The following is a 144,179-nucleotide window of genomic DNA, read 5'->3' as shown; positions in this document are numbered from 1 at the left end:
GAAGCGGGTTTCACAAACCACGGGGCAGCGAATCTACGGAACATGCATTACTGGTCCGTGGACAATCCTCGCTGGCTCAGACAGGTAGAGCGACAGCGACCGTGGACTGTAAATGTATGGTGCGGAATCATTGGCGACCACCTCATTGGTCCTCACTTCATTGCAGGGGCCCAAACAGCTGCAACATACATCGCGTTTCTACAGAATGATCTGCCAACGTTGCTCGAAAATGTCCCACTGGAAACGCGTCGACGTATGTGGTATCAGCATGATGGTGCACCTGCACATTCCGCAATTAACACTAGGCTGCCCCTTGACAGGATGTTCGACGGGCGTTTCATAGGACGTGGAGGACGCATAAATTGGCCAGCCCGTTCTCCTGATCTTGCACCTCTGGACTTCTTTCTGCGGGGTAAGTTAAAGGAGAATGTGTACCGTGATGTGCCTACAACCCCAGAGGATATGAAACAACGTATTGTGGCAGCCTGCGGCGACATTACACCAGATGTACTGCGGCGTGTACGACATTCATTAAGCCAGAGATTGCAATTGTGTGCAGCAATTGATGGCCACCACGTTGAACATCTATTGGTCTGACATGTCGGGACACACTCTATTCCACTCCGTAATTGAAAACGGAAACCACGTGTGTACATGTACGTCACCCCTCATGGTCATGTACATGTGCGTCAGTGAAAAAGACCAATAAAAAGGTGTTAGCATGTGGACGTAATGTGCTGTTCCAGTCTCTTCTGTACCTAAGGTCCATCACCGTTCCCTTTGGATCGCTACGTAAATCGGCGCTCTCCGATACACACGCTCGAACAGCGGAGGAGTGGTACTCAAGCGTCAACTTTAGGTTATAATATCTTCGGATGTAATTAACATTTTACAATGCAACAAACGGCACTGATTACGTATTTGTTTATATGTTCAGATGTGCTAACAAAACTAACGGGGTTCCATTTTTAAAAAACCTAGGTTTGTGTTAAAAAACATACTTCCGTGCATTTTTTTATGGTTTGCATTAACCAATTACACTAGCCCCTCTCCTCACGTTCGGTCTGTGGAATCGATTCGTCAGTATTTGATGTGGTTTACGAAATATATCCAGCGGTAATGTTAGGTGACTCACCCTGTATATTCAAGAAGTTGCATTTCAAAATTTCATTTCGTCCCCATTACAATAGCCGGCCGCGGTGGTCTCGCGGGTCTAGGCGCTCAGTCCGGAACTGCGCGACTGCTACGGTCGCAGGTTCGAATCCTGCCTCGGGCATGGATGTGTGGGAACTCCTTAGGTTAGTTAGGTTTAATTAGTTCTAAGTTCTAGGGGACTGATGACCTAAGATGTTAAGTCCCATAGTGCTCAGAACCATTTGAACCCATTACAGTACATTGCGAAAGAACAGATCAAAGACAATGTTGTTGTTGTTGTGGTCTTCAGTCCAGAGACTGGTTTGATGCAGCTCTCCATGCTACTCTATCGTGTGCAAGCTTCTTCATCTCCCAGTACCTACTACAACCTACATCCTTCTGAATCTGCTTAGTGTATTCATCTCTTGGTCTCCCTCTACGATTTTTGCCCTCCACGCTGCCCTCCAATTCTAAACTGGTGATCCCTTGATGCCTCGGAACATGTCCTACCAACCGATCCCTTCTTCTAGTCAAGCTGTGCCACAAACTTCTCTTCTCCTCAAACTTATTCAATACTTCCTCATTAGTTATGTGATCTACCCATCTAATCTTCAGCATTCTTCTCTAGTACCACATTTCGAAAGCTTCTATTCTCTTCTTGTCCAAAATATTTATCGTCCATGTTTCACTTCCATACATGGCTACACTCCATACAAATACTTTTAGAAACGACTAACTGACACTTAAATCTATACTCGATGTTAACAAATTTCTCTTCTTCAGAAACGCTTTCCTTGCCATTGCCAGTCTACATTTTATATCCTCTCTACTTCGACCATCATCAGTTATTTTGCTCCCCAAATAGCAAAACTCCTTTTCTATTTAAGTGTCTCATTTCCTAATCTAATTCCCTCAGCATCACCCGACTTAATTCGACTACATTCCATTATTCTCGTTTTGCTTTTATTGATGTTCTTCTTATATCCTCCTTTCAAGACACTGTCCATTCCGTTCAACTGCTCTTCCAAGTCCTTTGCTGTCTCTGACAGAATTACAATGTCATCGGCGAACCTTAAAAGTTTTTATTTCTTCTCCATGGATTTTAAAAACTACTCCGAATTTTTCTTTTGATTCCTTCACTGCTTGCTCAATATACAGATTGAACAACATCGGGGAGAGGCTACAACCCTGTCTCACTCCCTTCCCAACCACTGCTTCCCTTTCATACCCCTCGACTCTTATAACTGCCATCTGGTTTCTGTACAAATTGTAAATACCTTTTCGCTCCTTGTATTTTACCCCTGCCACCTTCAGAATTTGAATGAGAGTATTCCAGTCAACATTGTCAAAAGCTTTCTCTAAGTCTATAAATGCTAGAAACGTAGGTTTGCCTTTCCTTAATCTAGCTTCTAAAATAAGTTGTAGGGTCAGTATTGCCTCACATGTTCCCATATTTCTACGGAATCCAAACTGATCTTCCCCGAGGTCGGCTTCTACTAGTTTTACCAATCGTCTGTAAAGAATTCACGTTAGTATTTTGCAGCTTTGACTTATTAAACTGATAGTTCGGTAATTTTCTCATCTGTCAACACCTGCTTTCTTTGGGATTGGGATTATTATAGTCTTCTTGAAGTCTGAGGGTATTTCGCCTGTCTCATACATCTTGCTCACCAGATGGTAGAGTTTTGTCAGGACTGGCTCTCCCAAGGCTGTCAGTAGTTCTAATGGAATGTTGTCTACTCCTGGGGCTTTGTTTCGACTCAGGTCTATCAGTGCTCTGTCAAACACTTCATGCAGTATCATATCTCCCATTTCATCTTCATCTACGTCCTCTTCCATTTCCAAAATATTGTCCTCAAGTACATCGCCCTTGTATAGACCCTCTATATACTCCTTCCACCATGAACCATGGACCTTGCCGTTGGTGGGGAGGCTTGCGTGCCTCAGCGATACAGATAGCCGTACCGTAGGTGCAACCACAATGGTGGGGTATCTGTTGAGAGGCCAGAGAAATGTGTGGTTCCTGAAGAGGGGCAGCAGCCTTTTCAGTAGTTGCAGGGGCAACAGTCTGGATGATTGACTGATCTGGCCTTGTAACAATAACCAAAACGGCCTTGCTGTGCTGGTACTGCGAATGGCTGAAAGCAAGGGGAAACTACAGCCGTAATTTTTCTCGAGGGCATGCAGCTTTACTGTATGGTTAAATGATGATGGCGTCCTCTTGAGTAAAATATTCTGGAGGTAAAATAGTCCCCCATTCAGATCTCCGGGCGGGGACATCTCAAGAAGATGTCATTATCAGGAGAAAGAAAACCGGCGTTCTATGGACCAGAGCGTGGAATGTCAGATCCCTTAATCAGGCAGGTAGGTTAGAAAATTTAAAAAGGGAAATCGATAGGTTAAAGTTAGATATAGTGGGAATTAGTGAAGTTTGGTGGCAGGATGAACAAGACTTCTGGTCAGGTGACTACAGGGTTGTAAACACAAAATCAACTAGGGGTAATGCAGGAGTAGGTTTAATAATGAATAGGAAAATAACAGCATAGCGAACGCATTATTGTGGCCAAGATAGATACGAAGTCCACGCCTACCACAGTAGTGCAAGTTTATATGCCAACTAGCTCTGCAGATGACGAAGAAATTGAAGAAATGTATGATGAAATAAAAGAAATTATTCAGATAGTGAAGGGAGACGAAAATTTAATAGTCATGGGTGACTGGAATTCGGTAGTAGGAAAAGGGAGAGAAGGAAACGTAGTAGGTGAATATGGATTGGGGGTAAGAAACGAAAGAGGAAGCCGCCTGGTAGAATTTTGCACAGAGCACAACTTAATCATATCTAACACTTGGTTCAAGAATCATAAAAGAAGGTTGTATACATGGAAGAATCATCGAGATACTGACAGGTTTCAGGTAGATTATATAATGGTAAGACAGAGATTTAGGAACCAGGTTTTAAATTGTAATACATTTGCAGGGGCAGATGTGGACTCTGACCACAATCTGTTGGTTATGAACTGTAGACTAAAACTGAAGAAACTGCAAAAAGTTGGGAATATAAGGAGGTGAGACCTGGATAAACTGAAAGAACCAGAGGTTGTAGAGAGTTTCAGGGAGAGCATAAGGGAACAATTGACAAGAATGGGGGAAAGAAATACAGTAGAAGAAGAATGGGTAGCTTTGAGGAATGAAGTAGTGAAGGCAGCAGAGGATCAAGTAGGTAAAAAGACGAGGGCTAGTAGAAATCCTTGGGTAACAGAAGAAATACTGAATTTAATTGATGAAAGGAGAACATGTAAAAATGCAGTAAATGAAGCTGGCAAAAAGGAATACAAACATCTCAAAAATGAGATCGACAGGAAGTGCAAAATGGCTAAGCAGGGATGGCTAGAGGACAAATGTAAGGTTGTATGAATATCAAGAGCTCAGATGGAAACCCAGTACTAAGCAAAGACAATGTATGGAAAGAATTTAAATACCTTTGGCAAGACAGGAATAACGTTACCATTAGAAACAATTGTACTGTATGCAACAACATTCTGTTTAGGCGTTCTGGCCCTGACAGCAACAGTTGGTTATTCTGCATTCCTGAAGAGCTTGTTAACAAATTAAAGTGATATACTCATTTAAGCTACGCCCATTATGGAGCCAGAAAATGTTTTCTCATCCTAAGAAAGAACTGTCATTTTGCCAACATGGAGAAACATATTCGACAAGTTTTAGGGTCTTGTAAAATCTGCCAGAAAGCTAAATCATCCAATACTTCACATATTCCACCGTTATATCCTATTGTACCAATTAAATTAAGGCATACGGCCGCTGTAGACATCTTTGGACCGATTCCTAGATCTAATAGAGCTTTTTGTTACATCTTTTTTGCTGTTGAAATCACTTCGAAATTTGTTACCTTTACTCTGCTACGCAAAGCTACTTCTAAATCTGTTTCAAATGTATTTCTGAAACATTTTCTACTCCATGTAGGTCATGTACTGGAAGTAATTTCCAACAATGGACCACAATTTCGATCTGCAACATGGACACGTATGTTACAAGCTAGAAACATCTCTCCGATTTATATATCCAAATATCATGTTTCCTCCAACCCTTCTGAATGTTGGATAAAGGAAATTGGTAAATTATGTAGAATATACTGCCATAAGAAACATATTGATTGGGACAAACATATTTTTTCATTCCAAGATGTAATTAATTCTATACCAAATGAATCCACTATGTTATTTCCTACTGTTATTTTGAAGAACGTTGAACTGCCCAATAAAGTTAATGAACTGGTATCTTTTCCTACATCACGTCGACTATGTCACTATGAAATAATTGACATTGCCTTCAACAATCTCATGCGTGCCGCACAGCGCCACAGAAGACAGCAAAAGAGGTTTGTAAACTCCTTGAATTCTGCGTAGGATAGAAAATATTGCCTCATTATTTGTCCAACAGAGGAAAGAGTAGATGCAGTAAATTTGAACTTCTGGTCTGTATAGAATCCGCAGCACTCCTCACCCCAATGTAGTACATATCGAAACTTAATGAACCAGAAAGTCTAAAGGTAACCACCACCTTCCAAACGTCAAACCGTTTATAGGATGAACTTGTCTTATGATTTATCACACTGTAACGCCATTTCCAGTTACATTTACATTTATATCGCCACATACTGATTATAATTGTATTTTTCTTGGCAAATGCCTGGCAAGATGACTTAGCAGGTCGCTTCTCTTGTTGTGATATCAGACTATACACATTTTCTAAATAACATAACTTTTCTTGGCAAATTTCTAGTAACTTGAACATAGCAGGTCAGTTCACAGACCTAGCACATTTTCCACTTTATAATGCATGTATGATTGTTTTCCTATAGAAAGTAGAATATTCTCTATAAATACTATGTTGTTTTTAAGATATAGCAAACATCAGTTCACTTTGAAATTTTGCTTTATGATATCCCACTATCTTTTTATTTCATATTTCAATATGTCACTACATTATGATACTGAGTATGCATTTCTGCACTTGAATATATTCTTGTTTATGGATTTGTAACTTCCTCATTTTTCTATTATGTTATTCTCTATGCACATACCTTGACATATGTTATAAAAAATTTCTATGTTATATTTGATCATATCTTAAGAAATAAGTTTTCCCTTAATGTGTATATAATGTAAATACTAGATATTGATCCATATTCATCATTTTCAGAAAGCAATACCCTGTAAAAGAAATAAGTTAAATATTCACACTGTTTACTGTAAACTGACGTGAATATTTAACCATCAGAATGAAAGGGAGAAAATGCAACACTTTGCCGTGAAAAGTAATTGGACCGAAATTAACAAGCATTAACAAGAATACACTATACATATGGTATGCCTTGAGTACTTATCTTTCTTTTGGAGTATGACGCGATTATGGCAGGCTATCAAGTAAAGCTATAAATGTAGATTTTAGTAATGAGGTATGTTAGATGTAAGAAACTCTATAATATGTGAAATGATGATGAGAATGAAATAATATGAAAGAGAAAGATGCAATGCATGAAGTAGTATAGAAGAGAATGATAATGGTAATAATGTTATATGAAAGAGAATGATATTAGAGAAGTCATGCCTTGAGCTGACAGAAACAAATGATGATGATGAATACTGAAGTCTTTATTTTTTGCATATGATGATAATGGTGAAGTTTTCGCTTTAGTTATGAGATACTATGTAGTTGTTTACGTATTTGTTGTATTTATGGCAGTATATCGCATAGTATAATGAATGAATATTTTTGGGAGGGACTGCTAGAATACATTCATATTAAAACAACTTTTCATTACCTGTTGATTTAGAGTTTATCACTTTTTCTGCATAATACGCAGCTTAATAATCCACATTGTATTTTTTCCACGAATAACATTTCATGCCATCAGAATCACTTTTGAAATATGTTTCTTATGGTATTTGCTACAGACACTTAGTTATTAAGCTTGTTCCGCTACTTGTATTTTATATACTTCTTTCTATCAGTCACGAATGTGATCACATATACTTTACTTATTTGATAACCTGGCAGCAGCTGACTCATGGCGAGTGACAAATGACGTTAATCATATTATTTCCAGCAGTAAATCAAAAGCAAATATTCTCATGCACCAGCAATTAACCATTAATTCCAAAGCAATGCATTGATAGTCCATAATACAAAAATATACATACTATATACTCCAAAATTCCGTTCTTGCTTGCGTACAGATTCCATTACCTGTATGTATCATCATGCTAGGCACCCTGATCACTAGATTAAATGGCATCCATTTTAGGTAACTCTCATGCCAGTTACACAATATTACATGTACTTACTAGCAGCTAAATGCTACATATAATAACACCTGTTTCTCGAGAATAATTTGTATATCATATGTTTCAGTTAATGAAATTTTGAAAGGCCACTGAGTGCCAACATTTCTCCAGCTAAGAATATATAAGATTACTTCTGCTGATTTCTATGTTACACTTATTTAATGTTTCAATTTTACTGCTTGGTCTTTGAACGCCACAACATTTTGTAAAGTTGTCATGTAAAGCTTCCTAGAAGCCATTCAAATGAGTGACATAAAAAAATTTTCTTCATCTACTAATTACGTCAAATCAAGTATATATCTATGTAAAACCGCTAATGAAACGCTCGTGTGAGCTTAACGTTCATATGTTATGGGACAGAAACTCAGCTTATATTTTATAACTATGGACTGACATCAGTAACGTAATTTTCACAAAATGTTATAAGACTAAATGTATCCTTCAATATCTGACCCAATTATCACCAATTAATAATAATTGTTATCAGGTGCAGAGCTAAATGATACCATGGAATAGGCCAGCATTGCACTAATCTGTGCCATTTACGAGCAGATATATAGACAGTGTTATCTGGCGACACCATCATTAGGTAAGAATTTTTCAGTTTATTTCTCACGGACAGATTCAGATTGATTTCACAGGGGCATGGTGTAGCGCTGCTTACATCAAAATTTATCAGTTTTTCATGAGTTAAGATTTCAGTTTTCATATGTCAGAATTGAATTAACCAAATTTAATTACTTTTATTTTTTGTTCAAGAAGGTTACACATCATAATTTTACATTTTTTATTTATACAGGATGGTTACAAGCAAACCAAATGATACTACAACATATGTAGTTATGTAAAAGAAAAAAAATTTAACTTATGCGCCACAACACAGAATTTTAACTGAAGATTTTTAAGCTGAAAAATTTATTATTTTAATAAATTAAAATGGTTATGTGAATACCTTGAGCATTTCTTATGAATTATCACTGTTTCAAATTTAACCATGTTTATCTTCGTTTCAAATTTTCAAACTGTCCAGATTATTCTAAAAATTAACTCTACTGCCTTCAGTGAAGTAGCAAAAATAATTCATCAAAAGTTAATTCACGAAATTGCATACTGTGCAGTAGTAAAAATAATTCATCAAAAGTTTCTTCACTAAACCATGCTCAATGTAGTAGTAAAATAATTCGTCAAAAGTTTGTTCATGAGCTTATATGCAGTGTAGTAGCAAAAAATAGTTCATCAAAAGTTTGTTCACGAAATTACCACAAATGCCCTCAACATGCTTTTATACTACTGAAGGATCCAGGTAGGAATATTTGTAGCTGCATAATAAAAGAAATAATAACATATTACACATTTTATTACCGATACCACGATACAGAGATAGTCTAACATAACAGTCGCGACACTGCTGTAAAAGTTGTTACCATTCGGCTGACCGTGGTGGCCAAGCGGTTCTAGGCGCTTCAGTCGGGAACCGCGCGACTACTACAGTCGCAGATTCGAATCCTGCCTCGGGCACCGATGTGTGTGATGTCCTTAGATTAGTTAGGTTTAAGTAGTTCTGAGTTCTAGGGGATTGATGACCTCAGATGTTAAGTCCCATAGTGCTCAGAGCCATTTGAACCGTTTTGTTACCATTTGACAGTGGGAGCGACACTAGCGTTCCAAGAGGCGAGAATGGAAAACTTCAGATGTGTTGTAAGCATAATGTTTGTTTTGCATCCCTTTCCTACGTGATTTACGAAATATTTGAAATATTTTTTGACTCCAAGTGTTTGTCTTTTATAAGAAGACATAGATGTTTCTAAAAATGAGTCTAAAATAAGTGCAAGTAGGGATAAATCTCATGAACCCAGTAGTAAGTTACAGCAGGTTCGTGAACAAACACCTGTAATGTTGAATAGAACTGCAGCTTACCACGTTGATATCAATGGGATATAAACACATAGATTCACACATAAGAAGCACAGCGATGCACCTCTATATGCAAAAGGGATCGACGCCCCATTTGTTGGTCTGTAGGCCTACTGCGTTTTACTCATTGTTGCCTGTTGCTACAGGAACGACCTTCATCTTCATATTATTCTAAGTGGGACAAGCAACTGCCAAATAGTGGGTGAAATATACTGTGATTATAAATCCCAAGACCTGAAAGCCAGTAACACTGTCGGAAGTGCTGTCACATGATAAATTTGACATTAGAGGCTTTTCATCCAGTGACATATGCTCTAGTTTATCAGTGTAGGAGAAATACTGCGCCTTCTGCATTAAAATGTGGAACATATTGTTTTTTATACAACATTTTAGTCTTATGCCTTCCACATACCTCTGTAATGTATGCACTGATGGAAACATGAAACAGCAAACAGTTTATTTTTGTCTTTCCATCTTGCAGATGGCATGCTAATCTGGCTTAACAACAAGACAATTGCATCTTTTTTTAAATATCGGGGTCCTATAGTCATCAAAATTTATTTGTCCTTCTTCACCTCATGATACTGATACAGTTTTTATTGCTGGCTCTACTTAAAATGATAGGCACTTTCCTTGTCCTGTAACAGTTTTGCACGAAGTCCTGCAATCTGCACATTCTGATACTCCACACGCTTTTTCTAGACACAAATAACTGCACTTAATTTTACCACTTCATCGTCAAGGCAGGTCTGTGGTGCCGATTCAGATGAATCTGGGACTAACAGATGGAGAATTCAACAGACTGCCTCTGTGCCACAGGAGTGTTTCCAGCTTAAGACGGATTGTCGAACCTTTGTGGCAGTTTCCTATCCACTGTTAGTTGAAGTGTCTTATTTGGAATATCAAACAATGTGGTTAATTGCATTCTACGCGAGATTATTATTGTCTGCATTCATTAAATGGTTTTGTTCGACGTGTGACAAAAATTAACATTGTTATAAAGGTAAGCAAGGTCCTTTTTCATAAGATGTTCTGGTCTGCTATTCACTATCCATTTTCTACTCCTAAAACGGAACATTAGTCACCAATAAACATTTAGTTTGCTAGAAATCCTGACGATACAGTTTAGTACCGTTGTGGTATATACCTCTAGGGTCCTCCTCAGGAAACCTGAAAAAAGACGGATGTGGTATCTTCTTCTTGTATTTGCTGTAATTTATTGCATTACACTACATTCTCATTTGCAAAAACCATTGTAAAAACCAAATTAAACAACTACTATTAGCTTTCGTTTTCACGATAGTGCCGAACTCTACAGTTCAACTTACTAGCAGCCTGGCGCATTACTGGCACAGTAGGCAACAAAACCGAAGCGAAGTGTGACCACTGTTATGTTAGATTGTAACACACTGGAGAGTGAATGCGCTCACAGCTATTGTTTAGAAGGTACTGCTAGCCAGCGATGTTGCTGTAACAGAGTTCTGCCCTGCTGACCTCAGAGTTTTATAAAGCAATCGATGGCTGAACGCCAACTCGCACTGATTATCATGTTACGTCAGAAATACTGCCCAATACATTACAAAAGACGGCATTCACACTGGCCATTTGCGGACCGTCGCGTAACGTCACGTCTTGTCAATGTTACCCAGGAAGAACGTTTTAACAGTATCCTCGTCTGCTAACATCGGAAGTTAACCTACGTTCGCCGTGTACATTCATGCTGTAGTAGCTAATTTTATGATTTTGCCTCTTCTTAATCTATATTTTGTTATTTTGTTTTGTTTTCTTGACAAACTGCAAATGTTAGATGACAACTTGGATATTTTTTCCATTGAGTGGTCTTCCACTAACGAGGTCAGTTACCTGAGAGTGAAAAATTGTTTAGATTTTGCAATAATTGCTTGGAAGACAAAAGAAGACTGTTTGCAATGCTTCAATTATGGAAAGGATGAGTGAACTATCTCCCACGAAGAAAGAAGAACTAAATGGCAACTGCAGCGGAGATGGAGACATTAGCATAGTGCAATTGACAAATGATTAAAAAAAAAAAAGAAAAACAACAAAAATGTAGTGTCTGTTCCCCAGAGGAGCTGCTACAAAAGGGTACTGTTCTCCATGTCAGGAGTGATCTAACTCTATGCTGGCTGCAGCTTCTAAAATACTTGCCACAGGCTTTGTGACGACTTGTGTAGGTACATGATGAAGGACCCCCAGGGTACTGTAATGTTAATGTTTTTTTTTTTTTAAATTGAAACACCGATCGATCATAAGCATTGGCAAAGACATTAATTGTGAATGCGCGGTGGGCTGCAGACAAATGAAGGGACTTTCATTCAATTATTTGTATATTAATTTGTTTTAGACAGTCTCAGTCAGGGCTCTCCAGTATGTAGACGTTTTGTTACGCTGTACTGCTCAGAGTATAACAGACTATGAGTCTTTTGTATCATATGTGTTTCCAAATAAGAGAAGTCTTAATAACAGTGTTAAGCATTTTTATTAAAGTGAAATAGAACCAAGTCAAGAAAAATGCCTTCATTTTTTGCATCATCTTGGGAGTCACTGGTCTTTCCTGGAGTTGGCAGCCTGCATCTACAATTGAAATGGAAGAAAAGAAGTCCAAGGTCATATTTCCGTAGAATTAACAGAAGGAGAAGCTTTCCAAAGACGAGAAATATAATTAATATGTGTATAGGGACGGATTCAGAGAAAGAAACGACGCAAGGTAAAGTGAATGAACAATAGCACAATTTTGTACATGCAGAACCGTTCATAAAAATGCAATTGTACTAATATTCTCCCTTCATTGAAAGCAAAAGGTCAATTACTAATCAATTTCTTTCATTCTTTTCCTTTAATATTTTTAATTATATATTTTTATTATATTACACTGTCTGTAAAACCATTGTTACATCCTTACGGGAATTCTGTCCCAATGATATGATCCCAAAGTAGGGTGTCCCCCAAACGTGACGCCCCTTGGTAGGGCCCAATCAGCGTGGAAAGTATGCAAGGGTTCCCATCGCAAGGACAGCGACAGATAAACAAGGCGAGTGCACACATTCTATCTTGCATGTCTGTCTGAACGTTGGGACTATAACTGGACGATGCAGTGCACTAGCTAAGGTACTCGAAAAGAAATATATTGACATTTGTGCAGTGGCAAGAAACAAGGTGGAGTTAGCAAAAGTCATATGACTTTGGTCGTGGTTACAAACTGATGTATACAATGGAGCCCACAGAACAAGTAACAGCATCGGCATTGTCATATCATTGAAATTTGATGGTTCTGCCTTTGAGGTAGGGTGTTACGACAATAGCCTTATGAAAATTATCTAAATTTCAGACAGCCAAAAAGTCCACTTCTTCAATGCCTCTGAGCCATAAACCAGCCTGAGTACAGAAACGGAAGATGCCTTCTGGACAGCACTTGACGAGAAGACTGCTGAAATTTCAACAGAAGACTACCTCATCGTCGCTAGTGACCTAAATGGACATATCGGATAAAGAAAAGAAGATCATGACGGCCATGGTGGCCATGGATATAGAGAGAAGAACGATGATGGCCAGCATCTTCTCGATTATGCAGAAAATCATGATATGATCATCACAAACACTTTGTTCAAAATATGTGAAACTCATCTAACCATGTACCACAATGGATCAAACGCATCTCAGATTGACTATTTCCTATTAAAAGGTCAGAACCTTAAAATTATGTTAGACACGAAAGTTGTTCCATATGAAACCGTCACAATGCAACACCGACCAGTCATCTGTAATCTTAGAATAAACCCACCAAGTCCTGGGTACTCTGCCAGGAATGGACCATAAAGAATCAAACTGTGGCGCTTCAGAGAGAAGGAGGCTGACATTACGACAGAATTTACAGAGCCACCAATTACCACACTAGATTATTGCTGGAGTAAACTGAAGACCACTATTCGTGAAGCTACGTGCTCTATTCTCAGAATAATAAAACTGGGACGACGAAGGATCAGCAAAGAGACGTGGTTCTGAAATGACGATGTAAAGGACACAATATGCAGCAATAAAAAAATTATACCATGAGTTTTTTGCAGACAAAACACTATCCCAATAGAATGCTTGCAAACAAGATTGTGGAGAGGCGAAGAAGGACATTATAGTAAAAGTCTTAAGATTTCTACACAAAACAAGACACACACAAAGGAGAACGTCACATTTATCGACAAGTCAAATCAAAATACTGGAAAACGGAAGACATGTAACACTTTAATTGCATCAATAACGAAACTAGTGAGCTACTGGTCGACTGGAGGAAACCAAGGGAACACTGGCGAGATTACTTTGAGAGAATTTCGCCTGGGGAATTACCCCATCCAACAAACCAACCATGTTAGCTGTTAAAGGACTAGTCAAGAAAATCACCATTCCTGAAGTCGAGGCTGATCTCAAGAAGAGATGGAATGAGGTAAAGCCACTAACACCGACGATCTCCCAGCAGTGTTCTGAAGGCCCGTCCACACGCAACAATCTGTCTGCGCAAATGTCTGCGCACATCACATCTGCGCAGACAGATCGTTGCGTGTGGACAGAAGATTTGCACTGACCTGAGGTGTGTGCAAACCTGGAAGTTGGAGTTGGAGGTTTGAGCGAAACCTCTCAAATCCGTGGGTTCAAACCACATCTGTGCAGACAAGTTGGAACGTGTGGACAGGAGATCGCCGCAAATCTGGTGCGAAACAGCTGTTTGTTCAGTCTAGTGTTTGTATTTGTGCGCACAGGGCATTAAAATGGCTGATACTCGTCAGTGTTCTCGAGAGTTTGTAAGTGAATTCATTGAAATACACTCCTGGAAATGGAAAAAAGAACACATTGACACCGGTGTGTCAGACCCACCATACTTGCTCCGGACACTGCGAGAGGGCTGTACAAGCAATGATCACACGCACGGCACAGCGGACACACTAGGAACCGCGATGTTGGCCGTCGAATGGCGCTAGCTGCGCAGCATTTGTGCACCGCCGCCGTCAGTGTCAGCCAGTTTGCCGTGGCATACGGAGCTCCATCGCAGTCTTTAACACTGGTAGCATTCCGCGACAGCGTGGACGTGAACCGTATGTGCAGTTGACGGACTTTGAGCGAGGGCGTATAGTGGGCATGCGGGTGGCCGGGTGGACGTACCGCCGAATTGCTCAACACGTGGGGCGTGAGGTCTCCACAGTACATCGATGTTATCGCCAGTGGTCGGCGAAAGGTGCACGTGCCCGTCGACCTGGGACCGGACCGCAGCGACCCACGGATGCACGCCAAGACCGTAGGATCCTACGCAGTGCCGTAGGGGACCGCACCGCCACTTCCCAGCAAATTAGGGACACTGTTGCTCCTGGGGTATCGGCGAGGACCATTCGCAACCGTCTCCATGAAGCTGGGCTACGGTCCAGCACACCGTTAGGCCGTCTTCCGCTCACGCCCCAACATCGTGCAGCCCGCCTCCAGTGGTGTCGCGACAGGCGTGAATGGAGGGACGAATGGAGACGTGTCGTCTTCAGCGATGAGAGTCGCTTCTGCCTTGGTGCCAATGATGGTCGTATGCTTGTTTGGCGCCGTGCAGGTGAGCGCCACAATCAGGACTGCTTACGACCGAGGCACACAGGGCCAACACCCGGCATCATGGTGTGGGGAGCGATCTCCTACACTGGCCGTACACCACTGGTGATCGTCGAGGGGACACTGAATAGTGCACGGTACATCCAAACCGTCATCGAACCCATCGTTCTACCATTCCTAGACCGGCAAGGGAACTTGCTGTTCCAACAGGACAATGCACGTCCTCATGTATCCCGTGCCACCCAACGTGCTCTAGAAGGTGTAAGTCAACTACCCTGGCCAGCAAGATCTCCGGATCTGTCCCCCATTGAGCATGTTTGGGACTGGATGAAGCGTCGTCTCACGCGGTCTGCACGTCCAGCACGAACGCTGATCCAACTGAGGCGCCAGGTGGAAATGGCATGGCAAGCCGTTCCACAGGACTACATCCAGCATCTCTACGATCGTCTCCATGGGAGAATAGCAGCCTCCATTGCTGCGAAAGGTGGATATACACTGTACTAGTGCCGACATTGTGCATGCTCTGTTGCCTGTGTCTATGTGCCTGTGGTTCTGTGAGTGTGATCATGTGATGTATCTGACCCCAGGAATGTGTCAATAAAGTTTCCCCTTCCTGGGACAATGAATTCACAGTGTTCTTATTTCAATTTCCAGGAGTGTATATAGAAACCACCCATGTTTGTGGAAGATTAAAGTAAAGAATATAGTGACTGAGACAAAAAGACAGCAGCATACAATGCTCTAATTGAAAAATTGCGGGTATTATTTCACTCAACTCTTGTTTCGATATTGCAGTTGAAAATTCCAAATCCTTGTAGCTCCTTCCTGTTGCTAGGAATCTTAATGCTACCGCCAGCCGTTCATGAGGAGAAATTGCTCTTCTCTATACAAGTATTTCTTCTCATAATATGAGGGGCAACAAGCTTTAAGAGATAATTATAAGTTTCGACATCCACCCGAAAATAATTTCGCCAGTCGTTAGGTTCGCCCTGAAACTTCCGCAGTAAATTTACGTGAGAAAACTGCTTTCGCTTTAGCAGCCACTGTCTACACCATTTTGACCGCTTTCTCTGTTTCCTGCAGTTGGTCTGAATGTTTTTTGCAACACAGGTTGCGAACACAGACCACAACAGAACTTCCTCCATCTCTGTATTTCAAAATAAGTGAATTAAAATTTTGACATTTACGGGGAGCGTAGTCGCTTGTTACTGATTTCTTTTCTACACCGACAGATGGCGGGCGAGTAGTAGATTGGGGTTTGTGTCGTGTGAACACGCCACATTTGCAGCGATCTTTTGCATGTACAGACATCTGCGCCGATGTCTGCGCAGACAGATCGTTGCTTGTGGACTGGGCTTGACTCCAACTCCCAGTTTTGCGCCTATGTAATATCTGTGCTGTGCTATGGTACTTCAGCTACTCAAATTAAACTCCAAAAATTAGTACAGAGTGACATTTATTATAAGATTAACACAGTTTTACGTTTGTCTGGAGCGTTACCAAATACCTCATAACAAAGTCTTCACAGGTAAGATAATGCCATTATGTTCCAGAGCAGGAACAGTTTATGAGCAATATGCCATTACAGAAAGACAAATTTCATGATGCTTCAACCACATGGATTCCCTAGCAGTTATTTCCAGTCATATAAGTTATCCCACATTTCACAATGATAACTTCATAATACTAACAGCACCTATATTGCTCCAAAACGAGATCAGCTCAGAAATATTAAAATGCAAATTTTAGTGTAAACATTTCAAGTTTTCCCAGTCGTTCTGTATCTGCACATCTCTATGTTATAGTTTTCTGCAGAAGACCCCTGCACTTTTTTTTTGAAAATTTTTACTTAAAACCAGTAATAGAATTACTAAAATCTGAAACCAACGATAACATTACTAAAATCCAAATCTACAATCTAATCCATTCATTAATAAATTGAAAAGCACATTAATATAGGTCATAATGATCATCAAGATACAAAATAATCTTTACATAGCTTGCAATCATTGGCGAAATGGTTCTCATAGTTGCATCTTCTGTCATCAGCATTGTACATTTTCATTCATCCAGTTGCCATTACTTGTTTGGGGACTTTTTGTTTTCTGCCTAAACAGGTAACACCAATTACCATATGTAAGGTTCATCTGAAACACAGGTGGTATACGATACAGCTCCTGTTCCATAGGAAGATACAGAAAAATCGTGAGGTCTGATGATATAATTAGCACTCCACAGTTAGGTAAAAATAGTTTGATACCAAAAATGCACTGAAACCCAGACTCCACAACACTGTACTGCAGACCGTATGCTCGCACCACAGCATGTACACTAATCTGACAGGTAGACAATCACCAATAACGTCTCTTGTGTTACATTAGTTCTAAGTTGCTTAAGGGGCCATAATGCAAGGACCAACTATACCTCCGATAAGTCAGTGGCAAAACACCTTGATAACAAGCAATGAATGATGTTAGTTCAGAGCAGCAAATGCCCTTCCGCATGGAATTACTCAGAAGGTGTATCACATAACAGCCATTGACTCAGCCCATCTGTACTACAGAAGAGAAACCTGCTCCCATCTACCACGTTCCATGAGAAGAAACATATCATCATGTCCATGCTAGATGGGTCTAGTTCCTCGCTAAAGATAGTGACCAAAGTCCACAGACTTAATCACAGCGATCACTACACATTTCCACATGAGTCACAGACACTGACTGCTGTAGTCCCACTTGTTACACAGAGGTTCTGTTATGAACTGCCCCACATATAGCCCACACTTACTGGTTACCTCTCTATGGTCTCCCATGTAACAACCGTTCTGGCTGCTATAGCAGTCTACCCAGCAATGCACGACACACAACCCATCAACTGACACAAAGCTGTAAGATGTGCCAATCGGCACAGTGCAAATGATCCATTCACATTCTGCAATCTGTCTACATAAATGTGAAGTATGTGGATAATATTGCGAACAGATCGTTGCCTGTGGACTTTAAATAAATAGAGAATTTATCTGTGGCTGTAAGATAAGTTGCACAAAGGCCATTCACATTGACTGTCATGACACCGTTACATCACAGCACCACCACATCTAGATGTACATATTCACAGTGTCTGTCACGTCACATCACATCAAGTTAATTTACGTCATGTGATCTCAACTTGCATTGCTGTCTTCAACTGTTTTTTTTTTTTTTTCATGGGAATGAAAATGATTTTCAACTGATTTTATATGTGAAATGCACATACACAGTGTGGTAGCTTAGATATATGGATACTGGAGTCCACATTTGTACAAAAATGACATTTGTTGGACTCAAATGATTTGCAGCTTGCAGGGAGAGCTGTACATTAGAATAGGAAGACAAAAGTGCGAAACAATGCATAAATGAGCATATAAGCGAAAATTATCATTACTTAGTACAGAAGGAGGATTTCCCACACTATACAAGGAGCTCGAGGAAGATGAATTTGCATTTTATAAGTATTTTGAGAACTCGAAGAGCAAGTTTTTTCATTTGTTACATCAAGTTGCACGTAAAAATACTAGAAGAACGAGACCATTATGAGCTATCGCCTCGTCTCATGAAAAATTGGTTTGTTTAAGGGTACGTTTAGTTGCCAGTCCAGCACAAATTTTTGTGCAGTAGTCAAATCTCCCTCAATAACTTTCCCTTCACGATTTATAATTTTTCTTGTATTTTGTTTTTGGTAGTGCAAGTGTCTTATTTGTATTGGGTTAGCTAATGAAGACACATAAATATTGACCATTGATGCTTGCAAAACTGTTTGACACACAGTCCAGAGAGCCACTTAACAACAACCAAACCAGCCAAAAATACATACATACACAAACAACTCTAATACATTCCTTAATTTATACTTCACAAAAAAATTTTGGGCCACTGTTACAGTGTCTGAAGGTTTCAGCCCATTTCTTTATGAAAAATTACACATGCCTGATAATATAAAAATAAATTCCACTTACTAATCAATCTGATTCTATCTGCAGTACTGTTTTCACCTCAAGTTGCAGCTGTATTACAGTCCATTTCACTGTAAAATGTTAAATGCAGTACCAGTATCCATAAAAATCCACTTTATAATTGTAGTAGAGGGCAAGTAATTCAGTACACTCATGTTTTAAAGTTCAGATTGCTGTCTCACTGCTTCAGATAATCTTTCATTACTAATTGTAAGTTGCAACAGAAAAAATTACGAAACAAAACAATTTGTAACAAATAACAAAGAACAAACAACTGATATCAACCGTAAGAACCATGTTCAAACGAAATATGGAGATGTGTGAATGGCTGTGAATCAGGAGGAAGTTAGCTTGGGGAGATCACGTGATCAATAATGGATCAATGATGTCGGCCATCAAAACTGACTTCCAAAGAAAACTTGACGGCGCCATATGTGACGGCCAGAGTGGATGCTGCTATTTGAAATGCATTGCAAACTCTTATGATGTGACAAGACATAACGTGATGGCCCAGGTGAATTGGCCTTAAGTCAATGTAGCAAAGAAGTAATTTGTCATTCTTTTCAGAAATTTGTTCATTTTTCTTGTCCATGATAAAGAATTTTTTTGAAACCTTTCAAAACAATATTTACATAAGCAGTGATAATTTTCTATAAGTTTTGGAGCTCTGCAGATTAAGGAAAATTCACACTGTCTTTTACAATACCGTCAAATCACAGCACCATCACATCAAGGCATATTAACACTGTCCATCACATTGCAACACATCCTTGGATAACACAAGAGATATGGAATTTAATTGATGAAAGGAAAAAACACAAAAATGCGAGAGTGATTTGAAAAGTTCTCGGAATCACCTCGAGAGATCAGCGCTAGTGCAACGAATTGTTCATGTGATATACATTGGACTGTTGTCTGTAAACACGTGCCACATCACTGCTCTTGGAACAGAGTTGTGGCAGTGACGTGGTTCTGTTGTTGTTCCCGTATAGTGATTTGCGAAGATGGAAAAAAAATCGAGATTTGAGCAATGATTAAGTACTTTGTATAGAAACTTATGAAAGCGAAGGACATTCATGCCGATTTTCAGAATACGTTGGGGAACTCTGTTACTTCATATTCAACTGTTGGAGAAATTAATTTAAATTAGGTTGGGAGAGCTTAGATGATGATCCCTGCAGTGGTCAGCCAAGATGTGTCACTTTTCCAGAAATCATTTCAAAAGTGCACAAAATTGTCATGGAGGATCGACAATTGAAAGTGTGTGAAATTGCTCATGCTTTACAGATGTCATCTGAAGGGTACATCACATTTTAACTGAAGAATTAAAAATGAAAAAAATTATTTGCAAGGTGGGTGGAGCAACAACACAATGCGCACCTGCTCACATGTCGCCATGGCAAATTTACGCGAACTAAGGTCTGAATTGTTGCCACACACGCCTTATTTACCTAATATGGCTCCGTCAGACTTCCATCCATACCCAAAATTTAATTTCTTTTTTTGGTGGACAAAGATTCACTTCAAACAGAGAATTGATAGCTGGAGTTGACTACAGTTTTCAGACCTGGAGGAAACTCATTTTCGAGATGCGATCAAGGCACTGGAACAACGTTGGACCAAATGCACTGATCTACAAGGAAACTACATTGAAAAGTGAAAAAAGTTTCAGTGATTTAAGTACTTTTTTTCTATTCCGTTCCAAGAACTTTTCAAACCACCCTGGTAAATCAAATGCGGCTGGCGAAAGAGAATACAAACGTTTAACAAGTCAGATTTACATGAATTGTTAAATGGGTAAGCAGAAATGACTAGAGGACAACCGAGCAAGGTGGCGCAGTGGTTAACACACTGGACTCGCATTCGGCAGGACGACGGTTCAATCCCATCTCCAGCCATCCTGATTTAGGTTTTTCGTTATTTCCCTAAATCGTTTCAGGCAAATGCCGGGATGGTTCCTTTGAAAGGGCACTGCCGATTTCCTTCCCAATCCTTCCCTAACCCGAGCTTGCGCTCCATCTCTAATGACCTCGTTGTCGACGGGACGTTAAACACTAACCACCACCACCACCACTAGAGGACAAATATGGGGTTTAGAAACATATTTCATTAGGAAAAAAACAGATACCACTTACAGGAAAATTAAACAGGCCTTTGTGGAAAGGGGTGCAACTGTGTGAATATGAAGAGCTCAGATGGGAAACCTGTTCTAAGCAAAGAAGGGAAAGGTGAAAGGCAGAAGGAGTATATAGGGGTCTCTACAAGGGAGATAAACTTGACGACAATATTATAGAAAGAGAAGTGGACGTAGATGAAGGTAAGATAGGGAATACGATACCGCAGGAATAATTTGACAGAGTCTGAAAGACCTAAGTCGAAACAAGGCCCTGGGAGTAGACAATACTCCATCAGTGCAGCTGATAACTTTGGGAGAACCAGCCATGATAAAACTCTCCCATCTGGTGCAAAAGCTGTATGAGACAGGCGAAATATCCTCAGACTTAAAAAAGAATATAATAATTCCAATTCCAAAGAAAACAGTTGCTGATGGGTGTGAAAATTACGTAATTATTGGTTTAATAAGCCATGGCTACAAAACACTAACACGAATTCTTTACAGAAGAATGAAAAAACTGCTAGAAGCTGACCTTGGAGGAGAACAGTTTGTATTCCAGAGAAATGTAGGAACACATGAGGCAATACTGACCCTTCGACTTATCTTAAAAGGGAGGTTTAGGAAAACCAAACCTATATTTGTAGCACTTGAAGAATTAGAGACAGCTTTTGACATTGTTGGCTGGGATACTCTCTTTGAAGTATTGAAGGTAGAATGGGTAAAATACAGGAAGCGAAAGGCTATTTAGAAATTGTACAGAAACCAGACAGCAGTAATACAAGTCAAGGGACATGAAAGGGAAGCAGTGGTTGAGAAAGAAGTGAGACAGTTATTCAGTCTGTATATTTTTCAGTCTGTATATTGAATGTTATTCAATCTGTATATTGAATAAGTAGGAAACGAAACCAAAGAAAAAATATAGTTGGAATTAAAATTCAGGGAGAAGGATTAAAATCTTCAAGGTTTGCCAGTGACATTGTAATTCTGGCAGGGACAGCAAAGGACTTGAAATAGAAATCGAATGGAATGGACAGTGTTTTGAAAAATGGATAAGATGAACATTAACAAAAGCAAAACAAGAATGTAGTCGAATTAAATCAGGTGATGTTGAGGGAATTAGATTAAGAAACGATACACTTAAAGTGGTAGATAAGTTTTGCTACTTGGGCAGCAAAATAGCTGATGACTGCCGAAGTATAGAGGATATGAAGTGTAGACTGGAAATGGCAAGGAAAGCGTTTATGAAGGAAATAAATTTGTTAACATCGAATAAAGATTTAAGCATTAGGAAGTCTTTTCTGAAAGTATTTGTCCGGAGTAAAGCCATGCACTGAAGTGTATCTCGGACGATAAACAGTTTAGAAAAGAAGAGATTAGAAGCTTTCGAAATGTGCTGCTTCAGAAGAAAGTTAAAGGTTAGATTGGTAGATCATGTAAATACCGAGGAGGAACTGAGTAGAATTGGGGAAACAAGAAATTTGAGACACAACTTGACCAAAAGAAACGATCAGCTGATAGGACACATTCTGAGACATCAAGGGATCACCAATTTAGTACTGAAGAGAAGTGTGGGGGAGGGTAAAACTCATAGAGGGGGACCAAGAGATGAATACAGTAAGGAGAGTCAGAAGGGTGTAAGTTGCAGTAGTTATTCAGTTATGAAGAGGGTTGCACATGATAGACTAGTGTGGATAGGTGCATTAAACCAGTCTTTAAACAACAACAACAACATTAAAGAATTATAAATTTTAACATAAGAAATAACTCAATGAAACAGTTTATAACAAAAGTAACAAACCAGGAACAATTCATATTAACCGCGAAAATCATGGCAAAACCTAATATGGAGATGTGCACATGGCCATGTGTCGGGAGGAAATGAACTTGTGGGTCAAGTGATCAACAAAGGATGGATGACGTTTGTCACCAAACTTTCTCTCCTAGAAACCTTGACGTTGCCATGATGTGCCATGATGTGACGTGAAATGACGGTCATCAGTGTGGATGCCGCCATCTGAATTTATTTATTTATTTTGCGTTCGATATGCCAGAAGCAAGGAACAAGAGTGGAAGGATGTTTATAGTGCCGATAACATAGATGATAAATATAATGCTTTCCTTAACGCATTTCTCATACTCTTTGAGAGTTGCTTTCCAATAGAACATTCTAATTGAGGTACTACCAGTAACAGGCAGCCCAGGCAGCTGACGAGTGGGATAAGGATATCATGTAGAACAAAGCAGGAATTATATCTAAATGTTAGAAGTAGCCACAATCAAGCTGCAGTAACCCACTACAAACAGTATTGTAAGGTGCTTAAAAATGTTATTAGGAAGGCAGAGAGTATGTGGTATGCAAATAGAATAGCTAATTCATAGGATAAAATTAAACCCATATGGTCAGTTGTGAAGGAAGTGTCTGGTCAGCAATCAGTTGGATGATATAAAGTCAGTCTGCAGTAAAAATATTCCAATTACTGATAAGTCAGTTATATGTACAGTATTTAACAATCATTTTATGAGCATTGCTGGTGAATTAAATAAAAATGCAGTTTCTACAGGGAATCATATAACTCTGTTGGCAAAAGCCTTTCCAAGATTGTGGTCTGAAATACTCGTCTCTGATACAGACAAGGGGGAGACTGAGTCAGTAATTGAATCACTGAAGACTAAGGACTCCCATGGTTATGGTGGAGTGCCTAGCAGAATATTAAAGTACTGTGCTGCACACGTGGGCCCTGTATTTAGCCATATTTGTAATTTTTCCTTTAGGAAAGGTCAGTTTCCTGGAGGATTAAAGTACTCAGTAGTAAATCCGCTTTATAAAAAGGGAGACAATTTTAGACCTATTCCTATTCCATCAGTGTTCGCTAAAGTTATTGAAAAGGCTGTGTATTTAAGGGTAATTGATCATTATATATCATACGATTTGCTATCAAATGTACAGTTCGGCTTTAGAAGTCAGTTAACAACTGAAAATGCTATATTCTCTTTCCTCTTCAAGATGCTGAGTGGGTTAAACAAAAGGTTTCGTGCGCTAGACATATTTGTTGATTTAACTAAGGCATTTGATTGTGTTGATCTCAAAATATTGCTCCAGAAGTTGGGCCATTACGAAATACGGGGAGTAGCTCACAATTAGTTCACCTCTTACTTTAGCAACAGACAGCAAAAGGTCATTATTCACAATGTTGAAAATGGATGTTATATGGGGTCTGAGTGGGGTGTGGACAAGTGGGGGCTGTCCCAAGGATCAGTATTGAGTCCACCGATTTTCCTTATTTATATAAATGATATGCCCTCTAGCAGTACATGTAACTCTAAAATATTTCTGTTTGCTGATGACACTAGCTTGGTAGTAAAGGATGTTGTGTCAAACACTGGCTTGGTTTCAAATAGTGCAGTTCATGTCCAAAACTCATGGCTTGTAGAAAATAAACTGTCTAAATCATAATTACACTCAGTTTTTACAGTTTCTAACACACAACTCAACAAAATGAGACTTTTAATTTCACAGAATGTGCTTCTGATTAGTGAAACTGAAGAGTTCAAATTTATAAGTGTACAGATGGATAGTAAACTGTCATGGAAAGCCCACATTCAGGATCTTGTTGAAAGACTTAATGCTACCATTTTTTACTATTCGCTTATTTTCATTCGCTTATGTCATATGGTATCATAATCTGGGGTAGCTCTTTCCATTCTAAAACGATATTTATGAATCAGAAATGGGCGGTTTGGGCACTAAGTGGTGTAAGTCCACGAACCTCTTGTCGACCCCTGTTCATGAGTGTCGGTATTTTGACATTAGCCTCTCAATATATATATCCCTTATTGTCATTTCTTGTTAACAGTGTTATCTTATTCCCAAGAATAAGCAGCTTTCACTCAGTTAATACTCAGTAGAAATCAAAACTGCATTTGGACCAGACTTGATTAACTCTTGTGCAGAAAGGTGTGCAGTATACTACTGCATCCATTTTCAATAAGCTAATACTCGAATTCAAGAATCTTAGCAGTAATTCACGCGCTTTCAAATGGAAACTAAAGAGTTTCTTAATGGGTCACACCTTCTATTCTGTCGAGGAGTTCCTTGAAAAAATAAGCTGATTCTTGTTGTATTGTAGACTGTGTTTACTTAAACTTATGGACTGAATTTTTTGGGTCCATAAACATTTTATTTTTATCTATTATTACTTTTATATTGTAATTTCATGTACTGACACGTACCATGAGCTTGGAGATAAGCTCCTCAATTTGGTCCTATGGAGCCTGAAGTGTAAATAAATAAATAAAATACCGTCCAGTGCTATACACAACCAGTACGGGAAACTTAATCAATATGCATATGTAACAAAACATTATTTATTATAAATTTAGTTATACATATTACAGTACTTACAAGCCTATAGCACATACATGCTGTAATCTGTCAAAAAATTAACAATTATACAGAAACACTTAAATTACAAAGCCAAGAAACGGGACAGCGTGTGAGTCTAGGCAGATTCTCTAGTGAACCATCCTGAAAACCATGAATTTCACACTCAATTATGTGCTGCATCGCCTGTATTTCGCCGCAGTCACAGTGAGGATTGTCCACGTATCCCCACTACGCCATCAGCTCGTTTCACCGTCCAAAACCAGTTGTACATTTACATCCATACTCCGCAAGCCACCTGACGGTGTGTGGCGGAGGGTTCCTTGAGTACCTCTATCGGTTCTCCCTTCTGTTCCACCCTTGTATTGTTCGTGGAAAGAAAGATTATCGGTATGCCTCTGTGTGGGCTCTAATCTCTCTGATTTTATCCTAATGGTCTCTTCGCGAGATATACGTAAGAGGGAGCAATATACTGCTTGACTCCTCGGTGAAAGTATGTTCTCGCAACTTCAACAAAAGCCTGTACTGAGCTACTGAGCGTCTCTCTCGCACAGTCTTCCACTGGAGTTTATCTATCATCTCTTTATCTCTTTCGCGATCACTAAATGATCCCATAATGAAGCACGCTGCTCTCTGTTGGATCTTCTCTATCTCTTCTATCAACCATATCTGGTACAGATCCCACACTGGTGAGCAGTATTCAAGCAGTGGGCGAGTAAGTGCACTGTAACCTACTTCCTTTGTTTTTGGACTGCATTTCCTTAGGATTCTGCCAATGAATCTCAGTCTGGCATCTGCTTTATCGACGATTAATTTTATATGGTCATTCCATTTTAAATCACTCCTAATGCCTACTCCCAGAAAATTTATGGAATTAATTGCTTCCAGTTGCTGGCCTGCTATACTGTAGCTAAATGATAAAGGATCTTAGCAGAACATAACACTTGTCTACTTTGAGATTCAATTGCTATTCCCTGCACCATGTGTCAATTCGTTGCAGATCCTCCTGCATTGCAGTACAACTTTCCATTGTTACAACCTCTCGATATACCACAGCATCATCCGCAAAAAGCCTCAGTGAACTTCCAATGTTATCCACAAGGTCATTTATGTATCTTGTGAATAGCAACGGTCCTACGACACTACCCTGCGGCACACCTGAAATCACTCTTACTTCGGAAGACTTGTCTCCATTGAGAATGACATGCTGCGTTCTGTCATCTAGGAACTCCTCAATACAATCACACAATTGGTCTCATAGTTCATATGCTCTTACTTTGTTCATTAAACGACTGTGGGGAACTGTATCGAATGCCTTGCGGAAGTCAAGAAACACGCCATCTACCTGGGAACCCGTGTCTATGGCCCTCTGAGTCTCGTGGACGAATAGCGCGAGCTGGGTTTCACACGATCGTCATTTTCGAAACCCATGCTGATTCCTACAGAGTAGATTTCTAATCTCCAGGAAAGTCATTATACTCGAACGTAATATGTGTTCCAAAATTCTACAACTGATCGACGTTAGAGATATAGGTCTATAATTCTGCACATCTGTTCGACGACCCTTCTTGAAAACGGGGATGACCTGTGCCCTTTTCCAATCTCTTGGAATACTATGCTCTTCTGGAGACCTACGGTACACCACTGCAAGAAGGGGGGCAAGTTCCTTCGCGTACTCTGAGTAAAATGGAACGGGTATCCCTTTCCTCTTTTGAGCGATTTAAATTGTTTTTCTATCGCTCTGTCATCTGTTTAGATATCTGCCATTTTGTCATCTGTGCGACAATCTCGAGAAGGAACTACGGTGCAGTCTTCCTCTGTGAAACAGCTTTTTGAGAAGACATTTAGTATTTCGGCCTTTTGTCTGTCATTCTCTGTTTCAATACCATTTTGGTCAGAGAATCTCTGGACATTTTGTTTTGTTACACCTACCGCTTTGACATAAGAGCAAAATTTCTTAGGATTTTCTTCCAAGCCAGTACATTGTGTTTATTACCATATAGGTTCTTCGAGGGACATTGAGGCCAGGAACATGATGAGCCGAGTTCTTAATGACATGTCTATAGTTAACATTTGCCTGTTGCCATACATGTTTCCATTCTGCTATGGTGTCCTGATTGCTTGAGGAGTGAGTCCAGAAGGGATTTCTTGACTTTAATCGTGTCGGGCCATGCAGATCAACGTGTATTGGGAGTGTGGTGTCAGCAGCAGTTTTTTGCATTTCTCTTTGGACTGCTTGTTGTCTGTGGAATAAGGGAGGTTCAGTGTTTTCCAGCACAGAGACCCATGGTGTTGACGTAGGTCTCACTGTTCCAGTTATTGTTTGCAATGTGTCATTTAGGCGAACATCTACTTTACTGACGTGTGAACTGTTAGCCCATACAGGCGTACAGGAATCTGCAAAGCTGTAGACCAGAGACCAGAGCATAGGAGGAGGTGCGAAGTGTCGTAGCATTACTTCCCCAGGTAGAAAGCTACAGATCTCTCTCTCTGCTATGATATACAGACTTCTCGAGAAAATTGTCCTAAAGAGAGTAATGCAGCAATACCCGTGGAGCAAGCTGGTTTCAAGTCGAAGAGAAGCTGCTGCGATCAAGTCCTGGCGCTAACCACGCATATTTAACGTGATTTTCGGAACAAGAAAAAGACCGGTGCAGTATTTATAGATCTCTCAGCTGCATATGACACAATATGGCTTAAAGGATCACTGTGCTACAGTAGTCAAATGTAAGAAGCCGCCATCTGAAATGCAGTGCAGACTGTTGTGATGTCACGTTACGTGATGTGGAGGCCTTTAGTTGAAATCAGAATCGTCAGCATTTATCGATTTGCCGAAGAAAAATTTTGAAAGTGTGTGTGTAGGCACTGGAAATTTCACAGTCGTTCTAAATTTCCTTGTTTCATTAAAATTCATAAGATTCATGTCGACATTGCTTAGTATTATCTTTCTTCGTACCAATAGTTAATTTGATGGAAAGTGAAATATCGTTGGTGTTCCCTGTGTTGCACTGTTATCACTGATCATTTTGTAATGACGAACAGCGTCTTTGATTATTGGCGTCGAGGTGTCCATGTTGTGATAGTAGTGAAGCCGAATGCTTGTTAAATATTAATTTACAACAATTTCGAAACTTCATTGCAGTCAAGGAGGCTTACGACGAGGTTGGACGCGTTTCGCCGAACTTAGATAGGTTTAAATGTGAGTAGTTGAGATAATGATGTTGCTTTTATACCTGTAAACGCCATTTTATGATTTGTTTGAAGTGCCGAAGTTTTTTGTATATTAGCCCTTCCCTTTTGTTATTAGCTGTTTTATTTTGATTTATAATTTTAAGCCGTTATAATTTCCAAGGAATCGTGGAGGATATTTCATTGTAGCATTTTATGCGTAATAGGAAATTGGTCCTGACGCCATTTTGAATCTAATTCCTGGCCCGGCGCCGGGTAGAAGACGTTGCTGTAAGGTGACTGGTTAAATTGTTTATTATTAGAAAAGCAGGGTAAGTAAAAGCAGAAGGGAAATATAAAATTATTTTAATGTTTGTTAAAGCAAGTGAACCTTTTAAGAGTTCAATTATCTAAACGTACGTATTGCAGCTGAACATTTTGAATTTAGCGGTGGGTATTTATATATTGCGGTTGATGATAAAACATGTTTTATGGTAGACTGCGGTTTATTTTCCAGTTTGTATTGGTATGAGAGCTACAACAATTAAAACGGGGACAGCGGTAATGGCAACCATTTTGTTTTCCTCCTCGATACAGATTTCTCACAAGTCGTGTCATTATCCATGCTTTACGGGTTTTTCTAATTATTTTCTTCGTACGTTTAAGTACGCCCTTAATGCTAAAATGTAAGTGCTGTAGTAAAAATTGTGCCAGTCGTCATGAATGATTTACTGCTTTTGTAATTTGAATGTTTCCAAATGTTGATTTTTCTCGTATAAATCTCAGAAACGAAGGTCGTAAAAAACTCAGTAGTTAGTGTTTTTTTTTCGTTTTATTGGTATAACATTCTTCATTGATTTCTTACCGCACTTTTCCATGTAGAATGTCAATCGATGGTAAAGTTCTACGCGGAAAAACAGGGCAAATGTGTCCTGAAACTTTCTTCTTAATAAATGAAAGTTGACGCGTACTTGTTACCTGGTTTTCGCTGAATTTGAGCGGTTTGTGTAATGTGAAGTTTATTGAAGCTCTGCAAATAGATTACGTAGTTAAGTTTTACTTGTTTAAAAAACTAGTATGCACATAGGATAATGCAAAAATACGTTGTTACACATCTTGCAAGCATACCAGCTCTAGAGATCTGTTTTGCCTTGTATTTTATGCTTTTATTACTTTTCATTGACAAGATGTGTGCTGTAGGGAACTGTCATCTGGTTCTAATTCGCTATGACTGTGTTGCAATAAACAGTTGCTCAGTATGTAACACAGTTTTCTTAAAAGGTAGATAGTACTCGAAAATAATTTTTAAAAAGCTGTATTAATGTACATTCATAAATGCCTATTTAATACCATATTATGCATATAGGCCATACTCCATACGTAAAATATGAAACATGCAAGTGAGAGCCATTATGGAGCTCTGTTACAACATTTCCTTTGCATTCAGTGTAAATGATAGCTCTCCAACTTTGTACGTCATGGGGCTATGGTACAGATTAGTCTGTTCCATCAGCTAATATTCCAGAGGCTAGCTGCAGTATCACAATCTAGTCACAGGCTATTCTGCAAAAGGCCCTTATACTCAGTTTACAAACCTTGTTTGTCAAATTACTTGGCTGTATGGTGACACTGTGGGAGAAATTGATAGCCGATTTTACAGTCCAGTTTCATATTTGTATCTGTCGAGGAGTAGAAAGTTGCTTACCTGATTATTATTCATAACTTTTTAAAAACTTAGTTTAGTTTGTTCTGCATTGCACGTAATATATTGTGCACTAGTGTCAAAATACTTCACACTATGGTATGCACAGTGAGATAGCTGCTTCAGAATTTGGGTTAAATTTGAATGCCATATGGATAGCTACAGTTAATTTAGCAAATGAGTTTGATCATTGACAGGGGCCTTGACTTTTGCACATGTTACTGTTTTAATGATATAAATGAAAACTGTAATGGAAAAGAAATGGATAGAGCATATCCCATTCCCACCTCCAAGGGCAATAGTATGTGTGATCAACTGATGTAGCTTGGTAGCATTCACCTCATTGCTAATCCGAACACGAAGGGGAAATTATGGCTATTATTTTTCCGAGAACTTGCAGTTCTGTATGCAGTAATGGTTGCTTACTATGGAAAATTGTTAACTCACTGAAAAATATTCCGCTGAAAGTAGTCACCACTGATACCACACAAGTGCAATGCTACCACGCAAATGAACCCCGTACGCCACGTAATGCGCTAACCATAAAAACACCACCAGAGAGGACCACCAACTGAAACAATACGCCACCGATAAACATGCAACACAAGCAAACTAAACCAACAACATCACCTAACATACCACACACACACACACACACACACACACACACACACACACACACCACCACCACCACCACCACCACCACCAGAGAGCACCACCGTTAACATTAAAACGACACTGAAACGCGCCAATCTAACAAAGTAAACTCCGTGCCGTCGTGACTTCACAAACGGCAACAGCCTTACGTCACGGATCAAAGCCGACGGGTGGAATCGGACGCTTCAGTTAGCCCAATTACTTAGGATGTTAGCAGGAAAGAAAGAACTTTCATTCTGTGGATCAGTGTGTGTGATGTTAGATTTATTGTCGGGTAGACAGGTTAGAGAATTCAAACAAGGGAATAGATAAATTGAAATTAGATCAGTGGGTCTCCGTGAATTACAGTGGCAGGAATAACAGGACTTGTTAACTTAGGATTTATAATAAAGATTGAACAGGGGTAATGCAGAAATAGGCTATAATGCATAAGGAAAGATTGGTAAGACATTGTGAACAGCTGAGGGAACATATTGGCTTGCTACTTAAATACAGGGTGTTTCAAAAGTGACCGGTATATTTGAAACGGCAATAAAAACTAAACGAGCAGCGATAGAAATACACCGTTTGTTGCAATATGCTTGGGACAACAGTACATTTTCAGGCGGACAAACTTTCGAAATTACAGTAGTTACAATTTTCAACAACAGATGGCGCTGCGGTCTGGGAAACTCTATAGTACGATATTTTCCACATATCCACCATGCGTAGCAATAATAATGCGTAGTCTCTGAATGAAATTACCCAGAACCTTTCACAATGTGTCTGGCGGAATGGCTTCACATGCAGATGAGATGTACTGCTTCAGCTGTTCAATTGTTTCTGGATTCTGGCGGTACACCTGGTCTTCCAAGTGTCCCCACAGAAAGAAGTCACAGGGGTTCATGTCTGGCGAATAGGGAGGCCAATCCACGCCGCCTCCTGTATGTTTCAGATAGCCCAAAGCAATCACACAATCATCGAAATATTCATTCAGGAAATTAAAGACTTCGGCCGTGCGATGTGGCCGGGCACCATCTTGCATAAACCACAAGGTGTTCGCAGTGTCGTCTAAGGCAGTTTGTACCGCCACAAATTCACGAAGAATGTCCAGATAGCGTGATGCAGTAACCGTTTCGGATCTGAAAAATGGGCCAATGATTCCTTTGGAAGAAATGGCGGCCCAGACCAGTACTTTTTGAGGGTGCAGGGACGATGGGACTGCAACATGGGGCTTTTCGGTTCCCCATATGCGCCAGTTCTGTTTATTGACGAAGCCGTCCAGGTAAAAATAAGCTTCGTCAGTAAACCAAATGCTGCCCACATGCATATCGCCGTCATCAATCCTGTGCACTATATCGTTAGCGAATGTCTCTCGTGCAGCAATGGTAGCGGCGCTGAGGGGTTGCCGCGTTTTAATTTTGTATGGATAGAGGTGTAAACTCTGGCGCATGAGACGATACGTGGACGTTGGCGTCATTTGGACCGCAGCTGCAACACGGCGAACGGAAACCCGAGGCCGCTGTTGGATCACCTGCTGCACTAGCTGCGCGTTGCCCTCTGTGGTTGCCGTACGCGGTCGCCCTACCTTTCCAGCACGTTCATCCGTCACGTTCCCAGTCCGTTGAAATTTTTCAAACAGATCCTTTATTGTATCGCTTTTCGGTCCTTTGGTTACATTAAACCTCCGTTGAAAACTTCGTCTTGTTGCAACAACACTGTGTTCTAGGAGCTGGAATTCCAACACCACAAAAATCCTCTATTCTAAGGAATAAGCCATGTTGTCTACAGCACGCTTGCACGTTGTGAACAGCACACGCTTACAGCAGAAAGACGACGTACAGAATGGCGCACCCACAGACTGCGTTGTCTTCTATATCTTTCACATCACATGCAGCGCCATCTGTTGTTGAAAATTGTAACTACTGTAATTTCGAAAGTTTGTCCGCCTGAAAATGTACTGTTGTCCCAAGCATATTGCAACAAACGGTGTATTTCTATCGCTGCTCGTTTAGTTTTTATTGCCGTTTCAAATATACCGGTCATTTTTGAAACACCCTGTAGTATGACATTTGGTATTTGGACAGCAAAATATCTGACAAAGTCGAGAGGATATAAAATGCAGACAGGCCAGTAGTGAGAAAACCACATTTTAATAGTAAAATTAGTTAACATAAATTCTAGATGTTTGGATGTTGGTCTTTTTCTGAAGGTATTCACCTGCAGTATAGCCTTGTTAAGAAGCGACACGTGGACAATAAACAATTCAGACAAGAGAAGAGCAGCTTTTGAAATGTGGCGCTGTGGTGGTATGTAACGGTAAATGGGTTGATCGAATAACTAATGTGGTGGTACGGAACCGAATTGGGGAGAGGGGGAATGTATAGCACATTGTGATCCAACAGGAGTTTATCTGTGATTCTTGAGTTTCTCCCAGCGTATTTGATGATCAAAATATCCACGGTTATGCTGCCGGTCTATAGTGTCCAACGGGCACAATATTTCAGCGATCATACATGTCGCCATCATCAGGTGAACTGACGGACTGAGCTCCTGTGAACGTGCCGGCACGGAGATCCGTATTCCCTCTGACCAGCCATAGCGTACGGATCTCCGTGCCGGCACGTTCACAGGAGCTCAGTCCGTCAGTTCACCTGATGATGGCGACATGTATGATCGCCAAAATATTGTGCCCGTTGGACACTATAGACCGGCAGCATACCCATGGATATTGTGATTAGGAGTATATCTGTTGGGTAATAGAACTGTGGTGGGGGGGGGGGGCATAAGAACTGTAGATGGACTCTTGAAGGTATAGTAAGCTGGTTCAAATGACTAGGTTGCGGTTATTGTGAAGAGGCTTGTGCCGAATAAACTACGGTGAATAGATGCATTAACACATTCTGGTCGCTGTCCGCAGAAGTTACGGTTGTATTCTGATTACTGCAATAGTCAGAATCTGAGTGAAGCTCTCCTAATTAATTCATGATGCATTATTTCCAAGCCATGATGGCTTGTAGTCAGTTGTTCACTCTTCCAGTACTTCGGACAGCTGCTAGATGGCTGTGCCTGCTTCCATGGATGGCTTGACAAATTAAGAGTGTCATCAGTTCCTGTGTATTTTTTGTTAGTGTTTTTTCATAGTGGCCTGAACTGCAAATGTTTGTCATAAGACGGGGCACAGCTCGACTGACATATTCTAGTCATGTTTCAAGAATCTGGTTCTGATGTTGACGATGATGGTTTTGAAATGGCTGATATTATTTGTGAAACACAGTAATATGCTTTTCTGCATCTTACAAGTAGGAGCCAAACAAACTCGAAAAAGTGTAAAACTTCTGGGGGACTGCAGCAATCACTTTGGTCCAATTAGAATGTGTTAAAGCAGTCCTCCATCTGAAAACAAAATTCAGAAAATCTACACAATAAACGAGGCCCAGATTAAAGGTTTGCATTTGTACAAGCTGTGAAAAATGCAGTTGTTTAACATTTACCCCTTTTCGTTTTTGGAAACACTATCAAATGTTGGCACAGTGGTGAAGTGTGGAAATACTTGCACAGTAGTGAGGACGGGAGGCAATGTGAATGTTGCCTTAACAGTTTATCTTGTTGGATGGTGTGAAACATCCAGCTGCAAGCTGGGTAATTCCATGAAAAGCCATAGCAAAATGGAAAATATTGAAATGCAACAACTTGTCTTCCTGTATCTCAAATGAAGTCAGATTCTGCTGGTCTGCTTTGACCTGTGCTGGCAAAAAGTTGACATCCGTTTCCAGCATTTACAAGGTGATTATAATGCCAGTAAACACATCTGCAAAAAAGATATAAACAGTGTAAAATATTTCACTCCGTAAATAAAATGAATCCAACTGGACAGCTATGGGAAGTAGCAGGTTTAGGTTGGTGACAAGCTTAATATTCAGTAAGAATATCACCAATCCAAAACAAAACAGAAAAATAACCTGAAATCCTTGAGAATAAATCGGAAAAGAAAATAGAAAAACACAATTGAAATCGAATATTTCATTTGACTTATACAGCTCAATAAAAAATAGCAATACCAGAGCCCCCCCCCCTCCCTCCCCAAAGAAAAACACACATGTGCATGCACGAAGAACTGATATTACAAATTTTGTGGGATATGTATAGCTATATAACTCAAAAAGAAAAATGATACCAAAAAGTGCCAACACAACAATGAAAACCAGTGTTGCAGAGTTCACTTGAACTATGTTGGTAAAGCAAAGCCCATGATATCAAGAACCCACATCTAGCAGAACTGTAAGTTGAGATGAAAAATTTTCCATCAGTCACAGATTTTTGTTTTTAATTTGACCACCACAGTCTACAATACCTACTGTTATAAAATAATATGATGGAGTATATATGCACAAGGAGTAAAGCTGGAATTTTTCCGTGCAGAAAAAAATTTTGAGAAAAACCCTGGAATTTTTAGAATTCTAGAAATTTTTCGTTACTGTAGTTTTCAGTTAATTTTTCGTATTTTTGACTGGTAAGAAACGATCAACAATAAATTTTACTTTAGCCTACTACTGCAGAATAATACTGCGGAAGTAAAACGTAAAAGAATAACTAAGGAAAAAATTTTGGTTGCAAAGAAAATGTCATATATAACAAAAAGTGCATATACATCTGCTGACAGAATATCAACGACTATAGGATGAAGACAGTGATACTTTCTAACAACAAACTGCTTTTGATGAGTGTGATTTCACTGTCATTTACGTTTGTGCCAGGTCACAGGAAAATATTGTGAATGAATGGTGGTTCAGAAGTGTTACTTAAAGTAAATGTCCTTTCACACAAGATGAATTGTTACATGTGAGAATGTGCAATGAATTTCGTAAATCAGAGTGTTAGAGCCTTTCAGAACTTCAGTTTTAGGACCAGCCACATAGGCTTTAAAGCCCAGCTGTTTATGTTATGCTTAAAATTTTACTGGCACATTTGTATTTGACGTATCTTAAAGGGTAATATACGCCAAAATAGACCAATATTATATGTAGCAGCTTGGCTTTTCTTGTAGCTATGTTGCATGTATATTAATTTAAAGCATTGATTTCTATTTATGTGGTTATGCTAGCTATAGCATAGCAGCTATTGGCTGACTATATCACATGTCCTTTGCTCTGGATATTCTGTCATTGGCTGGCAAGATCATGCGACATGAGCTATGATTGGCTGACAGAAGAGAATCGCAATTTAGATTTCAATACTTCAGAAGTTACCGTGCTGTATTTAGTGGGATTTGTATTTATACTTTTGAAACACGGAAATAAGTGGACATGTTGCTGCACATCGTAGAGCTTTCCAAAAAGATGTTTTTTCTTACTTTTGTTCCCTGAAGTGGCAGAAGTTCGACATTGGTGTATAAAACCTTTACCATTCAACGGATTGACAAGTTTTACAAATTGAAAGGAACATTTGATAAGTGGTGTCGGCTTTGGCTGGTGACGAATATTAATGATAGCTGTCATGTAATTTTTTTTTGTATATATTCAGATTTGTTGTTAGTAGGTGAAGCCAACTGACATGATGCAAAAAATAAAGCTGGTTGTTATGATACATCTGTAGCTTTGTCAGAGGTGTGGGCTAGGTTGGGAGGTAAGTTTGATTCAGTTTGCAAAGCCAATGAATGTGGCACTAAAAATGTGGTTGTGACGGGCTGATCTGTAGTGTAGGTGATTTTAAAGAACACCATGAACATCATCTTATTGTCATCATATTGTTTACTTTCATCTATTTACATACTCACCACGGTGTTATCGGTGTTTGTACAAATGAATCCCAGCAAGAGAATGTCCTTGGTTGTTCTGCTGTTTTCCCTGACACGGTTTTTAAAAATGTGTCTTCCAGAACAATTTACAAGTTACGATGTGGAATTATATGGTATTCTGATGGCACTGGAGATGGTTCACATATGTCATACAAGGAGTCTTGTCTGTTCGCACTTGCTTAGTGCACTACAAGCACTTCACCAAATGTATCCAGTAGACCAGTTGATTCAGCTCATCCATGACTCCTTACAGTGGCTACAACACTGACAAGGTGATCTTTTGATGGGTACCTGGCCACATCAGGACACAGGGAAATGACATGCTGACAAAGTTGCCAAGAAAGCATGTGAGGATGGTGCTCTCCATCAGTGTCCCATCCTTCTGTATGCTATCATCTCATTTTCTGACACCTACATACATACTCCACAATCCACCATATGGTGTGTGGCGGAGGGTACCTCTTACCACAACTAGCATCTTCTCTCCCTGTTCCACTCCCAAACAGAACGAGGGAAAAATGACAGCCTATCTGCCTCTGTATGAGCCCTAATCTCTCTTATCTTTGTGGTCTTTCCGCAAAATATAAGTTGGTGGCAGTAAAATTGTACTGCAGTCAGCCTCAAATGCTGGTTCTATAAATTTCCTCAGTAGCGATTCACGAAAAGAACGCCTCCTTTCCTCCAGAGACTCCCACCCGAGTTACTGAAGCATTTCCGTAACACTCGCGTGATGATCAAACCTAGCAGTAACAAATCTAGCAGCCTGCCTCTGAATTGCTTCTATGTCCTCCCTCAATCCGACCTGATAGGGATCCCAAACGCTCAAGCAGTACTCAAGAATAGGTCGTATTAGTGTTTTATAAGCGGTATCCTTTACATATGAACCACATCTTCCCAAAATTCTACCAATGCACTGAAGATGACTATCCACCTTCCCCACAACTGTCATTAAATGCTTGTCCCACTTCATATCACTTTGCAATATTACGCCCAATTTAATTGACGTGACTGTGTCAAGTGCTACACTACTAATGGAGTATTCAAACATTACGGGATTCTTTTTCCTATTCATCTGCATTAATTTACATTAATCTATATTTAGAGTTAGCTGCCATTCTTTACACCAATCACAAATCCTGTCCAAGTCCTCTTGTATCATCCTACAGTCACTCAACGAGGACACCTTCCCGTACAGCACAGCATCATCAGCAAACAGCCGCACATTGCTATCCACCCTATCCAAAAGATCATTTATGTAGATAGAAAACAACAGCAGACCTACCACACTTCCCTGGGGCACTCCAGTGCTAATTTCTTTAAAAGAAAGTGAACTTTTCTCAGGGGGAAAACGTCACTGAAGATGATATTAAAAAGTATGGTCTTCCGTTTTAAAAAGTTAGATGGGCGAAAACTGTTACTAGAAAAACCTCATGTTGTGGCAGCTCGAACCATTGTCTTACACAAAATTGTAGGAAAGGACATACACTCAGTCATATGGTTAGGCGAAACCTGGGTCAACGCTGGAGAATCAGTTGAGAAATGCTGGTCAGATGATATTCTGAATAGCAGCAGTCATCAGTCAACAGGAAGAGGATCATGATTGTGGCCCATGCAGGATCTTCAAACAGCTTTGTGTCTGAAGGACTTGCAGTTTTTCGATTGGAAAAAAAATTGTGACTATTATGCGGATATGGACCACCCATGATTTCTACAGTGGTTTAAAAATTTGTTGCTCCAGTTAAGTGTTCGAACAGTTTTTGTGATGGACAATGCTCCGCACCATTCTGTGATTTTAGATCAAGCTTCCACCACTAGTGACGGTAAAGAAACTATGGTGCAGTGGTTGCAGGTGAGAGACATTGCTGCGGACATGAGCATGATAAAACTGCTGTTATACTCGCTCGTGAATCAAAATAAGCCTGTGACGCCTTAATATGTTGTAGGTGAAATTGCAAGCGAACAGGGTCACTTGGTAATTAGGCTACTGCCTTATCACTGTCATTTTAATCCAGTTGAATTGGTTTGAAGTGAAGTCAAGGCGTACATTAGAAGTAACAAGAATACTTTTACTATAACAGAGGTGGAAAGACTGCTACGTGAAGGTCTTGCTATGGTAGACGCTACCTCGTGGAGGAAAAAAGTAGACCATATTTCTAAACTGATAAGAGAAGCACAGACTATAGATGGCATTATAAATTAAAACGAACAGTTAATGATTTCTCTTAATCATGACGACGACAACGGTTTTGGCGCCGGTTCTGATGACAGTGAAGGAGAACTGTATGGAATTACACCATTGACATCATAAACTGGTTAGTGTAAATGTATACAAGATTCTTTTTTTCTCTCTGCAATCGGGTGGGCTGTGTGTGTTCTTTATTTCTTTCTATGAGTGTGAATAGCATATTATTCGGTAGATGCAGTTATTACTGTAACAATATGGACGACTTTTCATAGATATTGTCATTAACTTCAGGTGTTATTTCCCGGTTTAATATACTATCAAACGCTTCCTCTCCATTGTCGTTCTCTCCATTGTTAGAAAAACGTACTTTGTTGCACTTACATATAAATGTTGATTGTAGCTTACATTTACAAAATGTACTTTGGAATTGTGGGCTTGTGCGGTGGCAGCTATTGCAACCTCGCAATCACAGTGTAGCCAACCACATACGAGCTGTCAAGTGACATGTTTCACCTGCCTGGGTATAGTGTGACAGCACATTGATATAGTTAATCTGTGAGAGTTGATTAACTAATTCAGTATTTTGGATGGTGTAGATTTCCAATATAAAATTCAGTGCACCAGTTTTCAAGGGATGTAGTCAATTAGAAGTTTGGATTCCACCTGTCTGCTTTGACTAGTGACACAACTGTGTTGTACGTGATCATGGTGGTGTATTTTTGAATCGAACTGTTTGTATATAGAATGTTGTGGTGTTCTGTGGTGCTTTTATGAGTTAGATCTTTGTTTTGAACTTCTTTGTTAGGTATCTTAGTGAATTGTCATTGTTGTTTTATGTGTGTTAGCTTTCTATGAAGAACTTGTGCTGGCTTGTGGTGAATTAGTATGATTTTGTGCAGTGTGTGTGTGTGTGTGTGTGTGTGTGTGTGTAAAGGGTTAGTGCTTGTTTGGTATTATTAATGCTGTGTGTTTCATATTGTTGGATTTTTCTTTTTTCAGTTATGGGTGTGACAAAAAATTGGGCAAAAATATGGTGTTCATGATAAAAATTCTTCGTTATTTTGTCTGATTGCTGAAGATTTTATTTTTTAGTGTACGTATGTGGAGGGAGACTCAAATTTGTGATGAATTTGGTTGATAAGTAATACGTTGTTTTGTTTGTTGTATAATGTATGGTATGTGGGTTAATAGTTGCTTGTGTATATCAAAATTGGTGTAAGTTTCATGAATTTTGGGGTTTTTCTTGTTAATGTAAGTTCCATGAATTTTGGTGTTTTTCTTGTTAATGTTTGATAATAGTGTTGGGTTGTGGTTGGTAGGTATGTTGGATATTGGTTTACCATTATTAGGTTAAATTTTTGGGGTCTAGTGTAGCAGGGGATACAACCCGTCAGCTTTGAACAATGACGTCACAAGTCGCCAGAGAGCATGTATTACAAAGATGAAAGAGCTGAGGAGAATGTTGAGAAACAAAGGAATGCGAGAGAGATAAACATTGATCTTGTCAAAAGCCGAGAAGTGATTCTTCTTAGTGTTGTAGCTCCCTTCAGTAGCTGATAAGTGTTTTTTGGCTTTTTTAAAAAAAATCTCACGAGATCGAATAAACTGATCCTACTTTATTAAGCAATCAATAAAAAATCTAAACTAAAACATAACTAAGGAATGACGTCGTTGTTCAAAGCCGACGGGTTGTATCCCCTGCTACACTAGACCCAATTTTTGTTATTAGTTATGAGTTTTGGTTAGTAGGGCTGTGGACTTTGCTTTATACAGATAGGTTTAGTGAAGGTACGGATAATGTATTTGACAGTTTGAGTGTGTTTGTTTTGTGGGCTTTGTTTTAGCTGCTGTATAGATCAAGTGACATTTAGGCATCAAGTTTTGGAATTGTGTGGGGGTCCATGGTAGGTTCACAGTAGCTTCTATAGGTCAAGTGAAATTCGTGATATCAGTTGTGTGTGGGTTCCTTGTACCAAGGCATTCGTTTGAACTATGTAAGTAAGCAGAATTTGTGATACCGGTGTTTTTCATTTTTGTTGAATGTTGAGAATTCTATTTACTTGATTTATGATAAATATTCGTTGTGAATGGTGTCAGATATTGGGTTTCTCTCTGCCCAGAACCACCTGCTTCTCACAGTTTCCCTGTTAGTCTCATATCTGGAGTCTTAATATTTCACATACTGTTTGTTATATATGGTGTAATGGGTGGCAATAGGGTAAATGTATTGCATACACCTGAAATAAGGGCGCAGGTCAATGTAGAAGTGTCAAATTGCAGCTTTTCAATGTAGAAGTGTCAAATTGCAGCTTTTGGTAAGCCCAAAACTTGTTACAAAAAGCATTTAAAGCTACAATTGTCATAAAAAGTTCAGGTTTTTGGATGTTGTTCTCTATTAGTTTATTTGTGAGGCATGCAGAAAATTGTTTTGAGTGTACCCTTCGAAGTAGTCTTGTGTGAATTGTGTCTTGAAAGGTATTACTGTGCTCTTTGAGGTTGTCACATCTTTCCCATCTCATCTTCATTTCCTCTTATGTTTACCGTATTTACTCGAATCTAAGCCGCACTTTTTTCCGGTTTTTGTAATAAAAAAAAAGCCTCCGGCTTAGAATCGAGTGCAAAGTAAGCGTAATTTCTGAAAAATGTTGGTAGGTGCCGCCACAACTAACTTATGCCGTCAAATATATGTAGCGCTACACAGGCATGCTTTGCAGGTGCAAAGATACATACTGGCGCCAAAACCTCTGCGTCCGTAAATAAATTAATAAAAAATAGGTGAAGACGAGCTTTTTATCCTCTGCCCCAAATTTCGACCAATGCATTTTCATACATTATCCATTGAAGTAAATACAAATTCTGTATTGTTCATCTTCGAATGTTGCAACGTTTCAATGCACTACGAAAATCCGACTGGCAAGACTGTTAGGGATGTTTGTCAATATGGCCTACTCTACATTCTGAATTTTTTCATACCTGTGAGAAGAGATGGTTGCTAATAGGAACTTCTAGGAATTGTGAATCACACGCACTATCCTCTTCACCATAAGAATATGCCAATATAAACATTTTGCCATTTATTCTTTCATGTTTGCTGCTATCTCATTTAAATTCTGTCTGTCTAATAAACTACGAAACTAGTGAGACAACAGCAAACGCGGAAGAATATACATTCCATGTCATGTTTATATTCGTATTATTCTTATGCGTAATAGTGATAGTCAGAAATGAAGCACGGCAATTGACTAGATTTTTAAATCTAAGAGGACTCTAATTTCTGTGCAGAATGTAATGTACGAAAGAGGCGTCTGCAAAGATTTTCAAACGGAGAAAAATTTTCGCTAAGCTCCTGTTCAGAACATTTTCAATCATTCTGCAGTCTATTATTTGGTTCTTGTTGATCATTATCAAAGAAAGCGGCAGTGTAAGTAGCAACAAGTAGCAGTCTCTTGCCATTGTTTCGCTAATGAGACGATTCATCTCTCATATATATGAAATGAGATCCATCCTTCATGAAATCCTCCCCACTCCACCAAGAGTGTCTTTCCGCCGTCCACCGAACCTTCGTAACCTCTTAGTTCATCCCTATGAAATCCCCAAACCACCTTCCCTACCCTCTGGCTCCTACCCTTGTAACCGCCCCCAGTGTAAAACCTGTCCCATGCACCCTCCCACCACCTACTCCAGTCCTGCAACCCGGAAGGTGTACACGATCAAAGGCAGAGCCACATGTGAAAGCACCCACGTGATCTACCAACTGACCTGCCTACACTGTGACGCATTCTATGTGGGAATGACCAGCAACAAACTGTCCATTCGCATGAATGGACACAGGCAGACAGTGTTTGTTGGTAATGAGGATCACCCTGTGGCTAAACATGCCTTGGTGCACGGCCAGCACATCTTGGCACAGTGTTACACCGTCCGGGTTATCTGGATAATTCCAACTAACACCAACCTATCAGAACTCCGGAGATGGGAACTTGCCCTTCAGTATATCCTCTCTTCCCGTTATCCACCAGGCCTCAATCTCCGCTAATTTCAAGTTGCCGCCACTCGTACTTCACCTGTCATTCAACAACATCTTTGCCTCTGCACTTCTGCCTCGACTGACATCTCTGCCCAAACTCTTTGTCTTTAAATACGTCTGCTTGTGGATGGATGTGTGTGTGTGTGTGTGTGTGTGTGTGTGTGTGTGTGTGTGTATACCTGTCCTTTTTCCCCCCTAAGGTAAGTCTTTCCGCTCCCGGGATTGGAATGACTCCTTACCCTCTCCCTTAAAACCCACATCCTTTCGTCTTTCCCTTTCCTTCCCTCTTTCCTGATGAGGCAACAGTTTGTTGCGAAAGCTTGAATTTTGTGTGTATGTTTGTGTTTGTTTGTGTGTCTGTCGACCTGCCAGCACTTTCATTTGGTAAGTCACATCATCTTTGTTTTTAAATATATTTTTCCTGCGTGGAATGTTTCCCTCTATTTTATACATATACGAGGGTTGCCCAGTAAATAATGCCCCATATTTTTTTTCTCCGAAATAAAAAATATTAGAAATGTGACACTTTAGGTGCGAGTTATTTGAAGTTTCCCGCGTGTGTACGCAAAGTTTCAATTTCCTCTGACAGAGAGCGGTGGTGTAGGAATGTTCTAAAATGGCGTCTGCAGGTGACATCCGTCATAAACAACGTGCAGTGATTGAATTTCTCGTAGCAGAGGAAGAAACCGTGGACAATATTCATAAACGCTTGTGCAAAGTCTACGGAACATCTGCAGTCGATAGGAGTACTGTTGGTCGCTGGGCACAGAGGGTGAAAGCATCAGAGGGCGGTGCTGCGGAGCTCCGAGATTTGCCGCGGTCGGGAAGGCCTCCCACGGCTGTCACGCCTGACATGTTGCAGTGGGCTGATGTTCTCATTCGACGGGATCGACGCATTACGACTCGACAGAGGCTTATGTCAAAACATTAGACAAACTTAAGCAGCGCTTCCGGCGCCTTGGGCGTCATGTTAACCCACAGGATGTTTTGATTCAGCATGATAACGCTCGTCCTCACACAAGTTTGAGGACTTGTGAACACATCGCGAAAGTGGGTTGGATAGTGTTACCCCATCCACCCTACAGCCCCGATTTGGCTCCTTCAGACTTTCACTTGTTTGGGCCAATGAAGAATTTCATTCGTGGAAGACGTTTTGCCGATGACGAAGAAGTGATTCACGAAGTGACAACCTGGCTCCGTAGGCAGAGTACAGATTTTTACCGGCAGGGAATACACGCTCTTGTGTCTCGCTGGAAAAAGGCCGTCGAACTTGAAGGAGATTATGTGGAAAAATAAAGCAAGTAGACAAAACATCAGTCTTTCACATATGTAAATTTGATTGTTGTGGAATAAATACTTCTGGAGAAAAAAAATATGGGGCATTATTTACTGGGCAACCCTCGTATATAAAGCTGCGGTAGTACGCACAAAAGCAAGCCATGCCGCGAGCGGCGACAGGCCGTAAACACTCATTATCAGAATGCAACAAACGATGCAAGACACAGTACAGTAATGCATCTTCAGCTTAGACTGATGTAAACACCTATAACAATGAGAACGGCCCATATCAGATCAAAGAAAATTAAGCAATCAATTCAAACCAGACGGATCACGTGGAAAAGGAAGGGTACCCGTATAACTACGGACGGAGCACTTGACACATAGGAATGGCTACCTCGTAAAGCTTAACTGCTGAGCTTAAGACTCCTACCAAACTACTGTAGCTGTATCGTCATTCATTTGACCTAAATTGTGTCTCATATTACAATGGATCAACTGTGTTTCGATTTGGAGGTGCGGCCTAAAACTTTTGTCTCCCCTAGAATTTCGTGTCTCAAATTTCAGGTGCGGCTTGGATTCGGGAAACATTTGTTTTCCTTTTATTTCGAGTCTCATTTTTCAGGTGTGGCTTAGAATCGAGTGTGGCTTAGATTCAAGTAAACACGGTATATAACAGCCTTTCCTTTGTATACTATTCCTATATATTCTTTCCCCCTTTGCGTTCCTTTCTGATCTTGTTATTAACTTGCCATCTGAGCTCTTCATGCTCATACAGCTGCTTCTTTCTCCAAAAGATTTTGAATTTTTCCATAGATGGCATCTATCTTTTCCATCGCCATGCATAGATCGACAACTTTGCATTTTTCCTCTAGCCATACCTGCTTTGCCAATTGACACTTTTCCTCATTTGTTTTTTTAGATGTGTGTACTCTTTGCTTGTCACAGTGTTTCATTTCCTTGTTATGTCATTTGAAATACTGTTTTTGTTTCAGCTAATTGACGGTTTTGATTGCACTAGCCATTCCAAGATGAGCTACAGCAACTATAGGCAGAGGTGAGTGGCACATTTTGAAAACTTTTTTCAGTTCATGTAACTTACAGAAAAAAGCTGCTATTATAATTCATAAGTAACAATGCTTAAAGTGGACACTAGCTTACCAACTAGTGTTGGTAAGTTGCATTCTCTCCCCCTTTCCCCCTCCATGAACTACCACGTGGAGAGCAGTCCAATCACCTTCTGTGACTTCACAATTCTCATATTGTCAATCTCCACATTTTGTTGCTTTCTTCCACATATACCTGTTTATTTACCCTGTTTCTAACTCCCCTTTCTCATATTTTGTCATACTACCTCCAATTTTCTTTCCATAATTTTTGAGATGGTAATGTAATTCTTCAGCATGTAAGCAACAAAAAGTGACCTGGCTGGTATGATTTGAAAGTGAACCCTTCTACTGAAGTAGCTATTTGTACTTGAACTGGGCCCACTAAATATTTTAGATGGCAAAACAGTTTACCTGCTGGAGGGATTCTTGGGTAAGAGACGAAGTATTTATACGGGTACCCTTCCATTTCCATGTGCTTCATCTGGCTTGAATTGATTGCTTAATTTTCTTTGATCTGATAAGTACCGTTCTCTTTGTTATAGGTGTTTACATCACTCTATAAGCTGAAGATGCATTACTGTACTGTGTCTTCATTGTTTGTTGCATCCTGTAAAATGTTAATAGCAATAGATTTTGAAGCTTAGAGGTCTTTTCTTACTAAATTCTAGACCTTGTGGGTCTATCTTCAAATCACACTAAGGTACCTGATGTACAGTAATTGCAGAATCTGACACATAATCTACCACGAGCAGTGGAAGAGTTATTTTTGTGGTTGTCTACATCATTTGCTTGTGTAGTGCAAATTCTTTACACAGAGACCTGTGGTGTAAACTCTTGGGCATTTCATAATTTACTGTAACTAAAATGTTGTTGAACTTATAACAAATTTAGACCTAAAAACAGGACATTTTTGTGGGTATCAAATGTTCATGTGCTAGGTGATGAATCTGGATATGTTAATGAAATACACTAGGTGATCTAAAAGTGCCCAGACACCCCCCAAAACATAAGTTTTTCATATTATGTGCATTGTGCTGCCACCTACTGCCAGGTACCTCCATATCAGCACCTCAGTAGCCATTAGACATTGTTAGAGAGCAGTATGGGGCACTCCGCTGAACTCACGGACTTCGAACGTGGTCAGGTGATTGGGTGTCACTTGGGTCATACATTTGTACTTAAGATTTCCACACTCCTAAACATCTCTAGGTTCATTGTTCCCAGTGTGGTAGTGAAGTGGAAACATGAAGGGACTTGAACAGCACAAAAGTGTACAAGTCTGTTGACTGACGGAGACCACTAACAGTTGAAGAGGGTCATAATGTGTAATAGGCAGACGTCTATCCAGACTATCACACAGGAATTCCAAACTGCATCAGGATCCACTGCAAGTACTAAGACAGTTAAGCGGGAGGTGAGAAAACTTTGATTTCATGGTCGAGCGGCTGCTCATAAGCCACACGTCATGCTGGTAAATGCTAAACGAGAACTTGTTTGGTGTAAGGAGCATAAACATTGGATGATTGAACAGTGGAAAAATGTTGTGTGGCGTGATGAATTACAGTACACAATGTGGCGATCCAATGGCATGGTGTGGGTGTGGCGAATGCCCACTGAATGTCATTTGCCAGAGTGTGTAGTGCCAACAACAAAATTCAGAGGCAGTGGTGTTGCGGTGAGGTCGTGTTTTTCATGGAGGGGGTTTGCACCCCTTGTTCTGCATGGCATTATCACAGCACGGGCCTACATTGATGAACTAAACTACTTCTTGCTTTCCACTGTTGAAGAGCAGTTGGGGGGGGGGGGCAATTCCAGAATTACTGGTGTAGGGCACCACAAATTTGTAATTTTCAGCCAGGTGTCTGGATACTTCTGATGATAGTGTACCTTTGGAGCAGCAACATTAAGTAAGTTAAAAGGTCAGCAATAAGTTGATATTATAAAAGAGTATTGCGAATTAATGCGTGGATTAAGATAGAGTACAGGTGAACCATAGAAGATATGCAATGTTAGAGGTGGTTGTTACAGTGGGGCTAAACAGACTAAAAAGGCGGGTCTTACTGTTCTTAAGGAAAGACCTTGATACGCAAACAAGTGGAAAATTTTCTTTATCTTCCATAATTTGTCGCTATGGGCTCTTGGAACTTATTATATTTCTGATAATCCAACTCTGCAGAACGTAGACAAGCACAAGCTCCCTTCTCCCCCCCTTACATTGCAACCTGTGTGTCGGTCAGTGAATGAATGGTTCATATTTCAGTGTTAATGGTACTTCTTTGTTACTACAGTTTGGTGTTTTTCTATTTGTAATGAAATGATGCTCTCACTTGTCGTACTGGTTCATGAATTCAGTTTATTATAACTTTTTGAGTTTCTCCACTATCTGTTTGCTGTAGCTGCAGAAATAATGCACTTTTGGACTTTTGGTAGTGCACCATCTGGAATGACAAGAGGACGTGGTTTTGGTGGCCGTGGTGGATCACGTGGTGGCCGTGGAGGTGGTGAAAGTTCATGGGGTTCTACTGGACGTGGTACAGGTAGAGGTGGCTTTTCGGGTCCATCACGAGGAAGATTCAATTGGTACAAGGAACATTCTTCGCCCAGTTTTGATTCTCGCAGTAGATATGGCTCAGGTAAGTTATTGAAGTTCAGAAATTCTTTATTGAAGGCTATTGACTTTTAGGTGTTTGAAAATGTGTTCTTAAGTTGATTGGTTTCGTATGCCCAGAAAAATAGTTAATAGCCCAAGAATCCTAATTTCCATGTAGTAGAGTGCAGATTAGACAATTCACAAGAAGATATTGTGTGTAGCCTATTGTGTACAAACAGTTGCAATGGCATGTTGGATAACTGTTACACTTTTCATGCTTTTGACTGAAGTACTAATAATGTGGCCCACTTCTTCGGTCTGAAGTTTGACTTCTTGCAAGCTACACTTTCCCAACAAAAAATAGGAAAGGTGTTGCTCATCCGTTGCGTAAAAATTTTATCGGTCATTTATCTTTTGGTGGCTGTAGACACTGTTGCAATAAGTGTCGCAAACTTCATATAAAACACAGTTTTCATTCTTATAAAACAATACAAAAACATACTTTTTTGCGTACTTCACGATAATTTGTCAGCACAGGGTGTCATTTATACTATGTTGAAGTAGAGCTATCTATGTTTATCAAAAAGTGTTTGAGAAAAGGTAGTTATTCATGAACTAAGTAGGAATCCCTGAATAATTGTTCCCTACAACAACCTTTCTTGCTGTGCAAAGTAACTCCAGTTAAGGAACACTTCTGTTCTTTTTGTATACTGTTTTTGTTTCATTGTAGAAATTATTATATTGGTTTGAATTTAGAAATAATTATTTGTTTCATTGTAGAAATTATTTGTAGATATAGTGGATTTTTTAAATGGTGTAAACTATTTTAGAACTAGTCTTTGCACAGGCACAAATGGATTGTCTATATTTCTGTGAACAGAACAGTGGAGCTGTACTGTCTTGGTGTCATTAAGATGAAGTAGCTATGCTAATACAAATAAAGATCAGTCAGTGCTCCTAGTTTTCCTATATGTTACAAACTGCTCGTATATGCATAATATTGCCATTTGGCAACACGCACAGGGTGTATATGCTCTGGGGCAATGGGAGAAATCTGGGAATTTTACATCTGGGGAAAAAACTGAACTTTTAGAACTGCAGAAATTTTTCATTGTTTTAGTTTGTTAAATTTTTTTGGTTGATGAACTGATAGCCTAACAAAGTATTTTACTTTAGCCCACTGCTGCAGAATAATACTGCACCAATAAAACAGAAATGAGAGAATAACACCAAAATAAAACATTTGTCGGAAAGAAAATGAGCCATTTAAAACAACAAAGTACAGTGCACAAACAAGTGTCTGTTGAAAGCAAAATGTCAAAGGCTTTAGGATGAAGACTATGCAATACTTTGTGATGGACGTGATGTCACAGCTACTTACAGTTTCCAACAGATCACAGGAAAAATCTTGCAAATGCTTATATTCTCGGAATGTCTGGCATCATTAGCTGACAAGACCATGTGATGTAAGCTATGATTGGCTGACAAAAGTGCATTACAATCTCGATTTCAGTGTTTCAGAAGCCACCTTGCTGTGTATGTGGTGGAATTTGTATTTACACTTTCTTAATATGAAAATATGCAGTGTACATATTGTTTCAGAATATACTGTTCTTTTGCTGGATTTTCGTTTCCTCATGTGCCGGCAAGTTCTATGCCGATCTATAAAACCTTTACCATTCGAAGGATTGATATGTTATACAGCTCCTGGGGAAACAGTGTATTTTCACATGGGAAAAATCTCTATTTTTTTCACTGAGAAAACCAGGAAAAATCTAGTATTTTTTCCTTTTTGAGTATACACCCTGGCAGTTTGACTGCATGGATCTGAGCTGTGTGTTATGTTTGCTGCAATGGTGTGTAAATACATGCACGAGCCTATCAATCACATTTACAGAAATTATATTCATAAAGTATTTCTGACCTACCCCAGCTTTGCGGGGGTAGCATCCAATTATCTCTGGCCAGACTGCTTGTCTGGTGTGGCAGTAATTTTATACGCAAACCTTCCCCTCATGTAATGGTCTATCTAATAGTGAAAACCATATTAAAATCCCCGCTGTAGTTCCTGGGATTAGCCTTCACGTACAGATTGAAAAATGCAGTGGGGAACATTTATATTTGTAGATGTAGATTGGTGCTTAACATAAGCATAGATTGTTCTTGTTTGTTAATTAATCAATGGCAATCCAGGCTGGAATATTTTCAGTTTGTTGCTGTGTGGCCACACTGTGGTCTTGTTGCTGTGAACATCACAGTAACACTTTCTATTTTCAGTAGGATCAGAACAATGCTATTTATTACTATTATATTGTAGATACAGTGTCCAATTCCAGTTTCGTGCTTTTGTGGTGAAGATGTTATGCACCAGTTAGGAATACTCTGGGAAAAAAATAACATACAGAATTGGATGACAGTCAAAGAAGTGTTATGGGTAGCTCAGTGGAGTAGAGGCCTGGACTCTAGCATTCTTCTTGGAACTTCCAGTATAGTTATTTCTGAGATTGTTGCCGAAGAAAAAGTAGGGGAAAAAGAATGAAATGCCAGCAGTGTTAAATGAAGTCATTGTAGTTGCAGAAAAATGAAATGCTCCAAACATGAATAAAAAGTTTAAACTTACTTGCACAAGTAAGAAGTCCTGGAAAGAACTAAACATTCCTAAATAGACTGTTACACTCCATATACCTTCTCATAAATGCCTTCTGAAAGAGTAGTTTCATACATTTCTTGGAAGTGAAATTCTTATTGTAGAAGAGGGGAAAAGACTTTGATTTAAAAAAAAAAATCCTTGATGAACAGTGTACTATTCAGTGAAAGAGTACAACCTGAAGAAACCAAAAGGGTTGGTGCTATAAACTATTTTTACATCAGATCTGAATTGCTTGGTGTGCAACTTCGACTACATACTTAAGGTATTAATAAAAATTTTATTGACATAAGAGCCAGTGGAAATTTTGTGCCAAGACTTTGTAGAGATAATATCAGAGTACAAAAATTGTAATATATTTTTGCACACAGTTCTGTAGTTTAGCTTTGGAAATGGAAATAAGAAAAAAAGGCTCTGTGAGATACGTACTGCCTAAAAGAATGTGTATGACTCTGACAAGAGAATGAAGAGATCTGGATTATGTGCAACATATGAAGCAGTGAATTGTGATAAATATACAGTATTCTGCTGTGAAGTGATGTAACAGACTTGTCAGTGCTCAATAATTTTGTGGGAGTAAATCTGAGGACTGAAGTAGAAAGCATGACAGGAAGTTGAAATTAGTTAAGGTTGCTTGTCCCAGATATCATTTCTTGGAATGTGTGGATTCTGTGTATTCTGTGATAGACTTGCATAGGTTCAAAATTCGTTCAAAGAGATTCTATAGAATAGTTCTTCATATTCTTCGTCTGATGGCAGCGAGTCTGGTTCTTTACGTAAAAGATGTATTATCAAGTGGAATTCATTGGAGAAGCACACTTGTCTTGGTGCAGAGCTCAAGGAGGCCTTAGGCAAAGGTTTGCTGTTAAGAGTGGGAAAAGTGATGCAAGAAAGGCATAGTTCTGTTGAGAGCTCGAAGACTGCAAAGGGACGAGCTGCTATCCTGCTTGAAAGACATGCAACTGGATGGTGTAGAACATTTGCCTATTAAAGATATGAAAGGGAGCTTAAAGATTCCGTCGTGCGTTGGAATAGTCAGAGCAAAGTGTGTGAAATGCGAGGTGCATTTATATTTCACTGCAAATAGAGATTTTATGCAGACAAGCCACTGCAAAAATATGGGACATGTATTTATATATTTCATAAAGTTGTTTAGGTATATGTGTAAATAAAAATATTGTCCTCTTGGTAATTGTATGTATTGTGGTGTAGGTCAACAACCTAAAATGCTGAGTAAATTGAAAGTAAACAAAAATTTCTGTGTTTAAACTGTTTTTGTCAGAACCTACACCCAAATTTTTCTATTGACATTGGCATCTTTAAAAAACTAGTGCAGTAGAGGGTTAACGTAAAATATTGTTTAAAAAGAAATTGTAATGCTTATGGCGAGTCTTTTAATAAAGGTTTCTAGTAGTATATAAATAAGAAAATCTAGTCATCACATAGTTTTAACTCACCTGTATGCTACAAAAATTGCTCAGCTTTAGAATTCTGTTACTTCTATGAATCTGTAATTTTAAAAAGTTGTTTCTTTGGTATATTTGTTGTATTACTTCTTTGGAAAAGAATAATTTAAATTTGTCCTGCTTAGAACATCCTTGCTTTTGTTCTTAGGTGGTGTTGGAGATGGAAGTGACAGGTACTCGAGTCGTGGAAGGGGTGATGACTCTTATCGTCGTTACAGCAGAATGGTCAGTACTGGAATACTTGCAGATTTATTAGATATTGCCTCTAGAATTCCAGCTGTAAACACTGTTACCTGTCACTGTCAGGTTAATGATTTAGTTCTGCTGTTAGGTTAGTAACAAATTGTTTGTAATTTAAGCATGTAAAAAAATTATGCACTGCAATAAATTGTGGTGTTAGTGTAGAAATTTTAATGAGTGGTGGATGATTCTAATTCAGAGTGGAGACCTAACACTGTAGGAGTGTTGCACAAACTGTAAGTGAAAATTTGCTTTCCTTCAGCTAATTTTGTTTTGTATGTGGTGTAATACTCTTTCTTTTGAAATTTTGTCTCAAGGGATATGTTAGAAATACTAGGTACTGAAAATAAGGAAAGTGTGTGTAAAAGTGAAACTGAAAAAGCAGAGGAACTGCTTCAATGCAGTTATAATTTATTAGTGGACCTATTTCAGAGAAATCCCTATCAGTGAGATTTTCTTTCCCTCCTCTGAAAATTTCATAACTCTTTCAGGGCCTGCATGCACAATTGGGCATTTCTGCTCTTGCCTGGTTTATTTCCTTGCGATTAGCACTGGGAAGTTCCAACAAGCACTGTACAATTTTGGTTGGAGGTTTCTGATGGGTGCAGTGCTGTTTAGTTCCATAGTTAGTTAGCGGATGGCACCGGCAGTTGACAAACTTGTAATTAGTTAAGATGGTGTCCAGGAAGCATGTGTTGGACTGTGTGTTATAAAAATCAGTTCAGTTAGATTGTTTTCGTGGTGTAAATCTACTTTAAATATATCATCTTATTTAAATATAAATTGTTAGTTTATTTGAAAATTAATGGAGTTGTAAACTGAAACATTAGAGCATCCACAATTGTGGATGTTGATCCTTTTTAAGACAATTCTGTTGACAAAGTGCTGATATCAACATTTGTTTCAACATTTGTATCATGTCTGATGGTCAGTTGATTTTATGTGATCCTGTGATGATGATTTGTCATTACTGTGATAATATAACTGTGTCTTAGAGTTATTATTAATCGAAAATAAATTCAAATTATTTGTGCAATTTAGCCATCTGTGAGAGCCTATATGATCGCTGTTTTGCTAAACCTTTCATTTATATATTATTTAAGCAATAACAACATCCAAGATTCTAATTAGCTGCCAACTACAAAGAGAAATGTTATAAACTGCTGGAAAAGTTCTTCTGGTCCATTCATCTCGGGTGAAGGTTTTGAAGCAGCATCCATTTCACAGCACAGTGAAGAAGACGTATAACAATAAGATGTTGTCAAAGTTAGAAATCCAGCATCTTATTTTCTAAATTATTTCAGTGAACAATTGTTCTGAGAAGCTGCAGCCCATATAGACATTTACTAAATGATTAAAACGGGGCAGCTTGCAACAAGTTCCCAGGAAAGAGACACGACAACTGTAAGTGCAATCAATCAATGGAAGAAATTGAGGTGTGTGATCAGCAGATGGAGGCATATTGTATGCACGTTAAAACGAAGTAGGGGATTCTGAAGATAAATGAAATCTGATGGGAATGATGTGCACACCTTCTGGTAAAGGCTGGGCTGTATTGGAATGATTGCATGAGCTGTTACCTTCCTGATTGCTTGTTTGTTGCTCTGTCTGTAGTTCAGGAGGTGTGAACAATCAGCTAAGAGAATGAGGACAAAGATGCGTGATACACTCAGCTGCTTGATGCTACGACAGAGAGAGATATATACAACATTATCACTTTGATCAGTGTGTAACCGCAGTCTGTTGGGTTATGAAGAGTGGTGGTGCAGAATTTGTGCCTATCCACACCCTTCTCTTAATGTTTAATTGAACGTAGCAGCTCCTATCGAAGATAAAGGCATGGTATGAAGTCACCATCAGACCCTCCATACAGAACCCAATATGCTGCTTCCAGTGTCAGTGTTGTAACCATACTTGCATGTTCTGTAAAAATACAGCCAAATGTGTAATCCGTGGCAAGGGTGTTCATTGGGGTGATCGTCCGCTTCCTTCTCCCCTCTGCATCAACTGCACAGAGAGCTGTGCTGCTTCATTCTGCTAATACCCAGTGGACCTAGATGAGCGAGCCCAGGAGATCTGGGTGAAGGAAAAGGTACCCCTCATATGTTGCTCACAAAATGTTAGCTGGTCGAAAGCCTGGCATACTTCAATATTGTTGCTGCATCAGTACCCACAAAAAATATAGCCACGCATACCTGTGAGTTCCAGTTCAGTGCCACAGTGGTGAAATTCCCCAGTGCTAAGGTGGCGTTCTCACCTCTGCCCACTTCAGTAAGTTTTTCAGCACACAAAACTCCATTTATCCACAGTGGTGAAGTCGCTTGTGATGCTACCAGAACATAAATGTAAGAAGGAATTCTCCAGAGATGACTTTTTGTGCACTTAGATAGCAAATCATACAGATGTAGAGGTACTAAGAAGTTGAACAAACAATGACACCCTATGACATTTCTGTCCGGCTGACTTTACCAGAACATAAATGTAAGAAGGAATTCTCCAGAGATGACTTTTTGTGCACTTAGATAGCAAATCATACAGATGTAGAGGTACTAAGAAGTTGAACAAACAATGACACCCTATGACATTTCTGTCCGGCTGACTTCCCTTTTACCAGTGCAAATCACCAACAATTTTCCTATCTGGTGCTAGCTAACTGACCTAGGGATGTTAATGGTATCCCGGAAGAAATAATGGAAGACGATCCTCTAACCTCAGAACCCTGTAGTGGTGTACCCGAAATCTGGCACTCGGTAGCTGCTGAAGTAATTGACCCTTATATGAGAAATATGTCCTGTCATCTAATATGGCTCTTCTCCAGTGGCACGATCATGGCATGAGATCACACAGGACAGACTTAACAGCTGCTTTGTGATTACATTGCCCAGTTAGAAATTATGCCCTGAAGGCTGCTTTGACCTCCTACACTTCACTCCGGCACATTTCTATTCCTGTTCTGAGGGAAGAACTCCAGCTCATGGAGTTGTGATGCTCATTTGGGACGACATTCATAGCCAAACCGTTTCATTGAACACCCAGCTACAGGCTGTTGACGTCCGGCTTTTTCTCCTCATTTACAGCTTTTGTCTTTGTAATATCTTCATATGTGCATCATCTGGTCTCACCAGTGCAGACTACTGCAGCTTACTGCTCAACTCCCTCAACCCTGTTTGCTATTCTCACTATTCCATTTGGGGTTCTCAATTGGGGCTCTTTGAGAACCTGCATGAGAGGCCCTCCCCCGATATTCTGAACCAGTTTACACTCATTTCTCGCAACGCTTGTGGATGCCCATTTCCTTGAGATTTCATGCACACTTTCTCCCATCTGGATCTCTCATTCTGTAATGCACAGCTGCCATCATAAAGAGTGGTCTGTCTTCTCAGACACATCGAGTGACCATTTCCCGTGTATAATTCGCCTGCTAACTCACGTCCCATCTGTGTGCAAGATCAACTGGCAGCTTTGTATAGCTGACTGGAGGCTCTATTCTTCACATGCAACCTTTGACGAAATTTCCACAACAGTGTGATCAGGTAGAGTACCTGACTAATGTCATCCTTACTGCTGCAGAATGTTCCATTACCCAAAACTTTCTCCTACTGTGACATGTCCCAGTCCCATGGTGGACTGAGGGATTGTGCAATGTGCTTCATGTGCAGAAACGTGCTCTCTAACACCATCCCACAACTGTATTTGTTATAAACAGTTGTGTGCAAAGTGTCGTTGCATTATTGGAGATATCAAAAAGAAAGTTGGATTTCTTTTACTAATTCTTTTAACCAATTTCTCCCACTTCCATTATTTGGGATAACCTATGTCAAATTGATGGAAACAGGGTACATCCCCCAATTCCTGGCGAACAGTGTCATTGTCGATCCTGTCGATATTTCTGGCACCTTGGGTTGATACTTGAGATCTCAAGCTGCGCCTGTTATTATCCAGCCTTCATATCTCAGAAAGAGAAGAGGCTTTGAGAGATAACTTTCCCCCCTCAGAATCGTGAATGCTACAGTGCCACTTTTACTATGAGGAGCTCGAATGTGCTCTCACCTTGTCACGGTCCTCTGCTCCAGGACCAGACGATATTCACATTTAGTTGTTGTGGCACTTCTTTCTTGATGCCAAGCACTTTCTTCTTCGTACATATAATCGAATCAGAACAGATTGCGTGTTTCCCAGATGTTGGTGTGAAGCCACTGTGATCCCCATACCCACACGAGGTAAGGAAAAACCTCTTCCGTCGAGCTGCCGTCCAATTTCCTTTATCAGCAGTGTCTTCAAGGTGATGGTATGCAAGATCAGTGGTCAGCTGGTATGGTGACTTGTCTTGGAGTTCGCCAACAAATGCACAAGTGGATTTTTAAACAACATTCTGCAGTTCATCTCGTCACCATGTCAACCCATATTACGAAAAATTTTCTGTTTAAATGCTAGACTGTAGCTATGCTTTTTGATTTGGAGAAGGCTTAAGATACCTGCTGGAGGACAGGCATCCTCCATACAGTGTGCATGTGGGGTTTCCAAGGCTGCCTGCCCCATTTTGAGTTTTTAAGACTGTTTTTCCACAGTAAGTGAGGTTTCGGCTTTTTTGAACACTTTCATTCAGAACAGGGTGCCTGAGGACTCTGTGATGAGTGTAGCCCTATTTGCCATAGCAGTTAACCCTATAATGGATCGTCTCCCGAAGGGCCTCTCAGGCTCTCTTCGTCGATGTCTTTACAATCTACTGCTGCACTCAACGGACGCATTGACCTAAGTGACAACTTCAACAATGTCTCTACTGTACTCGTGGAGCATTGACAACAGCTTCAACTTTCCCACAGATACAGTGGTCATTCTGAACATCTGGTGGCATCAGGAGTTTCTTCAACCAACCTTCTATCTCTGTCTTGTTGCTCTTCAGTTTGTCGAAACCATGAAATTCTTGAGGCTCACACTCGATAGGAAACTCTTTTGGTCTTCCCACATAATCTTATCTAGCAGCACACTGTACCTGATCTCTGAATATCCTACACTACTTCACAGGGGCGAACCGGAAAATTCTCAGTTTATACCAATCCATTGTCTGATCTAAGTGGACTAAAGATGTCCCATTTCCTATTCTGCACAGCTTTCATTTTACACTGCCATTGAGGCATACATTTGGCCATTGGAGCTTTCTACACAAGACCAGTAAGAGTATCTATGCAGATGCTGCTGTCACTGGCAACAAACATTTTAGATACTGGCTTCTAGAACAGTGCTCTATTTTTACTGCAGAGGTTTCTGCCTTCTATCAGACCACCTGGTACATGTAACAACACTGGCTTCTTGATTGTGTATTATGTCCAGATTCATTTCGTGCCCTCCAGAGCTTCTGTGTTATATATACATACTGCCTCTTAGTAAAACAAATCCAAGAATGTGTTGCTTGAGGCTTTCCCGACGGACATGTTGTATATATGGTTCTCGGGGGAGACGTCTGATGTCATAGTGCAAACTCCACAATATTTCGTCAGCGCAACTGGCCGACATCTTCAGGTGCCACGAACACACTGCTAAGGCAGGACCAGGGCCCCCTATTTATGCCAGTTTTAGACAGGAAGTGTGCATGCGTGGAAGCGCCAAATTCGATGGCCAATAGCGACGATATCAGCTAGTAGCTGGAAGGACAGTAACGCCACCAACAGGATGTAGAACCAAATACTTCGGCGCACGCGCGGAGGCTGCCGCCGCTGCTCTGCGCTGCCATCGGCCGCCCCAGTGACCTCTGTCGGAGGCCGCAAGCGCGGAGGCTGCCGCTGTTACTCTGCGCTGCCATCGGCCGCCCCAGCGACCTCCGACGGAAGCCGCAAGCAAAACTGCGCGTCCACGTAGACGCCTTGATTATTCTCCCGTTGTCAACAGAATATTTATGTTGCTGGCGAATCATCGTCAGTCTCATGACCAATAGTATTCCTCTCTGCTCGAAGCGACTTCAATATGGCCAGTGCTGGATCCCAAGCTGTACTAAGCTGAAAGCCCGTGTCTCTGTTTACAAGATTCGTCGAGTTACGTATTTCCACTGCTTCCTTAATAACACTGTCCCAGTACGAACTCGTCGATGCGAGGATTTTTGTATGTTGATAATTCATAGAATGGCCTGTACTGAGACAATGCTCGGCCACTGCAGACTTTTCTGGTTGCTCCAGACGAGTGTAGCGTCGGTGTTCAGTGCATCTCTCTTCTACAGTGCGACAAGTTTGTCCGATGTACGACATGCCGCAGCTACAAGGAATCTCGTAAACACCGGGTTTTCTTAGGCCAAGGCTGTCCTTAGATGAGGCCAAGAGAGCTCTGAGTTTTGCCGGCGGACGAAAAACACATTTAACTTTATGCCTCTTCAATAATCTTCCTATTTTTGAAGAGACACCGCCGATGTATGGCAAGATGACCATTCCCCTTTGTTCTTCGCCTTCTTCCACTTCCTCACTTTGGGTAACCCGCTTTGGTTGTAAGGCACGGCGAATCTCCCGTTCGGAATATCCATTTTGTTGGAAAACGGTGCGCAGATGGAGTAGCTCATTGGATAAGCTGTCTGAGTCTGATATGGCTCGTGCTCTGTGGACCAACGTCCTCAGTACGCCACTTCGTTGCGAAGGATGGTGACAGCTGGTGGCCTGTAAGTATAAGTCCGTATGTGTTGGTTTACGGTACACTGAGTGACCTAACGTGCCATCTTCTTTTCTCCGTACCAACACGTCCAGGAATGGAAGTTCGCCGTTTTTCTCCATCTCCATCGTGAACTTGATGTTGGGATGAAGCGAGTTAAGATGCTCAAGAAAAACATTCAGTGACGCAATGCCGTGAGGCCAGATAACAAAGGTGTCGTCTACATATCGCCAAAAACACGTAGGTTTCAAATCCGACGTCTGGAGTGCTCTCTCCTCGAAGTCTTCCATAAAAAGATTAGCCACAATGGGTGACAGGGGACTACCCTTTGCGACGCCGTCAGTCTGTTCAAAGTATTGTCCATTAAATAAAAAGTATGTCGAGGTGAGCACATGTTGGAATAAGTCTAAAAGTTCCCCATACAGCTTCTCGCTAATGAGCAACAACGATTCCTGCAATGGTACTCGAGTAAAAAGTGAGACTACGTCAAAACTGACGTATATATGTGATGGTGCGAGTCGTAAGTTCTTGAGCCGACGAATAAAGTCTTGTGAGTTACGGATATGATGCTCACACTTTCCTACTAAAGGGCTCAATTGCGCTGCCAGATGTTTCGCGAGATTATACGTTGGTGCCCCGATATTACTCACAATAGGCCGCAGTGGCACATTATCCTTGTGAATTTTGGGCAATCCGTATAGCCTGGGAGGTACGGGCGCCTGTGTACGCAGTCTCTTAGCAACCACATCGGAGATCGTGCTGTTTTTGAGGAGCTCCAAAGTTTTTCGCTGAATTTTTGCTGTTGGGTCCTTAGTTAGGTTGCGATATGCAGAGTCGTCCAGAAGCTGTTGCATCTTGCTCAGATACATCGACGTGGAAAGGATAACAGTCGCATTTCCCTTATCCGCCGGTAAAATCACAATATCAGGATCTTCTCGTAGGGATCGAATCACTGACCTCTCTGCAGCTGTTAGATTGTTCTTAGGCACTCGAGCCCGTGTCAGAGCACGGCAAGTCTCCCGCCGGATCTCCTCGGCAGATTCCCTGGGAAGTTTCAGGATACCTTGTTCGACGGCGCTAATGATGTCCAGAACAGGTGGTGTCCTCGGAGTGGGTGCGAAGATTAATCCTTTCTCCAGGACCGATACAGCCGCGTCAGGCAAAGGTTTGTCCGCTAGATTGTAAACAGTTCGTCTACGAATTTCGTTGTTCTCTTCTTGTGGTAAACGGTCTCTAAAGCGATGAAACTTATCAATTTGACGTGCTGCGTCTTGTTGTCGTTTCCAGTCTGAGAACGCCCAAGTAGCGCTGTCAACCCACGTCCAAGAGTCGGCGGACAGTCTTGACGAAATTTTCAAATGAAGTGCCAAGAGCTCTCTGGATACGAAGTCCAGTTCTCGCCGAGTATGGTGAATCCTTTCTCTTACCAGTGCATGGCTTGCTCGATTTTTTTTATCCTTTTAGCGGCTGCAGAGGTTATGAAATGCGTCACCTTAGCGAACGTCGGAATAACTCGATGATCTCGGCATCTTTGTTATCTGGCCTCACGGCATTGCGTCACTGAATGTTTTTCTTGAGCATCTTAACTCGCTTCATCCCAACATCAAGTTCACGATGGAGATGGAGAAAAACGGCGAACTTCCATTCCTGGACGTGTTGGTACGGAGAAAAGATGATGGCACGTTAGGTCACTCAGTGTACCGTAAACCAACACACACGGACTTATACTTACAGGCCACCAGCTGTCACCATCCTTCGCAACGAAGTGGCGTACTGAGGACGTTGGTCCACAGAGCACGAGCCATATCAGACTCAGACAGCTTATCCAATGAGCTACTCCATCTGCGCACCGTTTTCCAACAAAATGGATATTCCGAACGGGAGATTCGCCGTGCCTTACAACCAAAGCGGGTTACCCAACGTGAGGAAGTGGAAGAAGGCGAAGAACAAAGGGGAATGGTCATCTTGCCATACATCGGCGGTGTCTCTTCAAAAATATGAAGATTATTGAAGAGGCATAAAGTTAAATGTGTTTTTCGTCCGCCGGCAAAACTCGGAGCTCTCTTGGGCTCATCTAAGGACAGCCTTGGCCTAAGAAAACCCGGTGTTTACGAGATTCCTTGTAGCTGCGGCATGTCGTACATCGGACAAACTTGTCGCACTGTAGAAGAGAGATGCACTGAACACCGACGCTACACTCATCTGGAGCAACCAGAAAAGTCTGCAGTGGCCGAGCATTGTCTCAGTACAGGCCATTCTATGAATTATCAACATACAAAAATCCTCGCATCGACGAGTTCGTACTGGGACAGTGTTATTAAGGAAGCAGTGGAAATACGTAACTCGACGAATCTTGTAAACAGAGAAACGGGCTTTCAGCTTAGTACAGCTTGGGATCCAGCACTGGCCATATTGAAGTCGCTTCGAGCAGAGAGGAATACTATTGGTCATGAGACTGACGACGATTCGCCAGCAACATAAATATTCTGTTGACAACGGGAGAATAATCAAGGCGCCTACGTGGACGCGCAGTTTTGCTTGGGGCTTCCGTCGGAGGTCGCTGGGGCAGCCGATGGCAGCGCAGAGCAGCGGCGGCAGCCTCCGCGCGTGCGCCGAAGTATTTGGTTCTTCATCCTGTTGGTGGCGTTACTGTCCATTCCAGCTACTAGCTGATATCGTCGCTATTGGCCATCGAATTTGGCGCCTCCACGCATGCGCACTTCCTGTCTAAAACTGGCATAAATAGGGGGCCCTGGTCCTGCCTTAGCAGTATGTTCGTCGCACCTGAAGATGTCGGCCAGTTGCGCTGACGAAATATTGTGGAGTTTGCACTATGACATCCGACGTCTCGCCCGAGAACCATATATACAAATCCAAGAATACTTCCACTTGCTTGCTGATGATGGAGCCAACATGCTGATGTGGATCTCTGTTCACAAAGAAGTGTTGGGAATGATGCTGGTGCAAAGACTGCAGTCGGACTATCTTGTCATTTAGCTATTAGATTCCGTGAGATGACATCTGTTGCTGCGCATAGGAACATTGTTACTCTGGCACAAACACTGGTCTTTTCTATATGGGATGAAGCTCCGGGAAATTTAATGCCTCCCAACAGCTTGGACAACTTCCTCCTGCCCCTGTAGTCGTGAAGAGATGCTTTAATGGCTACGTGTTGAGTACTGTCATTTAAGTGAAGACTCCTCACTATTCTGCGCGTATTGCAACCAACCATTTGCAGTGCGCCATTTTCTGACCTAGTGCTGATTTTATAACTATACATTTTAAGGTATGTTTGCAATCTGAACTATGTTCAGCGGCTACAGCACGAACTATAGATGGTGTTTTACTTGTGTAATACGACAAAGCAAATTTTATTTTCAACCTTTTGATCAACCTCCTCAGAGGATAAGGGCTTGGTTTTTATCTATCCTTCTACTCCAGTTGATTAGGCTCTAGAGTATGATTGCCTTGAAATTCAATTGGTAACTGACCATTTTAATTTATGAAATAGGTGCTTATGGCCTATATCCTACATCCATAACAAAAGCTGCCTCAGCATGGAATGCAAAAGAACTTCTGACAGTGAAAGGCTTAAGAACCATCTCTCATTTTTGTAATGCCTAGGGGTCCATCTCGACTCACATGATGAGTGTAATTATTGTCCTTGAATAAAAGTGCCATTTCTGTTTGTCTCATTGTGTAAATTTTACATTTTGTACTATACTGTAGCAATTATTTCTACGTATGGTCCAAGTTTCAGATCATGCTATTTTAGTTGGCACTGATACACCATGCGAAAGTTGCTTTTGCCTTAAGTTTTGCACACCAGTGTATGAAAGTCGGCGAATTGAAACATGTCTTTTACCAAACTCTTGGAAGATGTTCCTTTCATTTTGGAATGATTTTTCTGGGTGCTTCCTTCGAATACAAATCTCATTTTGTGATTTTACAGGTGACGTGAAATAAAAACATGTTCATTTCTGTGAAGGATGTGGATCTAGTATGTATATCATGATTGGCGGAATAAACAGATGCTTTTGTTATTAGTAGTATTTTAGTTTCCAGCACTAGTGTGTTATTAAGAGGGTATTGTGACAAATTAAATTCCTAAGCTCAATGGTATGGTGCCATGTTCAGACAGTAGCTTGTGCTTGTGGTTTAGCAGTGGTGAATGAAGGAAGAGTAGGGGTAGTAAAGATAAAAAAAAACGCTGTTACGTTATAGATATTAACCAAAAGATAGAGAAGTGAAAAATACAAATATAATTTCTCACCAAAAGTTGTACCATCAGAAAATTGCGAAATCATAGGTGCTATTTTATGAGTGACACTTTCACATGCATGGGGATTCTCAAAGTTTGCCAAGAATTTTCTAGAAAATGAAAATTTCTCATTGTAATAATAACCAAAGTAACAGGTTATTTTATGAAAAGTATTGATTCATGGAAGCAAAAAAATTTTGGGCTACAAAACTATAATGCTTCATTTTGGAAAGAATCACAAACATGAAGTCTTCAGATCAAGTAAAACATTTCTAGAGAGAGGAGAATAAGGGCTTTCCAATAAGCTGTCAACTATAAGATTTTTTTAAAGAAAAGGTTGAGTTTTGATGTGCATGTGATTTTCAGGTGTTGAGCTATATTTATTTCTTTAAATAGAATGTCTCCATAGGAACTAAATAAACTATTGTCGTCAGCAGTAGCTAAATTGTACTGTGAATAATGAGGTTCAGCAAGGTGGAGTGTGAATAAGAAATTACTAAATGTGACTCAGTTCACTAAATTATATTAACATATTGCTTTTCTTATCGTGGTAGTCACAAGATTTTTCCAGTCCAGTTACTATAAAAGTTAAAATTTAGCAAGCAGCATGCATTATATACAAATGGCACAATTTGAAATAAAAAGTTTCTTCTGTCAGATTAATAACAAAGGTAATTTGAACATTTCTCCAACAAATTATGAAGGAACACTGCTTTTTTAATATTATGTTTCTGCAATCATTTACTTACTTATGTTGGTGGTTGTATGCTTCTCTTTGCAGGAAGGCCCTGGTGGTTACTCAGGTAGAGATCATCATAGATCACCTGAAAGAAAACGAATGAGGAGTGATGGCTATCCACAGGTTTGTGTTACAATCAGTTAATCAAAACTGTACAGAATTTTAATGCATTCAGTTGTCCAGAGACTAACATGATTTCACACTTGTTATCGTGGTATATTTTGTTACTTTTGAAACACTTGAGTTCAATTTTACTGAATTAATGAATTTGAGGGTAGCTCTGCAAACAGTCACATCATTGTTATGAGATTTATCAAGAAGATCCCTCTCTGTTGGATACAGAACAGTTAATGGGGGGAAAATTTCAGCACAACACTGCTTAAAAATTTCTGATCATCCACATTTGAAAGTCTGATGTTACTGAAACATACATATCGTATCTATTTTCTTCTGTCCTAACTGTTCGTGTATTTATGTGTTGTGAAGTATAATATTTGAAATAACTTGAAAAGTACATTAATGTTCTATTGTATTTACTAGCAGGAAATAACTGAAATCATGAGGGTAGCAAGATTCTAAAACTATTTTGACACTGGATGCTGATAGTACTGGAAGGCAGATTGTTACTGAAAGTGTGTACTTACAGATATGCAAGTGTTAATTTTCTGTAAGTAAAATTCAGTTAGTTGCACACACGGAAGTAGAGGAAGCCCTCATATGGAGGGAATGAGATTTCCTGCATTACATTAATGAAATAACATCCCCCCACGCGCGCACGTGTGCGCACACACACACACACACACACACACACACACACACACACGGAAGTGTATTGAACAGAGGTGTGAGATATTGTTGGTGGGAGTGTGGGAAAAATTGTTTTTGGTGATGGGGTGAGGAGAAAACCGTATGTTGTTTCAAGAAGCTTATTGGTGCCATATTTAAATGTCCAAGTTATTTCTTGTCATTTTAGTTAAATGAATTTAATTGTGACTGGTAAATATGGCACAGAAAGTCAGTGGTACCAGTTTTTTGGGAAATTGAAATGAAGGCATTTAAAGATCATTCCATGACATATGAAGTTCAGGAATCAGCTCCACCTGGTTTTGAAATATACTGAAATTTAAGCTACAAAATGCCTAGGGTTGCGAAATCTTGGTGAGCTATTTGTCAGTTTTGGCCGCATCTAAGGGGACCAAAAATTGAAGCTGTTTTTAATGTTTGTGGGTTATTTGGGTTAGAGGTGTAACATTTTATACTAAAGTGTCAAAATTTCTGCAATGAAGCATTTACCATTTTTGTGCTACACACCGAATGGGGGGAAATCAGTCGCAATAATTCTCAAGCATTTGTGACTGCAGGAATTTAAGTATACCAAATGCCCTTCAGAAGTTACTTCCACTGAACTTCGTCAGACATTTGTAATTGCTGTAAAAGTTATTAGCATGTAAACATGCTATCAAAATTTTTATCAAATTTGTGCTTAATTTGAGGCCTGTTGCTAAACATAACCATCTCCTGTTCATTTTTGGTTCATTGGAAAGAACATGTGTGTTCATAGTAAGACTTTCCACAGTTTTCCAGAATTTGTGTAGCAGGTTCTGCTGCAGAGAACTTATGTTAGGTGGGGGACAACTGGCCATCAATGCCATAAGATCACTCCATTTCACCTGTTTATTGCATTTGAAACTGGGATCTTTTTTCTAGGACATTAATTTACTAAATAGAGATGGAGAATTAGTTATTTGTGGTGAAAATAAAACTATTTTAAAATCAAACAATAGAAAATCCAGTGTGGTTTCAGTTGCCTGAGACTGCAGTGTGTGTGTGTGTGTGTGTGTGTGTGTGTGTGTGTGTGTGTGTGTGTGTTTGCGTGTGCGCATAAATTGTAACTAAGAAATTGGTCACTTGGAGTCCAAGAACACAGTGGGCGATGTGCTGCCAACTCAATGCCAAACCTGCAATTTTTAAAAAAGTTTTGTTTACCGGGCAACATAGATGTTGAAGCATGAGGCTGTCTTAATTATGAGCAGCCTAGATGTTGGTCGTGGCTTATCACTTAAGTGCGGAGTGTTTCGGCAATTCAGGGTACCATCAGATCATCTTGTAATAGATGGAGAAAAAGCTATTCAGTGTATTCAAACATGATCAGCAAATTTTGTTGAGTCTATGCTCTGCTTACAGATTAAATGATTTGATTCTGGTGGGAAGCTTTCCTCCTCACACAGTATGAATTCTTGTGAAAGCAACTCTTACGCAAAAACAGTTTTACTAAAATTGCTTGCATGCTTTTTGTAAAGCAAGAGCAACTAAATTAAGCTCACAAAAGTGTGTCCAGTATGGCAGAATGATGTTCACAAGAAACTTGCTGCTCTGTTATCCTCAATGGCTTCAGGATCTGCTGTTGATAAATCAGTGGAAACTGCAGAAAGGGTCAGCTCGCGTTTGTCTGGGTCACTCTCCACTAAAATGTCAGTCCTTGCATAAGATTCACAATACTTCAGAAAAAAAGTGAAATTAATTAGCATATTTTGATTCCTGGTGGATTTAAGTGAGATCCGTTTTTGCAGCATCAGAGGCCTATACTATATTGTCATAACCTACTGAGCGAATTGAAGCTAAAACGTCTTCTTCAAATGCCAAGATTCGAAAACATTAACATTTGTTGCAAAAAGTTTGTTTCCACGCTGTATGATGATATGAGAAATTTTTAGCAAGAAGAAAAGTCATTTATGATAACCTATAAAGCAATATTTCAGCTTTATTGTAGGATCATGAATTTAGTTTGAATGAAAATGTTATGCATTGTTTCGGAAACATTAGATTGAAGGATGTAGCTACTGTACAAATGTGTGTTTCTCTTAGAAAATGCACATGCTACAACAATGGAGCATGCTCACGTGACAGTATTTTCAAGCTTTTTAACTTGATCCTGAGGACCTCCAAAATAACTGCTCGTGGTAATGAAATCAAGGTAAATGAAATGGTGATAATATGTGAAATGAAGACATCAAAGTAAGCACAAATTTGAAAATATTGATGACATGTTTGTGTTGTTAAGGACCTCAAACATTTACAATTTGTGGTAATTGTGACTATAGATGTGAATTTTGGCTTAAAAGGTGGAAATACAAAATTATTTAACAAATGCTATTTCATAGTGAGCTGTATACAGATGAACTATTTTATCAGATACAGTTTTATAATAGCTTTATTTTTTGCACGTAAATACCAAATACGTACTGTTCTCAGTTACTGGTATTTAAATCTAGTAGAAGCCCACTTTCTAAAGATAATGTGCATAAGAACATTTTTGCAAAATAAAAATGGCACAAACACAACAATGTATCAGTGTGCTCGATGCTCTGGTTTCTTGCAGATTGTGGGCGTTCAGTGGTGGAATCAGCACCTTAGAACAAAGAAACTTGTAAATTTGTGTGTTAACTAAGCTTCAAGCATTGGTGTAATGTGGACACTTTAACGTGGCAGTTTCGGGTGGCAGGTGTTGAGCTACAGTTGTTACAGATACCGGTGTAGGTCAGGCTTGAATTTATGACACTGCCAACATCATTAAACAGTTCTGCAGTAGCTGTTACTGTACACTTTGCACTGTGCATTGCTCCTCCTCCTTAAAAATAAATAAACAATATTGTTGAGAGAACTAATTCTGATCCATTGGAATTCAATTAAGACCACCAGACACCATGTGTTAATTTACACTTTACAGAAATGCAGAACATGTATAGGATGGAATGTAACAACATTATGAAGAGGCTGGTTTCTACTCACCATATAGCAAAGATGCTGAGTCACAGATAAGCACAACAATAAGACCGTTACAAAATAAGCTCTCGGGCAACAAGGCCTTTGACACACACACACACACACACACACACACACACACACACGTGTGGCCTCAGCTGCCAGACTGCAGTCGCACATGTGTGCGCGCCTGTGTGTGTGTCAAAGACCTTGTTAGCAGAAAGCTTATTTTATAACAGTCTTACAAGGGGCTTGTTTTTATTCACAGCTTCTCTTCCTTCTGACAGTCAAAATTGTAGTTTATGTTCACAGCCTACTACCAATTTATAATGTCCACATTAGTGCGTCCAGAAAACTGAATCCATACCAAAAGTCTTTCTCCACTTGCGAACAGTTATCAGCGTTGCCACAGGTTCTGGAAATCAGCGAATTTCAAACAAGTCGGGGAAACTTGGAGGGGTGGGGGGGGGAGAGACTGGAAAAGTCTTTGTCTCAGATGAAACGGTTTGTTTACTGAGGTGTTAAACATCGTCGCTGGATGCGTGCACCACTTTCCTCCTCCCTCATTACTAATGCTTCCCCTTCCTACTACTCCCCTCAGGTTGCAGCCCGTGCTGCTGCCACCACTTCACACCACTAGCCTAGCAGCTGACCATGAGAGGCAGGAAGGCATGAGGAGTGGTTTGTTCGGATATGATTCTCAGAGACAGTAGACTCTGCCGCCAGTGACGGTGGTCATGTTTACATGAGTTGAGTTGTATGTGAGTGATTGTGTGAATGAATGTGTGTGCGCTTTCATTTTCTGCCAAAAGCTATGGCTGAAAATTTAGTTGTGAGAGCTTTTTCTATGTGCCTGCCTGCAGCTCAGCAATCCTCTTTTTACGGTGCGTTGCTACCTATCCTCATTATTATTGATTCTCAGAGTATTGAACAAATTACCTGTTGCATTGCTTGATCACTGCGGTCTCATTTCAACACCATTCAGTCTGTGACTCGTGAATAACTGGCAACACGAGTGGATTTGTGTCGCGGGCCAAAACCGCAGGCCATTTCTGCCAGTATCTGTAATGGATCAGGCCTGTCTACCTGAAGCCATGCAGTTCCCACTAATGTGCATGCCCTGCTGGTTGGATCTAGTCTCATTGATCTGCCCACTGGCTGGGTCTGTCTGTGAGTGGCAAATGCAGCAGATTTTCATGGTTTATTCATGGATCCGCAGTGCTCCTGAGCAGGCCAGATACCATGGGGCAATGGATATCAGTAATTGCAACAGTCTCACCACAAGTATGTTGTACAATGGAGTTTTATAGGCATTTTATATGTTCTGGTACATTTTGGCACTTCAATAGTAGTTCATATGTTACAAAGTATGGCGGTAGTTCAGTTGCTGGCGGTTTGTACTCTATGTACTTATATATTTCTCGAAAGAAAAATCACACAATATCAGTAAACTAATAGGTGTAATACAGTGGGGTAATAACCGACAATAATGAACATAGTAGAACTAACCTTTTATTCCAGTTACCTACAGTGTTGGTTTATAAGATTCTTCCCCACCTGATACACTTCTTTGAAGGGGCCTACTTTTTCTGGGGTTATTTCTGAAATTGGTGAAGGTATTATCAATGTGTCTTGCGACTCGAAGGAAATCCGTATTTTTGGCATGAAATGTTTTATTTTATTGAAATAAAATAACATCAGTGGTCTTTATGAACCTTACATACCATTTGGAATGTAACAGCATTATGAAAAGGATGATCAGGAAATACCACCTGCTTGCAACTTTTTTAGATATTTCCTCATTTGCACTATTGTTTCTTGTACCATAGCTGCAAAGACAGATTATCAGCTTGCGTATTAACTTACCTTTGAGATGTCAAAATTTGTCAGGGTAAAATGCTAAAACTTGTCTGGAAATCAGGGAATTTCACTTGGGGAACTTGTGGCAACTCTGGTTATTTTGTGTTGTATTTTTACCAAAAGTTCCTTGTCGGTTCTGTCTGTAGCATTGTCACAGGTATGGGTCACACGATGTGTGTGTCCATGAAAGGTTGAAATAATTACTCTGCAGATTTTGTGAATTGGTTTTAGAAAGATATTGTCTTGAAACACCTTAAACCAGAGATGTGAAAATTGTGTTGCTGCTTAGCAGAAGCAGTCATTTGTTGAAAGATTTGGAGAGCTGAAAGAAGAAAACAAGCAAAGACCATTTCGGAAAACGCTTTTGAAATTTTTGTATACGCAAGTCTTAAAGCTCCCAAATAACTGCTTATTCTTGTTAGTTTCAAAGAACAAAGGTTTTTTCAGGCACAAAATGTGACCACTTTGTAAATTTGAGACTCCAGTCATTTATAAACAAAGAATTTAGATGCAAATTTTGCCAAAAAAGATGAAAATTACACCAAAAATGTGTGCTACATTTTGAGGTCCATATGTATTTTACATACTTCCAAAATGCTCGGAAATGACAACTGCAGTTTGGTAAAAAGTGAGTAAAAAGTAACTTCAATGCAGAAGTGCACTCAGCGTGCTTTATCTACTCCAAAGTTATTGCAGCCATAAAGTAGATTAAAATTATTATTCTTTCATAAATAAGTTTTCTTAACTTTGATCATAAAAGTTTAATTTGATTGCAGTCAAGCCCCAGGTTCTGCTCTGAGTGAAGTGATGTGATTAATACACGTGAAAAAAGTTCGTGTGTCAGGCATGACTTACATCCTACATATGTACTATTTGCTGGCAGTTTTAAACAAGTTGCACCATCTGAGCGTATCTCTCAGGCAAGCTTACTCTTCTAGCCTCATGAGGGTGGATTTTGGGGCAGGGGCATGGTGGTTGGGGGTGAGGTGTCTTTTGCCACTTATTGGCTCTGGAGGACCCTCAGCCTACCTCCTTTATTAGCCACCTTGGTAAAGCCTACTTTCCTCCGTCACTATTGATGTGGTTAGCCTCTTTTTGTGCCACATGCTATTTCCCGTTTTAGGGGCAGTGCTCTGGTGCCTAATGGGTGCTGTTCTCTTCTTTAAAATTGGCTGCAGTGGATTGGGGTGGGACAGCTGTGGGATGGATGGCTGCTGTTGTTGCAGAACCCAGGGAGACATTCTCCTGGCCCCTCACACCTATTGGCAGTTATTTCTCTTACTTCATTTTATTTTTGTTGGTCCAAGTGATATCCATTACAATTTTAGCCTCCTCATTTTTCTGTTATGAAAATCCTATCTAGAAGCTACTTACATCTCCATTCTTAATCAGGTTCGAGGGGGTGAGAAGCAGGTGGGCTTTATCTCGCCACAGATGAGCCGTGGAAGACCCTTAGTCTGCACTGACTTAGTATTAGCTTGACTCTTGTATTTTCACTTGTCTTAAAATTTTTTCTCAGCTCTAGCATCAAAATTGCTTTCAAGGGCTTGATTTTACCACTCCTACATAGTTTCATAATTCAATAAGGTCATTGAGTGCACCAATTACCGACAAATTCTCTCTTGACTGAGGGACAGATGACCTTGCTGTTGAGTTCCTCAGTCCCCAACCAACCATATGTGAGAGATATCAGACAGAATGGGAATTCTGTTTGAAAATTTATCAGAATTTGAAGTTAGTTGTACACAAAATGTTATCCATATTGGGCATCTGTTCTGGCTCAGTTTTAAGTTTGAAGCATTGACATAATGTTCTTTCTGTTTAATAAGAATCTAGAGTACTTTTATCTTTTTGCCATTGTGTTAATGCTACAGTAGGGGAGTACTTTGAGATTCAGGATGGCTTTAAGGATTCTAATAGACACTGAGCTGGCAAGTCATGGAATACCTCCTAATATAGAATTGATCCTCCATTTGCCTGGCATAGTGCAACAACTTCACGAGGTATGGATTCAACAAGTCAGTGAAGTCCCGTGCAGAAATATTGAGCCAGGTTGCCTCTATAGCCATCTGTAATTGCAAAAGTTTTGATTGTGCAGGATTTTGTGCATGAGCAGACCTCTTGGTTAGGCAGTTATTACACTTACCATATTTCTTTTACAGGGAAATGTGATCAAATATTCCTCAAATTTCTTTGACAATGATCTTTCATATTTTCATCAAAGTTCAACATGGCTGACAAAAATAATTTACTATGTGCTGCAGTTATTTGTACCACAGTTGCAGCAGAATAGAAAGGGAACATACTTTGGTGAAACTGTGGATTTCATGTCGAGATAATAAAAGCATTCAGAAAATTTGTTGAGAGAGCTGCAAGTGGATGATGTCAAGTCTTAAATAAATTATTTAAGAATGAGTGAGAGTGCATTTCAGTATTTGCTCAGTAAGTGGTTCCTCATATAAAAAAAGAATACTCACTTGAGAAATGCGACATGTGCTGAAGACAGGCTCACCATAACACTGCAATGTCTTGCTACAGGAGAGAGCTATTTTAGCGTACAGTACAGCACTTAAATATCTCAGCGCACAGTAACCAAAATAATTCTAGAAATGTATTAAGCTATCTATAAACTACCGGAGGAGGTATATCTGAAGGTAAATAAATGTTTATACACTATATGGGCAATAAGAAATTTTTTATTTTTGAATAATTCAATTAATAGAATTCGTGCTTTCAACACCCACAAAATTAATAAAAGGTACAAAACAGATGAAGTGGCATCAAGAATTCAAAAATTGACAAAGTAGAGTGTAGAGCTAATAAAAAATTTATTGTGAAGTATTTCGTATTCCAGCTTGCTGAAAAACTGCCTGGATGTTTCCCCAAATAGATGGTTGGTCATAGATGTGTTGTTGGATTGGGAGTTGCCTGCAGCGTATCCCACCTTCCCATCACCACACAATTAATGGCATGTTCTGTGTCCCTTGCTCCCCCCCCCCCTTCCCCCCTTCCAATCCCACTTGAAGCAAGGTAATTAAAAAGAGCTGAAGGAACACACCAACTTAATTTTGCAGCCTTTTTTACAAATGCTACAGACGTCACAGTTGTAGTGGTGCCAGCACTCGCAGTTAAATTTCACATGGCAGCGACCCAGAAGACGAACAGCTTATGATCAAATCTAAGGTTCTAGATTTGATGACCTTTCTTTGATGAAAGGTGAGATTTGACAGAGTTCCCTATTACACTATCAAATTTCTTTCAAATAAATATTTGATGTATTAGCTTTGACAAAGAGATATGATAATGTAACAACAGCCTTGTGTCCAATAAATGTTAAGAGGGGATTCACATTTGGCTATCTGAGTAGCAGTTAATTCGCTTGAATTGTCCAGAATGTTCTTCAAATTAGTCACAAACGGTTCTGGCCCGGTGACATGGCCCATTGTCAACCATAAAAATTCCATCATTGTTTGGGAACAAAAGGCCATGAATGAATGGCTTCAAAGTAGCTGAACATAACCATTTACAGTCAATGATCAGTTCAGTCGGACGAGAGGACCCAGTTCATTCCAAGTAGGCACAGCCCACACATTTATGGTGCCACTGCCAGCTTGCACAGTGCCTTGTTGACAACTTGGGTCCATGGCTTTGTGAGATCTGTGCCACACTTGAAACCCACCATCAGTCTTACCAACTGAAATCGTGACTCTTCTGAGTAGGCCTATTTTTCCTGTCATCTAGGGTCCAACTAATATGGTCACGAGCCCAGGAGAAGCACTACAAGTAATGTCATGCTGTTAACAAAGGCACTTGAACCAATTATCTGCTGCATAGCCCAGTGATGCTATATTTTGCCGCAATGTGTGTATGTCCCACATTGATTTCTGTGGTTATTTCACTCAGTGTAAGCAGTTTAAGCATACTCGCCAAGTTTAAGATGAGCTATAAGAGCACATTTCTCAAAAGTGAATGGAATGTTTGAATGGTTATGTTGAACCCTTACATTTGCTCCCAGTAATCATCCTCTCCCCCCTCCCAAAGTGCCAATGTATTGTGTATAAAATATCCATATAATTACATAAGTTGCTCCTCGTGTTAGGATTTTTAGTGGAGACTGAGCTGATGTGGTTATGATACTACTGGTTCAGGAGGCTGAGCTTGGGAGTTGATTTAAGTCGCTGTTGTAGACTGAGGCGTCAATGAAACAGTGTTATCTGGAAACATATTTGTTACTTACGATCTTTCAGTGTCGGTTGTCTACCCCAGTGGGACAGTAGGCATGCCGATTTGCAGTCTAGAGTGCAGGAAGGCTGTGGACATTGTGCTTCGTAGTTTGTTGCCTTGATGTAGGTCAGGCCCCCAACGGCGATGTCGTGAAGGTAGCTGGAACAGGAGTCTATAGGTATAGGCTCACCATGACACGCCAATGACACACATGGCTTGCACCTGTGCTCTCTGACAAATGTGCATTTTAGTGGGTGCCAACAGCATATCATGGATGATGGGAGTCATGTTCTAAGCCCAGGACCCAAATTAGCAACACAGTATATAGCCAGGGAGGCGGTACTAAAGTGGCTTGCCCGACAGGTTGTAGGTAGTAGTCACCTAGTACAGCCCATTGTGAGGGTAACATCCAGTTTTGTCTGCATCTTCAGTCATGGAGGTGACCCAACAGCAGTGGCTGCTTGCTGTGGTGAAGTTCCATTACAGTTGATAAACTGTGATCTCAAAGGCGATGTGTTTTCTCGTCAGCAGGCAGCACACTATGATATACCAACCAAGTTATCCTGAAAATGGTGAGACTGTTATTGCTGGAATCATAGATACAGGCAGATGACAAGAGACAGTGAGAGTGAGGCTTCTGAAACAGTCGTATGTAAGCTGAACATAATGTCATCGTAGCTGGCGATGTGGTTATTTGCCCTCACTATTTGGTGGGGTCTCAGAAACTGGCAGTTCTCCTTGTCTTCACACCTGTCAGTGCTAGGACACCATGGAGTGGCAGAGCTCGGAGGTTACATGTTACAGGTCTGTATTGAAAGGCTTGTAGAATGACACATCGGATGCTGCCATATTGTGCTGTTTGCATACTTAATTACAGTCGGGCTCAATGTAGAAATGTAGTACAAGCAGCCCCCTGCCTTCTGCAACATTGGCACTATTTTCGTGCCCCAGGTACCAATTGTGACAAGGCATTGAGCCAGATCAGGTTCTTTACCATCTGTGCCAGATATGACTTAAAAATTTATATGTGCCTTGGGGATTTGATCTGCTGGGCAACAGTTAGCTTGGTTAAGTATTAATGAAGAAATATATTTGAACTTCCTGTCATTTGTAAGTTCTTGATCAGAAAGGATGTGATGGAAGAAGCAACAACTCCACATAAAAGTTGCAATTTATAGTGATTGAAAAGCCTTCTAAATACAAGCATCTATCTATTTGCATATTTTATAATTGTTAGCTTATGTTCCTAGTCTCTAATAGCTTTGGGTTTATAATTTCCTTCCAGTTAATTTTTTCTCTTCCAGTTGGCCCCCATGAAAGTATCTTTTTAATAACACATTTCTCAGAAGAGTCAGTTGCTATATATTTTGTAAAAAGATTACATATAGTATCCCTCTTTGCCTTCTACTGATACTCTCTCAAATGCTACAGAGACAAAGCTTATTTTCATATCAAAATGAACTCGTATAAATTTGTGATTGATTTTCTTCAAATTGCTCAAAATGATGCCTCTGCAGAGACCACCCTCACAGCTACAAGTAGTTGTACCGTCTTGCACAGAGTTTATACACAAGCTCATTGCTTTTGCTTGTTGGTATGTAGAAGTGATTTAGTTACTCAAGCCATAAACATTTTGAATGTTCAGATGTTTGCCCACTAACTTGCTGTACAGATGCTTAAGTGGGTTTGTCAAACTGTAGACACTGGGTGTAAGCAGGAGCAAGTTGCAAAACCCTGTATGTGTGACTCAGATTTTCCATTGGGGAGTTTCTGTGAATTAGCTGCAAACAGATTTCCTATCCTGTAATGGGAAGTTAAACTCTCAAACCTACTGTACTCCATTTGATTTGAGAAGAGTGGCACAATGACTGACATTTGATTGCTACTTACGGAATCAATCTATCTGTCTTACGATTTACAGGGGAATGGTGTGATGTTATATTTTGCAACCTCTTATAAATTTTTTGTACTACAATAATGCATCCAGTGAAATCCAGTGTCAAAATTGCATCTGCTAAATTGCATAAAGTATTCTTTTACAGTATAAGAGTAAGAAAAGATTTTGACCTTTCACAAAGGAAAAAGTATCCAAACTCATTAGTACCGTTACTACTGGGGTAACATAGCACAAATCCATTGTAAACTGACAAGAACACTTCCGTTTCTCCTATGTTAGTTTCATTGGCAGATAAAACCTTGTTAATAGTACTTGTATTTTGACAATATTATGAAAAGGAAAGCTGCTACTCACCATATAGTAGAGACGCTGAGTCACAGATATGCACAACAAAAAGACTTGTCACACTATAAGCTCTCTCTCTCTCTCTCTCTCTCTCTCTCTCTCTCTCTCTCTCTCTCTCTCTCTCTCTCTCTAGGCAGCTGCTAGAGGCTGCAGTCGCGTGCGCATGCATGTGTGTCCGTGTAGTCTGTTTTGACAAAGGCCATGATGACTGAAAGCTTTTATTGTCACAGTCTTTCTGTTGTGCCTATCTGTGACTCAGCGTTTCCACTGTTCGGCGAATAGCAACTTTCATTTTCATAATGTTGTTACATTCTATCCCGGATTTTCCATTGTGTAATTGTATTTTCTTTATATAAGCAAACTAACACATTTTTATTTTTGTGCAGGTTATAGAGCCCTACTTCGTGCGATATCATTGAATCCTTGTAATGTTTTCAGTCTTGCAATGTCAAAATAGGGAGAATGTGGTATGAAACTGAAATAACAGAATTGTTCCTGAAAGCAGAAGTAATTTCCAATATTTTATTTGAAATATTTAACTGTCATAAAATAAGTACCAGGTTTTGTTGAATTCTTGGTGAGGACAGATGTGTTTTATACATTGATAAAAAAATAGTTGGCATAAAGTGATCACTTAAAGCAAATGGCACATGGTACAGTAAGTACTGTTGCATTGTATAAGGAACTGGATCGCTCTCTTGAGCAAGAAACTGTTCATAGTAACATTATTGTGTGATTTCGACTTTGAATTGTGAGGTTCCTCTATGATACTTCAAATCATATGTAACTAATGCCGAGACAGAACAACAGTTGACTACAAACATTTTAAGCTCTGTCAGATAATGTTTTGTAGAAGTTTGGTTACAAAACAAATGACATTTGGTGCAAATTTGTGTACTTAACAGTGATGACCAAAATGTTAAGATCATCTGTACATCAGTGCTGCATAAATTCAACAAGGCTTTCGTGGGTGCTGGAGGTATATTGCATCATATGTCTACACGCAGGTCACACATTACTCATAAATTATGGCCTGGTGGTTTGTGGTCATGGAACTGGTGGCAGATACTATCTCAAATGTGTTACATTGGATTAAGAGCAGGTGCATTCAGTGGGCAAGACTTGTTCACTATAATTCTCAAACCACTGTATCATGATTCTTGCTTGTGACTTTTAATGTTATCCTTCTGGAATATGCCATTGTCACTGGGATGGATGTCAATGTGGTCCACTGGTGTGTCAATGATGTCCAAAGTGGTCTTGATGCTTTTGTTACCATAGGTCCCATGGAAGCTCAGGGAATGTGCCCCAGAGCATAATACTATCCCTATTGACCTGCTTCTATGTTTACAGTGCAAATTTTGAGCAGCTATTCGCATGAAGGATGGCATTTCTAGGCGCGATCACTCACCTGTTGTCTCAGATGTAATTAAACACATTTCTATTTATACAGGACAAATCTCTATCATTTCATACCAACTGCAATCACAACAGACATTGTTGTTGTTGGACAACAGGGAACAAGTAGGAATAATCTGCTGCAGTGCTCAATGTTTAACATAGTGCAACTGAACTGCTTCTTGTACTGAGTGAGGTGATGCAGCAGTTAGTACACTGGACCCGCATTCGGGAAGACGACAGGTCACTCACGACTGCCCATCCTAATTTAAGTATTCTGTGATTCACAAAATCCCTTCTCATAAATGCCTTTATGGTTCTTGTGAAAGGAAACGACAGACTTCCTTCCCCATCGTTCCCTACCACGATGGGCCCCGATGATCTCGCTGTTTTGTCTCCTCTCCCAAATCAACCCTATCTTCATTTACAGAATGGACAAGCTGTTGACCTTCACACACCAACACCTTGTCATCTACTTGTAGTTTCACCATCCTTGAAATATTTCCCATATATGCTCAAAACAGTAGCACACGAACAGTCAACCAGCTTCACCAATTCAAAGATTATCAATCACAAGCTCCAGCCTGTAATGATCTGCTCGTCATAAGTCACGTGTGGGGGTTTTCCCATTTGTGGATCATATTGTCCCTCCATTTATTTCCCTTGCAATGTCAAGTGCCCACAACACACCAGACAGCTTTCCTTCTTGCAATGGACAGTGGTCATAATGTTTTGACACACGAGAGTATATTCAACTAGTTGTAGATGTCTTGAAAGTAGGACCTACTGGATAAACACTCTTTCCCTTTAAGAAGCCAAAATTCCAGTAGTGCCAACACACACTTTAAATATTGATGAATCTGTTCCTAGCTTTTAGAACTGTTGCTTCATCAGAGGGACAGAGGCGATAAGTTGTGTAAAGTTGGGAGGGAGGTTACTCTGATCCTAGAATGTGAAGGACTCAATTGATATGTTGAGAGGTGACAGATAAATGAAAGTCAGAGGTGAGAATTCAAAACATTGTGCTAGCTTTGGCCCAGATGACAGGACAGTGAGACAAGCAATGACCACCAAACTGGCAGATCACTAAATCAGAAAATCAAACTGTAACCATGAAACTTTGATAGTCCTCGTCTACAGATCAGCTCTTCACTGCAACACATTTCAACCCAATGGATGACATGATCAAGACCCTGGTTGAAGAAGTTGGCATTTTGGCTGCTCAGGAATCCTTCTGCTTTGAAAATCATCATTGTGGAAATGCTTGCCACACTAAAGTTTCTTCATCAGGGGGAAGAGGTAGTAGTCACTGGGTGCCACACCAGGAGATTAGTGGATGATACGGCATTCGATAGACCATTGCTGCAGCAGCAGCAGCATCATCATCACAGCAGCTGTCCTGTGCAGTATGAGCCTTGACATCGCCCAGTAATCTGGTCACGAGATTTCGGTAGAATGCTGCTGTGATGATTTACCCTTTAAAGAGGCATCCATACAATGCTTTGTGTTCAACTTCACGTATGCGCACAAATTTCCAACAGCACAACTATGCATGCGCATTTGTACGTGGCTAATTTACTGGGAATGGAGGCCACAGGTAAGGCACGTTGCTTCCTGACTTGGTGGGAATCTTAGTGCTTTTTAGCAGACTAAAGGCCACTTGGACCTGAGTGTGTGTAGTAAGTTGAGATTGTGCTGTGAAGCGATCAATGTGCAATAATTTGTGTTGACTTCAAAGGAAGCGTGCTGAAATTTATAGATTACACGAGTCATATGGAATACTGCTGCTAAAGATTATTTTAATAAAAATTGGAAATGTGATGCCCTGAGTGTAAAGTATTACATAAGTCTCCAATCATATAATTGCGAAGAACAAGACTGTGTAAGTTTCAGAGTAGTAAAACAATGAAGAAAGGCCCACAATTTATGAAAAGTGTAGTATATGAAAACTGTGGACGAATATTCATGCTGTGGTAACTTAGAAAACACAATTGCTGAGGAGCTTGACATCTGAAGAAAAGAAATGTTGGGCTAAATGCAGCTCCTCAGCAAATTACTAGAAATAGAAATGAAAGACATTGACAAAGCAAAGCATATAGAACTTGGAAAACACAACCTCCCTTCCAGTGGCTGCTGGCGCTCATGTAGTTCTCAAGTGTGTGTAGTCTGAGGATGTTAATCTACATATAATAATTCATGATTAAAGTTGTGTAAACAACTTTTTTTATAAAATGATGCATTGAAAGACAATTACGCTTTACGTAGCGATGACAAACCTCCCTCAACTATTTTTCAGTTTCAGGAATAATCACTGAAATGAAATGCTTAGTTTTGGAATAAGAAATATACATGTATCACTTTTAAACAGTTTAAGTCGCTGGTTACTAGCTAACGAAATACCGTTGCCAGCCTTATCGCTAAGCAGAAAATGTAAAACCTCACTGTGACATCCTCCTGAAATTTGCAAACAAAATGTTGCCACTTTGTATTTCTTGTACATCTGTTATTTAGATACTTCTTCACCTACTGTCACTTTGTCATACTTTTGTGACAATAAATGCAGCACAAATTCCCAAGCAAAGAAGGGGAATCCATTGCAGACTGCTTGCGAAGTGATGCAACGTATGGACATGAGAACGCCCATGCGTGTGTGCATCATATCCACAAATTTTTGTGTGTGCCCTGTTATTCCTGTGCATCTGTGATTGCGCCCGAGGAAAGACACATCTTGTGAACATATATTAATGACCATCAGAAGTTAACCCTACTCCTTGGCAGTCAAAAGCTCAGAATCACCTTTACCTATAATGGTATAGTCTTCGCTTTTTCATTGTTGTTGAATCCTCATTCCAGCTACTCGTTTCGTGTTTTTTTTTTTTTGTCATAGTGATACACTGACTTGTCCATAGTGAAGAGGCAGCTAGAGAAGGCTGCCTAGATTTGCTTGACAAAGCTGCAACATTTCCGCTGCTGCCTTTGTTCTGCAGGCTACTTGATTAGGTGTAAGCAGTCACAGAAACCAGCAGGCAGTGACTTGTGTTAAAAGCTGGTCCTTCACTTTTCCCATTATCGTCTAAATTGCAATACACTGGTTTTCAGGGTCAAGGGCTTCCACTTCCCTTGAGATGCCATCTTCGTCACAGAAGGATGGTCTACTGCTTTGTTCATTGTCTTGTTTGACAATACTGAAAGTGTCTGTGCCACCTAACCACTGTTTCATATTGCTGCACAATGCTCCACTGCATCAAGAAGCTGTGTCCTCTTATTTTGGCTCCTCTAGTGGTGTACTAAAGTACTGTAGTGCACATGGTCGTAGTTTACTTTCACTACTACTCATATTCCTGCATACAAGCATCCTCCTGGACTTGAGGAGGGATGTATGAGAAACTACTTGGAATCATATATATGCTAATGTAACTCTTGCTGTTCGAGAGAGAATTGAATCAAATTTTGCATGTGGTGACGTTATATTTATTGGCTATAATCAAGCTCTTTCCAGTTTTTTTGTCAAATAATTTGATCAGAATGTTGATGGGTGCTTTCAGAACGCATCAGAAATGTTTCCTCAAAGGTTAGTTTACTTATCACTTTCAAAAAGTGGTATGTTTTTCTTAGTAATTAGCTAAACAAATCTGTATACCAGCTTTTTAATATGTCTCAGAAGTCTCGCAAGAATTTTTAATTCATGTGTGAGATACATGGCAATTTTTTCTTCACAAAAATTTACTACAATGCACTTTGAAAAATTTTGTACCACATGATTAAAATTATGGTACGTACAAAGTCTGTAGCAAATTTCACCTTTTTATTCGCAGTGCTTCAGCAGAAAATGTGCCTTATGCACTGAAAAATGAAAGTTGTGGGAAATGCAGAAAAAGATAGGTTTTATGCCAAAAATGAGTACCTTAATGTTGGCTGTAACAATACATCTGGTCTTTATTGTCTTTGTGTAGCTGTTTTTTTCTAGTGTGATCTTTCTTGCATTCCCTTTTGGTGAAACCAAACAATGGAAACTTCAGGTAGGAATATCAGTAATGTAGGAAGAGAGATTGCTACTTTAAAGAGAGATGTTAATTCACAGTAAGTAGCAATCTCTCTTCCTACATTGTTGGTGTGCCCTTTTGGCAGATATCATTCACCGACATTTCAGTACTAGCATTTCACATCATCAATCTTAACACTTTTTCAGTGAATCAAATTCCATCAGATCCTAGTCTCACAAGGGCACTGGTTCTTCCAGCATTACCACCATTGAATGCCGGAAAAGCATCTTACAAGGAAATTTTAACAGTAGCAGATAAGTGAAATGTTGTCTTTGGGTCTCTCTCCCAAATGAAGTTATTAAAGCTTTCATTAGGGTTTTGTGTTCAGTGTGTGTATTTCTTCAAAATGGTAATTGATTAAATCGTAAGTGGGGGCACACAGCCACCTATACTCTATAGATGTCTTCTCTGATGGCAGGAAATAATAAAATATCACAAACAAGGCAAGGACAGAGTTGTGGAGCAAAGGTGGTGGCTCTGCTCATTTGTTGAAACAACATAGCTTTTACATCTTTTGTAATACAAATTAAACTCTGAAAATTGGAGACAACATTTCTAACATGCTACGGAACTATGTGATGGCAAAAAATTTCAAAATTCTGATCAATTTTACATACCTACCCCCTAAACTTCCGTTGATGTTAATTCTCTGCCCCCCCCCCCCCCCCCCTTTTTATTTCATCTTTCCCCAACTCGTTAGTTTTTACGTGCCCACCACCAACATCTCTGCTTTCCTCTTGGTTCTTAATTGGATTTTTCATGTTTCTCATCTTAGAAATTGAACTGTACTTCTCATTCTGTCCTGTCATCTGTCCCAAAGTTGATACATTACTTACCAAAAGACAAGGTATTACCTTTCATGTGGCATATCCCTGACATCCTGCCCCCCCCTTTCATCCTGGTTTACACATCAGGTGAGTCCCTTGCATCCTGGTGTCTTGAGTGACCTGCCTCCCTTCCCAAACATATTCCTCTTTCCTCACCGATAAAGGAACCAACAATTTGGAAAGCTAAAAACATAATTTTTTCCTACACTTTTTTGTTATAGGCAGTATTGGAATTTTACCTCCTGAAGGTTATTGGTGGCTACTAAACTCTCTCTACATAACTTTTCAGTTAGATTGCACAGAATTCTTTAAGCACCCTTATGAAGGATTTATGTTCCAGGAGGCATGTTTTCTTTTATTGTGATTTTGTGAATGAGTCTTAGGTGCAAAGCTTCCATTCACATTTCACTGATGTTATAGAACACAATGCATTCTGAACCATTTGGCTGGTATGTTTGTGCTATTCTTTAATGAGAGCTTTTTAAAGTTCCAGAAAAGGAAAGCCACATTGTGAGAAGTATTTCCTTGATGTTATATTTTGAATAGTTGCAGGACTCTACTCCTTTCATGGCTCCATTTTCCTGAATTGTCACAAAGATCCGGTTGCCTCCAGAGTTCACTGTATTCAGTGCCTAATTATCTCTGATCATGAGGGAACTGGAGGAGATGAGATGTGCCATACTGCTAAATTCCTCATCTCTTCAGGCACTGTGAGTGCCCTTTTGTCTCTGCAACAGTTGTATCCAGCCAATAAAGTAGTCCTGGATGTCTGCCTCCACTTACTAAGGCTGGAAAAGGAGATGTCTTCTGCTGAGTTGCAGGACACACAGGTGGTGTGGAGATGGAAGGGTGGGTGTAGCAGGCAGAGGCATGTTGTGCCCCCTCAGCTCAGTTTGTCGTTCTCCTGCATGCATCTTACTGTTGAGGCACAGTCATACATTGATGGGACGATGAGTGGTTTTAAGTGACACGCTAAGCTCCATATAGTAAAGCCCACAATGTGGCCATGTGTACCTCCTTCCAGTCGTGCAGATGGGACGAGGTTCTCCTTACTCGTCTTTGCTTAGGCCACAGCCCTATGACTCAAAGCTTCTTGCTACAGTGAGAGTAGGCTCCAATGTGTTTTGCTTGTGACATAGAGATCACTGTGTGCCACATTTTGTTAGATGGTGTTTTATTTCCAGACAAGAGGGTAGTGGCAGATTTGCCAGCCCTCTGTTTTAAATGACTTCAAACAAATATGGGTAGAGTTTTAAGGTTTTGTGATTTGTCTAATTTGTTCTATTAAATTTTATGGATATGTCCTTAATGTGGTAACTGTGACTGGCTCATCCATATTTTTTGTTTGTGATCAACCAATCACATTTCCCTGCTCCTTCCTTTTAGCTCCTTTTAATTCTGTTTTAATCTCAGGAATAGAACCTTATACCCCATCTCCATTTTCCGGAAGGTGTGTGACATTGAGTGATACGCTAAGTCAATGTGAGTGTAGTGGCTGAGAGTGGATGAGTATCATTTTATAGTTTTCCTTCTCACTGTGTGACAGTGAATGTGAATGTAACTAAAATTGTAAAAACTGCGCTGTTGCTACATAGTTGTCACAGCCAAGTTACTCAGTGTTTCTATCCATTATCTCAGGGTAACAAAGAAATGAGTTTGAAACAATATAGATGGTTGGAAATTCATAGTCTCAAAATAATTCTCACATCAGTTCTTTCATTTTGAAATATTACTGATTGTACACCAAGGAACTGTCAGACAGCAAAAGAAATGTTTTTCCGAAGTGCTTAAGTGTCCTTCAGGTTTCATGAACAAATCTGTATGAGGCTAAGCAGTTTTACCATTGTTTAACCTATTATGCTGTCACACACTTGTGGGATTGCCAACTGTCAGCAAATGTGTAAATGATTTGCTAACTTCGGGACATTTGCTTCATGCCCAGCACAGCTCATGAAGACTCCAGTACACAGAATTGCAAGATGGATTGGCAAGCTCAGGTCAAAATGAATAATACGACTGTAGGAAATCGTCTTGCCTCAATCAGATGCTGACACTCTTTTTGACAGTGTGATATGAAATTGTATCTTGGTAAATTTTCCTTGCTCATTGTTAAAGTTCTTTGGCAAGTGGAAGATGTCTTCAAATCACAATTGAAAATGAATATAACATGATTTAGAAACTGGCCAGGAAAGTGACCTGCTGACAGTGAACTGATGTTTAATGTTCTGCATATCTGATAGTGGTTGAAAAATATGTGCGTGCTATAATTTGTATACCAAGTTTCTAATCACATTATCACTACATCAGTGAAAAAGATGGAACAATCAACCAACCCAGGATTGTTATTGGAATAATTTTAGATGAAGTGCTAAAAATTACAAAGTTTCAGGCCGTCAGTTATAACTTATTCCAGAAAGTTAACCTCAGAACATCTTCCATGCTTTGTTACTGGAATACGTGTATCGATTATGCATGCACACTCTAGCTTATGGAGAATAAATAGTGTAAGTGATGAGGTAAACAATGCATTATGAAGAATGTCCCCTTCCCAGAAAGGCAGTTCACACAAAAATTAATTTTCTAAGGTCAGAGGTGTTTTGTTATCCATTTGTTAAGGATTGTTTTAATGACAACCTTTTGTTATGCTCCTAACATGCTTGAAAGCTGCTGGTCACTATCTCAGAAAAATCAACTCGGTGTGACAGAAAATTAGTGTAGTTGTTACAGATTCTAAATAAATGAGGAAGTGATTATTTTGAGTATGAATCGGTTCCATTTTATGCATGTTGTTTCCTTATGATTCCAGTATGAACATTGCAGCAGATACTTCATCTAAATGTTAAGTTTTGTAAAAATCTGAATTGCCATTAGTATACATCTTCCTGTACAATTAAAAATTCAATAAGTAAGATATTTTGCAGTTGAGAATTTTCTTCAATTTAATTTTTAGTTTGATCTCTGCATGTCATGTACACCAGTTGAGACAGAATTTTCGTTTCATGGTCTCATCTCTTTAGTGTGTAGCCCTTTTTTTAGAAAGGGAATCTTCTGTTGAGGGTATTGTTGGTCATATAAATAACAGAGAAATCTGGAAATGCTATCTCTTTTTTCCTTGTTGCAGGTACAGGTTTGTGCAGGATATTTCATTTACTAAATAAGACTTGGTGGAAACTCATTTCGTGTAAAATACCAAAATTTGAGGAATTTTTCATTGAGTCATATTATCGCAAATTCTGAATTTGAGATGACTGAATACTGCTGCTCAGCTGCTAGAATTGTAATAGGGATGATATTGGAGGTTGTGCTCTGAATTAATGATGCAGCTACTCTTTGAAATTGTGATCTAAGACATTCCTGAATTGTCATAAAGAGTAAAATTAGAGTAGTTAAGTATGCAAACAGATGCAATGGGCCTGCAGCCTCTGGTGGATACTAATTTAAAATTGTGCATGTTGTGTTTACGACTGAAAGTTTTCACTGGTGAGAACTGAGTATGTGGTTACTTTTCCAAAGTGTGAACTCTGAACAAACTGATGCTTGTGATTGCGTGAGCTTCCTCGTACGAATTCTTGGATTCAAGAGCTGCTTGCAGAATTTATCTATTCTTTGCAGATTCATATTTATATTTGACATTAAGAACATATGAAAATCATAATTTGGTTGAATGTTGCAGCAGAATCGGAAGTGCATCAGCTTTTGGGCCTTGCACAATTTTATTATATAGTTCACTAGACTTGTTAAATGACTTTAAAATGTTACTGCATGGTCTTGGTTGTGTAACTGTTGGGAAATAGATTTTACCGTGATGGAACTAGAAGCTGTAATAAAAAGATTGTCAAAATCAAAAATGATTCTGCACTGTTTCTGCCCATTTATGATAGCTGTAGAGAAGAGTGAAAAGTTGATGACGGATTATTTCACATTATAAAGTGTTTCAGCCAAGAGCTATGATATAATATTTAATAGATAATGCCTGGAAAAAAATGCTGATACACTGGCCTGTGAAGTAAGACATTTAATTCCTAGACTTGCAAGTTCTTGTCTGCTGTTCAGATATCTGTTTATGGTTACTGTTGTAAATTGAGTTTCTATGAAATTTCCCAACAATGCAGAAGAAAAATGTGATGTTGTTGTTCAACTTTTGATTTTGAATTTCAGTATTCTGAAACATGATGTATAATTGCAGTGAATGTTACTTATTTCAGACAAATGGCCGAATTGTTCACGTAAATGGATCCCGCACATGCCTGTAATGGTTTTCTTGTTTTGACTTTGCATACAGGCCTCATCTGCCAGACGCAGCCATGAAGGAAGCTATGGGGGTGGGACCGACTACAATAGTCGCTATAGTTACACTGAGGATAAGGGAGGTTACGGAGAGGAGAGGGGCCGCGGATATCGCGAGGAAAGGCGGTCCGCAGGAGCTTTCAGAGACCGCTCAAGGGAAGATTATCCCCACAGAAAAGCAGATCATCTGGATTCAGACATGCCTCCACCCTCAAGTGGACCTCCTCGCCATGTGTCCTCCCCCCGTGGCTCCTTCAGGGGAAGAATTAGTAGCAGAGGCTCAAGAGGCCTATCAAGATTCATGCTCGCCAGAAGAGCTGACTCCATACTCGCCAGGAAGAGGAGATTAGTTGATTCTTACACGGTCCGCAAGCAATATCTAGCAAGAGCTCATGCAGAGAGTTTGAGGAGGCTCAAGATGCAAAAGTTAAGGAGGTAATAGCTGTTAAAATATATTTTAAAAAAGCATATGAAAATGATTGAAAAAATGTGATGTATCATACAGAACAGGAGGATTGTCAACTGGTCAAAGTATTTTTTTCTTTTGACACTGAATATTCCTGGAAAGTAGTTTGAAAGAAGAAAAAGCAAAACACATGATAAGCATTTCGCTGATAATGGCTTAGATGCCAGTGATTATCTGTATTTTACATGTAAAAATGTGATGTCATGTGTTAGGAATGAATAGTTTGTATAAGTAATACCATTTTTAATGGTATGTGTGTAGAAAAACCAGTTGACCTCTGTTACTATGGTAAATGAGAGATAGCAAAACCTCTAAACTAATTGCATGTAAGAATTATGTGTACTATGCTGTGTAAAGCATAAGCAGACAGTTACTAATGATGAAACTCTACAGAAATGAAAATGATTAATTAGGTTTTCAAATACAGATTTTTGAAGAGATAAATGCCCCAAGAAATGGCATATCTTCTTACTTTGTACTAAGCATTCCATTGATATGAAGCATAGATGAAATTTTATGTGACGGAGAAGGGGGAGGGGGTTCTTCATTATGATTATGAAATGGTTAGAACCTGAAATGAACATCATCTACAGATGTACTAAAGTATAGTTACATAAACTTAGTATGTATTATGTTTTCTTCTTATTTTGTTCTCTTATTTAAATCCTCTGTGAAAGTAGGCTCAGAGAAGCAGCTGCAAAGAAAGAGAGTGCAAAGGCAGAAAAAGATTCTGCAAAAGCTACAGAAGATATAAGTGACGAGGAGAAAGAAGCAAACTGGGAAGAAGGCAAAGCAGCCAAGGTAAGATAAGGTTCATATTTGTTGTTATGAAACAAAGAAGTCCTAAATGTTTTTTGAAGTGCCATTGCAAATTTTTCTCTAAGTGTTACTGTTACCATTACTCGAAAAAGCCACCTGTTACTCTTTAGGCTAATGTTTGCTACTGCAGTAGCAGAAAATGGTAAGTGGTGAAAGTCATGGAAACTAGTTTCATATCACCTCTATGCTTGTGCAGTATTTTCTTGCAGTATCATTGCAGTTATTTTCTGCGAAAACACCCTACTCAACAGGGGTTAAAAATGGCTTGTTGATTTAGGAGCAGGTGATTCATTTTCACTTAAACAAATGCTGTGTGAAACAATACTACTGACCATTACACTTGCTTCAACAGGAAGGATAGAAAACATAATTTTTTCTTGTGTGTTCGCTGTGTAGTAGGAAATAAAAATGAATAAATTTGTAGATGCTTAAGGGGTATACGGCGTGCAAAATTTAGTACATGAAACTACCACCTGTTGAAGTTACAATAGCCCTAACCTTGCTGGGAATAGTGGAGTGATACTGTTGTGTACCCTATTGGATTCATTACAATCGCAGCAGTTATGTCTGTTCCTGTGGACACTAGTCGCATTGGCCTGTTAATGTCTGCATGACATTGAGAATGGCCCTCCCGAACCCATGAACTGTGTGTCAATTGTGGGATCCCAATGGACATGAATAGCCTGGGACAGGATAATTTTGTGAAACAGCAATGGGAAAAATAATGTAAAATTAGCAGTTTTTAATACAGTAATATGAAATTGATGTTTTTTTATGAAAAATTAATATATTTGTAATTTTGCTGTACAAAAATGCTACAAATTTGAAGATAGCAGTCCACTAATGAGCCTACTTGTAACTTATTGTTACGTAGCGTCAGAATTGCATTTAAAATTCTAATTTCCTCAAGGCTAAGGTTAGCATATAATCTTAAAATAACAGCTCAATTTTTCCTGTTCTGTTGAACTCAATACAATGGGACAATACGCAGTAGTCTGGAGAAGCCTTGATCCTGCCTCTTGTCAAATTGATGTGCTGGTGGGTGTTTAACCTTCTTAAATAAGGCAGAACCCAATTGTCCAACATTCAAATGCAGATTTCTGAATTGAAACCTATTGCATAAACTTCCCTTATATAGAGAAAGGAGGTAGTGTTTCTCCTAACAATTTGTGTGGTTGCTCGGAAATGCTAATCATTTACGTATTCAAGCATGTAGGATATTTCATGCCAAATTGGTGTTTCTTGTGTGCTGTTGCAATCAATGTTCATTGCTAGCACTGTATTATCTTTTCAGTTTTTAGTGTCCATTGAATCGTGTGGTTTGGAAACACAGGTTGATTCAATCCTTTGTCACACAAGATAATTTAGGAAGTTTGTCTTATGACACAGCAGCCACCATGATGATTAAGGCATTTAGTGTGTAAAATTGTGTGTTGAGTATGCTGTAAAAGACAAATATTAACCCTAGCATTACCAACGTATTTTTTGTTACATGTAATACCAACGGGGGGGCCTCAAAGGCCCATAAAGAATACCACAATTTATTTTATCATAAATCAAGTTTATTTACTTCTGATACCTCTAATAACAATTCAAAATGCTTAGACATTGTTTTTGTATACTGGATAATAAAAGATGTTATTATAATAGGAATAAAATGAACAAATCACGAGATTCAGTTTATATATTTTTTGGAATAATGTTTCAAAATAGTGTTTTCTTATAAAAACGACTTTTTTAATTCGATACACTACATGAAGCAAACAAAATTTACTGTCTCATTCTGCAACGCATTTTTCACACAACACTGTCTTCCTGCAGTGTTTCCCACAGACGTGTTTGTGGCACTGAGAGCAGGTAACAGTTGACTTTCCCAGTTTGTTGTACTTGATCTTTTTAGATGCAGCTTCTTGGCAGCATAGGTGGCACCGTCCACGTGTTCCTGGTTCTGCTGTTGAGGATGATGGTTCTACAGAGCAGCTGAGCTTCCGTTGTGTGATGCTTTCCATTGCCATTATTACTGGCTTCTGAAGTCCATACAAATTTTGTGCCCGTTTATCTACTTGAGATCTTATTAGTTCGAGACCTAAGTTAGTGATAAAAACTCTTCTGCGGCTTAGCAAATTCTTTTTCCAATTCGGAAAGTTGAGGAGGAAGAGTGAATATGCATTTATTGCTGCTATGTCAATGAGTGTGTAGAAGAGGGACAAAGGCCATCTTCTTGTTCCTCTCTTTGTGCTGTAGTGTCTTGCCATCTGGTCTATGGTGTCCACACCTCCCTTTGTAGAATTATAAAAAAGATTTATGTTAGTCTTTTTTGAGTCTTCATTCAACACCCCTTCTGAGTGATAAGTTGAAAGCATCAACAGCAGTCGTTTTGGCTTCTCGCGGACTAGCGTTGATGCAAGAGTAACTGGTGGCCTCTGTGTCTGAGGGTCAGTATAAGCAAAGATGGAAGAGTGTAAACTGCGGCCAGTTGTAGTCTTCAGCTCTTCAGATATGTGTCGTCTGTTAGACTGTAGGGTGCCAACAAGTGTGAGGTGAAAATCATTCCATAGAGTCTCAGCAAGCTTCACTGAAGTATAGTACCGATCTGTGGTAACATTACGGCCCGATTTTTCAATAGGTTTTATTAGTCTCTATACAATTTCCATCGGTCCATTTGAATGCTGTGTATTTCCTGACTTGCCTGTATAGATGTCCATGCTGATCACATATCTAGTCTCAGAATCAGACAGCATTCGAATTAGAATGCCGTATTTTTCAGGTTTTTCTTTTAGAAACACCTTGAATGGACAGCGACCACGGAACAAAGACAACATCTCATCCACTGTTGTATGTAGACCAGGAATGAAATACAATGGAAGTGAAGAATTGAAGCTTTCAAAAATTTCCCTCATTGGAGCAAACTTGTCAGTCTGGCGACGAATTTCTCTTGTGTTCTTATCATCAAACCTCAATATTTTAGTCAATTAGAAAAATCGGGTCCGACTCATTGATCCATAGTACACTTGTCGGCCTTGAAGCAAAGACCATAAATCTTGGACAGGTATCTTATTGTCATGATTTGAACCCATGATTAGCAAGAGTCCTATATAACAAAATAACTCATCTTCATCTGTGTGCTGAATACCTAGTCGAGAAGCCTCTTCATTTGAGTGTAGTTTTATTAGATTCATAATTTGAGGTGTAAAAAAGAGCTCTATAGCCTCTTTCGGAGATGCAATTCTTCCTTGTTGTCCTAGCCCCATTCTTTCTCGCACTATATTTTGTACAGAACGCCGATATCGTCGAGATGGCTTCGTAATATACTCTCGTCCACTTTTTGCAATGAATTTATCACATTCCGTATCATTATCATCTGGTGGATTGGCTTCAACCTCATCTTCATTCTCAGACGATGAATCAGTTCTAATTTCTTCCACATCATCATCCACTTCACTTTCCTCTAAATCTGATTCGTTCAAAACTTCTTCTAGCACTCTTTCAATGGAACTATCACATAAACGATGTCTACTCATGTTGCTGGTTCAACAGCAGCAGAAACACTGAAAATAACAATGGTCCGCTTCATAATAATATGTCTGAAGGCAACAATGCCAAAATTCGTTTCATGGTAAGAATTTGAAACGAGAGACTGAACCTCGTAAATCTTTCCTTGCTATTACCAACGGGTGGGCTTCTAAGGCCCACAGAGAATTAAATCAAGTAAATGAATTTTAATTACATTTTTATTCCGAAATTCTGTAATGACTCAATAGTACATTCAATAACGAACAATTACCTTTGCTTTCAAGTTCATATATCAAAGGGTGTGGATACAACATAGAAAAACTGAGTCAGTGGGCCTACGAGGCCCCCCCGTTGGTAATGCTAGGGTTAATGGATTTGACAAGAAAATCGTACAGTTAATTTCATAATGTCACATTGATGTAAAGCAGTGTATTGGACTCAAATTCTTCAATTTTCACAAAAATACTTTAGTGTCATGTACTGCATTTCCACACAGTTAACCTACTATTCTGGCACTTTTACATTTTGGATTAGAGATTTGCAATCTGCCTCTTCTTTCGTGTTCTGAAAAATATGGTCTTTGCACAAAATCTTGGTTTCAAGGAGTCTGTATTGTCTTGCATTAACATTTCCAGATCAGATTTGTATGGTCTCTTAATGGCTACTTTTTACTTTCACTCATGAGTAGATAATGGTTCAATTGTAACTGCGTTGTATGCTTCCTTCAGTATTATACAAAGTTACAATCTGTTTCCTTTTCTGTCAGCAGTCTCTCTTGTCTGTAAGATAATGAATGGACGGAACTAATGGCAAAGAGAATGTCTGTTGATGTTCAGTGTACTTATACTGCAAAAGTGAGATGTATATCACTGTTGTTGAGATTGTGCTTTAGCACAATTGTGCTTAGCTTTTGCATTTGGCAGGAACACACAAGAGGTTGGGTCATGTTTTGCCAGTTGACCTGTTGTTACAGAGTACACACACTTTCAATGGTAATCTTTGGGAAATGGGAAAAGTTAACATAAAGATTTTGTTGTTAAAGAATAACAAAAGGCAGTGAATGTGTAAGGAATTTGTCATTCATTGTTGATTGTGTGTACTGCATAAGCCAACTTCTATGGAACTGGAATTACCCTTTCCTCTTAGAGCACATGTGAAAAGTAATAGTGGGCTATTATGTTAATGTTTGTTAACAATGAATGACCCAAAAAAAATTTTTTTTATAGGTGATATAAATGAAACCTCAGGACTTGAGCAGGGCAATAATACACACAACTGTGCTGCTGATTGTCACTTCATCACAAAAAAGTCATATAAATTACACACATTCCTCTCATTTACTGCGGATTTCAAGAAAACCACTTCGTATCAAAACTTTAAACAGTTGTAAGATACTTAACGAGAATTATGGTAGCAAAATTGTTTAAAAGATTTGTGATTTTTCTTGATAATAGCACATGGGTCCCTATAAAGTGAACAATACTTGTCCTAATTTAATTTTTTGTGGAATTTGTAAAAAGTATTTCTTGTCGGTAGTGAAGCAAACGAACACTTAACACTGCTAACACCGTAGAAAGGTAAATCCTTTGCAGCCTTCTGTCTGGCATTTTGACCATATTATTCTGAACATGGCAGTCACACATGGTAACAAATTGTATGTAAAAACAAACCCCACTTCCCTGACATAAAGTTGGCATTGAGTCCTGAGATATCATATACAAAATCCAAAATTTTAATGCTTATAAGTTATACATTAATTTATAGTTAGCTATTAACTAAAGAATGTCTTCACAGCTTTAATGAGTTATTGAAGCATGTGAAAAAACTTTGTTAGAAAAAGACCTGTCTTCAGTGTTAATTCGCAGAATCTGAAGTTCGCAGTCAATACTGACACCCATGGGCTCAGCAGGATGATGAACAGGGGAGTTTTGCAAGTGTGGTGTGTATTGTATATGATAACTCAGGTCAGAAAAGGTTCAGTTGCGTACATAATGAAGAAAAAATAAAACCTGGAGGTATATGGCACTAGGGGCTGAAGAGCTTATTGTCTTCCTGCTGTCCAAAATGATTTTTGTTGGTCAGGATTAGTCCGGTCAATTGAAGGAAAATTGGGGGAAAGATTTGTGTAGCTGCAGATTTTTGTAGGAGTAGGAGGTGGTGGTGGTGGTGGTGGTGGTGGTGAATGCATTAAATACGAAAAATCAAGTGTGGTGGATTGGGGTTTAAAGGTCACTTCCAAGTATAAAATTAAACTACATTAGATTTCCTACAAAAAGATCTTATTCATTTTTTCCTTTGGAAATACTACATTTAGCATTGCAGGGAATGGAAAAATCGGGGCACTAAGTGTTTCAATGTTATAAAATTGATGTGCGTTGTAAAATGAACTGTGTTAAGAACAAATTTTAAATGTATTCTAGTGTTTCTGACTTGGTGCGAGTGTGAATCTGTGTTACTTCTGTTTATTCCTCCAAACCACCTTCCACTTCTTTATGAGGTGACTTGGAATTAGCAGCCACTATTCGTTACTGGATAGCCGGCTGCTGGAAATCCTCTGGACTTCTTCTCTGTTGAATAACACTAGGTACAGGAATTTTTAGACTCTTTTCTACTTATGAAATAAGTTGACATACAAACTTTACTTTTCATCAGTTAATGATGTATTTGACTTTGATACACAATAAAACTCTTAATTTCAACATCAATATTTAACTTCCGGTAAGTACCTCGTACAATCGAACGTCAGAAACAAATTGAATTACAGTTAAGAAAGTTGGCTTTGATAACATAACTTTTCTTAACATGACTCAGAAAATAGTCTTACATATAGCAAGGTTACGTCAAGAGTTCTCAAGAGTTCTTTTTCAACTGTCTTTGTTTTAATAACAATAGTCAATGACCCAATAAGTGCAGTGCTGCATATAAGGTCCATGGTTCTTCCTTACACACACATCTGTAGATTGCCTGACAGCTTCTTGTCGGTGCTGTTTGTCCACCTTGTCTTTCTTCCTGCGACTGCACACAAACATGAGTAGTGCAGTAGGTAGAATTCTACCATCCCACACTCATATCCAGAACATTGTGTGTTAGAGACGGTAGATAGAATTTATACAGAAATTCTCAAATCACTACAGTATGTACCACATCCGAGTGAAGCAGGTCTATTTTGAGGGATAAATTGCAATCAGCAAGTGTAATGGTTGAAAGGCAGGGGTGAAGATTAGAAGCATTTAGGGAAGGTAGGTCGCTGGATTGTTAGTCACGCTGTTCTTTCCTTCATAAGTCTGCAAAACGAAGCACGAACTGGCAGTTCCCCATTTCCTCAGGTGCACTATGTCACAAATACGAACTATAGTGTGTTTCACAAAGGTACATCGACCCAGCCACAGCATGGTTTATGAATCACTGTTGTCACATTGTGCAGACATGTCCAGGGGTCACTTCCCCAAAGTGCCGTTACACTGCGTGGAATATAGATATGCATATAGACAGAATCTACAGAAATCTCTGCACGCTGTTCTGCAATGGTAGAGGGAAATGGATACTTAGTCACCCTGTATGGCAGCTGTGGCATTCTTCTGGGAAAGGCAACTTCTCCTGTGAGTGCTGTTCACTTTTTGATTTACAGACTACACCTTCCTAGCACTTCCTGTCCAGTTCTCTCTTGTGAGTGGATAAAATAACTCCACTGAGCTGGTATTAATAGAGTGGAATTGCTTTCAGTGCAGTAGTGAGTACTTATTTGCTGCTGTTTAATGCTCTACTATGTAAAAAGAGCTAAACATTTAGCCGTTACTTGTCTGCTGTGCTGAAGACCCTGCACAAAGTGTAGCATGGTAATATGTATTTGATATGTCGATTTCATTGTCTCCATGATCTGTGGCTGGAATAATTTTCACAGCTTGAAGGTATAAACTGCACCACCCTAGCCCCAGTTCTCCAAATCTCTGAAGAGGCCTGAAGGTTTAAATTGACTCCTTCCGTAACCGATGTAGGTCACTTAATTGTTAAGGAACTTCAGATATTTCCACAAAAATCAAGCAATGCATTACAGCAGGTTATTCCTCTTCTAGATTTGAACATGATGAGTCCTATTTAATCAGACATACCAACACTCACCGAGACAGATTCACAATGGGTGTGTGGCTTAACTCAGTGCAGTCCACTCAAGTGCCAAAAATTTATGAATGGAAGAGATCAATGGTGAGAGAAGTGCAGTAACTTTCTGATAACACAGTTAATCAGTTTTACAATGTGCCGTCAGTATAGACAGCAGCAAGTTGCCACATTTATTAAAATAATCCTTCTCACCAGCACCACGTAGGTCAAATTAAGCACTTCTCATCCATTGTTTAACAGAATAATTTTGTTTATTGGGTTACAGTTATAGATGAGTAACCGTAGATATTTCCATAGTTGCTCATGAATTCTTAGATCACTTCTATACTGATGTGAGAATGTTACAATATCTCTGTCTTTAAACGGACTGTCCGCCCACCTGTTTCTCATTGACTATGTTGAACCAGCAGCTGACAACCTCTTTCATTCTCGTCATATGTCATCGTGAGCGTCAACATTGTAGCATGTAATTATGGCATTGGCCCCTATCAAGAGTTTTGCAGTCCCCTGCAGAAATTAATATTATTGTTGAGTGTTTGTTCAATTTTGACTAGAAATGGATTCAGTCACACTCCAGTTTAAACATGGCAGATGTTCCTAAAGACAGTGTACACAGTATAGATTCCCATTGTTGGCAGTGTGATGCAACATGTAGGGTGCAAGTCATGTGTAACAACAGTAAGTAATACATAAATATAAGATCACAATAATGGTTCAGTTCAATTATTGAATTTCTGCTTGGCCTGTGATCTACTGATGTCGGCACTATCTCCATGATGTGTCCTGCCTCTGTAATTTTTCTCACAGCAGTATTACAGTTGTGGTGCACAACTTAATTATCTCACAACAATAAGTCAGTTTAATATGAATGAGTTCATTCATTAGATGTTTCATTATGGACCTATTTTCTTCGTCTCCCCTTAATGTCACTGTGTTATCAAGCTGATCAAATGCTGGTAACATCTTCACCCAATATTTTAATAGAACAACAGTGACTGTCTTACTCTTTTGTAACCCACTTACTAGATCATTACACACTCTCATAATCAAAATATTGATCTGGCTTCAGAACCAAGGAATGTCTTTTGAAGGATAACATTTCTGCCTTTGAAGGAATGTTACCCTTACTGGAATAGCAGTTTTAATGTTTGTACGTAGTGTCCATACGTGTACAAGAAATTTAATTGCAAACATGTTCAAATACAATAGTTTGTAACATGATGGAATTGTGCTGTTTCCTCCCGCATTTCACACAATTATTTTTTAAGCATAGCAGTAGTTTGTTGTGTCTAGTTCATAGTTTCTCGTGTAGCCTGTGTGCACTGTCGCCATGAGTCAAGTGTCACATGATTGTTTGAGCATCCTCAATACTGTATTGAGCACTTTGACATATTGGGAAATCTTGAGTCCTTTTGAATATGAGTATCATTTGCCCAGTTGTGTCCTTTCATTTCTTCAAAATGTATCTGCATGTGACCTCAATAGCAAAAGCTCTATAAATGTGAGACAACCCCTATATAATATATTAACCAGTATACAAAGTTAAGCTCAGCAGCAATAGTTAAGTGTGAGTATGATGATACTGTGTATTTTGAATTATGAATTTGGAAGAAAAACATTGTCTTATAATCAGGAAAATGTTAGTAGTAATTGATGGTTCTGGTAGAATTGTTACCTGTAACAGTTAGTCTGGCAGCATTGTATTCAGAGTAAATGTACTGAAGGTATACCCTTGGCACTAAGTATGTTGTAACCTAAGTGCATAACATGAGAGATGGAGCATGCACATATCTGCTGATCCAAGAGTCTGATAGCTGGATTTTTCGTACTACAGTCCAAACTTTAATTTTTTATGTTGACAGGGGCACCATCCTCTCTCCAACATGTTTATCTACTTCAATTGTTCATTAATGTATTCAGTTATGCAACACCATTGACAATGTTTTTATGCTGCATGGGTCCATATTTTGCTATTTTGTTACTACCTTTTGACATTGTATTGCACATCTATATTCATTATCTTACATGAAATAACTAAATTTTAGAAGGCTGAAGAGCAAGAAGGCGAAGGGGAAGGAGAAGGTGGAGACGAGGAGGAAGACGAAGAGGATGATGCTGAAGAGGAGTTAGAGGAAGGGGAGACACCTGACAAAAAGGAAAAGAAGACGAAAAAGGTTAAAAAAGAGGTTAAGAAAGAAACCAAAGATGAGGAACCGGAAGAAGGAGAAGAAGTTGAGGAAGAAGAGGAAGAAACAGAAGGTGGAGAAAAAACAGATAAGACTGAGAGTGAGAAGAAAGAAACTAAAAGTAATGGAGGAGTTCATGTGAGTATGGCACAGATAAATGCTAGAATGTAATATGCTTTCAATTATGTGTGTGTCACACTATAATAAATTAAATATGCTGTAAAGTTTGCATTAATAGATTCCATGGCAGCAAAGAAACATGCTTAATCTTGGGTAAGGAAAAATTCATTTCCTTATATTTAAAAAATTCATTTCCTTACGTTTAAAAAATTCTACCCTGCAGCGCCCTGCTTCACGAGTGGAGGAGCGTGCATACACGTGGTATTTTTTGTATTTATCAATGTAGTTGTTAATTACATAATTGGTTTGCACATAGTGATGGGTGATGCTGATACCCGTAAACCCCCAGTTTTCTAAAGAATCTAATTCCCATGTATCAGACAGCTTCAGATGTCTCATTACGTTTCAAATTAGGTATTGTGTTAAATATTTGAGTTTAAGCACGCGGGTGAGTTTTGCTAAGTTCGAAATTATGCACAAGCTTTGTTGGAAGTAGCTAAGTGCCCCCATTCTCAAATTCTGGCTTGATATATAGTGTGTTTGTTTGTGTGTCGTCAGTTGTGCTGCCTAAAGATAAATGCAGTTTCTAATTGTAATACTTTTCATATTACATTTGCTGATAACCTCAGTGTTGAGTGCCCTTAAGATCCTCCTTTCTAGTTTGTTAAACTTAGACATAATATAAGATTACAGCTCTCAACAAGTAAATTGGCAGCAATTTAAATTTTTAAACTCGATAAAAAGCAAATTTGCCCTCCACCACCACTTTCAAAGCCATTGTATATGTATGTGCAACTAGCACCAGGTTCTGTGACAGTGTTTTAATAGTATGGATGCCTGTTAAGAAGAAATGCCATTTGTCACTTAACCCTTTAACTGTCAGGCCTTTATATATCTGGGTGGCTCATGAATAGCTGGCCACACAAGTGAATTTCCACACTGGGCCAAAACTGCATTCCTTTTCTGCCGTTATCTGTAATGGATGGTGCCTGCTGATCTGAAGCCATTCGGGTTCCACTAATGTACAGCCCCTACCTGTCAGATCTAGTCTCACTGATCTCCCTGCAGGCCGTGTCTGTTTGTGTGTGGTGCTCATCAGCAGGCCAGAGGCCATGGGTAATGCATTTCAGGATTTGTAAATGTCTCACTGCAGTTTATAAACATTTCATTTGTTCTAGTACATTTTGGTACTTGCAAAGTAGTCTATATGTTGGAAAGTACAGACGATAACAAGAAATTTGTCAGTCGTTAACGGTTTGTGCGCTATGTACTTGTAGATTTTTCGAAAGCAAAATCACAAAATACCTGTAAAATAATAGATATAACACAATGGGTAATAACTCGCAATAATGAAACATAGTAGAACCATCATTTTATTGCTGTCACTAACAGTGCTGGTTTACACAATTCTTCCCCTCCGTATACCCTTCTTTCAAGAGGCCTACATTTTTGTGAGGTCATTTCTGGAATCAGTGAAGGTATTTTAAATCTGTCTTGCAACTCCGAGGAAATCCATATTTTTGTCACCAAATATGTCTTGTTTTATCGAAGTAAAATAATTGTGGTCTAAATAAACAACATATACCATTTGGCTTGCTTTTTTCATCTAAAAACCGTTAATTACAAAAAAATGTTGATGTTACTCCTTAATATTTTCTCATATCAGTAAACGTCATCTGCTTGCAAGCTTTTGTTAGATATTCCCTTATTTGCACTATTGTTTCTTGTACCTTACCTGCAAAGACAGATTGTCAACTTACGTCTTAACTTACCCTTGAGAAGTTAAAATTTGTCAGGGAAAAATTCTAAAACTTACTAGGGAATTTCACTTGGGGAAACTTGTGGCAACCCTGAACTGCCAGAATGTTGAATGCAAACATGCATGCATTATGTTGCCCAAGTGCCGTATATCATTTTGTGGGATGGAGTTCCATGCCTGTTCTACTCCATTGATCATTAGAGGGGTAGTTACTACTGTTTGTGGCTGAGACTGGAATGATCAAGCAGGCCAAGGCATGTCCACACACTGTTGAGCATGATGGACTGCAACATTGGTATGTGGGCCAGTGTTATCCTGTTGGAAAACACCCTCTGGAATGCTGTTCATGAGTGGCAGAATCACAACATTGACATGCAATTTTGCAGTTGTGGTGCATGGGATAACCATGATAGTGCTTCTACTGTCATATGAAATCGCACCTCAGACAATAATTCAAAAGTGTAGGTCCAATGTGTCTGGGCTCAGTGGAATGCGTGCTACAGGGCACCTGTTTTAGAGCTGTCCTTGAAGTAACAGATATGTAACGGTTTGTTGTTACTGTGGTGCCAACTGTTGCTCAAATTGCTGCTGCAGAGAGCAGTATGATGTGCCACAGCCATACTCAAAACACGATGGTCTTCCCTCTCAGTAGTGTCATGTGGCCATCTGGAGCCCAGTGTTCTTGTGACCATACAGTCTTATGACCACTGCTGCCAGCAGGGCATGTACAGTGGCTACATTCCTACCAAGTCTGTCTGCAATATTGCAGAAGAAAATGTAGTTTCTTTTAGCCCTATTACATGACCTCATTCAGACTCAGAGGTGTTGATAATGGCATCTTGAGCACTCTGTCTGTAGAGTAAGAATGTCTGTATTCTTAAGATGCCACTCTTAAGTGTAAAAAGTGCATTGTTTTACTGTCATTCATTGTTGTTCACTTGCTTCAGTGCACTGAATGGCATCATCTTCCACTTATGGCGGTATGCTTTCTCCATCTCGGAGCAGACAGAAGAATGTTAAACTGGATGAACAATGAATTTCATCTGAAAGGTCACAAGTTTAGTGAAACTAGTTCTGGTTTCAAAGACATTTTGTTGTGTGAATCTGAAATATTAGATCATTTTGAACATATTGTTACTCCAGAACTTGAGTAAAATTTATTTTGAGACAAACAGATATTTTCAGAATTTGCTTTCTCACACAGATTCAGCAGTCATCTAGACAGGCTAGACAGCTCATCGAAAAGAACGGTGTGAAAATTGGGTTAAAAAACAAAATGGGGTTTCTTCTAAGAAACTGACAGGCCCTGTTTCCCAGTTATTTCCACCCATACCTGGAGGAGAACAGAAGCCTCAGAGATATTGCTACATATGTTCTAAGCCTGAATTGGCTCCAAAAAGAAGAATAAGGTCCAAATATATTGTTCAGATTGCAGCATCGTTTCATGTATTTCCGAAAGTATCATACATTGAAAAAACAATCACTTAGAATTTCTTCAAAGCCATAAAAATAAGTATTAAGAGTTATGTTTGGATGTCCCTAAGTTTCATTTAGTTAGAAGTAAAAAATTTTAAAAAATGAAAAAGAAAATCACTGTGAGAAAGTCTGTTCCTGGCTGTGGACAGAGGTTTTCTGTCCACTTTCCCAACATCACAGTGAAAGGATTAAGTGCTTATCACATCCATTGCTCATTGTCAGGTATGTTTTCTGTGAGTGAGTGTTTGACAAGGGCTAATAGTTGAATTGAAAATTATTAAAAGTAATTGGAAAGTTTTAGTTCAAATGGGGCCATTTTATAATTTTCTCCTTTTTTGTGTATTATTTGAAGTTTATGAAATTTACATATTATTAAAATCTCTCCCTAAAAGGAGTGCATCAGCATTTGATAGTACTAAAACTATTCTTAATCAGATAGTGTGAACACAGTGCTTTTAGGTGTGGTACTTTCGGAATTCATATGCTATTTCTTTTTACTGGCTTTAGGGAGCCAACTGTATCTGAAACCTACAGCTTCATGTGGATTTTCAACAACGATGCTAGCAAATAAATAAATTTTAAATGTTGTTATATTAAAAAGTGACATTATGAATCATTGTGAGAGGTGAAACCAGTCAGTCCCTGGTAATCACACCCTTTTTACTTGACTGGCACTTGCCCATTGAGCTATCGAATACTGATGGCTAAATGATTTGCAACAAAATTTATTGATCTCATTTTGTACATGTTTACTATTGATAAGTGTTCTCTTGACACCATGTGAACTGAGATAAGTATTTACGTTGCTTTTGTTATGTGTCATTTTTCACTGTTGTAATGTGTGTGCTTACCTTTAAATGAACTGTAAACTTGAACATGTTGGTTGTAGTTTGAAATATAAACGTAAGAAGCCCAAAGCAAGTCTGTACTCTTAGACATGAGAATTATTTTCTACTGTTAATAAACCCAATATTATGTAACATATGGTTGGCTTGCTACTGCTACAGTCAGGCTCCCCACATTCTGTACTGAGTGCCATTTTGTCACAGCACTGGTGCTGAGATACTTCATTCTGGTCACTTGGAAATACTTCCATCCGATTTTAATAGAACTTTGCAGTAACAAATTTGAGGGTTGCACATCTTAGTCTAATATCTTTGCTCGATGAAGGACTGAATTTCTTTTTGTTCTTCATCATAGTTACTATGCTGCATCAAATTAAGTAAAGCTTCGCATGGAATATCAGAGTTTGCAAAGTTATAAGGCATTGTGTGAACTTCATATATGGTTGACTGTAGCTCATACATTGCTGTGTATGAAATGTGGATAAGATATTGAAATTTTATTTAAAATTGGTAGCGGAACGATTTCATTTCATTCCCGAGCTAGTGGGTTTTAGATCTCATGGACAGTCGTGTGCAGCCCAATGTGTCCCTTTCCATCGGTAATTATGTGGTCCTAACAGTTTTCATATTTCATAAATACTTCATTCCAGAGTTAGTGTGTTCTATATCAGTGTGTTCTATATCTGGCGGACAGTAATTCATGGCCTAGTCTGTCCTTGTGAATCGGTAATCATGTGATACTTCATTAATTCAGAGATACAGAAGTAACTCTAATGCAGCAGTGAGAGGGTTGGTGGAATGGGACACTTGAACATGCCAATAGCCCTCAAGGAAAACTGGGAGGTCAATTTGAAGTACTTCCTCTGCAGTAGGGGGTTGGTGGAGCACAATAATTTAACTGGTCCTTAGTGGTCAGAGAGATGGGTCCAAGAGACAATTGACAGTTGTAGTCAACACACTTCTGTTTACAATTCCTGTTTGGTGTTACTTCCTAGCTATGGTGTTACTTCCTAGCTTAACAAATTTCTGTATCAAGAAAGTTTCTTGCATTCGACTGTTGAGAGATTCAGATTACAAGGAGTTAACTAAAAAAATTAAAGTTGAATAAGACTAAAGTGCTCTTTGGTTGTTCAGATCATTGGAAGTTTGAATGAATGCTATTCTGTTGTGACTGTTGCTTATGTACAGAATGTACTGTAATTCCTTTGTCTAAGAATGGTCCATAAGGTGCTAATGAAAGAAATATGTCTTGAATATAGAAAGCTTAATTAAAAATGATATGCATCTGTTGTGGTGACATTGTTGATATCTGGTATTACTTTTAACATTGGACAAACAGTTCATAATCATACTATGGAATATTTATCTTTTGTCATTGTCTTTCAAGATGAACATTGAAAGAATGACATTTGTAGGCTGTAATTGAGTGGAAAATGTGATTCATTACACATGATGGATGTAATCACATGGAACACATCATTCTCGGGAGATGACATACTAATACCATGTTACGCCAGATCTTGCTTTGAAAATGGCCCCAGTTCAGCAAGGAATGATGTCCAGAAATATCTTCAGGCATGCCATAACAAGATCAAGCCACTCCTTGACGAATAGGTGCTGTAGGTAGCAAATGATGAGGATATTTATTGCTACATTTCACTGGCTGTTCCAAAGTGTCCCAGACCACACTGTGGTCATGTGCAGGACCAAACATAAAAACTTTCTGCCACTCTGTCATGTCTCCATGTTGAGCCAACTGATTCCATACAACCAACTTGGCACATACACACAACTTGAACAACTTTATGGTATGATTTACATCAATGATGGAATGTTGTGTAACTGCCTGATAGCAATTTTACGCCATATACAGCACTACAACGTGACCAGTATGCTATATTGAGATTATTACTCTTCTTCTTCCTTTATTTATTTATTTTTATTTTTTCCCCCCGGTCATGTTAGAATTGTTGTCAAGATTGGAAATAAAATACTAGAGTTAGAAATCATTTGAAGACTTATGTTGCAGTAATCAGTTGGACAAGATATTTTTCAGAAAGCACGTATTTCATTGCAATTTGCTATCATGTATCATCTCCTTTCCCGTCTCGTCACGTACCATTCCTCCCTTTCTTCATGGTGGACTCCCTGTTTTTAATGTTTGTTATTCAGCTAAATGGGATACTTCAGTCAACACGGCTTGTACTGTTGCATTGGATACCTCCAATCTTTTTTCTTCATTGGAATTTGAGATTACAGATTCAGCGTGTGTCATCAAATATTTGGTAATTACTGTTAAAATAACTTATTACAGTCCTAAGTTTCACACCATGAGCTCTCAAAAAGTGTCAAAAACAGTCATCCTTTTTAGCACATTGACTGCCATAAGGTTGCTACTGTCCTTCTGGAAGTAATGTTAAGAATAGAAATGTTGTTTTAGGTAGTAAAATTCGTAGTAGCATAAATAAAACTGAAGGAAGCCATGTACACACATTGCCAGTTTTAAAGTACATTCCTAAAAGGATTAGTATATCGGCTGGAATTTAATGGCATATTTAAGTAGTTAAGGGTGCAGGTAAATTTAATATTGTTTACTTATTGATGTAGTTATCGAAAGTACACAGCAAATCGTACCACGTTATTACCAGATATCTGTACATGTTTCACTGTTGGTAAGGTATTATGAGAGATACTTATATTATGAAAGTTAAAAACTATGATGAGTGTTGGCTATTCCTGTTAGAATCCTTATACTGTTAGTGAGTTATAGTATTTACTTAATATTGGGCTGTTTACAGTGTTATTTAAATGCAGGTTACAATTAAGCAGGGTTCTGATGATCGAGCAGTGAGTGAAGAAGAGGGCCATCGCCGGACCAACTTCCTGTCAAGGCCTTTCATTCGGTTGACTTGCCCACACTGTTATTCGAGGTGCATAACATTCAAGGTAATAAGAACTTTTGTTATGAAATACACTTTAGGCCTTTGTCTTAAATTTGGGTAGGTGCATCCACGAAATGCGTTTTTTGTTCACCTTTGCGTGTACATTTGATCCTTCGCAGCGCAAAGAAATTATGCATTTTGTGCATGTTTGTTTTGTGGAAAATTGATGCAATGCATAAAAGCACAGTGCTTCTTGGCTTTGTAGGAATTTTTAACATTATTTGCTAATAGTACAGCATTAGCAGCATGTTGATAGCATGTACATATATGTATTGGTGTGTCAGTGAGTCTTGACAGTAAAGCAGCACATCAGAATTCTGGACACTACATGCTTATTCTGCAAGCCTAGTTAAAAGTTTATCTTTGATATGACAGCAGGCGATGAAGTAGCCTCAAAATAAATATTAGGTTTGAGCATAAGTTCAAAGCATTTTTCTGTAAGTTTATTAAACACAACAGATACGTATAAGACTACAGTCATCGATAACTCTCCTTCACTATTTACCAGTCTGCCAAAGCTGGGATAATTTCTCGATTGTGCGAATGTAGAAATCGCATGGTTTTGAGGTGAAAAATTCAAGAGCCATGTTCAAAGAGCATTTTCATCCAGAAAGTAAGTTCCTTGAAGGTTTTTCAATAGAGCGGAAAAGACGAAAATCTGATAGCACAAGATCAGATGAATAAGGTAGGTACAGAATGACTTCCCCTACCCAACTCCTGTATAGTGTTTTTTGTCGGTCCAGGAGAATTCAGGCGGGTGTTACTGTGGAGTAGCATCACTTCATGCAGTCCTACTGGACAGGGTTCTTGATTTTTGCCTGCAAGAGCTCTGTTGACAGTCGCCGCTGGAAGGTGGTTTTGCTTAAGAGACTGCGCATTGGGCATAGCCCTTTCACACATGGCTTCATCCTCCGGGTGGAGGATCCACCTTTCTGTGAAGTTTGTGGCATGCTGCTTTCAGTTCAGCATATTGTGGCTCTGTGTCCTGTGTACTGATAATAGGGCAGCCCTCATTCTCGCTGGAGATCTGCACACGGTCCTCGCAGATACTGATACCAGTGTTAAGAGGACAGCCTTCGTCCCCACCCATGAGATTTCATGTTGACTTTTCGTCCGGGTGCTGATGACCGTGATGTCGAGAAGCCCCCTGAACCAACTCATGATCGTCTTCATCATCGTCATCTGTTGAAGTAAGTGTCAGTAGTGATGGTTGCACCCCGGGGAACAATTCGCAGTACACTATATTTAGACTGAACCATTCCCTTCTTTTCTGTTAGCATAGGGACACCATTTCTCATTATTTGTAACAATATGGGATAGGAATGGTCGGTGTTGTTCACGAGCCAGTTGATCATGAACAAGCAGAGTTGCACATACGGCCTCCCAATGAAGTGACTTTTGTGATTCTGGCTTAAAACACACGGTATACCCTTACACCCAATTTTTGAACCTTCCCCATTGCATGCAAATGTCACAAGACAGTGGAATAATCACATTTTCCAGCTCTTTAGTATTCTGATGTGGATCATTCTGGGTTCATATGTTTAAATGTTCATCAGACCCCGAAGGTCTTCCTGTATGTAGAGTCATTAATATCAAAACAAGTCTCCTTCAAGTGAGAAAACCATTTTCTTCCCTGCTCTGTCAAATGGCGTTATTCCCATACACGGTACAAATGTTGCTCTGCTGCTGTCAACTGTTGGTTGAACCCAAAGAATGTCAGAAATGTTCATAATTCTCCACTTGACATGCCATTTTCTAGTGTCCACTATCTCAAACGACAATATAACAATATGTGAACTCAAATAGCAACAGTAAACCACAAATAAAAATTGACAGTCCATAAATAAACCCATAGCAACTGGAATACCATCACGCGAAACAAAAACGCTTTGAACTTATGCACCAATTTAATAATTTTTTGTGTAATAAACTGTAAAATATAACATAAATTTAATTTTAAATGAACTCTTTAACATTGAAATGTGTGAAAGTGACAAAATGTTACAGACAGTTCCACTGTTTGTTACCCTAAAGAGTTCAGAGATTTTTATAATTTCGTGACAACTGGCGAAGAGTGTCTAAGCCAATAAGTTTTTCTATTATTTTTATATATTTGAAAATAAACTTTAATTTCATTGTATGATAAATATAACACGACATTGAATTCATGGTCACTAAGAATATCTTGTCTAATTTGCAAATTTTAGGAATAATTAAAGAAAGTTTTTTCTTAAATATGAAATTAGTTTCTTAAACTTGGGCATAGGAAATTTTCAAGGTAAGTTCCTTTATCAGTTGTTTTCTACGTGACCTTGTTTTGCTTAGAAATGTGCATTATTGATTTCCATGTTGTTGTTGTGGTCTTCACTCCTGAGACTGGTTTGATGCAGCTCTCCATGCTACTGTATCCTGTCCACGCTTCATCGCCCAGTACCTACTGCAGCCTACATCTTTCTGAATCTGCTTAGTGTATTCATCTCTTGGTCTCCCTCTACGATTTTTACCCTCCATGCTGCCCTCCAATGCTAAATTGGGTGATCCCTTGGTGCCTCAGAACATGTCCTACCAACCGATCCCTTCTTCTTGTCCAGTTGTGCAACAAGCTCCTCTTCTCCCCAATTTTATTCAATACCTCCTCATTAGTTATGTGATCGACCCATATAATCTTCAGCATTATTCTGTAGCACCACATTTTGAAAGCTTCTATTCTTTTCCTGTCTAAACTATTTATCGTCCATGATTCACTTCCATACATGGCTACAGTCCATACAAATACTTTCAGAAACGACATCCTGATACTTAAATCTATACTCGATGTTAACATATTTCTCTTCTTCAGAAACGCTTTCCTTGCCATTGCCAGTCTACATTTTATATCTTCTCTACTTCGACCATCATCAGTTATTTTGCTCCGCAAATAGCAAAACTCCTTTACTACTTTAAGTGTCTCATTTCCTAATCTAATTCTCTCAGCATCACCCGACTTAACTGAACTACATTCCATTATCCTCGTTTTGCTTCTGTTGATGTTCATCTTATACCCTCCTTTCAAGACACTGTCCATTCTGTTCAACTGCTCTTCCAAGTCCTTTGCTGTCTCTGACAGAATTACAATGTCATTGGTGAACCTCAAAGTTTTTATTTCTTCTCCATGGATTTTAAAAACTACTCCGAATTTTTCTTTTGTTTCCTTTACTGCTTGCTCAATATACAGATTGAATAACATTGGGGAGAGGCTCCACCCCTGTCTCACTCCCTTCCCAACCACTGCTTCCCTTCCATGCCCCTCGACTCTTATAACTGCCATCTGGTTTCTGTACAAATTGTAAATAGCCTTTCACTCCCTGTATTTTACCCCTGCCATCTTTAGAATTTGAAAGAGAGTATTCCAGTCAACATTGTCAAAAGCTTTCTCTAAGTCTACAAATGCTAGGAACATAGGTTTGCCTTTCCTTAATCTATTTTCTAAGATAAGTCGTAGGGTCAGTATTGCCTCACGTGTTCCAACATTTCTGCGGAATCCAAACTGATCTTCCCCGAAGTAGGCTTCTACCAGTTTTTCCATTCATCTGTAAAGAATTCGCGTTAGTATTTTGCAGCTGTGACTTATTAAACTGGTAGTTCGGTAATTTTCACATCTGTCAGCACCTGCATTCTTTGGGATTGGAATTATTATATTATTCCTGAAGTCTGAGAGTATTTCACCGGTCTCATACATCTTGCTCGCCAGATGGTAGAGTTTTGTCAGGATTGGCTCTCCCAAGGCTGTCAGTAGTTCCAATGGAATGTTGTCTACTCCCGGGGTCATGTTTCGAATCAGGTCTTTCAGTGCTCTGTCAAACTCTTCACGCAATATCGTATCTCCCATTTCATCTTCATCCTCTTCCATTTCCATAACACTGTCCTCAAGTACATCACCCTTGTATAGACCCTCTATATACTTCTTCCACCTTTCTGCTTTCCCTTCTTTGCTTAGAACTGGGTTTCCATCTGAGCTCTTGATATTCATACTAGTGGCTCTCTTTTCTCCAAAGGTCTCTTTAATTTTCCTGTAGGCAGTATCTATCTTACCGCAAGTGAGATAAGCCTCTACATCCTTACGTTTGTCCTCTAGCCATCCCTGCTTAGCCATTTTGCACTTCCTGTCGATCTCATTTTTGAGATGTTTGTATTCCTTTTTGCCTGCTTCATTTACTGTATTTTTATATTTTTCTACTAGCCCTCGTCTTTTTACCTACTTGATCCTCTGCTGCCTTCACTATTTCATCCCTCAAAGCTACCCATTCTTCTTCTACTGTATTTCTTTCCCCCATTCCTGTCAATTGTTCCCTTATGCTCTCCCTGAAACCCTGTACAACCTCTGGTTCTTTCAGTTTATCTAGGTACAATCTCCTTAAATTCCAACCTTTTTGCAGTTTCTTCAGTTTTAATCTACAGTTCATAACCAATAGATTGTGGTCAGAGTCCACATCTGCCCCTGGAAATGTCTTAAAATTTAAAACCTGGTTCCTAAATCTGTCTTACCATTATATAATCTATCTGATACCTTTTAGTATCTCCAGGGTTCTTCCATGTATACAACCACAAAGATATTGCTGTGACTCTTTGATTGCAAGCTTATTGAGGCCACTTCTGGATGTTATAGTGCATATGCATTCGTTATGTAGTTTCTACCAATTTAAGATTTCCAGTTTCTGTTTCCATATGTCTGCATTAGCATACAAGAAAAGAATGTCTGTCTGTGTATGTATAAAATGTAATAGCAATTTGCATTTTTTGAGATTCCAGATGGTTCCTATGTTCAGTAGCAATTAAACAAGCAAAAATATTACTAATTACGCTTCTTTTGTCTAGTTAAAAATCTGACATTGTGTTTACAAGGGTGTTCTCATCCTTAAATTTTTGATTGGCAAGTCGTTTTTTAGACAGTTGGTACAAATACATTACATCTGACCAGTTTAGAATAAATTGAGCTAAAGTATGGGCTTTGTGAAAATCAGTCTGATAAAATAAAACGTAAGTGCACTGTGATAAAATGCTTACTGAACTATGAAAAATTCATTTTTATTACTGGTTTTGATATTTGTGACAATGTGTTAACTTCTGTTTTTAAGTACGTAACAAAAAGTTCATAAGTTACTGAGATGTTTCTTCTCGTCGCAGGAGTATGCATTGCATCTGTACTCATCAAAACATGGTAATGCAATGCGTAAGCAGGCTTTGAAACATAAACAGACTCTTGCCCGCATGCGTTTGTCGCAGCGCCAGAAACAACGCATTATTGAAGAAAATGAAGAACTGAAAGGCACTTTGTCATCAAGAAACAATTTTTGTCCAATTTGTAAGTTGTATTACAGACAACTTAAAACAAAACACCAAGTGTCAGAAGCACACCGTGTGAGTACTATTTTCAGATTAACTATGTAATTTATTAGACACCACTCCTCCCTCTCCCTCACCTGCACATTCCACTCACCCACCCCCAGTGGCTTAAAATTTTACTGTTTCAAAATAATTCATACTGCAAATTACTACCAAGTCAAATTTCTCACTGACTACCTGGGCTGCTGTCATGAGTAAATACAAAATGTTAGTCACAATCCTGGGTGGGTTGGTATAAGTGGTTCGCAAACGTGATGTAGATACAAACTGTCGTACTCATCATGTTCTGTAAGAGCAAACAAAAACTCTCCCACCCCAATCCCAGAAAAAATTAATAGCTCTCCTCTTCCTGATGGTGTTGTGTATTTATTAGCAGATAAAAATATTTTGCCTTGAGCAAAAGTCTATCTGTAGCTGACCCACAGTTTAGATGTAGTTGTAGGTTTTTTGTAAGCTTGTTCTGAAAATTTATTTATCCTACAGGCTATGAGGAAGTTTTTGATGCCATATTGCAGCACTTGCCGAATGGGTTTCAAATCTCCCATGATGTATGAGAATCACATATGTTCACTGGATCATATCAAGGTATTTGGAAATATTTTTTTCTTACATAAATTTAATTTTGTTCTAAATTGCATTTTTAACCTCTTGCTTCTCCAAACAGAGAAAGGCACTCCTAGATGAAAGAATGAGGGCTCGTCGTTCAAGAAGTAATGAGCCAAGTGGAGGTGAAGAGGAAGAGAAGGAAGTAAACATGGATAAATTCATGATCTTGGATTCTGTGGGTACAGTTGATGGTAAGCCAGTACTATTTCTAAATGCTTAACTGTGCATCTTGTTGCGCAGGCTTTTATGCCTGGAGTTACACTGATGGCTAAATATATCTTAGAATTCAGTTACTGCTTACAAGTATGTGTTAATTCATGCAGTCCCAACATCCACTTTGAGTGTTACTAACATCTTGTGCTCAACGTTTCCAGAAGTGTTCTTAAAGACATTGCGCGTATTTGGGGAAGAATGTTACTAATGATATGATAATGTAAATATGGTAAATTGGTGGTAAATTCTTGTAACTTATCTGACAAATTCACTGGAAGTTAATGAGAAAGATGTTCATAGTCATCACTTAACCCTTTGAGCAATGAATTATTAAAACTGAGTTGAAATTATGTGTTACTTACAGAATATAGCGTTATTTCTTAATTTTAATGTGTCATAGCCACAAACTGTTGGTCCCGGTATGAAACCACTGCAGTGATACAAACTTTAGTAGAGTTGCACACAAAAACTGACACCTTTTTATTCATCGCAGATGAATGTTTTTAATTCTGTCAACTATGTATTAAACAGAAGTATTATTGCGAAGTAAACAGAACTAAGAATAAAATTGCAAAAGTAGAATCCATTATGTTAAGATTATACTTCATTTTAAATATGTAAGTCGTAGTATCACTTCATGTTCAGTACTATCAAATGAAAACACTACAGTGGAAAGCACACTCTTCCTTTCACCTTACATAGTCCAACTTTGCATATAGAACATTTCCATTTTCTTCGTTTGGGATTTTACTGTTATTATTATTATTATTATTATTATTATTATTATTACTATTAATTTTTTTTTTACTATGACTTGCTCATCCTCAGAGGTGGTGGAATATACACGCCAATAAGCTGTGTAGTTACCTCACACATGAAGGATTTTGCTGACATCTTCGCCAACTTACTGTAAATGAAAGGTTACATCTGTTTAAAATAGAAAATGGCACTTACCAAACAATCCTAGCTTCTATTGAAGTAATTTCCTTGGCTATCTGTTCACGATTGTCAAGGTTTCTGAAAGTCTTAAAAGCATATAGGGAAATTTTCAGCTGCACTATTTATAAGCTCATTATTCACAGCCTGTTGGATGTCTGCAATATCTTGAGGAAGCTTTCGTTTCAGGCACTATTTTACACGCAGAAACAAGAAAAAATTGCACAGTGAGAGGTGGTGGATCTAAGATGGCAGTAACAGCATGTCTGGCCAGATTCTTGGTAAAGCAGAATGGGATGTTGCATTATCATGCAGTGAGAGCAAGTCCTTAGAATGGCACAAGTTAGGGAGGCGACATCAGAACTACTTGTCGCAAATGTTTTAAGACTTCAGTGTAAACAAGTTCGGTTCACTGTTTGGCCTGGAGGAACACACTAATGGTAAACTAGTGATCAACATTCTTTGTTCTTAAAGGTTGACATTTGACTTTTTTTGAGCTGGTGATCCAGGGCTCTGCCATTCGCTACTTCGACCCTTCATGAGAGGGTCATACTGGTAGCGTAAATTTTCATCTCCAGCAATAATTATGACATGAATGAGGAGTTACATCAGGCTCCATCCTACAGTTCAGCAGAAATTAATCTTTCCTCTTTCTGGTTGTCAGTGTTTGAGGAACAAGTTTTGCATTATTTTCCATTCTCTTAATCTTCACATAAAATCTTATGACACATTTTACGATTCAAATTAATTTGTTCTGATACCGTACACACAGTTACACGATGACCACCTTGCAATAACTGCCTTACATTTTTCATATTTGCAGCAGTATGTGCTGTAGATGGACAACCAGATCTGGGATTGTCTTCCACTGAATCTCTACCCTCACAAAACCTTTTGGACCACTCGAAAACAAGACTTCCTGAAAGTGCCTCACCTGCAATTTCTTCCTTAATCATTGTGTTCCTGAGCTTAACACAAAACTTAATGTTCACTCTCTACTCCCAATTGGCATCTGTTGTTGTTGTAACTAATGCGCTACGAACCCAAACAGTGTGTTCCTAAGCACAGCCCTGCCACCTAGTGAGTTGATGTGGAAACATGGCCAAGTAAATGTTGAGGGCACATGCATACAAGGTAACATGAAGACATTTGTCCTTTTTTAGTTTTGCGGACTCAGGAATTAAAAAAATCTATCCTGGAGTTTTGCTGGAAAAGGAGTACTTAATATTAGCTAAAATGTAGAAACTGTCACAGTTGCTGATGATGTAAACTGAAAAACTCTTACCTTCACATTATCATTGGAAGGAAAAAACCTGAATTGGAACACTATAACCTTTCCCTCAACTCCCATTTGTTTCAAGAACCACTGCATCTGCCTGGAGCTCATAGTTCCTTTCTTGTTGCAAGATGTTGCACAGATTAATATTTTTGTACTAGTTAGAAACCACAATTTCAGTAGGCACAAAGTGAAAATACTTTGGTGGTCTCTTTCTGAAACTACTTAGCCTGAAAGGGCTAGTACAGTGTATGTTCGTGCTTTCTAATTGAGTTCATTGTGTTGTTTCTTTGACAGATAGTGGCGATGAAGAGTCAGAAGGTGAAGGGAAGTCAAAGGAAAATAAAGATGGTGAAGAGAAGAAATCGAAAACAAAAATTTGTTTAGGTAAGGCCAGTTGTAAGCATAAGTAATTCTGTGTTTGTTTTCATAAATGTTATTGTATGTATTTTAGTTTCTAAAAGTAATTATTAAATATTTCACAAAAAAATTCTTTTAGAATGCATAAGATGTTAATGTAACATTTCATGTGACACTTCAATACTGCATAGAAATTTCCAGTACTATACGTGGACAAATAAATGTAAGTTGACCTGAGTGTAGGCCTTCTGAATCTGATTTTAAATGATGAAGAATGAAGTATGATTGTCACAATAAAGGATTAACTGTACAGGCAAAATGTCACAATAAAGGATTAACTGTACAGGCAAAATGGCAATAGTGGTATTAACGTTTTGTGACTGATCTTGTGGCACAATTTTGAAACTGCTGCATTGTATCCTAAGGTTTGGCAGTATCTATAATTAGTCAGTTTTTGCTTTATGTCTCAAGAAAACATGTATGAATGACTCTTTTTTTTGTATAACATATCTAAGTTAACCACCTCAAAGGGCTGTGATTAAACAATGGATGCATTAATTTTATGTAGAATAATTCTCTAAAAAATTACCTCTCGTCATATTTTATAGTTTGTACGGAATGGAATACTCTCAAAAAGTAATTGAATGTTTATGAATAACTTAAGTCAGGAAAGATTATGCGAGGAGAATGAATTTGCCACTTGTTCCTTGTGAGTCACTGGTAACATCCAATCATCAAGTCGTCACATTGGATCGGCAATAATAAAGAACTTTCTTGCATCAATTGATGTTGATGGTTGTTTGTGCCTTCTCACTGTGGTACATACTTTTGCACAATTCATATTTGTAACTGCACAGTTCAGTGGAGAGAGTGTATTAAGTTATTTATAGAACCAGCGTATTGTCTGCTTCTTTAAATAGGTAGTCCACTTATGACTATTAAAATTACCATGTATGTTGTAATTTAAAGAAAGTGGCACACACGGTGTAAAGTATTTTGGGTTTTGTCTTTTACAGGTGCAGAGTACGTTAAGAAAGTAGAAGTTTATTTTTGCGATTTGTGTCGTCTTTATCTGCCACGGTTTGATAATCCAGAAAGAGAACTTTCAATTCATTGTCGCACACGCACACACTTACAGCGCTATGTGCGTTATCGCGATGATAGGGCTCTCAGAAAAGAAGCAGAGAGAATTCATCGCAAGGAAATGGCTAAAGAAAATGCAGAAAAAGATTCTTCCAAAGATGAAGAAAAGGGAGAATCAAATGAGGTTGGTGGATCTGAATTGATCAGTTAATTAAAGTACATTAGATTGTATGTTGCTCCTTGTAATTTTAGTTTCCACTTGAAAACTAGTGACTGATAATTAATATTCTATAGTTGAAATTTACTTGCTTGTGTGCTCATTGAAATTTTTGAATGCAGAATGAGGATGACAAGGATGCTACTGAGAATAAGGATGATTCTACCAAGGATGGAGATGGGTCTGGAAAGAAGGAAAATGAGGAAGGTGATGCTTCGCATGATGAATCTAGAGCGGCAGATCTTTCTTTCGAAAACAATGCTGAGTGTCGCATGGATGGGGAAAATGTTGATGTTGATTTGGATCAAGATTTGGAAGCTGGAATGGATGACAAACTTTGGGCTGATGTTGATAAAGATTTAGGAGACTTACTTAGAGAAGTAGAACCTGGAAATAAGTCTTCTGATGAAGATGAAGATTCTAGAGCAGAGGGTGGCAGATACGACAGATTTCGCTATAGTGAAAAGGGTAATGCGACAGCTAACCCATCAGATTCAGAAGTAGTTGAATCTACCACAAAAACTGCTGCAGAGGCAGAGGATGAGCCAATGGCAGAGGGTGATGGTGATGAGAAAAAGTCTTCAGATGGTAAAACTGAAGGAGAAAGTACAGTGAAGAAAGGCGGTAACACAACTCCAACACCTTCGACAACTGTTGATTAAACGCATTTTTAAAAAAATTTCAAGATTTTCATTAGACATTTCCATGTATAGGTTAGAAGTTAATTTGAAATAGGTGTAGAAACTATATATATATATATGTATGTATCTCTAACTATATAAACAACACAGAAAATGTGTGCACATATGATCTGCAGCTCCCCTATGAAGAATTGCTTAGAAAAATACATAATTAGTGTCACTTGCAATCAAAGTCAATCTTTTACATACATTTTTGTTGCAGCAATGTGTTCTCCTTGAAAACTTTATTGTCAAAACACAATTACAATGCTTGTATGTGGACGTATAGATATGTGATGGTGTTTGTTTCCTGGCTTTATAGAACACATTTGCGTTAACACGCGAAGCTGTAATGTGTTGTATTGTTGTAAACATCTCAGATCCACAGTGGATGAAATGAGTTCCATTAAGTCATCCATAAATTGTTTCTCTCATCCCTTTGCTTTCTTCGCATATATTTTAGGCTATGAAAAGTAATGTATGCCAGATATCATAATGACTTACTGGTGCATACATATATCTTACAAATTAAAAACAAAGGAATGTTGTAAGTTGGTGTTTAAAAATGTACATGCTGAACTCTTGACTGAATAAGGGTATTTGTGTTCTGTGATCATCTAGCTATTTTAACGTAGTTATTCATGTATGGACCTGTTAGAAATTTGTAGTTATTCTATATAATACCTGAAGGAAGTTGTAGACAAAACCAATTGTTGATAGACTTTCAGGCAATATCAAATGTATGTCATGTATGTGTATGGTAAATAAATTTTAGTTATTCTTACATCAATTTGATTCTGAATGTAAACCATTCGTTACTAATATATTGGGATAATCATTGCACATCAGTCAGCTTTAGACATACATTTTGTTTTGATAGCAGCTTGAAAGTTGAGAGGAGCAATAGTACACGTGATAATCTAGAGGAGATCTCTATGTAGTGTCCTCTTTTACTAATCAAAATGCCCTCCGTCCCAGGTTCAAACCCCACCAATGCTTAATTTTGATTAATCATCAGCAGTGGCAACCAAAGGTTTCTGGCAAAAGTTACGTTCTGCCAGTGGCCTTGTCAAAGAGGGTGGTTGGAGGTTCAGGGCAGCTTTGCCCTTGGGTTGGGCATAAAACCTGTATAAGTGAAGGAAATTAAATGTACGATACCATGTTCATACAATAATTTGTGATAATGAATTTCATCTGTCTATAAAAAAAAATCACAGATGTGTAACAGCAAATGAAAACTCACCAAAAATTGAAATTGGTATCTTGGTACATTTGATAGAGCTATTTTATTACATATTATGACTCCAAATTACACTTCAGAATGTCTGTTTTTGAGAGATCTTTCTTTTTGTGTTCACAGAGAAGAAAGCAAAAAGTGAAGAGCGTACAGTGAGCTCTGGTGTATACAGCAAACAAGCTCATTTTATGTGTGATAAAAGCCCCTTTTATACGAGTGACTTCCGTGTCTCAATTGATTACTGTCATTTTATTTCTGTATAGTGTCTCATCTGTTTTGAACGGTCATTTTCATTTACATATCAGTGCCAAAATTGCTAGTGTTTTGAAAGATGTCTGCTGTCGATTATAGAATCTGAAATGGTGAAAGTTAGATTGAGGATTATCCGTTTTAAGAAAAAATCACAATATAACAAAAAATATAGGTGAAAGCAGTTACAATAGAGCTTATTATTGACAGAAGCAGAATTCACAGTGGAAGTTCTCGTCAAACTGTTCACACTCTTGAGAACTGAAAGAATAGGAAGTGTCATCCAAACATTTCAGAACACATACAAGAAAATACAGGGTTATTACAAATGATTGAAGCGATTTCACAGCTCTACAATAACTTTATTATTTGAGATATTTTCACAATGCTTTGCACACACATACAAAAACTCAAAAAGTTTTTTTAGGCATTCACAAATGTTCGATATGTGCCCCTTTAGTGATTCGGCAGACATCAAGCCGATAATCAAGTTCCTCCCACACTTGGCGCAGCATGTCCCCATCAATGAGTTTGAAAACATCGTTGATGCGAGCTCGCAGTTCTGGCACGTTTCTTGGTAGAGGAGGTTTAAACACTGAATCTTTCACATAAACCCACAGAAAGAAATCGCATGGGGTTAAGTCGGGAGAGCGTGGAGGCCATGACATGAATTGCCGATCATGATCTCCACCACGACCGATCCATCGGTTTTCCAATCTCCTGTTTAAGAAATGCCGAACATCATGATGGAAGTGAGGTGGAGCACCATCCTGTTGAAAGACGAAGTCGGCGCTGTCGGTCTCCAGTTGTGGCATGAGCCAATTTTCTAGCATGTCCAGATACACGTGTCCTGTAACGTTTTTTTCGCAGAAGAAAAAGGGGCCGTAAACTTTAAACTGCGAGACTGCACAAAACACGTTAACTTTTGGTGAATTGCGAATTTGCTGCACGAATGCGTGAGGATTCTCTACCGCCCAGATTCGCTCATTGTGTCTGTTCACTTCACCATTAAGAAAAAATGTTGCTTCATCACTGAAAACAAGTTTCGCACTGAACGCATCCTCTTCCATGAGCTGTTGCAACCGCGCCGAAAATTCAAAGCGTTGCGCGTGAAACTTGCCCGCACGCATTCAACCGTCTCTTCGCTCACTGCAGGCCGACCCGTTGATTTCCCCTTACAGAGGCATCCAGAAGCTTTAAACTGCGCATACCATTGCCGAATGGAGTTAGCAGTTGGTGGATCTTTGTTGAACTTCGTCCTGAAGTGTCGTTGCACTGTTATGACTGACTGATGTGAGTGCATTTCAAGCACGACATACGCTTTCTCGGCTCCTGTCGCCATTTTGTGTCGCTGCACTCTCGAGCGCTCTGGCGGCAGAAATCTGAAGTGCGGTTTCAGTCGAACAAAACTTTGAGTTTTTCTACATATCTGTAGTGTGTCGTGACCATATGTCAATGAATGGAGCTACAGTGAATTTATGAAATCGCTTCAATCATTTGTAATAGCCCTGTACATGCTTGCAAACCTGTCACAGTATGTAGAGTGCAGTTTTTTAAAAAAGTTTGTCACTGCTGAAATAATTTTCAGTAAATGGTTTATCTATTCACATTCTGTCTAAACAGGGTCGGTTCATTCTCTGTAAAATGTAAATACAGGGCTATTACAAATGATTGAAGCGATTTCATAAATTCACTGTAGCTCCATTCATTGACATATGGTCACGACACACTACAGATCTGTAGAAATACTCATAAAGTTTTGTTCAGCTGAAGCCGCACTTCAGGTTTCTGCCGTCAGAGCGCTCGAGAGTGCAGTGGGACAAAATGGCGCCAGGAGCCGAGAAAGCGTATGTCGTGCTTGAAATGCACTCACATCAGTCAGTCATAACAGTGCAACGACACTTCAGGACGAAGTTCAACAAAGATCCACCAACTGCTAACTCCATTCGGCGATGGTATGCGCAGTTTAAAGCTTCTGGATGCCTCTGTAAGGGGAAATCAACGGGTCGGCCTGCAGTGAGCGAAGAAACGGTTGAACGCGTGCGGGCAAGTTTCACGCGTAGCCTGCGGAAGTCGACGAATAAAGCAAGCAGGGAGCTAAACGTACCACAGCCGACAGTTTGGAAAATCTTACGGAAAAGGCTAAAGCAGAAGCCTTACCGTTTACAATTGCTACAAGCCCTGACACCCGATGACAAAGTCAAACGCTTTGAATTTTCGGCGCGGTTCCAACAGCTCATGGAAGAGGATGCGTTCAGTGTGAAACTTGTTTTCAGTGATGAAGCAACAGTTTTTCTTAATGGTGAATTGAACAGACACAGTGAGCGAATCTGGGCGGTAGAGAATCCTCACGCATTCGTGCAGCAAATTCATCAAAAGTTAACGTGTTTTGTGCAGTCTCACGGTTTAAAGTTTACTGCCCCTTTTTCTTCTGCGAAAAAAACGTTACAGGACACGTGTATCTGGACATGCTAGGAAATTGGCTCATGCCACAACTGGAGACCGACAGCGCAGACTTCGTCTTTCAACAGGATGGTGCTCCACCGCACTTCCATCATGATGTTCGGCATTTCTTAAACAGGAGATTGGAAAACCGATGGATCGGTCGTGGTGGAGATCATGATCAGCAATTCATGTCATGGCCTCCACGCTCTCCTGACTTAACCCCATGCGATTTCTTTCTGTGGGGTAATGTGAAAGATTCAGTGTTTAAACCTCCTCTACCAAGAAATGTGCCAGAACTGCGAGCTCGCATCAACGATGCTTTCGAACTCATTGATGGGGACATGCTGCGCCGAGTGTGGGAGGAACTTGATTATCGGCTTGATGTCTGCCGAATCACTAAAGGGGCACATATCGAACATTTGTGAATGCCTAAAAAAATTTTTTGAGTTTTTGTATGTGTGTGCAAAGCATTGTGAAAATATCTCAAATAATAAAGTTATTGTAGAGCTGTGAAACCGCTTCAATCATTTGTAATAACCCTGTACTTTTTGGTTTTAGATATGTCTTCTCACTCTGCAGAACACACACTAGTAGGAAAAAATACCAGGACCTTGGGTAACATTCCAGTGTAAGACAAAAACAAAGCAAAAAACACAACAAAGATTAAGAAGCTGCGAAAACATAAAATCCATATCCGTAATAGGGGTAAACTCAATTGGAATACGTTATAACTTACTGTTAAAGTGCGCGTCATATATCTTGGCGGCCGAGTTTAGGTTCGTTCTGCGCATCTGATGTCACAAAACACAGTCAGCCAATGAACAGAGAACGACGTTGTCACATCTCGACTGCAGTGCAGAGCACGGACGAGTGTCTTCAGTTTTAGAAACGTTCAGTCATAAATAAAGTAATAGAACAAAAGCAATGTCTTGATAGCAGGCTTTCTTTTATAGAAAGTTTGGAAAAAGTATTCTTTATACCAATTGCTTCATATTCTATTAATTAAACCAAACAAGCAATAAGACTCCTAATTCAGGCGATAGCAAGGAAAGGTGTTTGTTTCAATCTCACAAACTGCTTTTTCGCAATAAACAACAGCGGTAATTGTTTATTTCCTATCGTACTTCGACGAAGCGTGAGTAATTCATAGTCGTACCAACAGTGTTTATAAGTAGTTGCGTGAGGTGTTAGAGTCCTTATGGAGTTACACTGTCTGATGAGGTGAGATAGCGGAACGGTTAAGGTGTTGGGCTGCCAAGTGAAAGATTATGAGTTCAAACCTTGTGCAGTGCTTAATATTTTCTTTATTTAAAAACAATATTGGAGTGGCTTACTTCACGAATTTTATTCGTTTGAATGAAATTTCTAGTGCTTTGCCTCTTCATTAACTTTTTCGCTGCTGCAGACGCGTGCTCCCCGCATTCCGCGCTGTGCGCGATTTTGTCATCACTGCACTTCTCGCCTGTGCAGACAAATGGTGTTCCCACTGCTCTGACACACTTATCATTCGATTTCCAAAAACTATTTGCCCAAAAAATTTGATTTTTACACGTCTTCTTTCCTGATACCTTCCCCCCATAAATGACTTAATTTTGTTTTGATGTGCAGCATTAAATGTAGTAAACCATTGCACGAAATTTTGAAGAGTTTGCAGAGGTAAAAGTGCATAGCGTATACTTTCCGTATGGTCGATTTTAGTTGCCACAATGTTGAGAGTGAAATGTGGACAAGATACCTAAATTTCATATAATATTTACTGTATAACAATATCTCATTTAATTTAAGTACCACATAGGTGTCGTATGTAATATTGAGAAATATTCCGTCTTTCGCGACTGTAATAAAAGTTTTATTTACACACAGCGCTTTTGGCTTTATTTTAAAGCACTTCCATCGGTGAAAGGTATGGCACATACACAATGGTATTCATGTTCTATTTCTTGTTTTTGTTCCACATTCACAGTTTTACCAATGGTATTGAAATATATCCCTCTTCTGCAACTGTAATAAGCGATTTACTTAGACCAGACGCGTTTCTCTCTTTTGAAGCATCATGTATTTTGTGTCCTCCATTGCCAAGTCACCTTTCGTAGTTTTGTGCTGCGGTAGCACAATATTCAACGTATGTGTTGGCTCATGTTTTAGCAAATAAATGCTGTTTGTATGTGCCACACACAAAATTATATTTGACATAGCTCTGAGCACTTCACTGACAGACGGTATATTCAAGTCCTAATGTTTTTGTAAGTCCACAGTTTTGTTTAATGTATTTTGTCTACTTCCTTTTGATTGATTGAAGTGCTTTAAAATAAAGCCAAACGTGCCCAGTGTAAGTAAAACTTTTGTTACAGTCGCGAAAGGTGGAATATTTCTCAATATTACATGCGACACTTATGTGGTACTTAAATTAAAAGAAATATATAGGTATCTCGTCCACATTTCATTCTCAACATTGTGGCAACTAAAATCGACCATCCGGAAAGTATACTCTATGGACTTTTACCTCTGCAAACTCTTCAAAATTTCGTGCAATGGTTTACTATATTTAATGCTGCGTAATAACTGCGTTGAACATCGAAACAAAATTAAGTCATTTATGGGGGGAGGTATCAGTCAAGAAGATAGGTAAAAATCTAATTTTTGAGCCAAATAGTTTTTGTGGAATCGAATGATAAGAGTGTCAAAGCAGTCGGAACACAATGTGTCTGCACAGGCGAGCAGTGCAGTGACAAAATCGCTCACAGCGCGGAATGCAGGGAGCACATCTTTGTAGCAGCGAAAGGGTTAATGCGGCCGTGGTGGCTTTACTTCACGAACTGCGCGCTCCCCCCTAAACGTAAGCTTGCGAACTATGCTATACTATGGCGCTGCTTCTATTGGCGCGTGCGTCGTGTGCAACTGGCAACGCAGCAATCTCCCGCGTCTAGGCGGGCATGCGCGAGCCGCGAAGATAAAAGAATTGAACTATAGCAGGTACTGCCATAGTCGGTGCATACCCATCGTACAGCATCCTCAAAAATTGAGAACTCTACTCTCGGCACAATTTATAGATCATTGAAGTTAGACACACACTCGTGTCATGTTTGGTCGCCGATTTAGTTGCAAGTATGAAAGGTGCAAGCACGTAGAGTAGTAGATTTTGACCAGTAAGTCACGCGTGTAAAATGAGCTTTAGTGTAATGTGGTGCCTGTGCTGGCTGTTGATTGCATAACAAGTTGCAGCCAATAAGAGCTCACTAGCTGAAATTGCTGACGTTTCCTTTATTCTAACAGAGCATATTCTTGGACACTCAGTGCTTGAATTTAAAAGGTTAACAGTTGATATTGTTGCTGAATACAGTACATCAGAAATACATATGAAAGTACAAGGCTTGAATTATAAGTGGCACTAGAAAAGGTGGAGACTGTGTCCCTCCAGTACATATTGGCTCTTCTAGCAGTAGTTGTATTATAATTGTGCATTGAAGCTGAAAACTGTGTTGGCAAAGCCAGTCTCTGGATTGTCAGCATTTCCTCTCATGTCTCCCCTCTCTGCAACAGCCAAAAATATTCCTTTAGCTCCACTACAACCCGTCGTTCAAACCATTTGTCTTTCCTGCCACTTAAAACTCGTTAAGTCATGTTAAATATCAATAGGAAGAAAACGAGAAGTCGGGTGAGGTGTTGAGTAAGACTGTAGAATTGTGGTAAACCTTACAGGGAAGATATGTATAATCAGGGAATTTCCAGCATTGATCTTATGGGTTTTACACAGGGAATACAAATTTATCGTGTAGAATTGCGAAAACCATGAAATTGGAGAACATAAAATCAAAGTTCCACTGTTCTTGGAAAAGACTGGGAGAGACAAAAGAATTCCAGCTGGAGTTACATCATAATCAAAGGTTCTGAAATCAGGTATTGTACTGTAAAACATATCCAGGTGCAGGCAGACCCAAATTTGTAATGAAGAAGAGTAGACTGTGGTTAAAGAGAATCATCCGAAAGAATTGGTACGGAAGGAAGTAGGGTACTGAAGTATTGAGGAATGACGAGACGTGTTTAAAATCCACTAAGGATGTGGATAGTGTGGTAAGAAACGCCAGTGTAGGCATCTCAATTGAAGAATGAACAAATGTAAAATAGAACAATGATAGATGTTGGGCAAACATTGGTACAAAGAATTATGAAGAAACCTTCGATAACAAATGGAACACTTCATCAATGAAAGGTGGTGGTACAAAAATGTTCATGGAAAGAAATGAGTACAGCAATATTCATGTCTTAGGAATGAAATAAATAGCAACTGCAGGGCTGCTGAGGCAAAACTACTGCAGGAAAGGTGTGAAGAAATCGAAAAAGAACTGTTTGTCAGGACTGATTCGCCATTTAAAAAAGTCAAAACACCCTAAGATGAAATTAACCCTTTCACCTTCCATGGGGCAGATACTTCAAATTAAATGTTTCTTTACAGAATTTAAGGGAATGTGTGTTACCACTTCTTTACACTCCTGGTATCTAGTGGCAGTATGTTGCACCAGCTGTAGTTTCTGTTTGTTGTGAAACATAGCCTTCAAGAGTGTGGGCAGTATATGTTCCACCAAACTTTTTTTGTGGTTTCTGGGAAGTATATTTACCACAAAATTGTCTTTGGAAGCACACTTGCTACCATCACTGTGGTATCCCTAAGCTTTTGGGAGTACATCTTATGGTAGTACACTGTGTCAGGCGTATGAAAACTGCTGCAACAATCAGCTGCTTCATGTTGTGGGGTCTCTACTGTTGTTAGAAAACTTTGCTTCACTTCTGCAGTATACATTGAGACATTTATCAGCTCATACTACGGATTGCATGATAGTGTCGAGGATTGTTCTCACATTGTGGTAATTAAACTTTAACATCAGTAACAATTATTTTTTAAACAAAGTAAAAGAAAATGTAATAAAAACACAAAGGTCAATATTTTTTACATGTGATGTCAGCATGCAACAGCTCACAAAAGGAAGTGGGAAATCCATTTACCACCAAAATTTTCATACCTTACATAGGTGCCTCGGTGATGTGTATATATCACCATAGTTTTTTGTCAATCACAAAAATAAAATTATCAAAAAATAATAGTAATTTGATCACAATTCTAAAGGATAGCTGAGTTGCTACAAAAATTGCCTGTGAAGGGTTATGGGCAAGGCTGGTAACATCAAGAGTGCAATGGGAATCCCACAGATAAACACAGAACGGAGCAGATAAGTGGAGTGAGTACATTAGAGGCCTCTGTGAGGAAAAAGGACTTGGCTGATTTTGTATTGCAGGAAGAAATTAGTCTGTAGGAGCCAGTATTAGTCAGAATTTAAGATCTCTGGAGGACTTGGGATTAAGTAAGACGGAAGGGATAGGTAAACATTCCACCGAAATTTCTAAAGTCATTGGGGTAAGTGGCAATCAAACAGCTATTTAAGTTTGTGTGTAGAATCTGAGACTGGAGACATCCTATGAAGACTCAGAAAAATATAGACAAAATGTTTGAGATAACAAGGGCAGATAATTGCGAAAACTATCACTTAATCAACTTATCAACTCGCATATTTAAGCTGCCGACAAGAATATACAGTATTTGTGTGAATATAGGCTGTATCTAAGATTTTGATGTGAGATTACACTAAAAAATATATTTCAAATATAGATTGCGCTACTAAATTTACAAGAAAGTTCAGTTGGACAATACTTTGAGCAGCCCCATTTACAGTGCTCACCTAGGTGCAGTGTAACTGCTAAGTTGGCACCTTAGAACAGTCTGCTAAAACTGTAGCTTCATCTGCTCTACCACTACATGGCAGGTCACGTATACCTGACAGGTGTCTTGGAAGTACCGGATTTATTGTGAGGGCTGGTGACATGAATAATCCAAGGGATAGTGTAAGCTGAGGGCAAGTGAACATTTGATTTGTTGGTTTGTGAGTGATGGTGGGAAAGGAGCACACTATATACTTGACGAAATTAAACTTAGTTATCAGTTATGCTAAGGAAAATGGGAAGCTGGACTGATGGTGCTGAAAAAACATTTGTTAGTGTTGTGCAGCTGAACAGAAACATTTGAATAATTCGAAAGGTCAGTGTGCATTTCAAGGGAAAAAGTGCAAATATCCAGACGTGGAAGAGACTTGCTTGACTAGGAAATGTGAATATGCAGTTCAGACAGAAATGATTCAAATGTAATGCCGCAAAATAGCACATAAAAGAAACATTTTCCCAGGAGAATTTGTTTTGTATGGGTGGGCTTGGCAGTTTATGCAATGAAACAATCTGTTTGTCGCAGAACAACAATTGCAGAAAAACTGCCACAACCGTAAGAGAACAGTTCATTATCTTTCCAGCATTATGTAGTCTGATTTTATTTACTTTGCCAGATAGTGAATGCAGACTAAATGCTGCCAAGCAGCACTATGATAAATACTGTAGGTGAACGTAATGTACAAATACGTACATGTAGTGCTGAAGAGCAGCAGTGCACGGTGGTGGTAAGTATTAAAGCTGGTGGATGAAGACTGCCACCGTGTGTGGTTTTTAATCAGAAAACCTTCCCCAGCGGAGAGAGCTTCCCACCTGGTATTGTTGCGATGATTGATGGATGACAGAGGAGCTGGTCCTATTGATGGATGACAGAGGAGCTGGTCCTAGACTGGATTTCTACAGTTGTGGATAAGCAGCCAGGAGCTCTTCTTTACTCAAAATCAGTGTTTTGTGGGGCAGTTTTTGCGTGCATATTTGTGATGGAGTGAAACAGAATCTGAGAATGAAGGAAATTGTAACTTTATCATCCCGGGTGGCATGACGAGTGTGTTGCAACCTGTAGAGAGATTTTATAATAAACATTGCAAATTAATGCCAGAAGGCTATTTGCAATATTATTTTTGCGTCGGAAGTGTGCTGTTGGAATTAGGCTACTTGGCAGTCAGTATTGGAAGAACTTGTTAAGTAAAATAAAGGCAATTTAGAGTTATCTTGATGGAACTGAAGAGGACGTTCTTTAAGACAGTGAATCTGAGCAGCATTCTGGCTTGCCCAGTGACTGTGAAGATTCAGACTCTGGTGATGCTGACAAGGGAACCTCCCCATCGCACCCCCCTCAGATTTAGTTATACAGTGGATAGGCCTTGAAAAACTGAACACAGATCAATTGAGAAAACAGGAAGAAGTTGTGTGGAACTATGAAAAAATAAGAAAAATATACAAACTGAGCAGTCCATGCGTAAGATAGGCAACATCAAGGATAGTGTGAGCTAAGGACCGCCGTGGTCCTGTGGTTAGCGTGAGCAGCTGGGGAATGAGACGTCCTTGGTTCAAGTCTTCCCTCGAGTGAAAAGTTTAATTTTTTATTTTTAGACAATTATTATCGTCTGTCCGATGCGAGGTAACTGCGCCGTAGAATGGGGGTGCTACACCTAAACAAACATTGAAACACCATGTCAGTCTACTACAGCGCAAGGAAGAGAGAGTATTCCTGCATTCATTTGTTGCAGTTTATGAGACAAACACTTATGTTTTTATCACTTTTTTGGGAGTGATTATCACATCCACAAGAAAACCTAAATCTGGCAAGGTAGAATAATATTTTTTACACATTCGCCAAGTGTACAAGTTAGGTGGGTCGACAACATATTCCTGTCATGTGACGCACATGCCGTCCCCAGCGTCATATGGAATATATCAGACGTGTTTTCCTGTGGAGGAATCGGTTGACCTATGACCTTGCGATCAAATGTTTTTGGTTTCCATTGGAGATGCACGGCCTTTCGTTTACTAATCGCACATTTTTTGCGGTGCGGTCGCAAAACACAGACACTAAACTTATTACAGTGAACAGAGACGTCAATGAATAAACGGACAGATCATAACTTTGTAAAAATAAAGAAAGTAAACTTTTCACTCGAGAGAAGACTTGAACCAAGGACCTCTCGTTCTGCAGCTGCTCACGCTAACCACGGGACCACGATGCTCCTGAGCTCACACTGTCCTTGATTTTGCCTATCTTGCGCATGGACTACTCAGTGTGTATATTATGCTTATTTTTTTCATAGTTCCACACAATTTCTTCCTGTTTTCTTGATTGATCGGTGTTCAGTTTTTCAAGGCCTCTCCACTGTGCCAACTTATAACTAAATCTGAGGGGGGTGCGATGGGGAGATTCCCTTGTGAGAAGTGACTGTACTTGATTTGGGTAAACTGATGTCTGGCATAAATTGGACGAACTGTGTGAAGTTTCGTTGTGTTCAAATTTAATGTACTTACATATTTTCAGCAAAAGGAATAAAATTTTGTTACTCGTAATCCACTTAGTGTCGTGTGAATTTTGCCTCCATGTGTCTAAATTGGACTTTATTACAATTCTTTGTTTGTGTGGCCACTGTTTATAAATGCTTTATGCTTGTTATAGAAATTTGAAATCCGTGTTTGCAACTATTAAAACGTGGAAGCAAATGACATTTCCAAATATAAGTGGAAATAGGACAAATGCTAAAACTGAGAATGTTTTCAACAGGTAAAATGAAATGTATGAAGTAAAATAAATATATGCATCTGCAGTATAGTAGTAGTAGTAGTAAAAAGCGTTCCAAATACCTTCACTAATAAATTTGATTTATGCAGTAACTGCTACATATATTGTAGCAAAGAGTAACTTTGATGAACACATCATCAAATTTCAACCACATCAAATACATAATACATTTCTGTTATTTGAAATTCCATGTGCTTACGAGCATGCATTGAACACACCATCACGTGCTAACTGTGGGTGGCTATATTGTGTTAATTGAAAACAGTTGTCTGTACCGACTGAAGCCATTTGGTGTATGTTAAAACGTTGACCCGCACTTCAGTTGCGGCTAATGTATTAAGTTTTTCAACCCACAAGATAGAGTACATGTCATTTTGAAATTAACAATTTATAATTGAGGGTGGAAAATCTCAATTACAGGCAAAGTGAGGGAAAGAAGAGCAGCTTATGTTTGTAGTAATACAGTATACAATAGAATGGAAAAGAAAACTGAGGAACAGTTAGATGACAGTCAGTTTGGCTTTAGGGAAGGTAAGGGTATCAGAGAGCAGTTCTCACGTTGTGTTTGATTATGGAACCAAGGTCAAAGAAAAATGGAGACATGTTTATAGCATTTGGCGACCTAGGAAAAAAGCGTTCAGCAATGCAAATTGGTGCAAGAAGCTCAAAATTCTGAGTACGCTGTAGGGACAGACATGGTAACATGTACCTAGAACTAAGAGGAACAAGAAGATTGGAAGACCAAGAACAAAATGCTCACATTAAAAAGGGCATAAGAAAGGACGCAGTCCTTCGCCCCTGCTGTCCAATCTATACGTCGAAGAAATAGTGACCGAAGTAAGATTCAAAATGGGATTAAAATTCTGTGTGAAAGGAAATCAGTGATAGGATTCACTAATTACATTGCTATCCTCAGTGAGTATGAGGAAGAAAAGGATCTGTTGGATGGAATGGACAGGCTGAGTCAGAATAGGGATTGAGTGTGCACTGGAAAAATAGGTAATGAGATGTAGCACAAATGAGAATAATAGCAAGAAACTTAATATCAGGACTGGTGATCATAAAGTAAATAAGGAATTCTGCTACTTTGGAAGCAAAATAATGCTCGATGGACAGAGAAAGGAAGACATAAAAGGCAGCAGAAGCAAAGAGGGTATTTCTGGCCAAGAGAAGTCTACTGGTATCAGACATTGGCGTCAATTTGAGGAACAAATTTCAAAAAATGCAAGTTTGGAGCTCAGCACAGCATTGAGAAAACCGAATATGCTGCTGCAGGAAGAACGTTGAAAATCAAGTGGACTGATAAGGAATGAGGTTCTCCATGGAATTTGCGAATGAAGGGGAACATGTGGAAAACACTGACAATAAGATAGGACTGGAGGGAGTAACGTCCATGGTACTATGCGGAACTGTGGAGGAAGACAGAGATTTGAGTATGTCCAACAAATAACTGATGACTTAAGGTGCAAGTGCTACCCTGAGATGGTTAGCTCAAATCAGGAATTTGTGGCAGGCTGCATCAAATCAGTCAGAAGATTGATGACTCCAACAAAAGAAAAAAAAAGCTCTAAAATTTTGACATATTATTAAAACTGCACGGCTTTTTATGATTTTGTATAGGGGACTGTGACTAAGTTTGGTTTCCCCTTCCCCCCAGGAAATATTGAAAGGGGAGTTCATGTATCGAGTGGTTTAGTGCCATGCATCCATGCCTGAATATGTTATAGGCAATTCCATAGATTCTAAGTTCCCAATATGCATTGTTTATCCATAAGGAGCCCCATGAGTCAGGAGTGTCAAGGTTTTGTGATGGGTTAAAAGTTTTCAAAAGTTGTGGCTTGACCTGTTGTAGAATAGTTAAGCTACGTCCCTGAGAGTTTGTAAACTAGTTCAGTAGGTAAAGTATTCACTTATTAAACCAAAAGTAACTCCACTATATAAACACAAGTTCAATGAAGGTAACATTGTCTACTAACATGAAAGAACTGACAGGAAATGCTGGAGTTCATGAAAGAATGCTAGAGCTGGCATACAGGATGACTAAGAATCAGTGGAACAGTGTACAGAAATTTAAGTAGTCTCCCTTCATATGTATTTCTTGGATTAGAATTATTAGTATCTATGTTCCATTTAGTGTTAAGATACCCTGGGGAAAATAAACACCATTGGATATGTCTGCACACAGCGACATTAGTGATTCATAAACCATGCTGTAGAAGGGTCAGTGTACCTTTGTGAAACACCCTGTAATTGATACTTCTGACCATTTTGTAGACCTATGATCGAGGGAAGTGCATGACCAACAATCTGGTGACCTACCTTCCCTCATCCTTCTCATCACCACACCCGCCTTTCTGCAGTTACACCTGCAGAACACAAATTCTCCCGTAATATTGTTATACTGCACTTAGATGTGGTACACACATTTAATATTTGTTCTGAATGCAATTCATTTTACAATAGACATCAATTTTATATCATTAAAACACTATTATTAATAATCTGTGGTTTTTACATCCTCTGCATGACAAATTATTGAACATATAGAAAAAATGAATAGGACTTTTTTTTTGTAGGAAATTTAATGTAGTTTAATTTTATTCTGGGAAAATTTTCGCTAGAAACCATGGTCTAGAGATGTTAAAATAGAACCCAAAAAAAGCGATATTTACACACTCCCCACCCCCATGCTCACACCACCTTTCAGGATTTTTAGTATGTAATTCATTACACTCCCCTTATCACTGCACAAAAATATTTTGCCTGTAATTTTCCTTCTTGACTGTACTAATTGGTAGATTTAAGGCTACAGTAACAAATTTTGCATCACTTATAGTGTAGCTTATTGTAGCTTTTTCTGTGCTTTCAATTGGCTGGATAAGAATGAGTGAAGGACTAAATCATGATGAAGAAACATAAAGCACATACACCATGTTTAATTGTAGTGTGTTGCAGACATGTCAGACGTAGTCTCGCACCTTTGAACATGTACATAGATGTATTCCTATTTTGTGTAACAGTACAGTGTAACTTTTGGTGAGGATCTAATGTAATGGTAAATAATGTGTCATCATTGTTTTACAAGGTGTGTGGGCTATTGTCACTCAGTAAAAAATATCTGACATAATTGAAAGAAATCTTCGCCAAAATTGCGATTCAGCAAATTTCATTGTGCCAAACGCGGATGATCGAAATAATGCCAAAGACAGGTAGTAAATGTCCTCCAAAGGCTGGTGATAATTGAACATAGGTCCACACACTGCATATTGTGAGAAATGACTTAAAACTGCTTAAATATCAATTACAAACTTTCTGGAGCAAAATTCCTCCAATTATCTGAACAGTCATCCACTCCTGAATTATAGACGTCTTTTGTTCACTCAAGTGCTTCTGGTGTGTTGAATATTGTATTAATTGTCCTAAAATTCATTTACCTTACACAAGCTAAACTAAGTAATGCTGCCAGTCATGAAGGGATGACCAAACAACAGTATAATGGATATAATAATAGTGGTGATCAGGGTGGTAAGACACCTGTTGAACTCATAAGGAAACCCCAGGACATCCAAAAGGCATTCCCAGTAAAAACAAATGCAGAGGTGAAATGTGCCATAGTATGTGGAACAAGGTATAAATTTCTATTTGATACAGCCACATGTGTCAGTGACCTCAAGATATTCAGGAGGTGGGCCACAATGAGACCCACCACATTATAGTTTGTGTGGGGTGGGAAATAACGTGTGTGGCCTCTGGGCTCTGTAACAGTGAATTTTCAATTGAAGGCAACCATATTTGGCCAATCTGTAGAAGGGATGTCCATGAAAGCGAGGGCTACAGCATCATGCCATAATTGAACACTGATGACCATGTGGTGTAACTTAGTGGTTTAGTGTATCAATCGTATTTGGTCAAGAAATACGCCAGAGCAGAAGTGAGTGTAACAAATCCAGCTGCTTGTGGGCGAGAGTGTTGCGTGTTGCAAAGCTAGACAAGGCTGACTGGCATTGTGAAGTGGAGTCAACTAGGCGCAATATAGCAACAGCCTATGCTGCAGTACATTAGCGCAAGGACGGAAGCCTTAAGTGAACATAGTCTGGAGTGTATTAAGTACTCAGCTTCATGTACTAAATCATTCTCATCTCAATATCACAGCATACGCCGTGAGCCTGACACCTGGAGCAACATCCTGGAATGCAATATGGGGTCCACTGTTCGACCACAAGATAGGGCAGCCTGCTGTGAGTCGCAAGGGAGTTTGAGTCATGAGGGAGCTTTCTGCTCACTGGATTAGGTTCACAGCTATTGTCAGCTGTGCCACTGCACTGTCATCATGGTCGCAGCCAGAAACGTCGCTGTTGCCACACTCAGCACAACTCTTCGCTCTGTCAGCAATGCTGGACATATATTGTTTCATGTGAGAGGCAACTGGACACTGTCACCAAGCTGCTCCTGATGTTTTATGTCCAAGGGCCAGAATAAACAAATTAATAGAACACATCTGCTGCTGTCCTGATGTCTCATTTTATTTTCCATGGGTGACAATCTTGGGGTTATTCAACACTGGTGTCAAGACATTATCAACTTAGAGCAAGGTTCGAACCTACAGCCTACAGCATGATGAGTTAAGAAAAATTGTATTTTGGTCGCGGAGAAGTAGTTTGGCCATCCTGCATTTTGTAAAGTAGATTTTATTGCGAGTAGAGAACTAGTGGATTTGTCTAATTTTAGAGGTAATATAAGTGAAGATTGGTTAGTGCCTGTTAGATGTTCACCGTTTAACCTTAAGGGTCGCTCAGCACAGTGTATGATCAGTTCCAGTAAAACATTAAAACTTGGGGAAGGTATACAGAAGCTTTCAAGGTAACCACAACATCCAAAGAATTTAAAGAAGGGTTAATTCAGAGATATATGAAATAAGTTCCAGACACTATAGGGAAGAATTAGGAGTAATAACTAAGAAAAATACAGAAACTGCAGAACAGTTTGTAGATAGGCTAAGGAAAATTAATGGATGTACCTATGAATTAGGAGAAGACGCAATCAATGAAATTGTTTTGTTAGAAGCTGAGAAGAGGGCACAGGAATAGTTGTCACGCAAAAAAAAAAAAAAAAAAAAAAAAAAAAAAAAAAAAAAAAAAAATTAATGTATAGAACATGAAAACAGATTTTGTTGTGATTAGACACCTAAATGTGAAAACCATAATAAATGCATACCTATGCCAGACATCACAAAAACCTTGGGTTATTTAGGGCAGTGCAAATATTTTTCACAATGGATTTGAAGAGTGTCACCAGATAGAGGCTGCACCACAGGTGACATAAAATAGGATTTTTGACACCCTGGAAATACTAACAATTGAAAAGAATGCAATTCAGATTAAAAATGCACCTGCAAAGTTTCAGAGATTTCTGGATGGAGAAACCACGGCAGTGCTTAGTGTATCTTGATGACCTAATCATATGTGGGAGTGATATGGAACAACATATGCATTGATTAAGGGAAGTATTCCTAACGTTACCGAGTGAGGTGGCGCAGTGGTTAGCACACTGGACTCGCATTCGGGTGGACGACGGTTCAATCCCGTCTCCGGCCATCCTGATTTAGGTTTTCCATGATTTCCCTAAATCGTTTCAGGCAAATGCCGGGATGGTTCCTTTGAAAGGGCTCGGCCGATTTCCTTCCTAACCCGAGCTTGCTCTCCGTCTCTAATGACCTCGTTGTCGACGGGAAGTTAAACACTAACCACCACCACCACCTAACGTTAAAATCAGCAAAGTTAACATTGAATATAGAAAAATGTAATTTTGTGGGTGGAAGAGGTAGCGTACCTAGGTCATATCATAAGTAAAGATGGTGTTAAGACAGACCTGAGATTAATTAGAGCTGTACGTGAATTTCCTGTACCAGAATCAGTACAGTATTTGCAGATATTGCCGGGCTATTGACACAATTGTTCAAAAAGGATACTAAATTTGTGTGGTCAGAAGAGTGCCAGGATGCTTTTGAGGAACTTAAAGAAGCTGTAATATAGTGTCTGATACTGGTATTTCTGGATTTTAATAGAGAATTTGTTTTATCATGCAGTGCATCAAACCATGCACTTAACTCTTGTGTTGTCACAAGAGGTAGAAGGCATAGAACGTCGTAATTTACACATCGAGGTAACTAAATTCTGCGAAAAAAATTATTCCACAACAAAGAAAGAGAAGTTGAGCATTATTGTGAAATCACCTATTTCAAATGTTATCTGTACAGTAAAAAGTTTAGAGTAATAAAGGGTCATGCAGCATTGAAATTGTTGTTGGAGTTAGTGTCCTTTCAATAGGTTGATATGATGGTCAGTAAGACTAAATGAATTTGGTTTTGAAGTTAAGCTTAAACCTAGGAAAAAGCATGAAAATGTGGAAGGTTTAAGTAGAAAAGTAGCTGTATTATATATTGGGGGTATTGATCCTAAGGAACAGCGATTTGCACAAAAAGCAGACGACGGATGGAAGTAGTATTTTAAACAGTTACTGTTTTGTATGCAGAGGAACCTAGTTGGGGCCTTGGGTAGTGGTACCAGCAAAGTTAAAGAACAGAGTGCTGCAAACAGCTCATGATCACATATTAACAGGTCATGGAGGTTGCAGATCTACCAACAGGAGAGTAGCAGAAAAGTATTGATGGAGGATTAGGTTGACAGACATAAACCAGTATGTGGGGAACTACATACAGTGTGTACAGAGAGTGGATTCATGTCGAGCAACAGTACCATCACAGAGGTTTACCTGAAGCATTAGCACCATTTGAGTTTTGGGGATTGATTTTTTAGGTTCATTCACTAAAACATCTACAGGGAGTAAATATGTACTCTTAATAATAGATAATATTTCAAGATATGTAGAAATGGTCAAGATGCCAAACTGGAAGGCAGCTACAGTTGCACAAACACTTGTGAATAATTGGATATTTAAGTTTGGTGTGCCTGGGACAATAGTGACAGACCAGGGAACGAACTTTACATCAGATTTATTCAAGGAATTGTGTAAGTTATTGAATGTGAAGAAATTTAGGACAACTCATCTCCATTCACAAGCCAGTGGAAGAACTGAAAAAGTGCTTAGACACTCGGGCAGATTCTTGCATACTACACTGACTCACATCACGCCAACTGAGATGTCTATCTGAAGTACTTTGTCTCTACCTACAACTCAAAATAGCATACGAATAATGGATTATCACCATATGAAGAACTATTTACCCATAAAATGCTATCATCATTCTACACAATGAAGAAAGGGAAGACTGGAGAGTCTGTCAAGGAATTTGCCAGAGTGATTAAGGAGTGGAACAGAGAGGCAAAGTACACAAGCATTGGAGGAACAGGGAGAAGCAGTGAGCTGCACACCAAGAATGCTACAGTATAAGGGTGGTCAGTGGCTGATGTTATCAGCTTCGTATACGCTGAAGGAAAAGTAAAAGAAGTTTTTTGTGAAGTATCGGGCAGTACAAAGTGGCAGAGACTACGTCCCCAGTAAATGTCAAGATTAAAGTGCTGACGAGAATGATAGTAGTGCATGTAGGGTGGTTGAAACCTTTTCAAGGGAGTCTAAGTTATTCCAGAGGTAGGAGATGAGGACCAGAAAGAGAGAGTGAGGAGAAAAGTATCAGAAGAAAAAGAGGTTGTTAATGGAGGTTAGATATAGATTTAGTGTAATTAGTATAAGCAGCTGTGGAGCAGCAATGTATGTAAGGGAGAGGAAAGAAAGTTACGCTAGAGCTGCAAAAGAGTCAGTTAATCAGAATATCAGCAAACTACAAAATACGGTACAACCTCGTTAGCGCGAACTCACAGTAAACGCGAAAAAAATTATTGGTCCCACCAGGAATACATTAGTTCTTATGGTATGTTTTATCGGTTAACACGAATTTCGGTTAAGGCGAATTACGAACTCTGTTTCAGTTCTTAGCGTAATTAAATTTCACTGTAACACAAACTTCCGATCTTAGAGTATTCTAAAGTGTAATTTTTTTCCGAAATGAATGTAGGAAATGTAGCTACAAAGCTAATTATACTTATTGTTGACTTGTTTTTAACGTATTGTTGGTCAGTAGCTGCGATTATCACCTCAACAATCAGCGTATGCTTATCATTGTAAGAAATTCAATAATGTGTGAGCAGCATTTAGGAACATACCCAGTGCCAGATTTGACAGGTGTTCTGTTAGTCGTAGCCATATCGAATTGGAATACTGAATAAAAACTACAGTTAAAACCGGTACCGTAGCACGCGAAAATGGCAAAGAGGAAACAGACAGCTCTAAATGTACAGTTAAAGCTTAAGATTCTAGATGAAGTGGACCGTGGTACCAAGAAAACAGCAATTGCAGAGGGGTTTGGAATACCTGAATCTACTTTATGTACGATTATTAAGAAACGAGAAAAAATTATTAATACTGCGACATGAGGTTCTGGAAACTAATCTAAATGACTTTGTACTGCCAAGTTTGAAGACATCGAGACATTACTGCTAGAATAGTTCAATCATATGCATGCATCTAACATACCTTTAACTGGCCCTGTGATTGAGTCAAAAGCAAATGATATTGCTAAAGGTATGGGCATGGAAGACTTCCATTGTTCTGCTGGTTGGTTGTATCGGTTCCAAAAGAGACATTCAATTTCATCTGTACAAATTTGTGGTGAAGCAAATTAAGTTGATGAAGAAAATGCGAACAGCTGGTTGCATGAATTCAATCGAATGAGGGAGAAGTATACCTCGTGTGATATGTTTAACATGGATGAAACTGGATTTTTCTACAATCTTTTTCCAAATCACACCCTGGGTATAAAAGGCGATAAGTGTCATGGTGGAGCATGAAGCAAACAATGTGTGACTGTTGTACTGTGCTGTAATGCTGACAGCAGTGAAGTTTCGTCCCTGGGTTATCGGTAAATCCGAGAAACCACATTGTTTTAAAAACATAAATATGGACACTTTACCTTGCATCTATTCTCACCACAAGAAAGCTTGGATCGATGGCACATCATTTCGCAAGTGGCTTCTTCATTTCAACAGTCGAATGATTGCTCAAAATAGACATGTTCTTCTTACATTGGACAGATGTACTGCCCATAATGTTTATGATCTGAACCTATCCAACATAAAGGTTCCGTTTTTTCCACCCAATGCCACAAGCCGTCGTCAACCTTTGGACCAAGGCATAATCTCTCTCATAAAGAGAGCTTATCGTAAGCGACTTGTAAGAGCTGCAATTCGTGCTGCTGAAAACAATAGTGCAACCCCAAATTGGAATCTGCTTGACGCAATAAAAGCCATTGCAGCAGTCTGGAACTCATCGCCACATCATATAGGGAAGTGCTTTAACAGAGCTTGGAGACATAGCAACACTGAAGATGTCCACGAGTTAGAAGATGCCACTTCACCTGATGAATGGACAGTTCTGCAGGACGTTGTGAACACTGGGATTAGTTTCGAAGAATTCATTAATGTAGACGACTGTGCTTCTGTGGAAACGGATACCATTCCACCTACCTGTCAGGAGATGTTTACAGCCTTGGACTGTCTAGAGCGGTCCGACGTCACTGTTGGGTTTACGGATGCTATCATTGCAATTGGTTGTGAAATTACAAAATATTATTGTTCCCATGAATGTCAGTGAACCATGACCGAATTCTTTCCAAGAAAGTAATGAACATAATTTGTGAGTACTTGTAATTTTACAATCACTTTATAGTGTTATAAGTCTACAATAATGTGATTGACAGTGTAGTGTGTTACACATTAGTGTACTGCTGTACATGAATACGTATTAAAATATGTTTTTTTCACTTAAAACGAATTTTTTTAACATGAACTCCTGATATTTTGGTCCCTTCAGATCGTGTTAAAGAAGTTTTACTGTAGAAGTCTTAGATAGGGAAGTAATAATGACAAAATGGTTTGCAGTCTGTAGAAGATAGTGTTTGTGAAGCTCAAGGGAAAGTAACAGAACTACAGGAGGCCATGCAGTAGGATGTAAGAGGTCACCTAGGGGTAACTTGGTTGTCATCAGAGCAGTGTTGAGCAGGTCTAAGGAAAGTACAGGAGGAACAACCACTGGAGTTGAGATTTGGTTTAGAACCTGAGCACAAAAACTTACCCTTTTATTTCAAGTTGAGAACTGACAGAGTAAAAGTTTACATTTCGTTTCCATATGAGTAACAGGGGAAACAAGCATGTTACGAGTGCTACATAGTTCGTGTGTATCCTGTCAAGTGGGGGTACTGAAGAAATTTGTAAGAGTAAAAACACAGTGACTTTTATTAATTGCAAAATACAAAGGAAGATATTTAGAAATGGAGGAAGGAAAGTTACAAAAAATGCCACTGAGGGCAGATTACTGTCTGACCGAACATGGTAATAAGAGAGGGGCAGGATTCCTGTGTAATGAAATTAAAATAATGGGATGAAAGGATTTAAGAGAACGCAATAAAGAAGTGACTGAACTGGAATTGTAGTTTCACCAGTCCAAGGCACATTGGTTGTACTCTACCTCTGATGAGATCATAGTAGTGGCTATTTGTTTCAAGTAGGGGAAGCTTATGTCAGCAAAGAGGCTAGAATTAAATGGGAATAGTTTGTTATTAAATGGAACAGTGTGCAAGATAATGGGGCCTAGTGTGTGCCTGCCTGCCATGATTTTGGGGCTAACACACCTGAGTATTTCACAGCTGCATTTGTGTTGTTCAGAGGACCTCATGGTAATGTTACCTGCTGCAAATCTAACCGCTTAAATCAAATTCTAGAGCCGGAATTACTGCAGTCTATAAACATCCTTCTGTACCAGCGGGAGGGATGAGTCTCCCTGGAAAACTTGTTACAGTATGTAAATTCATATCGGGAAAATTAGTACTGCAAAGAGGCAACACTGACATTATCATACCAATCACTGTAGCAGCACTTGTTCTGCTGAGTGCAGTCCTTGCTTTGGCACGTAGATGACAAAGCACAAGACTGAGCTCGGACCTAGCCATCATTCAGATTGCAGTGGCTTGGATACCCCAAGCATAAGAGCAGCAGAAGGGAACTGAACACACAAGGGGGCAACATTAAGAATAATTGATTCATTTTAGTTTGTAAGTTGGGAATAGAGAAAGCACTTTCTGCGTGGAAGGTGCGAAGTATGAACCGGCACAAGATGCCACTAAGACTGCATTGCATGAGAAGGTTAAGCAATGGTGAGGAACAGAGAGAGCGCATGTGAAGGAACTGTTGCTGGAGTATCAGGATTTTTTTTGTTTTGACAAGGACCATTGCCTACAGTACGAATGATGCAACACTGGATTCCTATAGGAAATGGTGTACCAGTGTACTGGAAGCTGTACAGAATACTGAGATATCTGCGCCCAATTTTAGAAGAATTTATAGAATTTATCAATAATCATCTATCTGGTGGGATAATAGAAGATAGTAGTTGCTTGTTTGTGGGGTGGGGGGCCAGGAATGGTAATCGTACCCAAAAAATCTATGGATGGTTTAAGAAAGAATGGTATAGATTTTGCTGCACCTATCACTGTTTGAATTGCAATGTAATCACAGATGCTTAGGCTATTCCAAACATCACGGAAACAATTGCTTCTTTAAAACTTGGTAAACACAAAAAAGTAAATTTTTGACCAAATACATTTTTTAAATATCACAGGAAAGTGTTAATTACACAAGTGAGATAATTTAACCTTTACGCAGCTTTTGTAGGCATGATTTCAACTGTGTTTGACTTTTAAAAAAGTTTATCAATTTCGGAGTAGAGGGACAAAGCTTCTACGTTCTTTGAAAATTTGGTAAATACAATATTTGGAAGTAAAAGGTTTTGTTAATAGGCACAGTCAAACTGTTTTTATTTGTTTTTTTTCTGTTGTATTTAAAATAAATTACAAAAAAGCTACTCCATTGTTCATTTTGCATAGAAATACAATAAAGTGCTACAGTATAACGATTTAGTATCATACATTTTTCTTAAAAATGTTTGGTAAGCAGAAGTGAAAAGCAGCAAAAATCACTGTTAAAATACAACACAAAATACTTGCTGTAATAAACTGGAAATCTATTGATCTCATTCAAAAATGTCCTTGTAAAACACCTCTGCCCATTGTGGTGCATTAAAATGCCTCAAGTCTTAAGACATACTTTTTCTTTTCTTTGCTAATGATTTTCTTTTCCAACAAAAAGCATCACCTCAACATACCCTATAACCGGAGTGATATCTATTGGTTTGCTCCATAGCCGACAGTCCCTTGCAATGTTTGCTCTGGATGCCTGTCTGAAGAAAGAGCTGAAGAGTGTGCAGCATGAGGAGGAGAATCATGTATCTCATATACCATATTCATCATGTGCGTGAAGATGGTCAATGTGTTTCTATGTATCAGGGTAAGGATTACCTTTAGTTAGTGTGAGAGAGATACTGACCAGAGGCAGCAGATTCTGAAGGGGGAGAGGATAATAGTCCCTATCCTGAAGTTGCCTTTGGACAAGGGAGCATGGATGCTAGTTGTGATGGTGTTGTATCTCTATGCCTGGAGTGGGGTAGGGGTGCTGTGAGATCATCACTTGGAAGGAGTGGTTTTGTTACCCAAGCAACTGGATGTGATATTGTCTAGTCACCGGTGGACATTAAGTTTGATATTTAATGTTTGGGAACTACGAAATGAAACAAGAAGATTGGAAGAAGTATTCTTGGGTGTACAGCAGTTTACAAGGAGCAGTGTAGTACGAGGGTGAGCCAAACAAAAACCTTAAATTTGCAGTAACAAATCGAAATTTTGCACCGTTATCTTGTAAGTTGGCAAGCTTGCCACAAACAACATGCAGATTGGCCTGTAGGTGGCAGCATAGTGCAGATGCACACATACCTTCGCAGTATCTGTATGAAGATGGCCGCCCCATTTGCGACTTGCACCAAGGAAGAACAGCGTTCTGTTATTCGGTTTTTGTGTAGTGAAGGTGTGAAACCTATTGAAAGTCATAGACGAATGATGGTTCAGTACGGTGATGCATATTTGTCACAGCAGCAAGTCTACGAATGGAGTAGGAAGTTCGCAAATGGTGTGACTTCAGTGGAAGATGCTCCTCATCCAGGTCAGGCACAACGAGTTGTGACTCCACAGAACATTGCAGCAGTTGAAGCCATAGTGAAGGAAAACGGCCAAGTGACACTGAATGACATTGCAGCATGTTTACAGAGTAGTAATGGGTCAGCACACCACATTGTGCATGATGTGCTCCAATTTCAAAAAGTGTCAGAAAGATGGGTGCCACGGCAGCTGACTCCTGAAATGAGAGAACTACGTGTTCATGCTTGTGAAGAACTTCTTCCACGCTTTGAACGAGAAGGTGATGGCTCCCTTGCAAGAATCGTTACTGGGGACGAAGCCTGGGTTCACTTCCACCAACTGGAAACGAAGAGAGCGAGCAAGGAGTGGCGCGCCATTCCTCATCACCAAAACCAAAGAAATTTCGAACAGAACCATAAACAGGGAAGGTTATGCTGACTCTCTTTTGGGACGAAAAAGGCGTCTTTTGGAGCGTTACATGCCTAGAGGGACCACTGTCTCCAGTGCATCATACACAGATCTCCTAAAAAATCATCTGCGGCCTGAAATCAAATCAAAGCGACGTGAATTGCTGTCAGCAGGTGTCCTTTTGCAACATGACAATTCAAGGCCCCACACTGCCTGTACAATATTTGCAACAATCACAGACCTGCATTTTGAGTGTCTTCCTCATCCATCGTACTCACCAGACCTTGCCCCAAGTGATTTCCATATGTTTGGACCGCTCAAGGACACAATGGGAGGAAAAAAGTTCCACTCTGATGCAGAGGTACGCCACACAGTGCATGAGTGTGGACTACCAAAAGAATTTTTTTCTAAAGGAATTTATGCACTTTGTAAGTGCCGTAGGACTTGCATTGAGCATGGGGGAGATTATGTTGGAAAGTGATACAGCTTTGTACCACTTCTGCACAACAAATAATATCTAAAAAAATATTTAAGGTTTTCATTTGACTCACCCTCATATTTAGGGAGGTGCCGGAGGAACATAAGAGGTGACGTGTAGCATGTAAGCAATGGAGGGAACAAATGCAACTGGTGGTGGTGCCGGTGCCACCACTAGAGATGCAGAGGTGTAATAAGGGATGGATATATGCTGGAGGAAGGATACTCAAGACAGTACTTTGGAAAGTGGATACAAACAACTTGAGTGTGCTAAATAGGACACCAGAAGCCATGAGAGATTTGGCTGAAGTAAACAGCAGTTGTGGGGTGGCATTCCACATGGATTGCAAGTTTGGAGGGTGGCATTCTGACCTTTCCCACCCTCTTGTTGCCCTATGTTGATTCATTAATGTTTGGAGTAAGTTAGTAATTTGGGCACCTGGTCACAGTTTCACAGTACTTGCCACACTGAGATAATGACACATTGTAGCGAATGACAAGGGCAGTTGAATTTAAACAACCAGCTCTGTTAATAATAAAAGTACTCATCTTTTTTTGTTGCTCTTCTTTATTGTGTGTTGATGGCTTGTTATGCGTTTCCTTTTGTGGTTCATCTTTCTATAATCATCTAGAGGATGATTGGGTTACTGTTTCAATAATGATGTGAAATCTGGTGGACTTTCTGCAGAATTACATGTATATTTTCAGTCATTTTACTTCACAATGCAAATCAATAAAACACACACAACTCATTCTCCATCCTATCACTTCAAACACGTACAACCAATTGCCCAAAAGAACAAAGCTTTACCTCTAACAACATGTAGGAACGAAATTACTAACATAAATTGATCTATTTATGCAAAACAATCTTTGGAACATACATTTCATAAATAAAATACAATTAATTGTCAATCATTTTTGAGATGTCCATAATTATCATTGTAATTACAGTAAGTATTCATAAACATTGACATTTAAACATTTTTGCATAGCTATATAGTAGTGGATTTTTGGTTTTATCTCTTTGGTGCAGTATCATTCACTTCATATGATCCAAGATCGGTTAGTACATTTATCTCACCATAACCAGTTTCATTACAATACCCCACCCCCACCCCCCCACCCCCAAATTTTGAAAGTGTACAATGCGAGAAAAGTTTTGATATAACATAATAAAACTGGTTATGCCAACAAGCTTTGGACTATAACAAATCAATATTCAACGGTTCTTCATTACATGGTATACAGCATTTTGATTCTCTTAGCATCACCACTTCACTCAAATGAGGTCAAGAACAAAATTTCGTTTCATTAAGTTCTTTTCTCACAAATTCTGAAAAACAATTTCAAAGTCTGATCTTTTAATTATCCTGTCGCTCTCAAATTATTACCAAATATCATATACCATATATGGGATACGCAAAAGGATGGTAGACATAACAGTAATTTTATTATATTAGCACGACAGTAGAACTTGTATTTCATGAAAATGTCTGTAAATCGATATTATAAATCTGTCTTCAGTAGGTGAAATATCATTGACCGGTAGTGTCCTGTGATCAAAAGGAAACATCTTAGTCCATATAGAGTTATTTGAAGTGTTTTTAAAGAAAATATAGCAAAATAGTTCAGATCACAGAACAAAACTAATGTACTTAGTTAGGAACTTAATCCCTTTTCTCAAAACACCAATGAAATATTTTTGTAACATCATCATACAATGTCTTACTTCTAAATTTACCTTTCATACAGAACATTGAACCCTTGGCATATAAAAATATGCTATAACAAAAAATTATTACTTGCTCTGTATCACAAGAATTTTTTTTGCGCAACATGGCAGGTGCTTCTTCTCTTCTTGGTTGTCCCTACAGTTCTTGAAGAACCTTGGCCTCCTGTATCACCTGCCTCCATTCGTCTCTGTCCATTGCCTTTCTTCTCAAATTTTTCATTCCCATTGCCTTTAGATCTTCTTCCAAGTCGTCCAGCCACCTTTTCCTGGGTCTACCTCTTCTCCTTCTCCCGTCAGATTTTCCCATTAAAACTTTCTTAACATTCTGAGTTTCTGGCATTCTCTGTATATGTTCTGCCCATCTTATTCTTCCCTACTTAATTT

At 39.2% G+C, this 144,179-nt stretch overlaps 1 protein-coding gene across 4 annotated transcripts; it reads left to right on the top strand.

Annotated features, from left to right (window-relative positions):
* Positions 1–28,531: 28,531 nt before the first annotated feature.
* LOC124615761 (neurofilament heavy polypeptide-like) lies at positions 28,532–116,396 on the top strand. Of its 4 annotated transcripts, none has more exons than XM_047143886.1 (16): positions 28,532–28,692; positions 28,889–28,993; positions 45,282–45,343; positions 47,826–48,028; positions 52,247–52,323; positions 64,011–64,091; positions 86,607–87,046; positions 87,758–87,878; positions 97,574–97,852; positions 104,744–104,860; positions 110,023–110,256; positions 110,725–110,826; positions 110,906–111,038; positions 113,570–113,659; positions 114,649–114,899; positions 115,055–116,396. In XM_047143886.1, exons 3-16 carry the CDS (start codon positions 45,318–45,320, stop codon positions 115,592–115,594), a joined length of 2,694 nt encoding a protein of 897 aa, XP_046999842.1. In that variant the 5' UTR covers positions 28,532–28,692; positions 28,889–28,993; positions 45,282–45,317; the 3' UTR covers positions 115,595–116,396. The 4 variants fall into 4 exon arrangements, with proteins under 4 accessions (XP_046999842.1, XP_046999832.1, XP_046999816.1 ...); XM_047143876.1 differs by having other exon boundaries at positions 104,741–104,860; XM_047143860.1 differs by having other exon boundaries at positions 104,729–104,860.
* Positions 116,397–144,179: the final 27,783 nt, after the last annotated feature.

This window comes from Schistocerca americana, chromosome 1, assembly GCF_021461395.2.
Source record: "Schistocerca americana isolate TAMUIC-IGC-003095 chromosome 1, iqSchAmer2.1, whole genome shotgun sequence".
NCBI lineage: Eukaryota > Metazoa > Arthropoda > Insecta > Orthoptera > Acrididae > Schistocerca > Schistocerca americana.
This window is presented reverse-complemented; position numbering and strand designations above follow the sequence as displayed.

Excerpts from the sequence above, each read along its gene's own strand:
- LOC124615761 (XM_047143860.1), top strand. The coding sequence starts at position 45,318 with ATGAGCTACAGCAACTATAGGCAGAG. Across the intron at positions 87,047-87,757 it reads AAGATGCAAAAGTTAAGGAG|GCTCAGAGAAGCAGCTGCAA; the intron begins GTAATAGCTGTT and ends CTGTGAAAGTAG. Across the intron at positions 97,853-104,728 it reads AAAGTAATGGAGGAGTTCAT|GTTACAATTAAGCAGGGTTC; the intron begins GTGAGTATGGCA and ends ATTTAAATGCAG.